This window comes from Sus scrofa, chromosome 2, assembly GCF_000003025.6.
Source record: "Sus scrofa isolate TJ Tabasco breed Duroc chromosome 2, Sscrofa11.1, whole genome shotgun sequence".
NCBI classification, from domain to species: Eukaryota; Metazoa; Chordata; class Mammalia; order Artiodactyla; family Suidae; genus Sus; species Sus scrofa.
In genome coordinates this window covers 59,859,505-59,998,596 of record NC_010444.4, presented here as the reverse complement: position 1 = coordinate 59,998,596, position 139,092 = coordinate 59,859,505, and the positions used below count along the sequence as shown (strand labels likewise).

Genomic DNA, 139,092 nt, shown 5'->3' with positions numbered 1-139,092 from the left:
ATCGAGGCTATAGCCACCAGCCCAGGCCACAGCCACAGCAAGGCAGGATCCAAGCTGCGTCTGCGACCTACACCATAGCTCACAGCAACACTGGATCCTTAACCCACTGAGTGAGGCCACGTATCGAACCTGCGTCCTCGTGGATGCTGGTCAGGTTCGCTAACCGCTGAGCCACGATGGGAACTCCAAAGGGATGGTTTTGACCTGGCAGGAGGTTGACAAGCTTTTGAGTAAAAAGGCAGAAAGTTAACTTCTTTTGTGGCGTCGTGGGCCATATAGTCCATCCAGACCTTGGCTCTGCTGTGGTTGAACAAATGGAAATAAATAGCTACATTCCAATAAAACTTTATTTACAGAAAGAGGCCAGTGGGCTGGATTTGGCTCATGTGCTGTGGTTTGCCAACTCAGGTCTGGGGCATTACTCTGAGTCCCAACTACCTGCTAGAACAATGTGGGGCCTGCAGTTTCCCCCCAACACATACCCCACCCCTTTTCTCTTCTCTCTTTCTCTTTCCTCTGTGCCTCTCTTCTTCCTCTCTCTCCCCCAATCCCTCCTGACAGCTGTCTGGCCCAGCCTCTGCGGAGCTTGAGCATGCACTAAAAATATCCTGGCAGCAGCCAAAAGCACCTGGGAACCCTGGAGCATGAGGCAGGAGCCAGATGTGCGACCTTGGCCCGGGCACCCGCTCTGTGCCTCCTGCTTCACGACAGCCCCTCCCCGATACTCACCCTGAGTTTGATCCGCAGCCGCCCCCGATCTCTCAGTGTTGCTTCAACATCCAGATCAAGCCTCCAGGCCTTTGCACACCCGCAGTGTCCCCTCCCTGGAATGCTACCATCCACCATTCACCCATCAGTCAACAAATACTGGATGCTGCCCTCGAGAGGCAAATGGTGTCAAGCAGGGGAGCCAGACACACAGGAGGGTGTGGCAGGGGTGGCACTGGGCGCCAGAGGGAGCTCCTGTTCCTGGAGGTGGGGCAAAACTTCAGGAGGATTAAGCCCCGTTAGGGGATGACTGGAGAGCATGTCTGGCAGAGGAACCAGAAGAAGCAGAGGCCTGGCCTTTTAGAGGAACCGAGAGGAGACTCCCAGAACACGGGGAGCTGCGGGGGCGGGGCGGCCCTACAGCTGCCTGGACACCTTACTGAGCAGTTGGTACTTCCCTTTCAAAGGGCTGGGGGAGGGGAGAGACAGAGCCAAGCTGGGGAGCTGCCAGCAGGCCAAATTTGGCACATGGAGTTGCTAGAGCTTCTGGAGGGAATTTGGCTGGGGGGACTGGGTCTCTGGTGGGGTGTGGCCAGGGCAGTTATCTTGAGGGGCTGTGAGGGAGGAGGGTGGGGTAGCCTCTTCCAGAAAGAGCAACACAAAACCTCTCATCTTCCAAACCCTCCCTGCTAGGGCCCCTTCTGCAGGAAGCCCTCCCTTCTCTCCCTCTGGTCCCCAACCCCCCGGGCCCTCCTCTGGCTCTTCCTGACCCATTACCTTTATTTTATGTATTTATTTTTAGGGCCACACCCACTGCATATGGAGGTTCCCAGGCTAGGGGTCTACTCCGAGCTACAGCTGCCAGTCTAGGCCACAGCCACAGCAATGCCAGATCCGAGCCACATCTGAGACCTACATGACAGCTACGGCAGCCCCGGATCCTTAACCCACCGAGCAAGGCCAGGGATTGAACCCGCAACCTCGTGGTTCCTAGTCAGATTCTCTCTGTTGTGCCATGATGGGAACTAGCCCCTTTACCTTTAAAATGTCACCCTGGGGAGTTCCCGTCGTGGTGCAGTGGTTAACAATCCGACTAGGAACCAAGAGGTTGCGGGTTCGGTCCCTGCCCTTGCTCAGTGGGTTAACGATCCAGCATTGCCATGAGCTGTGGTGTAGGTTGCAGACGCGGCTCGGATCCCGAGTTGCTGTAGAGCAGGGCAGTGGCTACAGCTCCGATTCAACCCCTAGCCTGGGAACCTCCATATGCCGTGGGAGCAGCCCAAAGAAATAGAAAAAAATAATAATAATAAAATAAATAAATAAATAAAATGTCACCCTGGGAGTTCCCATTGTGGCTCAGGGTAATGATCCGACTAGTATCCATGAGAAGGCAGGTTCTATCCCTGGCTCCGCTCAGTGGGTTAGGGATCCAGCATTGCTGTGAGTTGCCACGTAGTTCAGACATAGTTCGGATCCCGCGTTGCTGTGGCTCTGGTATAGGCCAGCAGCTGCAGCTCCGATCCCACCTCTAGCCTGGAAACTTCCATATGCCATGGGTGGAGCCCTAAAAAAAAAGACAAATAAATAAGATGCCACCCTGTCCACTAGTAATTCACCTCTTGTGCTACCTTCTAGTCTATAACCTGGGCTGCTGCTGGGACAGGACAAGGTAGGTGCCCTTCTGCTTTCTGGCACATAGTATGTAGGCAGGAAATGGTTGTATCCTGGCTTGGCAGTGACCCTGGATGTGACCCTGAGTACATTACTTAACCTCTCTGCTCCTCCCCACACACCCTGTACCTAATCTCAGAAACAAGAAAATCGGCCTAGCGCAGGTATTTCCCCTGTGGTGCAACAGGATTGGCAGCATCTCTAGAGTTCTGAGGATGCAGGTTCCATTCCAGCCTGGACACAGTGGGTTAAGGATTCCTCATTGTGGCAGCTGCAGCTTGGATCTGATCTCTGGCCTGAGAAGTCCATATGCCTCAGAGCAGCCAAAAAAGAAAAAAAGGAAGAAGAAAATTGGCCTGAACCTCCAGTTAGCCTCAGGCTGCATTGGCTGCAACTAGACTCCCAAGTTTCCTTTCCCAACACCAGACAGGCCTGTTCTGCATCCTCTCCTCCCCATATCCTCACAGCAGCTTTTGGGATCCAAGGTCAGGACAAAGGAGAGCTTAGGCATCAGTGCACCTAGGTCAAGCCCCACCCCTGGCATGTCCACCAGCCTCAGTCCCCTTGCCTGTAAAACAAGAAGCAAAGGTCCCTTCCCCACCTTGCCCCTGGCTCAGGCTTGAGGGAGGTGTGTATGGGGGTATGAAGGCAGTTTAAGTCCCACCTCGCTGGTGTGGGTGGTGCCAGGGCCTTCAGAGCCAAACCCAACAATGCCCCAACCCTGGGGGCGAGTTCTGGGCTGGAAGGAAGCCAGATCAGAGCTTCCATGCAGGAACTGAGAGCTAAGTTACCAGTCAGATGGGGAGCTGGGAGGAGAGCATGCCAGACAGAGGGAACAGTAGGTGCAAAGGCCCTGAGGTGAGACCGATTATGTTGGGACTGCCATGAGGGGGCATGGTCTAACTGCACTGGCTTGGAGGACTTGGTGAGGGGGGTGAGGTCTTACTGAGGTTTTGGGGCTAAAGAGGCAGGTGATCAGTTTCTGTTTGAAAACTCTCTGTGGGTATGAATTAACACCCTGAAGCCACTATACTTGTGCTCCTGGATGGAACAAATAAACGATTGAAGAGCAGATGGTAGGAGCCAGGTTTCTCACAGTTGGGGTGGGAGGTTACAGGTAGACAAGGAGAGAGGCCAGGAGGATCCCTTTGGTAATGGATTAGGTGCAGAGACATCTGTATGAACTCATGATTAACTTAAGATACAGTGACATATGGAAATATTTATACATCTGTGTATATACACAGGTTAGTATACACACATATATGCCCTTGCTGTGTCAGCTGAGAGGGCCTAGGAGCAAGACACCCCAGCAACAATGAGCACACCTACTGCCCCGATCTTGGTGTCTAAGTGTACTCTCCAGTGAAAGGCACGAGGGCTGCTCCTTGGAGAAAGGCTGGTTCTAGGACCGGGGCAGGAAATGGACCAGATGAACTTGGAGCATTTCATAGAGACAAAGTAGAGGAACTTCCAAAAAAAAAAAAAAAACAAAAACAAACCCAGGATGTGCTAGATGGGGGCGTGTCAAGGGACATGAGATAGCCTATGACAAACTATAATGGAAAAGAATATTTTTAGTTTTTTATTTTTATTTATTTATTTATATTTCCCCAATACATTATTTTTCTTCTACTGTACAGCATGGTGACCCAGTTACACATACATGTATATATACTTTTTTCTCACATTATCATGCTCCATCATAAGTGACCAGACATAGCTCCCAGTGCTACACAGCTGGATCTCATTGCTAATCCATTCCAAAGGCAATAGTCTGCATCTATGAACCCAAAGCTCCCAATCCATCCCACTCCCTCCCCCTCCCCCTTGGCAACCACAAGTCTATTCTCCAAGTCCATGATTTCTGGGAAAACAATATTTTTTAAAAAGAGTGTATATATATATATTTTTTTTATATATTTATATATATATATATAGAGAGAGAGAGAGACATGAGAGCCAATTGAATGAGCTTCCAGTGATCATGGCTGGAACAAGAAAATCAATAAAGTAGTTATAACCCAAAGTATAAAATAAATATGTATGAGTCCATTACTGATGAATGATTGGATAGGTAAATAAATGGTGAGAAGAGACATATTTTCCATCAGAGGCATTCCAAATAATATTCGTCCTCAAGGAGGGTGAGAAGGATTCCATATCCTTTAGGTGTAGGCTGTAAATAGTAACTTCTTTCAAAGGGTACAGCCCAGAAAGGGGGAAGAGAGTAATTTTACCATGGAGACACCTGACAGACACTACCTCAGCCATGACCTCAACATCAGAGTGAAAAACCACATTGGGAGTTCCTGTCATGGCACAGCAGAAACAAATCCAACTAGAACCCATGAGGTTGCAGGTTTGGCCCCTGGCCTTGCTCAGTGGGTTAAGGATCCAGCGTTGCTGTGAGCTGTGGTATAGGTCACTGACGCAGCTCAGATCTGGCGTTTTTGTGGCTCTGGCGTAGGCTGGCGGCAACAGCTCTGATTAGACCCCTAGACTGGGAACCTCCATATGCCACGGGCATGGCCCTCAAAAGACCAAAAAAAAAAAAAAGAAAAGAAAGAAAGAAAATCCACATTGATGGCATGTGCCCTGGACATGGTGTGATGAGAAGGGGGCTTCACCTTTGTGATCTTCTCCAAACCCATCAGCCCAGTTTAATCCAGAGAAAAACATCAGACAAATTCCAATTGTGGGCAATCATATTACAATACAGAAATGTATCAAATCAGGAATTCCTGCTATGACCCAGTGGGTTAAGAATCTGACTACAGCAGCTCCGGTTGCTGGGGAGGTGCAGGTTCGATCCTGGCCCAGAACAATGGGTTAAAGGATCTGGCGTCACCACAGCTGTGGCTCAGGCCCTGGCCCGGGAACTTCCATATGCTGGGATCTTCCATATGCTGTGGGTGTGGCTTTAAAAGAAAAAGAAAAAGAAAAAAAGTATCAAATCCACATGTTCTACACATTAAATTTACCCAGTTATAGGTCAAATATAGTTCAACTTGAAACAAAATTTTTTAAAAATCCTGATCGAGGGTCATTCTACAAACACCTGACTAGTTCTCAAAACTGTCACAGTCATCAAAGCCAAGAAAGTCTGAGAAACTGTCTTCGCCCAGAGGAGCCTGAGGAGACATGATGACAAGATGATCCTGGATGGGATCTTGGGACAAAAAAAGAACATGAAGAGAAACTGAGAAAAATATGAACAATGTATATATTTTAATTAATGTCTCAGTATTAGTATACTAATTGTGACAAATGGACCATACTAACATAAGATGTTAATAATAAGGGAAATTGAGTGTGGGATACACAGGAACTTGCTGTATTATCTTCTCAATAATTCTGTAAATGGAAAACTATTCTAAAATTAAAAGTTTATTTTTATTGGTACAACCACTGTGGAAAACAGTATGGAGGTTGCTCAGAAAACTAAATATAGAACTATCATATGATCCAGCAATCCTACTCCTGGGCATGTATCCAGGCAAAACTTTTATTCAAAAAGATACATGTGGAGTTCCTGTTGTGGCGCAGTGGAAATGAATCTGACTAGGAACCCTGAGGTTGCGGGTTCAATCCTTGGCCTCGCTCAGTGGTTAAGGATCCAACATTGCCATGAGGGTGGTGTAGGTCGCAAACGAGGCTCAGATCTGGCGTTGCTGTGGTGTAGGCAGGCAGCTACAGCTCCGATTAGACCCTTAGCTGGGAACCTCCAAATGCCACACGTCTGGCCCTAAAAAAAAAAAAAGAAAGGAAAAAAACATGCACCTCTATGTTCTCAGCAGCACTATCCACAACAGCCAAGACATGGAAATAACCTAAAAGTTCATTGGCAGATGAATAAAGATGTGATACACATACACAATGGAGTACTACTCAGCCATAAAAGAATGAAATAATGCCATTTGCAGTAACATAGATGCAACCAGAGATTCTCATATGAAGTGAAGTAAATCAAAAAGAGAAAGACTAATACTGTATGATATCACATACGTGGAATCTTAAATATGGCACAAATGAACCTATCTACAGAACAGAAATAGACTCACAGACATAAGAGAACAGACTTGTGGCGGCCAAAGCGGGGGGGGGGGTAGGAGGGGAGTGGGATCGACTGGGAGTTTGGAGTTAGTAGATGCAAACTATTACCTTTGGAATAGATAGGTAATGAGGTCCTGCTGAACAACACAGGGAACTATCCAATCTCTTGGGATAGAACATATGGAAGATAATATGGGTAAAAGAATATATATGAATATATACATACACTGCGTCACTTTGATGTACAGCAGAAATTGACAGAACACTGTTAATCAACTATACTTTAATAAAAAAACTTTTTAGGATTTTCCGTTGTGGCTCAGTGGGTCAAGAACCTGATGCTACAAGCTGCAGCATAGGTTGCAGATGTGGTTGGGATCTGGCATTGCTGTGGCTGCGGTTTAGGCTGCAGCTCCTATTTGACCCCTAGCCTGGGAACGTCCATGTGCCACAGGTGCAGCCCTAAAAAAAAAAAAAATTTTTAAGTTTACTTTTAAAAAACCCTGTAGTTGCCATGGGGAACATGGATTGTCTGGGGCAGAGGTGGAGGCAACCAGAGGTCCAAGTAGGAAGCCCGGGCAGCGTCAAGACTGGAGATGACTAGGCCTGGGCTCAGGTCACTACAGGTTACAGAAAAATGAGTAAATTTGGGGTGTTTCAGAGTCACAGGGCTAGCAGGACCAACGTGGATGATGAAAGGAAGAGGAGACTCCTCGGGAATTCCAGGCCTCTGGCCAGGTTCCTGAGACGCCTTTCTAAGCTGAGGAAGTTGGTGGAGGACAGGCCTGGAGGCAGTCAGATCAGCTCGGTATCCAAGTGGAGGGTGGATGGAGACAGGCACTGTATAAATCTCATTTTATGAGAACTCAGTTGAAGGCAAGGCACCTGAGCCTTTCAGATTTGTGATGTTAACAACATTGTTAAGGATGGTTCTCCCCGGGAGTTCCCATGGTGGCTCAGTGGTTAACGAATCCGACTAGGAACCATGAGGTTGTGGGTTCGATCCCTGGCCTTGCTCAGTGAGCTGTGGTGTAGGTCACAGACAGGGCTCGGATCTGGAGTTGCTGTGGCTCTGGCGTAGGATGGTGGCTACAGCTCTGATTGGACCCCTAGCCTGGGAACCTCCATATGCTGCGGGTGCGGCCCTAGAAAAGACCAAAAAAAAAAAAAAAAAAAGGATGGTCTCCCCACCCCTGGGGCCAGATCCTGAGCATTCAGCCTCAGAAGGCTGTGTACTTGCTGTGTGGCCTACTGGAGTCTTCTCTGAGCCTCAGTTTCCCCATCTGTAAAATGAAAATCAATAATGTCCTGCTCACAGACTTTTAGGAGGGAGTCAAAGGAGTCCTTCTTAGTGTTTGGCACACTCAATAAACTGTAGTCACCCTTCCCACCCGGTGTCAGGTGGACGGAGCAGGACTTATCGCTTTAAATTATGCAAATAATTGCGGGTGGTTGTGGGGGATAGATTAAAAAAAGAGCCGCTTCTCTGACTCAGCCAATCAGTGCACTGGGCTGAAGGAGCTGGCCGCCTAAATGGCCCAATGGCTGGCCGCGAGCACTCAGAACCCGCCCCTGCCTCCCAGGCCGCCGTGGGGGTGGGGACTCTCTCGACCACGCCCCAGGGGCGGAGCCATCCTGTGGCCGCGCCGCAGCCGCGGAGGGAGGGGCGGGGCAGGCTCGGGTGTCAGCGACCGAGCCGCAGGTGGCCGCGGGCGCGGGGCTCGGCCCGAGTTCGGGAGGTGAGTGCTGCCCGGGAGACACCCCCGAAACCCTCTTGGATGCGCAGTACCCCAGGCGCATCGTGTCTGGCGGCCCTGCGGGTCCCGGAGGTCAAAGGCGCGGCTGGGCGTGAGGGATGGCGAACAGGGGGTGGGGGGCTGCGCTGTGGGCACCCGGTCCTACCCCGGGCCATAATCGGGGGTCCGCGGAGGGAGATAGAGGCCGCTCCCAAACCTTCCATCTCCTGGCCTAGAACTGGAGCGTGCATCCGGGCAGCTATAAAGCAAGACCCCTCCCCAAATCCCTTTATTCTAAGCCTGGATCTAGGTCTAGGTTCCGGGGCTGCAAAATGGGGATGCCTCTCTCTCTCCAGCTTAGGACCAGGACAACCGAAATGGAGACCACCCCCAAATTCCTTCTTCTCAGCACCGGTCTGCAGACCCCTGGGTAAAGAGATGAGGAACCCCTTCCTCCTTTTCTCTGCTATGAACCCCTATCTAGGCCTGGCCAAAAAGCAAGGGGTCCCCTGGCCCCTCCTCTTGAGTGTCCTTTTCCAGCCCCCTACCACAAGGATGGGGCGGGTCGGGGGCGGGGTGGCGTTTCACTAGCATCTTCTGCAGGAACCTCAAGGCTGGAATTTTGGGGAGGGGTCAGTGTGGGGTCCTTTACCTGGTAGCCACAGGCCAGGCCATGCCTGGAAGGTCCTGAAGCGTGGACTTGGGGGTGGTCCCTGCTTCAGTCGGTTTGGGGGGGGGGGTAGGCAGCCAGCATCTGTTCCCAGAGATTAAAATAAATCGAGGTAAATCAGGATCTTGCTGGAGGCTGAATGCAAGTGGGGTGCGGAGGAGGGTTAGGGGGTGGGCAGCCCCTCCATCTGCCTCATATCCCAGAATTCGCCCGCCCCAGCCGCAGTGGGGACCAGGACATGGCTTTGGATGGACTTGCCTCTCTAGTGACCTTGGGCAGGTGACAGACCTTCCTGAGCCTTGGTTTTTTCATTTGAAAATGGGGTTGGAGGCTTGGAGCCTGTATTCTACAGATTCTCAAACCCACCCACCCCATCTTTTGTCAAATTGTGACTCCACTCTTTTGCTTTAGATGTTGGGAGTTGGAGGTGAGAGAGCAATGGCTTGCTGGCCTCTGAGCCTCAGTTTACTGCACTGCAAATGGGTTGATAGTCACACTCTGGCATTGCTGGAGGGGTTGCTCTGCCAGACAATAAAACATCTTACCAAGCTGCCATCATCGGAATAGGGACTCTGCCTCCCTGGTCACACCGGCGGGACTGCCTGGGGCACACCTTGACCCACATACCTTCACCTACACCAGGGGCAAGCCAGTTCCTGGGCGGGATCCAGAGCAGGAAGAGGTGGGAGGCACTGGGACTGGTTCTCCCCAGTGCCTCCCACCTGGAGCTCCATCCCTGTAGTGGAGCTGGGAGCCCACCACTTCTGGGTTCAAATCCATCTCTCCTGCATGTGGCTCTGCCACCTGCAGTTTGGTGTATTCTGCTGTGAAACAGGATGAATCCCCCTTGGAAGGTCAGAGGCGACTCAGAAAGTGGGGGTGCTGTAAATGCAGACATGATCATTATAATACTGTAATCGTTAACATATTGTAATTATAATACTAATTACAATGTCACTGAGCACAAATGGGGTCACAGATGGCACAGGTAGGGGCAGGGGTAGGAGAGGGGAGGTCTGCAAATGTGTCGCCTGCGGTGTCTTCAGAGCTAGGGATTCAGGTACACAGTTGGTGCTCAATAGGTGTTTGCCAAGTAAAGTGATGGAGAGGGAGGGGAGCAGTGGAGAAGACTGAATAATTCCTGAGCGGGAGCTTAGATGCCATTCATGGCCGGTCACTGTGAGACACGGGGCTGTTGCTTCACTTGCCTTCTTGAGGGCGATGGCTGAGTTGAGACATTGCCTCCAAGTGCCACTATGAGAATCAAGACAGATTGTGTAAATGGTCACAGCCCTGGATGGCCAGCACTAGAGGGGAGGAAGTGCATGACAGAGCTGGTCCTGGAAACAGCATAGCCAAGAGGCCGGTCACTGGAAATGAAGAGAAAAACCCCAAACTGGCCCTACTGTGAGCAAACTGGAGTCCCAGGGGAGCAAATGACAGATCCTATGTTGCAGGACCCCAGAGGCCCAGAGAGGTCAGGGGCAACCCTAGGTCACCCAGTGAGAGGTCAGGGGCTCTGGATAACCGGTCAGGAGCGGGAGCCTTGCCTTCTTTGCTGACTTGGTTCCTGTCATGTTTTGTCTGTTCCTGGACCTGGACTGGCATAAAGCCCCAGGGTTTCGGGAATTGGTGCTGGGAGGCTGGATCTCCAGGCAGCACCCCAAGCCTGTATTAGACGCCACTACCGCCCCCCACCCCAGGGAAGGACTCTGTCCCTCATTTCTGGCAGCCAGAGGATGGGGGCATCCGGGTCAGCTGACAAGCTGCTGTGTGACCTTGGGCAAGTCAAGGTCCATCTCTGGGCTTTGCCCTGGTGCTACGGAGGGTGGGAGACCTAGGTTTGAGCAAGGATGACTTCGTCAGACACAGTGACCACTAGACAGGTGATCACCATGTCTCAATACTTTTAAAGGTCCCTGAAGGTGGTTTAATTTCTTTTAAAATCAAAAGAGGAAAACAAAAAAAAAGTAAAGCAAGCTTTGGGGTCAAAGAAAACATTTACTATATGGTATTAATATATTTGTTTCTATGCTAAACACAGTTGTAAAATATAGCTTAAATTTTCTTTTGTTTTTAGTGGAGGAAGGGGCCCATGAAAGCAGAAATGCCTCAGGCCTATAAAAGTCCTAAAGCGGCCCTGTGTTCGAGTCTTAGTCCTTCCATTCACAGGCTGTGCAGCCTTGGGCCTGTGGTGTCCCCTCGCTGAGTCTTGGGTTCCCCCCAGGAAGCAGGCATCACTGGCCCACCTCAGAATGCTGAGATGTGGAATGCTTAGCCCAGGGTTGGTGCTCAGTTTGTGGGTGCTGTTATTTCACAATTGTTGTCAAGATTATTTGCTTGGTAATAATAGCCTGAACCAGGGGGACTCAGCCTCAGTGTACCCACCCAGGGCCTGCAGGGCTCCAGGGAAGTCCCATGGGTGCTGGTCTGGAGAGGGGGAAGGTGAGGTGGCGGTTGGGCGGTGGGCGGGGCAGGGTGAGTTTCCTGTCCCCCAGACACACGGGCCTCTGCCTGGTGCTAACGGAAGTGGCAGGGACCACGTGGCTATCTCCTGGTGCCCGCCCCATCTGGCAGGGGCCCTGGCCCCACTGGCTGTCTGGTAAGTTCGAACCTTGGCCAGGAGGCCCCCACTGCCCCTCCTTGCCCCTGCTCAGGAACCGAAGGAGACCCTTCTACCTGGCAGGGGTTTCCGGAAAAACAGGAGGTGTCACTTCCTGGGCCGGGCGGGGGCCTGCGCAGGGCTACCCTTTGCTCCGTTCCCTGCCCCCCATTATGGCTCTGAGTGGTGGGACGCATTGCAGGGTGGTCGAGGGGACAGGGAGACCCAGATCCTCCCTGTGGTAGTTCTGAACAGGATTCTTTGACAGATGGGTGAGGGACAAAATCATAGTGACCCAGGGACAGTGAGTGACCGCTCTGTGCCTCAGTTTCCTCATCTGTAAAGTAGGGACTGAGCCCCATGGTATGTCTGTGAAGGTTGAATGAACTGGTACCTGTGAAGAGCTGGGCACAGCGCCGCACACTTACTGGTGCTCCGTGTGTTGTGGGGGGTGGGGCAGTCTAGTGGGAGTTGTAAAAACAGTAGCAAGATTGTTGGTTTCTGGGGAACTTGGGCCCACTGGCTCCTAGGATCCTTTAGAGCAGCACTGTCTAGTAGAACTTTTTCTGTGCTGTCCAATACAGTGGTCACCAGCCCCATGTGACTACTGAGCCCTGCTAACAAAGCTGGCACAACTGAGGAGCTGAGGGTTTAATTGTATCTAATTTTATTTAATTTAAAATTAAGTTGCCACATAGGGCTAGTGGTTCCCCTATCAGATAGCATAGCTCTAAGGGATTTGGGGATGCTCAGGGTCTAGGTCATGGCCAGAAGCTAAGAAATGCAATGGGAATTTAGGGTTTTCCCCCTTGGGATATCAGCTTAGCATGGCCCCAGCTGGAATGGGTTTCCTCAGGGGCTACACTGGTGGCTGAAGTTTCTCAGGGGCCCCAGCATTGCCCAGCACAGGGTGGTGGCTGGGAATGAAAATTATTGTTGAATCAAATAATTGTTTGCCTGGTGAACTCCTATTCATGCTTAAAAACCCCAACTCCCGTGTCCCCTCTTTTAGTCCAAGTACCCTAGTCTTTGTTCCTCCATTTGGTTCAGCCTTGACCCTGAAGAACCAGGTATCTGTGGTCTAGGAGAACCATCTCTGTTCTCCTAGACTGGGGGCTCCTCAGGGATCAGGCCCAGAGGTGAATCATCTCATGGACCCTGACGTGACCCTGGCCAGGTGGGCCCATGGTGGGTGCTGGGAGACTTACAGAAAACAAGGGACCAGGGGCTAGATGGTAAAGAGTCAAATTAAACTAATCACTTTCAAGATAAGAAACTGAGGCTTAGTGAGGGACAGCCTTGTCCAGGGTCCTTGTTCGGTCCTTTCCTGGTGAGGCCCAGGGAGCTTTCCCATCCTGCGGTCACCAGCCCTATCTCTGCTACTACTGTGCCTCTTGGGCTCCCAGCTGCTGCTAAGCTGCCCGCGAGATCATGAATTATGGATGAGGCTTTTGGGCTCCAGTGACAAGCCCAACCTTGAGAACGTGCCAAGGACACCAAGTGTCTGTCCCTGCCTCGCCCAGCAGCTTGGCCCAGCCCCCTCTGTCAGGAAGCTGGGGGTCCTCCAGCAAGACCCCTTCAAGGCATTCCCTCTTGTTTTGCAGATGGGGAAACTGAGGCACGGAGCTGGACAGTGACTCAAATACCAGGTGAACACACTGGCTACCAGGGGGCAGGGTTGGGACTCATGGGGACACCAGTGTCAGCTAGGTCACCATGGTGAGGGGTGAGCTTTCAGTCCTGGTGAGGACTGTTATAGAGGGATTCAGGAGACCCTGAAGGACCCTCAAGGACACTTCAGGGACCTCAGCTCCCATGTGGCCGCTCACCAGACCCTTTTCCCACAGAAGCTGCCCATCGCGGAGCTGAGTGCTCAGGTTGGAATTCAGCTGGCCTGAGTGCAAATCCACTGTCAGTTCCTGGCTGTGTGACCTTGGCAAGTGGCTTCCCCTCTGGGGGGCGGGGAAAACTCATTTTTTCCAACTGTGAAATGGCCTAGAGCTTTTCTACCCAGGCTGGGGATCATCCAGTATATGTACCCCCCCATGAACTCCTATTCATGCTTAAAAACCCCAACTCCCATCCCCCTTCCTCCAGTCTAAGCTCCCTCAGCCTCTGTCCCTCCATTTAGTACAGCTCTGACCCCAAAGGACTGGGGGCATCCGTATCCAGCTTTGTTCCTCTGGGCTGGGAGCTACGTGAGGGCCATGCCCAGAGCCAAATCATTTCAGGAGCCCTGGCATACTCCCAGCCTTGGGGCTTTTGGTTCCTCCTCCATGCTCTTTCTCCCTCCTCCACAAGGAGGACAGTTGGAATTTCCCCTCCTCAGGCTACAGCTCAAACTTGCCTCTCTGTTCAGACAGGCACTAGACAGGAGCCTTCAGGGATCACCACAGAAGCCATCAGGATGTCATATTTTGGGGAGCATTTTTGGGTAAGTAAGAACCACTCTTATTTCGCCTTGGTCTCCTGCAAGGGCTAGATGAGCTTTTACGGAGATGGAGGGACCTAGTGGCTTGTGGGTAGAGTCTAGGGCAGATGAGGAGTCTATAGTGGCTAGAAATTAAAGTGGGAAGAATCAGCCTGGGTTTGAATCTATACCCTGAAACCTCCCAGGCCTTGTGACCTTGGGCAAATCAAAGCTTGAATAGGGAGACTGAGACTACAGACTAGGGTCTACCCAGACCTGAACTTGCCCAATGAGAAAGTACAGAGTCAGGGCTCAAACCCAGGGCCAGACTGAACTTCCAGGATCCAGGAGCATTCCAGCCAGGGAATTTCCACTTCTTTGCCATCCTGGAGAATTGGGGGGTTTTCTTGACTTGACGCCTATGATCCCATTCACCTGTCTACCCTCCAGAGTGGGAACTGCATACTCTGACTTAAGGAGCTAAAATGAGACACAGACTTGTTTTCTTTCATTCATCCACTCTCTCCCTCCCAGTCACCACCACCCCATATCCCCAACACCAACTCTGGGAGATGCTAGGGCCTCCAAGAGACTCCATTCTAGCCCTGACTCTGAGAGGTCTCCAGTCTGGGGAAGACAGAGCCAGCAAGACACCCCAGGGCTGAGTCCAGTCTTGGGTGTGCCCAGAGGAGGAGCCAGGATATACAGCTATTTGCCATAGGCTTTGGAGGCTGACTTTCCAGGATGTCATAAAGGCATTCCAGGCAGGAGGAACAACATGGGCAAAAAATCCAGAGTTGTGACACCGGGTGGCCAGTGTAGGGCGCAAGGACTCCTCCTTCAGGGCCAGGCTAATGGGGAACCACAGAGGAAGTATGAACAGGAGAATCAGAGAAGGACCAGGGCAGAAAGCCCCTTCCTCAGAGGCAGGCCTTGAGCCTGTGTGGAAGCCAGTTGCTAGGCAACTGGTTGCCCCTGGCAACAGGCCTTTCTCCCTCCCCAGCTGGGGCTCCTCTTACTAGCACTTGCTTTCTTAAAGGGGCCTGCACCACCTTGCCACCTTGAGGGTGGGGGTAGGGGGGCTGGACCTCCACCTCCTTCCCAAGGGTCAGAGTCCCTGGATTTGCCTCTGAATGACTGTGTGACCCCATCAAGGGGCTGTCCCTCTCTGAGGTCCCGTTGGCCCTTCTGTGTAAGAGAGTTGAGGATCTGGTATTTTGGAACCCTGACAACAGCACCTACATTTATTCAAAATTTCATTTAATGTCATGAAGCACCTAGATTTATTTTTAAATGCTTTTTAATTGTATGAGGCGTGCATGCTCGCTGCAGAAACTTCAGCCCAGCAAAGAGAAAATAGAAGCCACCCCCAGCCACCACCCCCTCCAAAGACAGTTTGGTTTACAGTGGATGAGAGTGCTGGGTTTGGGGTTTGCATTAGGCTCTGCTGGGAGCTCTTGGGCAGCCTCAGTTTCCTTATCTGGGAAAGGGGCATGAAGTTTTTGCTTCCTCAGGACTCAGGGAGTACCCCTGGAATGTCTGTTTCTTTTCATCTATTGTTGGTATTGGTAGCTCTTTTCTGGGTGGTGCTGGGGCCCTGACTGGCATGAAGGAGGCTGTAATCAGGGAAGATAAGCCAGACAAGAATGCCCCAGTCTTGTTGGACCAAGGCAGGACTGGAGGCCAGCAGATTGCCCTTTTTAACTGACAGCTCAGAGGACACTGGGGAGCCATGGGGGAAGTGTGAGTGGGAGAAAGATGTGAGGCTGTATTAGAAAGATTTCTCTGGCGCTGGCATGGGAGCAAGATTGGAATCCAGAGGTTCGGATAGGAGACACAGGCCCAAGACAGCCCCTCCCAGGACCCTCGGCTGCCAGCCCAGCCCGAGAGAGCCAGACACTGCTGGGGGCTTTGCCAGGACTGGGAATCAGGCCAGCAGTTGGCTCTGAGTCAGCTCCAGATGCTGGCCTGGGCGGCAGTGCCTGGTGCAGCCTCACCCCAGGATCCCCTGGGCAGGGTGGATGGGGGCTGCCAGGGCTGTTTGCTGAGCCCTCACCACTGTGAGGAGGCCTTGTGCCCAGCACTGTACCAGCCTCATCTCACTAAGACCTTTGGGAGGCGGTGGGTGCTGTCACTGTTCCCATTGGTCAGATGAGGAAACTGAGGACCAGAGTGGCCCAGTGCTTAAAAGGAGGATTTGATACTTGAGCCTTGAAAGTGCAACTCTAGACTTGAGAAGAGAGAAAATATATTCCTGGGGAGCTAGAGGGATCAACAATGAATGTTTAGGGAAGAAAGGGGTCTGAAAAGTTTCCTGAAGGAGGCAGTCTGGCAGAGACCCTTGAGAGGTGGAAGAATTTGGGTGGGTAGAAAGAGCTTGTAGCCAGGTTATGGCAACAGCTCTGGCAAAGATACAGTGGTGGGAAGGCGCAACGTGTCTTTGCACCATTTACTATTTGCTGGCAAGGCCAAGAAGAAGTTGGAAGATGAAGTTGGAAAGGCAGTTCCAGGCTAAGGACTTTGGACTTCAGTAGCTGGTGGGCAGTAGGGAGCCACTGATGATCCTAGAATGAGGGGTGACTGTTAGATTTGGGCTTGAGGCTGTCCTGGCTCTGCCCTAGTCTTGGCTTCAGATTCTCCATTTGGGCAGCAAGAGGGATTATCTGGCTTTAGCCTTCAAGCTTCCAAGTGACTGGGAGGATGAACCTCAAGGGTTGGAAGAGGATGGAAGAAACCATCATTTCTGGAGGGTCTGCTAAGGGCTCCCAAAGGGATCGCTTCAATGATTTGTCTTGGGAATTAAGTAACATTGGATCCCTCCATGAGTTTCCTCTTTCAGTCCTAATTACAAGACCCTATTTGGTGCTAAAATGCCTCTACTCCCCTTCAACCCCAGCGGATCACCCTTTTTAACTGACAGCTCAGTGTTCAGCCATGTTGCGCTTCACACAGGTTCTGGCTGGCATTGAAACATAGATGTTGCCTTATTTTTTCCTGTCTCCTTCATTATGCCAGGGGGTCTTGGTTTTCCACTTAGAATAGTGGTAAAATTTGCCCTTTTAAATCAATATATTTGGAGAAGAAACATGAGCAACCTGAAAGCAAAGTGTTAATTAAGTAATACCATGAATTAGCAAAGACAAGAATTGTTTGGGGGGCTTTGGGGACCCTGGCATGGATCATCTTAGTATTTACTTCATCCCCATATGAGAAATAGGTGGCTCCCTGCCCCCATCTTAATGAGGAGCCACTACATGTTCGGAGAGCGACAGTGACTGGTCTGGATCACACAGCACAACCCTGGCCTCCCCCAACATTGACCCCAGAACTAGGAGGAAAAAGGTTTTGTGCGAGGCATCAGCAGGCACCAGTGTAGAGGCTCTGTTCCCAACAGCACCAGGTAATAGCAAAATAACTTGTTCATCTACTCAGCAAACTCAAACTCCCTTTCTGGGCCCTACACTGCACTGGATGTTGCTGGCTCCTGAGAGAGGCATCAGACCTGTACCCTATTTTGTGGGGTTCTCAGAGAAGGATTTTTCATGTTGAAGAGAACAGAAAACATAACTCTATGACTTAAGCAACAGGAGCCATATTCGTTCATAAAATTGAAAAGGTAGTGTGGATTTCAGGGTTGGTTTGATCCAGCAATTTTACTCAACACACTTTTTATTCAGACACTCTCAGGTTCAGCTTTTTTCCAAATTCATGGTTTACATTTGATTTCCAGTATTTCCTGTGACAACACAATCTTCATTTATGGAAAGATTCAGAGAAAAACAGAGGGAAAGAGACTGATAAAGGAAGAAATAGAGGCAGAGAGACACACAGAAAGACGCATACCTATACACATGCAAAGACAGAAAGAGGCGGAGAGAGACAACCTGTGAATGAGAATGTTTTTCCCTCAACTATGGGATAAAAATTCTAGGCTTCTTTCTGATTGAGCCAAATTAAGGTCTTTGAATCAATGCTTGTGACCAGGGGGAAATGCAACAGGCTGATTGGTTCAGGCCTGAACCAATCCCTACAGCCAAGAAGATGGACTTCTGCGGCTTAGCGCCTCAGCCCTTAGTCCCTGTTGCTAGGCAACCTTTAAGTCCTCTCCATCCCCTTTCTCAATTTCCACCGCCCCCCCATCCCCTACAGGGAGAGAAAAACCATGGCTTTGAGGTCCTGTACCAAAGCGTGAAGCAGGGGCCCATCTCTACCAAGGAGCTGGCGGACTTCATTCGAGAGAGGTGAGGTCCCCAAACCCCACCCATCCAGTGGCCACGCCCATAGTCCACATAGCCACGCCCACCTGGGGGCCCCACCCTTGCCCGTCCCACCCAACCATCATACCACACCCTGCTAGAAAGGATCCAGATCCGTGGGGTCTCCAGGAACCAAATGGGCTTGAAGACCCTCCAAAACGATGGTTCGCAACACTGTCATGGAGTTCCTGTTGTGGCACAGTGGTTAACGAATCCGACTAGAAACCGTGAGGTTGAGGGTTCGATCCCTGGACTTGCTCAGTGGGAGCAAGTTAAGGATCTGGCGTTGCCGTGAGCTGTGGTGTAGGTCGCAGATGACCCGGCTCGGATCCTGCATTGCTGTGGCTGTAGTGTAGGCCAGTGGCTACAGCTCCGATTCGACCCCTAGCCTGTGAACCTCCATATGCCTCGGGAGCGGCCCTAGAAAAGGCAAAAAGACAGAAAAAAAAAAAAAAAAAACACTGTCAGCTGCATTCCCCATTTTATTTTATTTTATATATTTTATTTTTTTTAGTTCCGCACCCACAGCGTGTGGGGTTCCCAGCCTAGGTGTCTAATCAGAGCTATAGTTGTTGGCCTATGCCACAGCCATAGCAACACCAGATCCTTAACCCGCTGAGTGAGGCCAGGGATCAAACCCACAACCTCATGGTTCCTAGTCGGATTCATTTCCGCTGTGCCACGACGGGAACTCCCCCATGCCCCATTTTAAATGACAACCACCAGGCTTCTAATGCTCCCTCCTGAAAAAAGGATGATATGACCTACTTAACAAGGAAATTTTTGAAAACTCAATCTTGGTCCCTGAGTGTGATAAAAAGAAATACATGTATGATGAAATAATCTACATTTCAGCATGTAAATGCTCCAGTGTCCCAGAAAACACAATAGGCTCAAATCGCAAGGCAGCCTCTGCTTCCCAGCCATTCAGCAGCTGCATCCCTTTTAAATCCTGGCAGAAAGTCCAAAGGAGTATTAACCAGGTTAAAGGTTTTTTCCTTCAAGGACGTCACTCAGCACCTGTCCCAGCCATTACAAGCCAGGGGCTACATTTTTTTGGCCCTGCCTCCCACATGGGAAGTTCCCCAGGCCTGGGATTGAACCCAGGCCACAGCAGTAACAATGCTGGATCTTTAACCTGCTAGGCCATCAGGGAAGTCCCCTACAGGGGCTACTCTTTATTTTATGGGCTTTCAGACCTTGGATCTATCCACTATTCCTGTGGTATCCCATGGGAGCCTCTATCAAAAAGTGCCCCAGTGGGGGAGTTCCTGTTGTGGCTCAGTGGGTTAAGGATCTGGAGTTGCCATGAGCTGTGGTATAGGTCGCAGATGTGGCTTGGATTCTGTGTTGCTGTGGCTGTGGTGTAGGCTGGCAGCTGTAGCTCCTATTTGACCTTTGGCCCGGGAACTTCCATATGCTGTGGGTGTGGGCCTAATATAAAAAAAATGCCTCAGTGGGTGGGTAACCGGTTTTAACTGGGCACACTCCTGCCCCAAACAGAACTGAGCATCTATTAGGATGAAAATGTGAGTGGACCTTAGGTAGGCTTTAGTGATGTCTGTCTAAAGGGGAAAAAGGAAATAAGAGTTTGACTTCTGCAACTAAATGAGATAGAGCATATAAAACATAGTATGTGTTCAGAGTTCCTGTCATGGCACAGCAGAAACAAATCCGGTTGGGAACCATGAGGTTGCAGGTTTGATCCCTGGCCTCCCTCAGTGGTTTAAGGATCCAGTGTTGCCGTGAACTGTGGTGTAGGTCACAGACACAGCTCAGATCTGGCCTTGCTGTGGCTGTGGCGTAGGCTGGTATCAGTAGCTCCGATTAGACCCCTAGCCTGGGAATCTCCATGTGTCGTGGGTATGGCACTAAAAAAAAAAAAGAAAAAATAGTATGTACTCAAAGAAATTTTTTTACCTACTGGTGCTACACCTGCTAGTACTACTACTATTGTGAGTAAAATGTATGACTTAAGGATTAAAAACCTCTCCCATGGATTTCCAAAATACCTCCCCTGCCAGGGGGCTGTATCATTCTCATTCTGCTGGAGAGTCACTGCTCAAATGTTTGAGATGGGGAAACTGAGGCCCAGGGGTTGTGTCACCTTTTCCCCAGGGGACCTGGAACCTTCCCCATCCTCTCCCTGTCTTCCTACCCAGGGCCACCATTGAGGAGACCTACTCGAAGGCGATGGCAAAACTTTCCAAGCTGGCCAGCAATGGGACCCCTATGGGGTGAGTGGGCTGGGCTTGGGTTGGAGTCACCAAGGGTGTGGGGCAGTGGGGGCATCAAGAGCCTGACCTTGGGTGGACATCTCTTCACATTCGTGACACGCTTGTCCCCCTGCTTATGGGGCTAATTGGACAGAGGAATATATATATGTGTGTTTGTGTGTATTTATATATGTGTGTATATATCTGTGTGTATATACACAGATATATATATATATATATATATATATATGATTTATTCATTCACTAGTTCATTCATTCATTCAATGAATGTTTATTGAGCACAGACTGTGCCAGGCACTGTTCTAGGCACCTGGGGTCCCAGGGATAATCAAGACAGATAAATCTGGAGTTCCTGTCCTGGCATGGTGGAAATGAATCCTACTAGGACCCATGAGGTTTCGGGTTCCATCCCTGGCCTCGCTCAGTGGGTTGAGGATCCAGCGTTGCCATGAGCTATGGCGTAGGTCGCAGATGCGGCTCGGATCTGGTGTTGCTGTGGCTGTGGCGTAGGCTGGTGGCTGCACCTCCGATTCAGCCCCCTAGCCTGGGAAGCTCCATATGCTGCGGGTGCAGCCCTAAAAAAAAAAGACAAAAAGACACGACAGATAAATCCCCCAGTCACTTTCATGCCTGGTTCATAGGTGCACATCTGAGGTGTGTGACCAGACAGATGTTAACCACAAACATAAATGAAGTCCTTTCCCAGGGAGGAAAATGCTTGGAAGAGAATGACATGGGAGCCTCAGAGGTTGGGCACTATCTTCAGAGCCATGAACTCAGTAATAAGAAGGAATCAGCTCGGGCGGCGGGGGTTGGGGGGCAGGCAGACGGCTCAGCTAGTGCAAAGGCCCTGAGGCATGCATCTTCGGAGAAGAGCAGAGAGGCTGGCAGGGCTGTGGGGCCTGGGCAAAGTGGAGAGGAGGTGGTAGAGAAATGGTGGGGGACAGGTCCCAGGGCCCCAACACACATGACTTTTCAACAAGGATATGATGTGGTCCCATTGCCATTGCAAAGTTCCCCATGGCTGCTGTGGGGCAAAGGTTCTGTCCAGGGCGTAATGAAGGCAACAGGGAGGGGAGGCAGAAGGAAGGCCGGTGGGGTGGGGGGCTTCTGTTGAAGTGGGAAAGCCCCACAAACTTGGTTTGGTCAGGCTGAGGCTGAGCTGCCTCTTCAGTATCAGACGCAGGCCTGGAGTCCAGAGTGAGGACTGCAGGGCTCTGGCCTGGGCTTAAATTCCAGCTCTGGGAGTTCCCTTGTGGCGCAGTGGGTTGAAGATCTGGCATTGTCACTGCAGTGGCTTGGGTCACTGCTGTGGCTCGGGTCACTGCTGTGGCTCAGGTTCAACCCCTGGCCCAGAAACTTCCCTAGGCCATGGGTACAGACTAAAAAAATAAATGAATAAATAAATTCCAAGAGTGGAGTTCCCGTTGTGGCGCAGTGGTTAACGAATCCAACTAGGAACCATGAGGTTGCGGGTTCGGTCCCTGCCCTTGCTCAGTGGGTTAACGATCCGGCGTTGCCGTGAGCTGTGGTGTAGGTTGCAGACGCGGCTCAGATCCTGCGTTGCTGTGGCTCTGGCGTAGACTGGCGGCTACAGCTCCGATTGGACCCCTAGCCTGTGAACCTCCATATGCCACGGGAGCGGCCCAAAGAAATAGCAAAAAGACAATAAATAAATAAATAAAAATAAATAAATAAATAAATTCCAAGAGTTCCCGATGTGGCTCAGCAGAAATGAATCTGACTTAGCATCCATGAGGATGCAGGTTCAATCCCTGGTCTCACTCAGTGGGTAAGGATCCAGCGTTGCCATAAGCTGAGGTGTAGGTTACAGAAGCAGCTCGGATCCTGCGTTACTTTGGCTGTGGTATAGGCCAGCAGCTACAGCTCGGATTCAGCCCCTAGCCTGGGAACCTCCATATGCCACGGGGGCGGCCTCCCAAAAAAAGCAATAAATAAATAAATTCCAGTTCTGATGTTCATTTGCCGAGGAACAAATAATTATGGAGCCTCCCATGCCTCGGCTTCCCCATCTGCCATAGACCCACCTCATATGACTGCAGTGGGGATTACATGAATGAATGAATATGTGTTAATGCCTGGCGGGGCCCAGGGCACATTAGGTGCCTGAGCCACTGCTGGTCATGCTCTCTGAGGGGACCTCGGGGGTTGGGCATGCCCTGGGTGTGATCCCACCTGTTTCTAGGACCTTCGCCCCACTCTGGGAGGTCTTCCGAGTCTCCTCAGACAAGCTGGCGCTCTGCCACCTGGAGCTGACACGGAAGCTACAGGACCTCATCAAGGACGTGCTTCGCTACAGTGACGAACAGCTCAAGACACACAAGAAGGTGCGTGCTGTGTATGCTGCCCTGCCGGTGGAAGGGGGGTTCCCAGTGGCTTCCAGGATCCCCAGACTTCTGGGACCTAGAACCTCCAGCCCCTCGTGTATGTGCCTCTGAAAATTCTGTTAATTTGGGGACATCAAACCCAGAATCTCAAAGACCTGAGCATTGTTGAATTTCAGACTCTGAAAATTCTAGAGCAGGGGTCTGCAAACTATGGCCCTCGGGCCATATCCCACGCATGGTCTGTTTTTGTATAGCCCTCGCTCAAGCTGGCGGTGATTTTTTACTTTTTTTTCTCTTTTGGCTGCCCCATGGCATATGGAGTTCCCAGGCCAGGGATTGGATCTGAGCTGCAGCTGCAACCTGCATTGGCAGTGCTGGATCCTTTCAACCTACTGTGTCAGGCCAGGAACGGAAACTGGGTCCTGGAGCTGCAGAGACATTGCCGATCAAGTTGTACCACAATGGGAACTCTGGTTTTTACATTTTTAAAAGATTGGTAAGGAGTTCCCGTCATGGCTCAGTGGTTAACGTATCTGACTAACCCATGAGGTTGTGGGTTCGATCCCTGGCCTTGCTCGGTAGGTTAAGGATCCAGCATTGGAGTTCCCGTTGTGGCACAGTGGTTAACGAATCCAACTAGGAACCATGAGGTTGTGGGTTCGGTCCCTGCCCTTGCTCAGTGGGTTAAGGATCCGGCGTTGCCATGAGCTGTGGTGTAGGTTGCAGACGCGGCTCGGATCCCACGTTGCTGTGGCTCTGGCGTAGACTGGTGGCTACAGCTCCGATTCGACCCCTAGCCTGGGAACCTCCATATGCCGAAGGAGCGGCCCAAGAAATAGCAAAAAAAAAAAAGGATCCAGCATTGCCGTGAGCTGTGATGTAGGTCACAGATGTGGCTCAGATCCCGAGTTGCTGTGGCTCTGGCGTAGGCCGGCGCTACAGCTCCAATTAGACCCCTAGCCTGGGAACCTCCATATGCCGTGGGAGCAGCCCTAGAAATGACAAAAAGACAAAAAAAAAAAAAGTTTGGTAAAAAATCAAAATAATATTTTATGACGTGATTATGTGACACTCAGATTTCAGTACCAGTTAGTACAGTTTTGTTGGCCACAGCCACACCTACTCAAGTTCATATTGTCTGTGGCTGTTTTGTTGAGCTGCAATAACTGAGTTGAGTGTTTGTGATAAGCAGAACACATTAACTAGCGGACCCCCCCCCCGTTTTTTTCTTTTTAGGGCCACAGGTGCGGCATATGGAAGTTCCCAGGCTAGGGGTCAAATTGGAGCTACAGCTGCCAGCCTATGCCACAGCCACAGCAATTCAGAATCTGAGCCACATCTGTGACCTACACCACAGCTCATAGCAATGCCAGATCCTTAACCCACTGAGCAAGGCCAGGGATCAAACCCATGTCCTCATGGATACTAGTTGGGTTCGTTTCCACTGAGCCACATCGGACACTCCAACTATCTGACTCCTTAAAAGAAAAGGTTTGCTGACTGCTGATCTAGAGCAGTAGGAGGTACAGATCTTGTTATTTGATATTTCTAGACTCTTAACAAACCTAGAATCCTGGAAGATTCAGACCTTAGATTCTCAGGATCCCCAAATATTCAAAGCTTATAATTCTAGAGTCATAGAAGCTTTGTGTTTACAGAGCCCTAGAATCTGCAGTTTTTAACCCTTGTTTTAAAAAGGGAGTTGGAGGGGGTTCCCTTTGTGGCTTATTGGGTTAAAAATCTGACTAGTATCCATGAGGGCGTGGGTTCAATCTCTAGCTTTGCTCAGTGGGTTAGGGATCCAGCATTGCCACAAGCTGCTGGGTCGAAGATGCAGCTGGGATCTGGCATTGCTGTGGCTGTGGCATAGGCCGGCGGCTATGGCTCTGATTCGACACCTAGCCTGTAAACCTCCATACAGGGTGGGCCCTAAAAAGACAAAAAATAAACAAATAGAAAAGGAGTTGGGAGTTGCTGCTGTGGTGCAATGGGATCGGCATCGTCTCTGGAGTGCTGGGATGCAGGTTCGATCCCTGGGTGGACACAGTGAGTTAAGAATCCAGCATTGCCACAGCTTCAGCTTGGGGAAGCCACAAATAGGGGGGCAGATGGGCAGGGATGTCTCTGGTGGTCCAGTGGTTAGGATTTGATGCTTTCACCACTGTGGCCCAAGTTCAATCCCTGGTCTGGGAGGTGAGATCCCGTATCAAGCCACTGCACACTTGGGGGCTGGGGGGGGAGAAAGAAAGAAAAAAGAAAAGGAGTTGGTAGTACTTAATACCGTACACTTAAAAATGGCTAAGATGGCAAATTTTATGTGTATTTTATCACACTTTTTAAAAAATTAGGGAACAAAGGAGTTCCCCTTATGGCTCATCAGTTAATGAATCTGACCAGCATCCATGAGGACACGTATTTGATCCCTGGCCTTGCTCAGTGGAATTGCCATGAGCTGTGGTGTAGGTCGCAGACATGGCTCAGATCCCGTGTTGCTGTGGCTGTGGTGTAGGCTGGCAGCTATAGCTCTGATTCGATCCCTAGCCTGGGAACCTCTATATGCTGCAGATGTAGCCTGAAAAAACAAAAAAACAAAAACCAAAAATAATAAAATTAGGGAACAAAGAAATTTTTCAATGGGCTGATGTGGAACAATCTTGGGAATGGATTCAGTGGGAAAAACTTGTGAACTAAGCAATATGGACTGTCACCATTTGTCCCAAAAAATGGGCTAGCACAAGCACATTTGCTGGTCTATGAGCCAATTATTTCTGGAGACATATGATGATAATGGGAAACTCCTAGGCAGAGGCCTGGGAGGCTGGGGATCAGGGAGGGTGTGGGAGGTTTTTACCTGAGCTCACCCCTGAAAACTTTCCGAAATGTGAATTATGTGTAAATATTTAAGCTTTTGAAGTTAAAGGCATTCCCATTGTGGCCCAGCGGGTTAAGAATCTCACTAGCGTCTCTGAAGATATGGGTTCGATCCCTGGCCTTGCTCAGTGGGTTAAGGATCCAGTGTTGCTGTGAGCTTCAGCATAAGTCTCATTGCTGTGGCTGTGGTGTAGGCTGCAGCTGCAGCTCCAATTTGACCCCTAGCCCAGGAACTTCCATATGCCACAGGTACAGCCCAAAAAAGGAAAAAAAAATTTTTTTAATTAATAGAATACTCGAAAAAAGTACTCTGTAGGACCTGGAATCCCAGAGTTTTGGAAGCTGGGAAAGTCACAGGTCTGCTCAGGTCCTGCGTCCCAGCAGGGGCTTCAAGTGGACCCCCCCACCACGCTCTTTTTTTCCCCATCTCCCCAGTGCAAAGAGGAAGCGCTGGGTACCCTGGATGCCGTGCAGGTCCTTGCAGGCGTCAGCCAGCTCCTGCCCAAGTCCCGCGAGAACTACCTGAATCGTTGCATGGACCAGGAGCGGCTGCGGAGGGAGAGCACCAGCCAGAAGGAGATGGACAAGGTGGGCACGTGGCTGCAGGTTCCCAGATGCCACTAGCCCACACAGAAATGAGGAATTTGCCCAGGGGTGGTGGGGCTGCCTGTTAAGAAAGTGAAAAACATATTATACAGCAAGGATCACTGAACCTGCATGAACCACACTCCTGGGTAGACCCAAGGAGTCCACCTGCTAGGGGGAGGGGATGGGGGGAGTGTCCTGAATGTCCCTCTCCCAGCCCCTTCCTCCCCCTGGGCCTCCTAGGCAGAGGCCAAGACCAAGAAGGCGGCAGAGAGCCTGCGGCGTTCAGTGGAGAAATACAACTCAGCCCGCGCTGACTTCGAACAGAAGATGCTGGACTCGGCTCTGGTAAGCATCGGGCATTCATAACTTGGAGACCCACACATTTCTGGGCCCAGGATGCTATGGGCCTCAGAAGTCCAGAACCTCCCAAACGTCAACTTCCAGGAGCCTTAGAATCACAGACTTAAAGCCATAGAATTCTAGAGCCAGTTAACTATTGTATTGTTGGTAGCGATATTATTTCAAAAACCAAATCACTTTTGTGCCTTAGTTTCCCCATCTGTAAATGGGGACAATAATAATAGTACCTGCTTCGGAGTTCTCGTCGTGGCGCAGCAGAAACGAATCTGACTAGCATCCATGAGGACTCAGGTTTGATCCCCGGCCTTTCTCAGTGGGTTAAGGATCTGGCTTTGCTGTGGCTGTGATGTAGGCCAGTGGCTACAGCTCCTATTGGACCCCTAGCCTAGGAACCTCCATATGCCTTGGGTGCGGCCCTAAAAAGACAAAAATAATAATAATAATAATAATAGAACCTGCTTCACAGAGTTGTTGTGAAGATTAAATGAGTCACAATATGTGAAGTTTTCAGACTAGTACTGAGTGCATAGAAACCACTCTGTGAAGTATTATTATTACTATTTCTTTCTATTTTTTTTTTCTTTTTGCTTTTTAGGGCCACACTGGCAGCATATGGAAGTTCCCAGGCTGGGGGTTGAATCAGAGCTACAGCTGCTGGCCTATGTGACAGGCATAGAAATGCAGGATCCTTAACTTACTGAGTGAGGCCAGGGATTGAACCTGCATCCTCATGGATATCAGCTAAGTTTGTAACCCGCTGAGAACAACAGGAACTCCTATTTTTATTATTATTAATGAGTTTTTTAATAAGATCAGGCAGAGTTTAGATGCTGAGACATGTCATGGTGGCCTGGTCTAGCCTTCATCTCTCATCAGCTGTGCAACTTTTAACAAGACACCACACCTCTCTGGGTCTCTGTCCACCCAAATGTTTAAAAAGCAGATTGGGATCTCAGGATTAAGAATCAGGTTTTTTTTTTGGGAGTTCCCGTCGTTTGTTTTTTGTTTTTTTTTTATTTTGTGGTGATAGAAAGTTGCAAGTGATACAAATTTTCATTCTAACTGACAAAGAGGAGTTCCCTGGTGGTCTAGTGGGTTGAAGATCCAGCATCATCATTTCTGTGGCTCAGGTTGCTGCTATGGCATGGGTTTGGTCCCTGGCCCAGGAACTTCCACATGCCACAGGTGCGGCCAAAAAAGAACTGGCAAGGAGATTTATAGGCTAAGGGAACTGAACAGTTTGAGGAAGGGCTTCAGGCATGGCTGGGTCCAGGTACTCAAATGGTGTGGCAGTAAGTTGTACCTCTCTGCTTCTTAAGTCTGTTTTTCTCCCTGAGGTCTTCACTCCTAGGCAGACATGCCCTCCTGGATATGTGTGTGTGTGTGTGTGTGTGTGTGTGTAGCAAAGTAGCCACCAGCAAGTTCCCCCCCCCCCACCCCATGCATCCACCAACTCCTTAGCTCAGGGTATGAAAGTGTTTTTCTCTATAGTTCCAGCAAAAGTCTCAGGGCTCTTCCCCAAACCAATCACTGAGGCCAGGGGGTTGGAATGTTCTGGTTGGTCAGGCTGGGTCACACAGCCACTCCTTGTGGTTCCACCTGCCACCTTCCCATTGGTCCCTCCCCTCCTGCCTCAGCGCTTCCAAGCCATGGAGGAGACCCACTTGCGGCAAATGAAGGCACTTCTGGGCTCTTATGCCCACTCAGTGGAGGACACCCATGTGCAGATTGGGCAGGTGAGTGGGGCTGGGTCCGGGGAACAAGGCTGGGGTGCTGGGCAAGAGGGCCCTGGCCCTGCCTGGTTACACACCCCATCCGCCTGGCCCAGGTGCATGAGGAGTTTAAGCAGAACATAGAAAACGTCAGTGTGGAGATGCTGCTGAGAAAGTTTGCAGAAAGCAAGGGCACAGGCCGGGAGAAGCCTGGTGAGTTGGGGCATCTGTGCGGGTTGGGCCATGGAGCCACAGCTATAGGGAAAGAACAGGACTCAAGAAGCGAGAGAATGAGTCTCCTTGGGCCTCATTTTTCCTCATCAGGAAAATGGGCTGATGACAGATCTAAGTCAGCAACCCACAGAGGAAGAGGATTTGATGCCAGATCTTATGTGTAAATCTCTTACAACCAGATATCAGAGGGGCCTTGAATGCCAAGGTCAGCCTCTCAGACTTTACCCTGAAGCCCAAGGGAGCCTTTGAGTGTTGTTGAGCAAAAGACCAATTTGAAAATGTCTAGATACAGGGTCAAGGCAGAATTGAGAGCCAAATTTGGGAGGGTCACGTCTGGGTTTGTGTCTCTGTCACTCATTGTGTGACCTCGGACGTCTGTCTTGCCTTCTCTGGGTCGCTGTTTCCTCATCTCTAAAGTGGGGTGATAATAATCCCCACCTAATGGTGTTGTGAACATTTAGTAATCCGACGCAGATAAAGGGCAAAGTGTGTGCCTGGCATGCAGTGGGCACTCAGTAAATGCTGGAAAACGGTCTACATCCCTAGGTCTGGTCCACCACTAGGGTCTGTCTTTTCTCCTCTCCTATCTCCATAGTTAAGCCTAGGCTCAGGCCACCTTTCCTGGTATGGGGCCCCACTCGTGCCCTTTACTGGCTCCAGATTTGCCATGCCCTGCTCCCACTCACATAACCTAATGTGGCTCCCCATCACCCTTGGGAGAGAGGCCCAGGTCATCATCTTGACACTTGAGACTCAGCCCACCACACAAGTTCCTGACCCACCCAAGTTCCACCCAGAAGTGCTAGCAGGAGAAGCAACTCAGCCAGTGCCTCCTCCAGCCCATTCCAAGGTGACAACCATCCAAAGCAGAACCAGAACCCTTGGCCCATCCGCCTCATTACCCTCTCTGGGGCTGGTTCAGCATCTTGGCTCATGCCCTGGACCCTGACTAGACTTGAGCTCTGATCTAGGTGCCACTGTGCGGCCAAAGGTATACTCATCCCTCTCAGGCCCAGTCTGCCTGCCCGGCTGAGTTTCTCAATCTCTTCTGTCTCAGGGCCTTTGGACTTTGAGGCATACAGTGCAGCTGCCCTGCAGGAAGGCAAGTACGTCTGGGCCTGGATGCCCAGGCTGGACCATGGGGATGAGGGCGGCAGATCTGAATGGGGAGGGGGCTTCTATGGCTGCACCATCCTGAATGCATCCGATCTCATCTGAATGGGAAGGGGGCACCCCCAGGGCTCAGCTATGCCCCCTTTCATCTGTCCTCAGCAATGAAACGTTTGCGGGGAGCCAAGGCCTTTCGCCTCCCAGGACTGAGCCGGCGGGAGCGGGAGCCACCTGCAGCTGTGTGAGGAAGCACCCCCCACCCAGTCCTGGCCCAGGCTGGCCTGGGGATCCCTCCCCCTGCCCAAGCTAGCCCAGAAGGCCCCTGCTTAGAGTAGCCCAGGAGAATTCCTATTCCAAGCTAGCCCAGGAATTCCTCTACCCAGGCTAGACCGAGTCTGTGCGCCAGGCTGGCTCAGTATTACCACTACTGGAGTTCCCGTCGTGGCTAAGTGGTAACAAACCCAACTAGTATCCATGAGGGTACAAGTTTGATCCCTGGCGTCACTCAGTGGGTCACAGGTCTGGCGTTGCCATGATCTGTGATGTAGGTTGCAGATGCACCTCGGATCCTGCATTGCTGTGGCCGTGGCCTAGGCCAGCAGCTGCAGCTCTGATTCGACTCCTAGTCTGGGAACTTTCACATGCCATGGGTGCAGCCCTAAAAAGACAAAAAAAAAAAATTACCACTGCCCATGCTAGTCCAGAATTCTTCCTTTTGCCAAGGCTAGAACCAAGGGCTGCCTGGACCCAGCCAGGGTTACCCTTGTCCTGGCTGGCCCTGGATCTCTCCCTTTGCCCAGGCTCGCCTTACTGTTTCCCCTCCTACTCTAGCCTGGCAATTCTTACTTTGTCAAGCCCAGCCCAGCAGTCTCCCTTGCCCAAACTAGTACCAGATTCTTCCCTGTGCACATTCTCCCTGGCTAGCCCTGGTTACCCTTGCCCAGGCTAGCCCAGGATTCTTCTCTTTGGCAAGGCTGGCCTCGTTAAGTCCCTGCCAAGTTGAGCCCCTACATTCGGATGAATTCCAGGCCTTTTCCCCTTTCAAGCTGTTTGAGAGCACCCCCATGCTGGGTGGACTCTGGATTACCTACTCCCTGCCCCAAGCAAGCCCCAGGGTCCTGCCGCCTGCAGGGCTTGCTCAGGGCAGTATAGCAGCCCAGGGGCTGCCCCCAGATTCCATGTCCAGTGTTGGGGACTGAGGGAAGGGCCAGAGAAGGTGGGGGAGCTCACACTGACATCCCTTTCTCCATCCTCAGAGATTCCCTGGAGCCCGAATCAGGGGTGAGTGTCATGGGAGGGGCCAGGCTGTGTGGGAGGAGTTTCAGCCCCACCTCTCTCTCTCTCTCTCTTTCTCTCTCTCTCTCACACACACACACACACACACACACACACACACACATCCCCATCATCACAAACCTGGAAGCTAAGCATGGAGCTCAAGGGGCTAGAGGTAGCACAGCTTAGGGACCATGTTCAAATCCCACCTTGGACCATGTGGAAGGGACTGATGTCCTCACTCAGCCTCACTTTGCCCCTCTGTCCCACCTCCTCGGGACAGGTAGTGGCGTGTTCTGTCCCTCCAAGAACCTGCCCACACACTGCAGGAAGCTCGTTTATTTCCACGGGGGCATCTGGGTTGTTTTTCAGTCTGAATCAGGGCCCAGAGATGGGAGGGGGGCATGGCAGGATGAGATGGGAGGTTACCTGCATGAGAGCCTAACACCACTTGTCCCTCCCAGACGTGTCCAGAGGTGGATGAAGAAGGTTTCACTGTCCGGCCTGATGTGACCCAGAACAATATCCTCCTGGCGCCCTCTGGAGGGCAGTTGTTGGCACAGCAAGGACAAAGCTCTGTTCACAGTGATGGACCCACCATAGCAATCCTCTCTGTTCATCCAGGGGGGAGCCTCCGCTTGTGAGGCTCAAATTCACATGCAGGCACTGGCCCTGTGGGGTCAGGGCTGAGCAAAGGGGAGAGAGGGGGGCTCTCAGAGGGGGAGTGAAAAGAGGGCTTCCTGGGGGGGCGGTCACCAGTATTGGGGTTTAGCAGCTGAATAGGAGTTAACCAGTTATGGTAGGGCATGCATGTGTGAAGGCTTGTGGGGGGAGGGAAATGGCAAAAACATGGTGTCAAGGCAAGTGGTGAAGATGGAATTGTACAGTGTCTCAAAGGCTTTGAGCAGGAAGGAATGGATTTGAGGGCTGACTAGAGGGAGATTCCGTGTTGGGTTCCGCTTGGCCCCTTGACTTCAGTGAAAGCACCGAGGAGCCCTCCCGCTTCTCATCCAGCGACTCCGATTTCGATGATGAGGAGCCCCGCAAATTCTACGTGCACATCAAGCCTGCCCCAGCCCGGGCCCCAGCCTGCAGTCCGGAGGCAGCTGCAGCACAGCTCAGGGCCACAGCTGGCAGCCTCATCTTGCCTCCTGGCCCAGGGGTGAGGCCTTGGGGATTAGGCTGCTGAGCCCAGGGTGGGTGGGGCATGTTGGATGCCCCCGACCTGATGCCACCCCTTTGTCCACAGGGCACCATGAAACGCCATTCTTCACGTGAGTAGCCTGTTAAGGGGTCATCAGTTTGACGAGAAACACATGGAAGGGATGCTGGGCCTGGAGTGTGGGTGTGGGTTTGAGTCCCAGCTCTGCTGTGCGACTTGGGGCAGGCTGCTTACCCACTCTGATCTTAGCTTCCTTTTATAAAATGGGATCATTATGAGAATTAGATGAGAGCCAAAAGGGATAGCTTGGACTGGGAAAGAAGCCCAAATCTGGAGTTCCCATTGTGGTGCAGAGGAAACGAATCATCTGACTAGGAACCATGAGGTTGCGGGTTCGATCCCTGGCCTTGCTCAGTGGGTTAAGGATCCAGTGTTGCCATGAGCTGTGGTGTAGGTCGCAGATGCGGCTCGGATCTGGCATTGCTGTGGCTGTGGTGTAGGCCAGCAGCTGTAGCTCTGATTAAACCCCTAGCCTGAGAACCTCCGTATGCCGGGGGTGTGGCCTAAAAGGACAAAAGACAAAAAAAAAAAAAGAAAAAAGAAAAAAAAAGCCCAAATCTGCAGACATATTGGCTCAGAATCAAATCCCTCTCTGCTCTGCTGGTCAGCCCCAAGCCTTGGTCTGCTGGTCTGTGGCATGGGGAGCAGTGCAGACAGGGTGACAGGAAGACTGAAGGAGGTACATCTCTTACAGGAGACACTGCTGGGAAACCACAGAGGCCTCGATCTGCTCCAAGGGCTGGCAGGTAGGTTTCCATGGGGATGGGTCATTGGGTCAACATGAATGGACTGGGGAGGTGGGGGGGGAGGCGGGAGGTGGGGGCTGTCCCCACCTTTGTCCTCCTCCCCTACTGCCTCCCCCTGTCTCTGCCTCCCTTCTGTTACTCTGGCAAGGAATTAAGGCCATGCCATTTTTGAGGGACCACTTAGTCATTTGATGAACATTTATTGAGTGCCTGATATATACTTATGCTCTTCTGGGTTCTGGAGATAAATGACCAAGACAGGTCCTTCTTTGCAGAGTCACTTTCTAGTGGCTCAGATGTCACAAATAGTAAATAAGTTAGATCATATTCGATGCTTCCAATTGCTGTGAAGAAAACAAAGCAGGCAATGTGATGGAAAATAGGAGTGGTGGGGAGGGAGCAGGGGAAGTGCCGTGGACTTTGAGCTGAGCCCTGAAGAGGAGCAGGATGTGGCTGTAGGGAGAGCTGGGGGAACAGAGTTCAAGACCAAGAACAGCATGTGCAAAGGCCCTGAAGGGGGAGGAGGCACAGAAACAGTAGAACCCACCTCTCCTGTCGATTCCATCCCCAGCTGTGCCGAGAAACCGCCTTCTGATGAGCAGGTTTCCAAGAACCTCTTTGGGCCGCCGCTAGAGTCTGCCTTTGACCACGAAGATTTTACAGGTGATGAGGGTGGAGCTTCGGGGGCATGGGCGTGGCCAGCAGAAGAATGAGTGGGGCCACTGCACGGGTAGGAAGCTCGGGTAGGCGGGATGGTGAGCCAGGCTGGAGCGAGGACTTGGGTCAAAGTAAGGCTGGGCAGGGCGCAGCATGAATGGGCGGAGCCGGTGAGAAGGTGTGGCCTTTGTGGGAGTGGGGATAATTTGAATGGATGGGCGGGGCATCAGTGGCGACGAAAATAGGAGGGCGAGGGCGTGGCCTTGGGTGGGAAGGTGGGCACCCAATGAGGGCGGATCTTCCCCGACGTGGGCGTGACCTTCTGGAGAACTGACGGTACAAGTTTGAACTGGGTCTGGAGCTGGCTGCCCACTTCCCTCTCCCAGGCTCTAGCAGCCTCGGCTTCACCTCCAGCCCCTCGCCTTTCTCCTCCTCGTCGCCTGAGAATGTGGAGGACTCTGGCCTGGACTCACCGTCCCACGTGGCGCCTGGTCCCTCCCCGGATTCCTGGGTCCCCCGCCCGGGCACCCCACAAAGCCCACGTACCTGTAGGGCGCCGCCCCCGGAGTCGAGGGGGACACAGCCCCTGCCACCATCAGACTCGCCGCAGCCCCTTGCACCATCCCCGGGCCCCTGGGGGCTGGAGGCTATGGCTGGAGGAGGTGAGTGTGTCTGCCCCTAGTGTGAGAGTTCTCTGAGTCCTGATACTGGACTGAGCACCTAATGTGGCCAGGGCCTCAATTGGGGGGCGGGGGAGATGACACAGGGGAAACTCAAGCAGGCAGAAACCCTCACTCTTGCAGGGACAATAATGAGATGGCTATTTAACAAGGCATGAGTTGGCAGGGACCTGGTGAGGGCCTGGAAGGGTAGGGCCTCCCTGAAGAGGGAACATCTGAGCTGAGATTTGATGGAGGTGAGGATGGAGGTGAGGATGCAGCCATATGCACATGGGGGGAAGGGCATTCCCAGCAGAGGGCACAGCCCGTGCCAAGGCCCTGGGGTACAAGCAGGCTCTGCCCTTTGAGGAACAACAAGGAGGCTGGTATGGCTAGAACAGAGTGATGACAGGGAGAAGGAGGAAGAGAAGGGGGATGTGTCGGCAGGGAGATGGGACCAGGCAGAGCCTGGTGATCCCAGGGAGAAATGTGAGTTTTACACCTAGCAAGTTCAGAGCCACAGGGCGGAGGGCCTGAGGGCAGCTGAAAGGAGAGGGAAGGGCAGAAAGAGCAGGAAAGATGGGGCGGAAGAGCTGGGATGGGGGCATCTCCAGCCTGGGCCTTTGGATGTCAGGTGGAGGGTGGAGGCCAGGCTGGTGCACACCCTGGGGGCAGCTGTGGGATGTCATCAAGCTGAAGTGAGAGGGGAGGGTGCCCAGGGAGAGGAGAGGAGGGGAAAGGGCCCAGGAGGGAATGGGGGCAGGGCTAGAGCGAGGAGGAAAGAGGGAAGTGGTTAGGAGTTGGCTCCTGGGAGCCTGAGTCAGAAAGACCATGTGGGGTCTCCAGAAGTGGTGATGAGGTGCTTGGTACCATCCTTAGTTGAAGAAAAGGCCTCCTTGGAGCTGGTCCAAGGGAGGGCCCAGAGGAGTAAGTAAGAGTAGAGTTGTCTGAGCCTTGCTGTTGCACTAAGGTTCTCAACTGGGTCCGTTCTGCTCTCCCAGGTGACACTTGGCAGTATCACCACTGGGGGGCAGGGTGCACCTGACATCTGGGGTTGGGGGTGGAGGCCAGGGATGCTGTTTTATGGCCTAGAGTGTACAGGTGGCTCCACCACAGGAGAAGCATCCAACCCTGCTGAGAACCCTGGGGTAGAGAGCCCAGCCTGGGGTGTAGGTGGGAAGAGAGGCAGGTGAGTAAGCATTTGTAGATGGAGCAAAGCAGGGATGCTAGGGAAGCTGGAGAGCAAGGGGAACTGTGATTAGTTCATTTAGAAGAGTGTGACTCAGAAACAGGCCCAGGTGGGTGACTACCCTCATGTGCTCAGAGAGGATGAAGGTTGTGGAGTTGCTGAATGTTGGCCAAAAGGCCATTGCCAAATCCCCCTGTAGGGTGTCTGTCTCTTGAGCATCCAGCCCTTGCTTGCATACCCCCAGTGATGGGAGCTCACCCCTTATTGAGCCACTGGTTTGATGTCTGGGAGACTCAGGGTTGCAGCTGGTGTCTGCAGTCCTGTCCAGCACCTTCTCTGCAGCCCCAGGACTTCAGATCATCAGTGGGGGGAACGGGGGTGGGGTTCTTCCCCTATAAGCCCAACCCCCGCTTTGGGGCTAAGTTCCTCCCCTGGGGAGGCCCAAGAGGCCCAAGACAGCATCTCAGCCATGTCTGTTCTCATGCTCACTCCCCAGACTTGATGCCTGTACCCGCCGACTTTGCAGCCAGGGAGGGCCTGACAGCCCCACCCCGGAGACCCCGCTCCAGGAAGGTGTCCTGTCCCCTCATGCGCAGCAACGGGGACCTGGTAGGGTTGGGGGGGGTGGCAGGTGTTGGGCGGGGGCGGGGGGCAACATGGTCAGCATCAGGGTACAGCTGCTGGGGTGTTCACAGGCCGGCCTATCTCCTTCTCTTCCAGTCTCGTTCCCTCAGCCCCTCCCCACTGGGCTCTTCGGCCCCCAGCACCATCCCAGAACGGCCCAGCTTCTCATCCCAGACAGGACATGGTACGTGGGTCCTCTCTGGGCCTCAGTTTCACCCTCTCCTATGTGGGTGGGTTGCTAAGTGATACCACGGAGGCTGTGTCGGCAGAGGGAAGGTTCTGGAGTCTTAGACCTGTGCTCACTCTCTCTTGTCTCCCATTTCCTCCCCTCCACCTCCAGGAGTCTCCCGGGGCCCAAGCCCTGTGGTCCTGGGCTCTCAGGATGCCCTGCCTGTGGCCACTGCCTTCACTGAGTATGTCCACGCCTACTTTCGTGGCCACACCCCCAGGTACGCAGTGGGTGGGTGGGGGGGCAGTGCAGTCGCTGACAGGCAAGCAGAGCTCCTTGGGGGATGTGCTTCTGGGTTCCAGCAGAGACAGCTTTAAGGTGGGTTTCATGACCTGCTGTACTGCAGAACAGCATCAAGAACTGAGCTGAATGACCAGGGCTATCCTGAAGGCAGTAGGAATCATAGTGGGCTTTTGAGCAAAGCTAGGCATTGTTGGAGCCACAGTTTAGAGAAACTCCTCTGAGGCTGCTGGTGGGCATCCATCTGAAAGGAGCAAGACCAGAGGCCATGCCCACAGAGGGTATGGGTCAAGAGTGAATTGAGGGGAGTTACCATCGTGGCTCAGCAGAAATGTATCTGACTAGCATCCATGAGGATGCAGGTTTGATCCCTAGCCTCGCTCAGTGATTAAGGATCTGGTGTTGCCGTGAGCTGTGGTGTAGGTTGCAGACGCAACTCGGATCCTGTGTTGCCGTGACTGTGGTGTAGTCCAGAGGCTACAGCTCCAGTCTGATCCCTGGCCTGGGAATTTCCATGTGCCACAGGTGTAGCTCTAAAAATATATAAAAAAAAAAGAGAGAGAGAGTGAATTGAAGGACCAGGGATGTCTTGGGGCAATGCCCAGCAGAAAAGACCTTAAGAGCAAACCAAAGAGGAAGGCATAGACCTGAAACCCAAGCTGAGGACAGTTACAAAGCTAAATGTTTTCCTTTGAGCTTCCTGGTGGCCTAGGGGAAAAGAGACCTGGGGGAGGAGGTGTTCCTACATCCTTCAGCCCAATGTGGATTCTTCCTGGTGCCTGGATTGCTGTCCAGGCAGGGACACAAGGGGAGGAAGTTGGGGCTGGGGATGCTGGGCATGGTCAGGGCCTTGCTGATTCTGGGGAGCCACAGGCTGCAATGGAGCTAGGAGAGGGGAGGATGAGGATGAGCCAATGCCCAAATCCTTCAACCCTCCCCCCGCCCCCAGCTGCCTTGCTCGAGTAACTGGGGAGCTGACCATGACCTTCCCTGCCGGCATCGTGCGTGTGTTCAGTGGAACCCCACCCCCACCAGTCCTCAGCTTCCGCCTTGTGCACACGGCCCCCATTGAGCACTTCCAACCCAATGCCGACCTGCTCTTCAGGTATTTTTGGAGGAAGGGGAACAGGGTTAGGGGGTCCCAGAGGTTGGTGGGGGCCAGGAGCTCTCTGGCTCTGATTTGCTGTGTGGCCCTGGGCAAGTCACTCTCCCTCTCTGAACCTCACTTTCCTTCCCTCCTTTGCTTCTCATCCTCCTCCCCTTCCCTGTGAGTCATGTTTTACTGGTCCCTTAAGTTGGGGAAATCTGCATCTTTAGGAAGCTCTTAGTGTCGGTGGGATGCTGGGCACCTCCTGAGGGTTGGGGTGTCTATCCCCTGTTTCTGCAGTGACCCCTCCCAGAGTGACCCTGAGACCAAAGACTTCTGGCTCAACATGGCAGCTCTGACTGAGGCCCTGCAGCGCCAGGCAGAGCAGAATCCAGCTGCCTCCTACTACAATGTAATGCTGCTGCGATACCAGGTGGGCCAAGTTGATGGGACCGGGTGGAGGGGGGCAGGGAGGGGATGGGAGGGCATGGAGAACAGGCAGCAGAAACAGGCTGGAAGCAATGAGAGCAAGGTGAGCTTGGGACGTAGGCAGGGTGGGCAGTGTAGGGAGTGCCTGGCTGCAGGTAGTGCAGAGGGCCCCATTAGGCAAATTATCAGCACCATGCTCTAACCAACTGAGCTAACCCGCCACTGGGCCACTTATGCCAATTAGAAGAGCTGGAACCCACAAAACCGTGTTAAAATGGGGCACTCTCCTGCCCTCTGCTGGAGACATGGTGTAATACAGCCTGGAGACATGTACAAAGAGTCCTGTGGGGTGTCACTAGAAGTGCAGAGTCAGGTCGTTGAACGGCAGGTGGTGTGGCAGGGGCAGAGTCGCTGAATAGGGCGTGGTGTGGCAGGACAGAACGACCCAAGCTGTGTCCTCTCTCCTATTCTCTCTCGCACCAGTTCTCCCGCCCGGGTCCCCAGTCCGTGCCTCTGCAGCTGAGTGCCCACTGGCAGTGCGGGGCCACCCTCACTCAGGTCTCAGTGGAGTACAGCTACCGGCCCGGTGCCACGGCCGTGCCCACGCCACTCACCAATGTCCAAATCGTGCTGCCCATTGGGGAGCCTGTGACCAATGTCCGTCTGCAGCCGGCTGCCACCTGGTAAGGGCTTGCAGGAGGCCAAGGGAAGCTCAGCAGTGCCTCCCAGAACCTAGGCAACCTCCTTTTGATGCAGCAGCTGAGGGATCCACCCTCGGCCCGACCATTCACTGTGGAACCAGCTGCCCCTTATCCCGACCCATTTCACATATTGGGAAACTGAGGCGAGGGAGGAGACCTGGTTTACTTAGGCCTTGTAGCTGAGGAGTGACAGAATTGTGACCCTGAGCTCTCACTGTCCTTTTGGGGGGAGATCGGACCAAGCTTCTCTTGATGATGACAGGAACCTGGAAGAGAAGAGGCTCCTATGGAAGCTTCCAGATGTGTCCGAGGCAGGGGGTGAGTTATGGATGTGCATGAGGGCTTGGAGGTCTTCAGTGGGAGAGGCGTATTTAAACTAAAGGAGAGGGAGTTCCCATTGTGGTTCAGAAAGTTAAGAACTCTACTAGGATCCATGAGAATGTGGGTTCCATCCCTGGCCATGCTCAGTGGGTTACGTATAGGGTGTTGCTGCAAGCTGCGGTCTGGGTCACAGATGTGGCTCAGATCTAGCGTTGCCATGGTTGTGGTATAGGCCGGCAGCTGCAGCTCCAGTTCAACCCCTAGCCTGGGAACTTCCATGTGCTTCTGGTACAGTCCTAAAAAGACAAACATAAAAATAAAAAATAAATAAATAAGCTAGAGGAGAATTGGGGATGTTCTGGGGGCAGGGAAGTGTAGGCATCATCTAGCAAAGCTTGAAAGGGCTTCAACAAAGCTGGAAGAGAGGGGGTGGGGGGGGATGGGCACAGGAGGTGCAAAGGCCCTGAGGCAGAATTCCTTTGCGAACCTCTTGGAGCCCCATGGGGCCAAAGGAAAAAGGTGCAGGGCGCACGAGGAGGTTAAAGGGAACAGACAGAGCCACTGACCAAAGGGCTTGGGTGTAAGGCCAAGGAAGAGCCCAGGTCACAGCAGGACTAGAGCCAGGGACAGGGCACAGCTGATCTCAGGCCTCCCCAGGTTCTGGCCGCCTATCTGCCAGTTGGGAGCCATGTTCGGGGCCCAGCACGCCCAGCCCTGTAGCCGCTCAGTTCACCAGCGAGGGGGCCACTCTATCTGGTGTGGACCTGGAGCTGGTGGGGAGTGGCTACCGCATGTCCTTGATAAAGAAGAGGTTCGCCACAGGTATGGCCCTGCCCTGCTGCTGTGCACCCGTGGAGCCAGGACCGTGCCAGGTTCCGAGCCCCGTTCCCTGCTTCTGCCGCTGTGTGGGGGTGGGGGTGGCATTTGAGGCCTTTGCAATGAATAGGTGGGTGTTGGGACCTGGAGACCCAAGATGGAGGGTACCGGTAGAGAGGGGTGCTCAGAGCCCCAGTCGGAAGGGTCAAGTGGCCCCAAGAGGGTGTCCCTGCAAGAACCCAAGTTGGAGAGCCAGACTCCCCAATGCTGCACAGACCCACTCCCAACCCATTCTCCTGTCCCCACAATGGGACAGTGGGAACAATGAGTTACAGGGGTGTTTCGAAGAGGATTGGGGGATCCCAGGGTGGGGGAAAGGGGCCCCCTTCCCCCCTCACAGCCCCACCCCCACAGGGATGTACCTAGTGAGCTGCTGATCCTGCAGAGGCCAACCAGCACCGCTGGCCCCAGCTCTGTGCTGCATCCTGGTGCTCGCTGACTGCTCCCTGCCCTCCTGCTGGACCCAGGGGTCCCCCACTCGGCCTCCCCTGAGGCCCCCACTCCATGGAGAAAGTCCCTATGCTCAGTCCTGCTGAGCCTGAGATTCACTTTTGTTCATATCAACTCCCATGAAGGTCCTTGGACTTTTAATGTTCTTTGAATAAACACTCTATTTTCTAATAAATAAAAAATGAGCCTTTTCCTGCTCCAGGAAGTTTCCTTCACATTTGCCAAAAAGGAGAGGAAGAAAAGGCGGATGGGTGGCGGAGATCTAATATCCTTAAGGTTTCTTATCCCTGCCCCACCACCTCCACATGCACCCCCATCTAACCTGTGCAGGGCAAAACTGGGGGAGAAAAAGCCAGACATGGACACCCCCCAGCCACATGGACACCTCCAGTCTTGTAGGCTTGGTGGAAAAGAACAAGGGCTAGAGGAACCCAGAGGGGGGATGCCAGAAAGACTTCCTAAGAAGGAGAGGGCATTAGAAATGGGACTTTGGGAGTTTCTGTCATGGCTCAGCAGAAATGAATCAGACTAGGAACCATGAGGTTGCGGGTTCGATCCCTGGACTCGATCAGTGGGTTAAGGATCTGGTGTTGCCGTGAGCTGTGGTATAGGTCGCAGATGCAGCTCAGATCTGGCGTTGCTGTGGCTGTGGTGTAGACCAGCGGCAACAGCTCCGATTAGACCCCTAGCCTGGGAATTTCCATATGCCGTGGGTGCGGCCCTCAAAAGACAAAAAAAGACAAAGTAAAAAAAGAAATGGGGTTTTGAGGTTTGAGTAGGAGTTTTCAGGCTGGGTAGGGGCATGCCAGGCAGAAGGATGGTGAGCTGTGAGTTCTGTGCAAAAGCAATTAGTCCACATAGCACCTACTGCATGCCAGGCTATAGGGACATAGCTGTGAGCAGGACAAAGCCCTTGGAAGCTGTGAGGCTGTGAAGCCAAAACACCTGGGTTTAGAGCCTGCTTGGCCACCAGTGGCAGGGTGACTTTGAACCACTGACCTGACCTCCTTGGGTCTCATCTGTAACCCACCAGTGGGTGGCTGTGAGGAGGTCACACACTTTGAAGAATAACGGGTACAGAGTAAGCACCCCAGAAGTGTGGATATTCTTTTATTTGTTGGAGGCCTGGGGTAGAAAATGGGCCTCAGTGCAAGTGGGCAACGGGTGACCCGAGGGGAGCCCAGGACAAGTGTGGTAACCAGCACACCGCGGTGGGGAGCAAGTCTGAACCTGGGCAAAGTTCTGGGTCCCCCAGTGGTCATGTGCAAGGTCCTGGGTGCCTGGACCTGAGGCCGTACAGATCCCAGTGACCAAACCAGAGCCAGATGGAGCCCAGGAAGCAGAAAGCGGGATTTGGCACATGTGCCCTGATCCCTCCACCCTGTCCTTCAAAGAGAGGAGGTGGTGGGGTCTGGCTAGACCTCAGTTTTCTCATCTGTAAAATGGGGGAGAAATTCTCTAGTTGGGAGAGGTCTGGGGAGCATCTGAAGTTCAGAGCAAGCACATGAACAACATTGCCTGTATGCACAAATGAACTTATCTGCAGAACAGAAACAGACTCACAGACATAGAGAACAGACTTGTGGTTGCCAAGGGGAGATGGGAGGAGGGAGCGGGATGGACTGGGAGTCTGGGGTTAGTAGATGCAAACTATTACATTTAGAGTGGATAAGCAATGAGACCCTGCTGCACAGCACAGGGAACTATATCCAATCACTTCGGATAGAACATGATGGAAGATAATATGAGAAAAGGAATATATATATGTATGACTGGGTCACTTTGCTGAAATTGACAGAACGTTGTAAATCAACTAAAATAATAAAATTTTTCAAAAATTGCCTGGATGAAGGGTGATTATACTAGTCTCTGCACCAAATGGGGACATTTCAAGCAGTGACAGCATCAGTACTCGGACTTTGCTGCCTCAAACAGCCAGGACTTTGGAGCCAGTGGGGGTGGGTCCTTCCTGGGCAGGCCTTCAGCTCCTCAGCTACAAGTTCACAGCCCACACCTGCCCTGCGGTTCCCTGAGCTCATGGGCCACATAAAGAAGCTGGAATCAAATGTCTGAGACTCAGGAATTCCCATTGTGGCTCAGGGGGTTAACAACCCAACTAGTATCCATGAGGATGCAGGTTCGATCCCAGTCCTCGTTCTTTAGATTAAGCATCTGGTGTTGCCACAGCTGTGGTGTAGGCTGCAGATGTAGCTTGAATCTAGTATATCATGCTGTGGCTGTGGTGTAGGCCCGTGGCTGCGGCTCCAATTTGACCCCTAGCCCAGGAGCTTCTGTATGCTGCGGGTGCAGCCCTAAAAAGACAACAAAAAAAGACTGAGCCTCTGGGATTGTTCCCTCCATCCCAAGTCTTTGTACCTGTGCATGCATGAGTGCAGTGCATGCCTGCTCAGTGGCTTTGATCCCGCCAAGACAGTCCCTTTGCTGGTTCTCTGTGGCTGAGAGGCCCAAGACAGTCCCTTTGCTGGTTCTCTGTGGCTGAGTGGCTAAGGTGCCTCGTCAAGCTGTGGGCCACTGCCTGGGGAGTCAGCATCTGTGTACCCTGGCTCTAAGCATTGTCTTGTTTGGGTTCTGCCCCATCTGATAAGAGACAGGAAACCGGCACCTCCTGCTGAAAGGTTGCGCCACTTTTAAAACACAGAAGGCATTTCTGGGTGTGGTCTCTTAAGTGCCCAGCCATCCAGAGCTGTTGTGACCATCCAGACGCTGAGTCCTGGGAGGGAGGGTGGGATACCTGTTTAACTGGTCAATTTTTTACTTTGAGGTGAAATTCACATAACAGAAAATTAATGATTTAAAGTGAGCAATTCCGGGAGTTTCCGTTGGGGCTCAGTAGTAATGAACCCGACTAGTATCCATGAGGATGGAGGTTGATCTCTGGCCTCGCTCAGTGGGTTAAGGATCCAGCATTGCCACGAGCTCTGGTGTAAGTTGCAGACGTGGCTTGGTTCCCGAGTTGCTGTGGCTGTGGTGTAGGCTGGCAGCTGTAGCTCCAATTGGACCCCTAGCCTGGGAACTTCCATATACCACAGATGTGGCCCTAAAAAGCAAAAAAAAAAAAGAAAGAAAGAAAAAAAAGAATCAACAACTCAGCAGTTCCCTTGTGGCTCAGCAGGTTAGGGATCTGGCATTGTCACTGCTGTTTTTCTTTCTGGTTATAGTTGTGGTACAGGTACAGTCCCTGGCTCAGGAACTTCCATGTGCCGTGAGTGCAGTTAAAGAAATAATAAAGTGGGAGTTCCCGTCATGGCCCAGCAGAAACGAATCCGGCTGGGAACCATGAGGTTGCAGGTTTGATCCCTGACCTCACTCAGTGGATTAAGGATCCAGCGTTTCCATGAGCTGTCATTAAGTCACAGGTGTGGCTTGGATCTGGTGTTGCTGTGGCTGTGGTGTAGGCCGGTGGCTATAGCTCGGATTCGACCCCCAGCCTGGGAACCTCCATATGTGGTGCTAAAAAGCAATGATAATAATAAAGTGAACAATTTGGTGGTATATAGCATATTCACAGTATTGTGCAACCGCACTTCTTACTAGTTCCAGAGCATTCCCATCACACCAAAAGGAAACCAGTCCCCATTAGCTGTCACTCTCCATTCCCCAGATCACTCCAGCCCCTGATAACCACCATTCTGCTGACTCTATGGACTGGCCTGTCCTGGACATTTCATATAAATGGGATCATACACCATATGGCCTTTCTTAGCATAATATTTTTGAGGTTCCTCTGCGTTGTAGTGTGTTGGTGCTTCATTCCTTGTTATGGCTGAGTAATATTCCACTGTAGGGATGGACCACATTTTATTCATCCACCCAGCCATTGATGGACACTTGGGTTGTTTCCACTTTTTTTTTTTTTTTTTTTTTTTGTCTTTTGTTGTTGTTGTTGCTATTTCTTGGGCCGCTCCCGCGGCATATGGAGGTTCCCAGGCTAGGGGTCCAATCGGAGCTGTAACCCCCGGCCTACGCCAGAGCCACAGCAACGCGGGATCCGAGCCGCGTCTGCAACCTACACCACAGCTCATGGCAACGCCGGATCCTTAACCCACTGAGCAAGGCCAGGGACCGAACCCGCAACCTCATGGTTCCTAGTCGGATTTGTTAACCACTGAGCCACGACAGGAACTCCTGTTTCCACTTTTTGATGACTGTGAATGATGCCACTATAAACATAGTGTACAAGGATTTGTTTGAACACCTGTTTGGGGTTCCATTGGTTGGATACTTAGAAGTGGAATTCCTGGGTCATATAATTCTAGTCTGTATTTGAACCCAGGCCTCCCAGCACCAGAATCTGCCTTGAATCTTTTTTTGAAGGAACCCCGGGGGCTAGGTTTGGGGCGGGGGCAGTATATAGGACTCCTATATGGAAGGAGTCAGACCTCAGTTTCCAGTTGCAAGGAGGTCTGGGTATTCCAGCTGCTTCCTCCACTGATGGTCTGCTCCCAGCGGGGCCTCCCCCACTTCCCCCGCACTGGTATTAGGCCTTTCTCTTGTTCCCCTATGGACTGGCCAGAGGACCGAGGTAGGAAGGGGCCCTTCCTGAAATGCAGGAAGAAGGGTAGGGCCACACCCACCAAATCCGGTGTTCGGTACAGGCTCTTACATGGGGCTCCTGAACCCAGGAAACCCGAGGGGCGTCGGGGAGGACCCACAGGATGGGAGGGGAACTTCAGCCCAGCAGGCAACGGGCTCCAAAGTTCAAGCATTTGTCCCCACAAGAAAGTGAGCACGCCAGCGCCTCTGCCCCGATTTGATGCAGACATGTAATGTCGCTGCCTCATGAAAGGCAGTGCAGATTATGCGGTCGCTCTGCACTGCCCTTGCTCCCCAGGTCTGTCCCAGCTAGAGGACCAGGGTCTTAATTCCTTCACTTCACAGACGAGGAAACTGAGGCACAGCCAAGAGCTGCCCCTTTTCCTCCTCCGGACGACGGAGGAGGATACAGGCGACGGTTCAATTCATCTGTGGACCTGGATCTTACCTCACCCCAGAACTCCCAACTCTAACCGTGCCAAGGCTAGAAACTTCTGGAGACAGATGCGGCACCGGCAGAGTTCCATCTTCAGCAACCCCAAACCCAAGAATCTTCCAATCTGACTTGCACCTTTCCGAATGCCAGCCCATGGCACCCCGATATCTGGGGGCTCAGGACAGGTTTTCAGGTTCTGGAATATTCTAACCCACTCAAGAGTCACTGGCTTCAGCCCCCCTTTCAATCATTTCTTCATGGAAGACACACGTTGGACCAACCCTGCGTGGGGCTCTGTGCCAGGGATAGGAAGGCGCTGCTTGCACATCTCCACCCGCGGGGGGCTCACTCCCTAGCTGTGGGCGGGACCCAAGTGGGGTCCTGAACCCGGACAGGAGCCGGGGAGGGTAGAAGCGGCCAGAGTGGCGCGGTTTGGCCGGTAGAGGGGAAGGGGCGGGGTCGGGCAGGGAAGGAGGGAGGGGCCAGAGGGACAACTTCGACTGGTGAAACTCGGCTCAGCGGGGAGTGGGGGGCTCCGCGGGAGGCAGGAAGGAAGGAGCGAAGCCGGGAAGGGCGGGTGCTCGCGCTCAGGTGGAACTTTTCCTCCTGCTTGCAAGCCGAGTGGAGCTGGGATACGGAGTCGGAGGTTGGACGGTTGTCTGGAGGTGAGTATTGGGGGCCCCGGAGGACCTGCGGAACCCTGTTGCCGGGCGGAGTCGGGGCTCTTGGGAAGTCTCGGCCAGTCCCCGGGGTCGGGTATCTGCTGCAACGTGTACCCTGAAGAGGCAGGGAGATTCTGGAGTCCGAGTCTCAGTAACCCCGTTGCCCTCAGCCATGGTAGTAGTCACCAGCGTCCCAAGGTCGACTCAGTTCTGACCGGGAAGGGAAGCCTCTTTCATGCCTGGCGAGTGGGGAGACACCGAGGCCATGTGGGGCTGTGGCATCCCTGATCCCGGGCTCTGTCCCGTCGCAGCTGTGGACACGATGAAGCAAGCCTGGACCCTGGTCTCCCGCCCTCCTCCTGGGATAGGATGGGATCCCAATCGAGGAGTGGAGGGCGCTTTGTACATGCTGCCCTTTATTATTACTGCTGTTGTCGCTATTGTTGAGATTGTTAACCTGCTGATTAGGAGGGTCTGGGCAGGACTGGCACCCAGGTTCCCAGGTTCGGTTTATTTTATTTTATTTTAGGTGTTTTTAGGAATGCACCCACAGCATATGGAGGCTCCCAGGCTAGGGGTCAAATCGGAGCTGTACATCACAGCTCACGGCAACTCGGGATCCTTAACCCATTGAGCAAGACCAGGGATTGAACCTGCATCCTCATGGTTATTAGTCAGATTCGTTTCTGCTGAGCCATGACAGGAACTTCCCCAGGTTGGGTTTATTATTGTTTCTTTTTTCTTTTTTTCTTTTTTTAGGGCCACACCTGAAGCATATGGAGGTTCCTAGACTAGGGGTCAAATCTGAACTACAGCTGACAGCCTGCATCACAGCCACAGCAACGTGGGATCCGAGCCCAGTCTGTGACCTACACCACAGCTCACGGCAACTCGGGATCCTTAACCCATTGAGCAAGGCTAGGGATCAAACCCCCATCCTCATGGGTACTAGTCAGATTCATTTCTGCTGTGCCACAAGGGGAACTCCTATTGTTTCTTGAGGGAACCACCACTGACCCCCCAGCCCTGCCAGGCGCTAGACCAAATTCCAACCTGGGTACCCCAGCTCACCAGTACCTCTGGAATTCAAGTCCTTGTTCAGCCAATGCCTGGCTGTGTGCTTGCTTTTGGTTGCTCCTGGTTTCTGAATGCACCTCTCTTTCTCCTCTGGGAGTTGGCATGACCTTCTGGCTTCCAGGAGGATGTCCGAGGTGTTAGCCAGCAGAAGCTTTTTTGATGGGGGGGCGCTTCTGGCTCATGGAGCAAGTAACTGTAGGTTTCTGAGCCTTGATTTCACAATGTGTCAAGTGGGGCTCATGGTACAGAAATGCAGTGAAAGTGAAAATAGTAAGTGCTATGGCCACTCAGTAGGACCTATGGTACATCAGCCATCACTGTAAATATATTAATAATGATGATAATATTTTATTAATGTTAATTATTATTATTAATAATAATACCTTCTTTCCCTCTGAATCAGATTTTTTTTTTATGGCAACTTTTCAGATGGGGAAACTGAAGACCTGGCTCCCTATCACTGTCCCCCACCTCTCCCCTCCCCACCCCCTGAGACCAGGGCCTCCCTGTTACCCAGATCTGGGATTCAGGGCCAGGGGGTGGGGGTGGGAGGGGCATTCACTGGATTTGAGGCTGCCCCTGGGGCCACCACTTTCTTGCCCTGCCCTGTGCATTCCCAAGGTAGCCACCACACCAGGGCTGGTGAGTCCAGAGGAAGAGGTGTGGTCTCTGTGTCAGGCTACCTCTTAGCTATCTAGGTGAGCCCTTGTGTTTGCCCAGCCCAGCCCAGACCCCTCCCTGTCTCTCTCCCTCACCCCCAGGGTGAAGAGATTGATTCCTGCCACGTACTGTGGGTGTGGGGAAGCCGAGAAGAGGCCTTGGTCAGAGCTTGGGGAATCCAGACAAGCCGGCTTGGCCCAGGGACCCTGGGGCTGGGCTGGTTTAGCCCAAGAGGAGGAGATAAGGCATCACAGGGCATCCTCTCTTCCTGCCCCGGGCCTCTGAGGCCCAGAGTGGGGCAACAAATTGCCCTTCACGCCCCATGAGCCAGGGAGAATGCCCATTGTGGTCTCTCTGTCCTCTGGGAGTCTGGCTCAGCTTCGATTGCTCCCCGCATGATAGGGGAACTCAGGACCAACTAAAGGTGGTCCCACCTGGTGGTGGTTAAAGGCAGGGATTGGGCTCCTACTTGGTCTTCCTTGAATGAGTTCCTTGACCTCTCTGTGTCTTAGTTTCCCTCTCCACAAAAATGAGGCTGACACAACCCTACCTCCCAGTTGCAAGTGTGGCGTGGAGGTGAGCTGATGGTGGAAAGGCTGCATGCACCACATGGAATGTTAGCTCTAATCATGATCAGGTGGCTCATTGGGTTCTCATTTGTGACCTTATCTTTGCATGACAGAAATAATGTCATACAAGGCCTGGAGGAGGGCCATGACCGGGGGAGGGGTCAATCCTGAAGGTTCCCTGCTGTTCCATTTCCCCATCAGTCCTGGATCGTGGGAAGAGTCTGAGGTTGAACTGCCAGGCACGGCCTGCTTCCCCCAGCCTTAGTTTCCACATGTGGGAAATGAGCCCAGAGATGCCATTTGGGGTTCAGCTGGGGGCGGGGCTGGCATACACAAGGCCGGGGCGGGGGCGGGGGGTTATGTCCAGCTTCAGATCCCTCCACGGACCCATCCTAGGTACCCCAGGAAGTTTCTGCAGTGGGGGCAGGCCCACTCATCCAATGAATCCTCCATTAGTGGCCCTGGAACCTGGAAACAGAGGATCTAAAGGGCCTGTGACACCCTGTCCCCACTACCCAACCCTTTCTTCCATGCCCAGGGGTTCACCACAGTGAATGCTGGGCGTATGTTTGCATAAAAACCCTTCGCACACGTGGTTTTACTAAAACGGGGTCAGTGCATAATGAGCCTTTCTTCCGAATTATCTTTACTAGGCTTTTTCTTCTTTTTTCCGTGTTTACAAAAGCAACTCCTGCTCCTTGTAAAAAGGAACCAGCCCTTCGTTACTGAAAGGTCAAACCAGTATGAACCGGGAAGAGATCACCCTTGGGTCCAGTTGGTCAGAGTTCAAATGCCAGCGATGTGACTCCTGGTAGGTGGGTGCCTTTTCTCTGCCACCTTGCCACCCGACCCTGGAACTGGAACCGGGGGCTTCCTTGGGAGGCTCACGGAGAGTTGCTTGGGCGCAGCCACAGACCAGTGGGTCACATCTCTCTTGCAAGCACTCACTGATTCTCAAGTCTTCAAGCCTCAGTATTTGCCTTTTACTGGAAAATTGTCTTGTTCTCTGCCTCTGTCCCCCATTAGCCCATCAGTGACCTGAACATGGGGGTTTCTCTCTGTCAACTTGGCTGGGAGTCAAGAACCTAGACCAGGGTGTGCTACACACCAGGTGTTCAGCTCACAGTGCAGTGATCAGTACACAAATGGCAATGGTGGCTACAGCTGCTACTGCTATTGTCCTTCTTGGCACTTCATGGTTGAGAAAAGACCACCGCTTGGACCTCTAGCCTTTCCCAGGGCTCAAGTAGTTATACCCACAAATGGGGTTGTCCTGGAGTTCCCACTGTGGCTCAGCGAGTTAAGAACCTGACATCATGTCCATGAGGATGCGGGTTCGATCCCTGGCCTATCTCAATAGGTTAAGAATCCACCTCCCCTTGCTGCAAGCTATAGGGTAGCTCACAGATGCGACTCAGATCAGCATTGGTGTGGCTGTGATGTAGGCTGGCAGCGGCAGCTCCGATTCACCCCCTAGCCTGGGAACTTCCATATGCTGCAGGTACAACCATAAAAAGAAAAATACGGGGTTCTCCTGTCACCCTCATCCCTCACCTCGCCTTTTGACAGCCCCAGGATGTTCCCTGCCTCCATCCCCATCTGGATCCCAGCTGAGGATAAGTCAGCTGGGATCTGGATGGGGTGGAGGAGCAATGAAGGCCATAGTGATGCTGATACTTAGCACCTGCCAGAGGTGAACTGTGGGTGGGCAGCTGACGCCAGCCAGCTTTGCAGGTGAGGGGAGCTACTTGCCCCGAGTCTGAAGATGGCCAGTAACTGGGTCAGGCTTTCCTTCCCTGGGGGCCAGCCTGGCTACCTCAGGAGCATCATCTTTCTTGGTCCTCCTGGGTGATGGGGGAATGAGCCCTCATTTTCCTGATTCAAAAACTGAGCCCCGGAGGAGTTTCTGTTGTAGCTCAGTGGGTTAAGGACCTGATGTTTTCTCTGTAAGGATGTGTGTTTGATCCCTGGCCCCTCTCACTGGGTTAAGGATCCAGCATTGCTATAAGCTGCGCCTCGGATCTGGCATTGCTGTGGCTGTGATGTAGGCTGGAAGTTTCAGCTCCAGTTCAACCCCTAGCCCAGGATCTGCCATGTCCACAGGTGTGGCTGTAAAAAGGGAAAACACAAAAAAAGACTGAGCCCCAGAGTTCCCTGGTGGCTCAGGGGGTTAAGGATCTGGCATTGCCACTGCTGTGACTTGGGTCACTATTGTGGCATGGGTTTGATCCCTGGCCTAGGAGCTTCCACATGCTGCAGGCATAGCCAAACAACAACAAGATCAACCCCAACTGAGCCCCAGTGACTGGGATGGTTGAGGGCACCCCTTGGAGCTGGGGTAGGAAGGGGGGCAGGTCGGTGTATGTCCCAGGATTCACCCTCTCCAAGCCTCAGTTTCCTCATCTGGAAATTGGGAGCATCATGTGGGGAATCACCTTGATGTGATGGAGGCTTCCCAGCCAGTGTGAAATAGTGCAGGGCAGGGGTCGAGGGGGCTGGTCCAGGGCCCAAGCATACTAGTGAGTGGGGCCTTGCCACCTGGATTGTGTGACCTTCTCCCTGGCTCATGTATCTCAGCCTCTCCTGGCTTCTCAAGGGCCAGTGACAAGAACAAGTCGAGAGGAGAGAGGCGCCCAGTGCCTGGATCCCGTGGGGGTGTAGGCAGAGGGTAGGGAATCAGAGCACCCACAGGGGTCCCTAATTAATTCTGCTGAGTGGTCAGCCCCTCCTGTACCTCTAAGTGTCTTATTAATATTCAATGAGTCATTAATATTTAGTACTATGTGTATATGCAATGAATCGTGACTATTTAGTGACCATGTCTACTGGTGCTGTTTGGTAGCTTGTTCAAATCATATTCATTGTGATAATACGCATATTCATTCCTGAATCACAAATATGCCTTGCAACTCTTCCATTGTTGCCTTACAACTATTTTGTACGTTCTAAATACTGGGTGCCTCCTGCATATTTAGTGGGTCATTAATGTTCAGCACTTTGCTAACATTCAGTGCTTCTTGCTCATTAAATGCATTGTGAATACTTCAGTGCTGTCAATATTTGGCCCTTTTGGACATTAGGAATATTTGGAGGCAGGACTATTCAGTGTCTCCTGGTCCTGCCCCCTTGGCTCCACGGTTGTGCTTGCTGACTTATCAGGACCAAAACGTCCTTGGAGGCCCTCCAGGCCCCAGGTGGGGGACAGTGGCCACTGTTGCCTATAATGGGGTCAGGCCGAAGTGAGGCACAAGGAAATAGCCAACATGTGAGTCATCATTAGTGGGGTTTGGGGGGTTTTTTTTGGCTGTGCCTGCAGCATAGAGAAATTCCCCGGCCAGGGATCAAACCCAAGTCACAGCAGTGATACCACCAGATCCTTAACCTGCTGAGCAACCAGGGAATTCTCATCATTAGTATTTTTTGAGCGTCACCTGGGACACAGCTGTGGGGGCCAAGACAAGATGCCCCACCTCTGGAGCTCCAGGCTGGTTGGGGAAATGGACAGGAGAGAAGTGAATAGATTTGTCCAGTGGTGATGGAAGCAGAGATGGGGTGGGGTGTTAACTGGGAGATGATATTGGGCGGAAGCCTGAAGGTCAAGGAGAACCAGGGAGAAGAGTAGAAGGGAAGGGGGTCCCAGGTGGAAGGAATGGCATGTGCAAAGGCCCTGTGGCAGGGCTGAGCCTGGGTGTTTAAAGGCACCGTGAAGAAGCTACTGTGGCTGGAATGGAGGAGGGGGGCAGAGGTCATTGGGGCCAGGGTCATAGGGGATTGGGAGCACCCCAGGGGGCGGCTCTTGGGTCTCAGCCAACAAAAACAATGGCTTTGCTCTGTGTGCTGGAGGAAGCAGGCTCTGGGTGATGGTGAAGTTCCGGCAGTGTACAGAGTGCAAACAGGCCTGAGCAGGATGGTGTTGCAGAGGGGGGCTGGGTGACAGGCCCTGAGAGGCAGCCCGGATGTCACTCCTGTAACTGTACACAGTGGCACTAAGGTCCATAGGGAGGAGCATGCAGGAAGTTCTGCCATGTGCAAGCAATATACGGATGTACTCATTCATCACCTACCTGATGAGCTTCCTGGTTTACATGCCATCGTGTCCCAGAGGACACCACACCTGCTGTGGGTTGCCTGCTGCCCCATAACCTCCCCACTGAAGGGCTCAGAGACTTCTCACATTTTATCCTCCCTGGTCCATCCTTCTCCATCCCCCATATCCAGGCTCTAAGCATTGATGACTCTCTTCATCCTTGCTGCTAAACTCACCATGTCCCTGCACCCTGCTAGCCAGCCCCCATCCAGCTTCCCAAACTCCCCTGCCTGGTTGCTGCTCTGACCTCTACTCCTGCCCTATTGTCCTTCTCCTCCTCAGTGGCCACAGGGGTCTTCTTCAAAGCTTAACTCCATCTTGTCCCTCCATCTTGTCACACCCTCCATAGCTCTCCATCGCTCCTCACATGCAACATAAGAACGTCTTCATGGTCTGCCATTTCCCGCTCTTCCCACCCCCACACCTGCCGCACCATTGTCTGGCAACCCCAGCATCCTCTCCCTCCTCTTCCTCTTCTCCAGCCACATCGCCTTCTCTCCCTCCCTCCTCTCTCTCCCTTCAATACCGTAAGTTTAAGACCACCTCAGGGCCTTTGCCCTTGCTAGAATGCCCTTTTCCCAGGATTCTGCAAAGTGATTTCCCTTCATCCTTCAGGATGTCCCCAGGCTGGTCGGGTCCCTCCCCTGCCATCGATCCCTCCTTCTTCAACAGCATTTTTTTTTTTTTTTGCTGTTTTTGCTTTTTAGGGCAACGCCTGCAGCACATGGAGGTTCCCAAGCTAGGGGTCGAATCTGCGGTACAGCTGCCAGCCTACGCCACAGTCACAGCAGCTCCAGATCCTAGCCACATCTGCGACCTACACCACAGCTCACAGCAACGCTGGATCCTTAACCCACAGAGCAAGACGAGGGATCAAACCCTCAACCTCATGTTTCCTAGTCAGATTCGTTTCCACTGAGCCACGACAGGAAGTCCTAATGTAGCTTTACTTGCTTTGGAGCTCTTGTTTGGAACTAACACATTCTCAGCAAACCGATCCTTGGCCATTTAGGTTTGCTTTTTCTATGTAATAACTGTTTCATAAATAGGGAAATAATATAGAAGTAAATAATAATAAATTTCATAAAAACTCCATCTAATGAATTTATCTTAAAATGGATCAAGATTTTTTGTTCAGTCTCTACTTCTCTTCTAATCCTTCTTCTTCTTTTGAGTTCTCTATTCTAGCTTCTGTTTTTAATCTAGGCTTTCTCAACCTTAAAAATGTGTTGACATTTGAGGCTAGATCCTCCTCTGTGGTGGGGCCATCCTGTGCCCTAGATGTTAATTTAAGCAACATCTCTGACCTCCACCCCCTCAATGCCCTTATCTCCACCCACCCAATCATGTCTCCAAACATGGCAGAGTATGTATGCCCTGAGAGCAGAATAAGCCCTGGTTGTAAACTTATTTAGACTCTAAACTGCAGATGGGGAGCTCCCATTGTGGCTCAGTGGTAAGGCTCAGCACAGAGGAACAGAGGATACAGGCCAATCCCTGGCCTCGCTCAGTGGGTCAAGGATCTTGCATTGCCGTGGCTATGCTGTAGGCCGGTACCTGCAGCTCCAATTTGACCTCTAGCCTAGGAACTTCTATGTGCTGCTGGTGCAGCTTTAAAAAGACTCCAAAAAAAGGAGTTCCCATCATGGCACAGAGGTTAATGAATCCGACTAGGAACCATGAGGTTGCAGGTTCAATCCTTGGCCTTGCTCAGTGGGTAAAGGATCCAGCGTTGCCATGAGCTATAGTGTTGGTCACAGACTCGGCTCAGATCTGGCGTTGCTGTGGCTCTGGGGTAGGCCAGTGGCTACAGCTCCAATTAGATCCCTAGCCTGGGAACCTCCATATGCTGTGGGAGTGGCCCAAGAAAAGGCAAAAAGACAAAAAAAAATAAAAAAAAATTTTTTTAATAATTAAAATAAAATAAAATAAACTTCAGATGGGGTAGGGGGTTAATCACCCTCCAAATTTTCATTGGATTTCCTGGTCTCTGGGCCAGCAGCTGGGGTCCCATGCATGCCCTTATCTTCTAGCATCAGTGGGTTTCTGGCCACAGCGTCACCAAAGAGAACGTTGTGATGTCTCTGGTCTGATTTTTGGTGATTTGGCCTTGCTACAGCAGCTCATGAGTTTTTTCCCAAGGGCTCAGGGATCTGCCAGGTTTGCCTAGGAACGCTCCTTTCTTGTGGTCCACCCTGGACTTGGGCCTCTCTTCAACTCAGGAGGATGTCCTTCTAGGATGCTGTTCATTCTTGCATCACATTTGTCAGTTCACAGCCCCCTCTCAAGACTGTGATTTGCCTTTTTGGGTCTTCCAAACCTGCCCTCCAGAAGGTGAATTCCCTCCCTAGCTTGGCAGGCAAACCAGGGATGCCATAGCAATAAGATAGGCTCTGTGCCACCTGCAGGTAGGGTCCCCAGCTGCTCAGACTCCACCAGCTCTTTCCCACCTCAGGGCCTTTGCACCTGCTGTTCCCTCCCTGGGGATCTTCCCTACCTCAACCTCAGCTATGCTGGCTTTTCTCTGCCATTCACATCTCAGTGTAAATGTCATCTAGACCTCAAAATCCACACCCAGTACCAGACCCCATTTCTTCCAGTGGCATTCATCCCCTTGTATCATTTCATTGAGGTTTTTATTTTGTGTCTGTTCCCCTTTGAGAGTGTGGGTCCCTGAATGGCAGAGACATTTAGGTATTCCATGCCTGTTCACCATTGTGTCCCTGGTACACAGAAGAAGCACAATAAGTACACGAATGAATGTATAAATTCATTCTGAGTCAGTATTTCATCAGATGCTGTGGCTTTCCAGAACTCATTCATTCATTCATTCATTCATTTAATCAACACATTTACCAAACACCCTACTATGTACCAAGCACAGTTCTGGGGGCTGGGGATAAAATAGTGAACAAGACTTACCACATGCAGCTCATGTTCTGGTGGGGGCGGGGATCGGGAAATGCTGGATCCTTAACCTACTGTGCCCTAAGGAAACTCCTAAAGTTTTTTTAAATTAGGGCCGCTTTGATGGTATATGGAAGTTCCCAGGCTAGGGGTCGAATCAGAGCTACACCACAGCTATAGCAACGCCAGATCCGAGCCACATCTATGACCTACACCACAGCTCAGCGCAACCCCAGATCCTTAACCCACTAAGCAGGGCCAGAGATCAAACCCCCATCCTCAAGGATACTAGTCGGGTTCATTACTGCTGAGCCACAGTGGAAACTCCTCCTAAAGTCTTATCATGTATTTTAGGAGATGAAAAGTACTATGGAAGAAAGAAAAAGTAGGCTACGGTGGGGGATCAGGAATGCCAGTGGGATTGTTGCCAAAATTCTGTCTGTCTGCCAGTACTGAATTGAAACACAGAGACAGAATTTTGAGTAAAGAAGAAAGATAGCTTTATTGCTTTGTTAGGCAAAGGGGGCCACAGCAGACTAATGCCTTAAAGACTGTGCCCCCATCCCTTGGAAGGGGTTAGGAGGTGGTATTATAGTTTGAGGAGTGGAATAAGAATCAGGGCCCTAAATAAGGATCAGGGTAGAGGCAAGCTTGCAACTTTCTCAAAGCTGTTTAGTGGCCCCAGGACTGGTTCTGGTGGCCCTCCTTCTTCCCAGAATGAAGAATGCGTCATCAAGGACTTCTACTCCTTGGCAGTTTTAGTTCTGCAGAAAGGCTCAAATATATTGTTATGCATATTTGTTGAGGAGGAACCAGAACCCTGCCCCAAGGCTGCACTGCGCCTCCCTGGTCTCTGCATCCCCTCCCTTCCCTGATTAGCAACTGCCCTTTGGAACTCAGGGAAGGTCCTGCAGGCTGAGGTTTATTCCCTAGAAAGGAGCACTGGAGGACACAGAAAGGCTTGTGTGCCTAGGAGCCCCACGGGGCACTAGCTCAGTTACAAGATGACATGTTCTGAGGTCTTTTGAGAAGGGAACATTTGAGCAAAGACAGGAAGGGGGAGAAGGACAAAGTCATGTGGAAATGTGGAGAATCTGGCCAAGGAAACAACCTATGCAAAGGTCCTGAGGCAGGACTATGTTCAGCATGTTGCAGGTTAAAATCCCAACAGCACTCTGACATAGGGTTAATTCTCATTTCACTTTGAAGCTCAGAGAAGTCAAGCTTCTTTCCCAAAGTCACACAGCTCAGATCCCACTCCACACAACCCATTTTGGGGAGCCATCTGGCTGGAGAGGCCTTGGCTAGGCAGTGTGCAGAGACAGTGATGGGCACCTTAGGGAAATAAATGGCCTAACAGATCAGGAAAGGAGGCCCTCCCCCAGTGAAATAGACAGCACAAGGGCCTGAACCCAGCCAAAACCCAGACTGAGACTTGAACCCACATGGTGGGACTCGAACCCATGTGCTGGGACTTGAAGCCACATGCAGGGACTAGAAACCAGCCAAAACCCAGATTGGGACTTGAACCCACAGTTTTATTTTATTTTATTTTATTTTATTTTTTTTTTTAGGGCCGCACCTGCGGTATATGGAAGTTCCCAGGCTAGGGGTCTAATCAGAGCTGCAGCTGCTGGCCTACACCACAGCCGCAGTAACACCGGATCCAAGCCGTATCTGTGACCTACACCACAGCTCACGGCAATGCCGGATCCTTAACCCACCCAGCAATGTCAGGGATGGAACCTGCAACCTCATGATTCCTAGTCAGATTTGTTTCCACTGCGCCACAGTGGGAACTCCCTAAACCCACAGTTTTATTTTAAGTTAGACTCACTCACTCTATCTCTATCTCTGGACTTACTGAGGTTCAGGTTCTTCATGCCTGAATTTAGGGAGACAAAGTGATAGGCAAGAAATAGATTTATTAAGATAAGAGGCTTGTGAGAGATGCAAGCGGGGCAGGCACGGAGGCTCTGCCCCAAGGATCTGGTGGGCTACAATTTTTTTCCACCCAAGGGGAATGGGGGTAGGAAAAGATCACCTCTTCCTCTTTCTTCCAGTAAGTAGCTTCTCCTTGGATCTGGTTATGGTGCTTATTCAAATCAGCAGAAGGGTGGCCCTTAAACTCCTGTCCTTGGTCTGAACCGGAATGCAGGCCTCACCCCATCCCCCACCAGATGAGCTGAGGCCTATTTCCTGCCTCCACTAGTCTGGCAAGCCTTCCTTGTTGTAATGGCCCTCTCCTGAAGTCCCCTGGGTTTCCCTCTTTATCTATGGTCCCTTACTGGGACTTTACAACAGCCTCTGCCTACTCCATCCCTATCATCAGCACCAATGTGTGGCTCTAGATAAAACTATCTTTGCTTGCAGGCGATAGCTGGACAGGCCTATCAGAATCCACTAACTGCCCCACAGTGTTTGTGTCCCAGGAGAGAGCAAGGAGTCTCCAGACCAGCACAGATATCCTGAGGCAACCTGAGGTAAGTGCATATTCATTCAGCAAACACTTGTCAAATACCCACTTGATAGCAGGTGCTGGGAGCTCCCTTCACACCCAAACAACCCAGTGCGGTGGGAGTGGCTCAGATTCCCCCTGTAGAGCTGAGGAAGCCAAGGCCTGGGGTATGGAGGGCACAGCGTCAGGGAGAGATGGAGTTGGGATTTAAACCCAGGAATTGGGCTTCAGAGGGCACCTCTTTGAGGTGAGCCAGTCAGTGTTTTCTGTAAGTGTTTTTGGTAAGTCCTGCCTTGGGTCTAATATGGCACTGTCATGCTGTGCTGGAAAATAGAGCCTCAGATGCAGGGCTGGAACGCTGAATCTTGGTCTGAACCTAAAGGCAGGTCAAACAAAAGGATATTGAGGGAGTCCAAGGAAGTCTGGGAAAGGGATCTGGACAGGAGACCAAGGGCTCTGCCTAAATATGGGAAAGGAAATTGTCTAGGAGTAAGGGTTTTGATGGATGAATAGGAGTTTACCAGAGAGAAACTTAATGAGTTTACTTTCATTTGTGAATTCATTTATTCAGATACTCCCTGATTCTTCCATGTGTCTGCCTCATGCTGGACAATGCTAGGGACCCTCAAGAAGCCCCCAGTTTTGGAAAGAAAAAGTCAGGCACAGATATCCCCATGGGATCCTGGCTGAGCCAGAGAAGAAGACAGGGCTAAAGGTGCCAAATAGGGAACCAGGGCTCTTCCTAAAGGGACAAAGAGGGCTTGCCTGAGAATGGATTGTTTGAGATGGGTTTTAAAGGAGGAGTAGGGGTTTGCCAAGAAAGATAACTTCGTTTGAGACATGCTGGGCCTGAGGGATTCTGTGATGAGTCACAAGACAAGCTGAGGGCCCATGCTTAGCTCACAAGACCAGTAAAAATAGTCAAGAAGTGAGTTCCTGTTGTGGCGCAATTGGATTGGTGACATCTGCAGTGCCAAGACGGCTGGTTCCATCCCCAGCCTGACACAGTGGGTCAAAGGATCTGGCATTGCCACAGCTGTGGTATAAGTTGCATCTGAGGGTTGGGTCTGATTCCTAGCCCAGGAACTCTATTTGCCACAGGGCAGCCAAAACAGAAAAGAGAAGAAGAAAAAAAAAGTCAAGAAGAATGAATGATAGTTATATCGGAATCCCAGAAGCTCCGTGCTTCCTGGTGGGGCAGGTGAAAGGGAAGCAGGAAGGATCCCAACAACTCTCAACTTCTAAAAAGGGAATTCTCTGTCTCCTGGGCTCCTTGGATCATCTTTGAGGCAGGGACACGAAGAGGACAAGGTTGGATGGGGAGAATTCTGGGCACAGTGAATCTGAGGGACTCGCCTTGTTATCTCCATGCCTGTTTTCTCTGAAAACATTGATTCCCAGCAGGGCCCAGGCAACAGTCAGAGCCAACATGGGGTAGAGCAGGAGGTGGGGGTGAATTTCAGTATTTTACCAATCTGAGCAAATGTAGAGATGCACCCAGGCTTGAGGTCCACAGTTAGCTCAGGAAAAGTGCTTGGCCGATCTGGCATCTTCAGGCATCTTCATTGAGTGTTATCATCTGCAGGAGCTGCCCAGAGGTCTCCTCGGACCAATCGCAAACTCTGGGGACCAGGATGAGGTGTCTGCGGCCCCTGCGGACTGAAGTGGGACTGGTCGTGGCTCTGGGCACCTTCACTCTCTTCTTCTTCTTCAATCTGCACATGTCACCACCCACCTGCCCAGGCCTGAAGGAGCCGCCAAGTACCCCCTTGGCTCTGGTCTGGCCCTCTCCACCACCCTCCCGCCCCCTGTCCTCTTCCTGCCAGGCCAATGCCTCAATGGCCTCCCTGCCTGACTTCGCCAAGCAGCCACAGCACATACGCAACTTCCTGCTCTACAAACACTGCCGGGATTTCGTGCTGCTCCAGGATGTGCCGCCGGACAAGTGCGCACAGCCAGTCTTCCTGCTGCTGGTGATCAAGTCCTCGCCCAGCAATTATGAGCGCCGGGAACTGGTGCGGCGCACGTGGGGCCATGAGCGCCAGGTACACGGCTTCCTTGTGCGCCGCCTCTTCCTGGTGGGCACGGACCCCAACCCGTTGGAGGCACTCAAGGTCAACCGGCTGCTGGCCATGGAGGCGCAGATGCATGGTGATATCCTACAGTGGGATTTCTACGACTCATTCTTCAACCTCACGCTCAAGCAGGTGGGCTGGGGGTGGGGGTTGGTCACCTGATGGGGGCTATCCTGCCCAAATCGCTACTACCTCCTATGAAAGGCTTTGGAGACCATAAGCTCCCATCAGCCTCACCCCACCCCCTCTACTATCCTTACGGTGATCCGAAATCTTTGTCCAGGGAGTCAGAGAAAAGGAGAGGGTGGTGTGAGTTTGCCAGCCTAGCTCTGAAAGCCTTGGTGATCTGGGTTCAAATGCAGGCTCAGCTTCTTACTTAGGCTTTGCCCTGGATGATCAGTCACCTCTCTGCGCCTCAGTTTCCTCATCAGGGAAATGGGATATTAATTGGATGCACCACCTCCGAAGGCTGCTTTGTGGATTACATGAGATGATAATTCTTTTTTTTTTTTTTTTGTCTTTTTGCTATTTCTTGGGCCGCTCCCACAGCATATGGAGGTTCCCAGGCTAGGGGTCTAATTGGAGCTGCAGCCACCGGCCTATGCCAGAGCCACAGCAACGCAGGATCCGAGCCGCATCTGCAACCTACAACACAGCTCACGGCAGCGCTGGATCATTAACCCACTGAGCAAGGGCAAGGACCGAACCCGCAACCTCATGGTTCCTAGTCGGATTCATTAACCACTGCGCCACGACGGGAACTCCGAGATGATAATTCTAAGGCACCTAGACCTGTGCCAGGAGATTAAATAACATTGGCAATGAGGGGTGGGGAGCCCTGGACGAAACATCCGTGTTTCGTTGTGCTGGTTCTGTCTTCTCATGAGGCCCAGGTCTATGTGGTAGTTACTTGACAAACACCTTTTTGATGGTCAAGAAACCATGAACAGTAGAGAGAATCCGGAGTTCCTGTCATGGCACAGTGGTTAATGAATCCAACTAGGAACCATGAGGTTGCGGGTTCGATCCCTGGCCTTGCTCAGTGGGTTAAGGATCCGGCATTGCCGTGAGCTGTGGTGTGGGTCACAGATGAGGCTTGGATCCTGTGTTGCTGTGGCTCTGGTGTAGGCCGGCGGCTACAGCTCCAATTCAACCCCTAGCCTGGGAACCTCCATATGCCATGGGAATGGCTCAAGAAAAGGCAAAAAGACAAAACAAAAAACAAAAACAGTAGAGAGAATCCTGCTTATGTGAAGAGGCAGAATTAAAGGCTCCAAGGACCCACCTGGCGCTGGGGCGGGGAGCATCAGTGGTTACATGGAGCAAGCTGAATAGAGACACAAGGTGAAAGAGGCCCAGTGCAGGTTCTTGCTCCTAGTGAGTGCAGATAGGTCTGGGTTCAAGCCCTTGGACCACAAACCCTCTGAGCCTCTATTTTCTCATCCGAAAATGAGGTTGAAGACCCCACTTGCCTCCTAAAATCACATTAGAGATTCAGGGTAGGGCAAGCACTGAGCACAGTGCCTGGTATGCAGGAAAAATTACTATGGAGATAACTGAAGCCGAGGTGGGTAGAGGGCCCAGAACCTCTCAACCTGCCGTGTTCTCAACACAAAACACACAAGCACGTGATGAACATCAACTTGGCAAACATGAATCCAGACCCTATGAAGTGTTGACCCCTGACTGGGTGCTGGGGAGATGGCACATAGGAGAGACCCAGCTCCCACCCAAGGGGGAGGGGCCCAGGGCCTGGTGGGGGAGGTAGATTTTAAATTGCAATCATACAAGCAATTATTTAACAGCAGTGCTTGGCCAGGCAGAGTCAGAAGAAATAGCAATAAATGTAAATGTGACAGTTTCCAAGCACTTCTCTGTGCTTTACAGAGCATTGTCTCTAGCTCCCCAACACTCCTTGAGGCAGGTCCTATGATGAGCCCTGTATGGTAATTTGGAAACTGAGGCACAGAGAAGAGGGATGGGTTACAAGGGTCACCCCACAGAGTGGGTCCTTGAACCCAGGCTAGCCTGACTGGGGGATCTGGGCTTGCTGGGCTGGGAAGGCCAATAGGGACCCACAGCTGATGGCCCCAGGCATTAAGCCCACATGCCCCGTCCACCCCACCTGCAGGTACTCTTCCTCCAGTGGCAGGAGACTCGGTGCACCAATGCCAGCTTCGTGCTCAATGGGGACGATGACGTCTTTGCCCACACAGGCAACATGGTCACCTACCTGCAGGGCCATAACCCTGACCACCACCTCTTCGTGGGGCACCTGATCCACAACGTGGGCCCCATCCGCTTTCCTTGGAGCAAGTACTATGTGCCGAAGGTGGTGATGGAGGACGAACACTACCCGCCCTACTGTGGGGGGGGTGGCTTCCTGCTGTCCCGCTTCACAGCCACCGCCCTGCGTCGTGCCGCCCGCACCCTGGACCTCTTCCCCATTGATGATGTCTTCATGGGCATGTGCCTGAAACGAGAGGGCCTGGAGCCCGCCTCACACAGTGGTGTCCGCACAGCTGGTGTTCAGGTCCCATCCAGCCGCCTGTCCTCCTTCGACCCTTGCTACTACCGAGAGCTGCTGCTGGTGCACCGCTTCTTGCCCTATGAGATGCTGCTCATGTGGGATGCGCTGAGCCAGCCCAACCTCAGCTGTGGCAAGCGAACACAGATCTACTGAGGTGGTGTCTAGGAGCCCAGCCTCAAGGCTCCCATCTCCACCCCTGCAGGAAGGGCAGCAGCTTCCTCCCGGGAAGCGGAGACCTTTGTCCTGCTAAGTGGGCGGGGCCTAGGAGGGTACCCAAGGGAGTTGGATGACTGAATCATCTGGCCAGTGAATTCCTACACAGCCTTCAAAACCTACCTGGTTCTGTTGGATCATCCTCCTGCCCCGGATCTCAGCGAGAGGGACCATCTGTTTCCATAGTAGCTAATAGCAGAAGCACTTCTGCAGGGGTCCCAGCTGTTCCTGCTGCATCCGTCCCCTTTGGTAAATCTCCCATTTTCCCAGCCCTGACCTTGATCATCAGCTGGATCCTAAGCAGTGGCCAGCCTCTCCTTGGTCATGATCCTACCATGGTGGGTGAGTTTTGGCCATGGTTCAAAGCCAAGTGAGAACACCTGGGTCCACAGTCAGCAGAAATGAGTATTTTTCAGTGGGGGAAAGAGGAGTCTCTAGCCCTCCCTGGGTCTTGGACCACTCAGATGCTAGGAGGGGCCAGAAAGCCTGTGAATGGGGAAACCACCTGCCCACTTATGGCATCAAACTCTTTTTTTCTTCTTTGGTCGCCCTGCATCATATGGAGTTCCTGGGCCAGGGAACAGATCTGAGCCGCAGCTGTGACTTAAGTGGCAGCTTTGGCAACGCTGGGCCCTCAACCCACCGTGCCAGGCTCCCAGCCCACCCAAGACACCCGCCTGTTGCACCACAGCGGGAGCTTCAGCATCAAGATTTTTTGTTGGTGGAAGCATCGGGGCAGGGTGGGGGTGGGGGGCACTATCTGTCTCAGGCAATGGGAGTTCAGTTTCTGGAGTTCCTGGCACAATCCAGCCCCTATGCCTGTGCTCCCCAAGAATTCACGGAAGAGTATTGGAGCCAGAGGGGTCTTCTCTGTGCCCAGCCCCCCACACACACCTTGGTGCCCAGAGAAGGGGGATATTCAGGTCCTTGGGGGACCCTAAGCTCTGGGACCCCAGGACTGGCCCCTACCCTAATGTGTCTTTCAAACTGGGGAGATCCAAGCAAACTGGTGATCCCACCCCTGATGGCCTGACAGGTGCTTGAGACAGGCTTCACAAACATTGGTGTAGTGGCAAGGGGGACCTTGCACAACACAGAGAGGATTGCAGGGTAGGTCCTCAGGAATAAAATGTTTTGTGAAGACTTAGAGTGTTTTTTAATTTTTATTTATTTTTTTTAATGATTTACAAGTTTTAACCCAGATCTGTCTACATTCATCTGTAAAATCTCATATCCAGTAAAAACAGAGTATGGATGGAGTTCCCTGGTGGCCTAGTGGCTAAGGATCTGGTATGGTCACTGCCATGGCTCAGGTCACTGCTGTGGCATGAGTTCAGTCCCTAGCCCAGGAGCTTCCACATGCTGCAGGCAAGGCCAAATCCAAAAAACAAAACAAAAAAGGCATGAATGAAGTAGGGGCTATAGACTTTTCTATTAAGCAGATTTCACATCATCCCTCATGCTCACACACCCTCCATGGCTCCCTATTGCCTTCAGCTCATAGCTCCCCAAGACTGATTCTCACTGCCTGGTTGATGGCAGGCTCAGGAGAGAGGCACAATGGGGAGACTGCCCCTCTATGCATGGGACACTGGGCCACCTGCTTCTAATTCTAACCAGGGTCCTTCCAAATCCTGCCTCAGTATCTACTACCAAACCTTCCTCTCTTTGCCAAGCTCACCTCCTCTAGCTGGGACTGCAGCTCCATTGTCTGTCCCCTTTAATTTTTTTTGTTTGTTTGTTTTTTGGGTTTTTGTTTTTTTTTTTTTGTTTTTTGCTTTTTAGGGCCTCACTCATATGGAGGTTCCCAGGCTAGGGGTCCAGTCGGAGCTACAGCTGACCTAGGCCACAGCCACAGCAATGCCAGATCCGAACCATGTCTGTGACCTACACCACAACTCACTGCAACGCCAGATCCCTAACCCACTGAGCGAGGCCAGGGATCATACCAGCAACCTCATGGTTCCTAGTCGGATTTGTTTGTGCTGCGCCACTACGGGAACTCCTCCTAAAAGTTTTTTTTTTTTTTTTTTTAAATTATTTTTTATGGCTGCACCCACGGCATGCAGAAGTTCTCAGGCCAGGGACTGAATCCGAGATGCAGCTGCTGTGGCAATGCTGGAACTCACTGCACACGGCCAGGGATTGAACTGGCACCTCTGCAGCAACCCAAGCATCTGCATTCCAATTCTTAACCTGCTGCGCTACAGCGGGAACTCCTCGTTTGAGTATTTATTGGACATCTACTTTGTGCTACACCTCTTGCCCTGTACTCCTCCTCCCTGCCCCGTGGGAAAGGTCAATAGTCATTGACCTGCCTTCTAGTGAGGAAACAAAGCTGTGAACAGAGAAGTTACCAGGAGTAGAGCTTTGAGGAGAATGAAAACAAGGTGATTGGATACACAGGGATGGGAGGGGGTTTGCTGGGCCTGCAGAGGTAACATTGGAGCAGGGCCCTGAAGGAGGAGGCTCTGGCCTTGGGGAGAATTGGGCAGTGGATGTTCCGGGAAGAGCACAGCATGTGCAAACGCCCTGAAGCGGGATAATCTGGGAGAATCTGAGTTGTGGTGGGGAGGCTGTGGCTGGAGCTGGGTAAGGAGGAGATGGAAGGAGGGGGAACAGGAGATGGCAGGGACTAGCCATGTGGGGCTTTGTGGGCGGGGGTGAGGAGAGAGGGTGCTCTTCTGAGGGCGCTGACACCTTTGGAACAAGGAAATGACATGATTGATGTTTAAGTTTTAAGAGGCCCCCCTCAGCGGCTGTGGGGACTGTGGGAAAGGGAGGTGGAGGCTGGGGCCGCATCCGAGCCAGAGGAGGCAAACCTGGATGAGGGAGAGGCTGCAGGGGTTTCTGCCGAGTAGATCTGACCTCACCCTGCCCCTGGTCAAACACCATCTGTGGCTCCCCATTGCCCTTGGGAAAGACTGCTGCTCCTCTGTTGTACTGGATTTTGTGTCTCACAAAAGCTTCTGTCCACATGGAACCTCAGAATATGGTCTTATTTGGAAACGGGGTCTTTTGCAGGTGTAGTTAAGGTAAGGATCGAGATTAAAACCATTCTGGGGGAGTTCTTGGCGTGGCGAAGCGGAAACGAATGCGACTAGGAACCATGAGGTTGTGGGTTTGATCTCTGGCCTTGCTCAGCTGGTTAAGGATCTGGCATTGCCAGGAGCTGTGGTGGAGGTCACAGATGTGGCTCGGATCCTGAGTTGCTGTGGCTCTGGCACAGGCTGATTCGACCCCTAGCCTGGGAACCTCCATATGCCGCGGGTGCTGCCCTAAAAAAGACAAACAACAACAAACCAACCATTTTGGGCATTCCTATCGTGGCTTGGTGGTAACTAACCTGACTAGTATCCATAACAATTATGGTTTGATCCCTGGTCTCGATCTACAGCTCTGATATGACCCCTAGCCTAGGAACTTCCGTATGCTGAGGGTGCAGCCCTAAATAAAAAGACATAGAAAAAAAAAATCCCATTCTGGAATAGAGTGGGCTCTGAATCCCATGAGAGTGTCCTAATTTATAAGAGACAGAAATGAACCCACTGTGGCTCAGCAGATCAAGAACCCGACTAGCATCTGTGAAGATGTGGGTCTGATCCCTGGCTTCACTCAGTGAGTTAAGGATCCGGCATTGCCACAAGCTGTGATGTAGGATGGCAGCTGCAGCTCCAATTCAGCCCCTAGCCTGGGAACTTCCATATGCTGCAGGTTCGGTTCTGGAAAAAAAAAAAAAAAAGAGGAGTTCCCGTCGTGGCACAGTGGTTAACGAATCCGACTAGGAACCATGAGGTCGCGGGTTCGATCCCTGCCCTTGCTCCATCTGGCGTTGCCGTGAGCTGTGGTGTAGGTCGCAGATGCGGCTCGGATCCCACGTTGCTGTGGCTCTGGTGTAGGCCGGTGGCTACAGCTCCGATTCAACCCCTAGCCTGGGAACCTCCATATGCTGTGAGAGCGGCCCAAGAAATAGCAAAAAGACAAAAAAAAAAAAAAAGAAAGAAAGAAAGAAATGAATGCACAGAGAGACACAGAAAAGAAGATGATGTGAAGATGGAGGCAGAGCTTGGAGTGATGCATCTACCAACCAAGGATTGCCAGGAGCCACCAAAAGTTGAGAAAGCAGGGAACATTCACAAGAGAGGTAAAGTCTAAAAAAAAAAAAAAAAAAAAAAAAGTCAACCCTGGGAGTTCCCTAGTGGGAACTCAGGGATTAGAACTCAGCACTTTCACAGCTGCCGGCCAGGGTTCAATCCCTGGTCTGGGAACTGAGATCCCACATCAAGCCATTAAACACCAAGGCCAAAAACAAACAAACGAACAAAAACCCTGCCCACAAAACAGCTTGATTTCTGATGTCTGGCTTTTGGAACTGTGAGGAAATAAGTGTCTATTTTAAGCCACCCAGTCTGTGGCTCTTAACAGCAGTCTTAGGAAATAATACACATGGGAACAGATCACGTGGTCAAATGCTTGATCCTTTTTTCAAGACAGTCCTATCCTAAAATTCCCATCTCAGGATGAAGGGAGGATGCAAGTGAAAAGAGTTGTGAGAGTTCAATCAATGAATATCCACTGTGATTCATTCCAACATTTGTGTGTTGTGCCTGTTGATAAGTGGACATTAAATGAGGTTGAGCCCCCTGCCATGAGTCATGACAGAGACTTGGATACAAATCCTGCCCTTGGCCATTCCCTACCTGTCTGACCGTGGCCGGAAGCATCCCCCTAGGCCTCAGTTTCCCCACTTTGTATTGTGATAAGCTTCCAATTGACATTAAGTTTCTGGACATGTTGGTGGGTCCATGGCTGTCAGGGGACTAGCTTACCCAGGCTTGTCCCTTTTTCTTGAGAAAATGCAAAAAGCTGCATTATAGTCTGCAGGCATCTTATTTATTTACTATTGAGAAAACAAAAGGGGTGTCATGAAATGCAGGGAGCAGGGCACCTGAACTCCTCTGAGGTGAGGACATTGATCCTTAGTGTCTGGTATTTCTGCAAAGCCAAGGGTCCTCCAAGCAGGGTTTGAGGGGAGTCTGATTTTTTTCCCCAGCTGGCCCCGCCCAGAGGACAGATGGTCTGGGGGAGGTGGTGAGTGCCTTGTCCTAGGAAGTAATCACTATGTTCCCCAGACATGGGGCTTCGTGGTGCTCTGTGGCATCAGGAGGTCACCAGACTGGATCCCCCTCTGGATCTCAGCCTCCCCCATGGCCACTCCCCAGGAGGCTTCAGTGGGGACAGAGGGTCAGCAAGTCTTGCCGGGTGCAGCCACTGAGGCAGCAGTGGCGGGCTGGGTTGGTGGCAGCTGCCCGGCGGTGGTGGTGATGGCCAGAGGCCTGAGGCGGGGGCTGTGGGGCCAATACCAGCATGGGGTCCCCACTGGCCATCAGCCCATGGAAGAGATGTTGTCCTTCCAGCCACTGTAGCAGTTCACCTGGGGACAAGGCAGAATTCAGTACAGAAGGGAAGCCCCCAGAGGACCCATGCACACTTGCATGCTCACATTGTGCCTTGTGACCCACCAAAACCTCATCATACTCACAAATAGAGAATGTGCATGTATTGAGTGCCTGCTGTATACCAGGCACAGATGGAATCCCTGGTTCAGATGTGTGCACTCTCAACCCATACCCACACCCAAGTCCCCAGCCGTGCACACTCCCAAAAACCACCTAAGACACAGACGCTAAGAAGACACAGACACTTAGAGAAGAAAACAGCAAGGGTGACACGTGACACATACATGTCCATCGTGTGCAGGCAGTGTGGACACACAGACACAGCCACACACCCTCATACCTCCTCCCAGTTCCCCCACCCTGCCAAATCTGCCTCTGCAAACCCATCTGTACCGTTGTCACACAGACTCACACACACAGGATACATTCGCATGTCACAGATGTGCACACAAACCTGTTTTATACCCTCTGCACCAGGACCTGGACTAGGATGAGGAGAGCGAGGCACTGATCTCCACCGCATAATTTAAGGGAGCCCCCCCAAAAACAAACAAACCTCAATAAGCAAGATCAATCATGTTTTAAGGCAGTATTTTAAAGTCAAACTTAATGCAAACATTTATGAAGATCAAAATAATGAAATTGTAAATAAAGTCAGGATCTAACCATGTATTTGTAAGACTGCCTCGCTCCCCTCACTCACACTGATTCCCCGCCAGGCAGGTGATGTGAACCTGGGAACAGGCGGGCAAACCCGCCCGCCTGCCCCCGACACCCACCTGCGCCCGCCCGCCTGCACCTGACCCCACCCTGAGAGCCCAGAGCACAGTCCTCATCTGCCCCCACTCACGGTCGCCTCCAGCCACAGCTCGCCCGTCCTCAGGGGACCAGCGCGGGCCTCCGCACAGCCGCACCAGCGCGCGCACAAAGTGGTGGCCGCACAGCTTCTCTGGCGCCTCCTGGGCGGGCGCAGGGGCCCGGGAGAGTGCCAGGGCCGGGCCCAGCAGCACTAGAGCCCAGGTGAGCGGGTGGGGGTCCATGGTGGTGAGAAGTACGGGGCCCCAGCGGGGATCCCCCTTATAGGAGCCCAGCCCTCCCCAGCTGGGGGCCTTGGAGAGGGGACAGAGCATTCCCAAAGGACCGCCCAGGGACAAGGTCAAGAACAGGGTCAGGGTAAGCAGAGAGGAGCCCCTGATTGTTGGGTTTTCACTTTTTTGTGATATGAGTGCTGACAAGCTTTGACTGTGAGGCATTAGCGTCACAGATGGCTCCCCAACACGTGTGGCTAGATAAGGGCCAGGCCATCTCCTCCCACTGAGGCACCTTTTAGACATCTTAGCTGATTCCAATAATTCATCTATACAAGAGTAGACCACTTTTTTTCTCTTCCCTTCCTCCTCCTCTTCCTCTTCTTCTTCTCCTTCTCCTCTTTCTCCTTCTCTTTCTCCTCCTTCTTCTCCTCCTCCTACTTCTTCTTCCTCCTTCTTCCTCCCCCTTCTGCTCCTTCTTCAAATTTTATTTTATTTTTAAAAAATTTTTATTTATTTAGTTTTTGTCATTTTGGCTTTTCTGGGGCTGCACGCATGGCATGTGGAGGTTCCCAAGCTAGGAGTCGAATCAGAGCTGTAGCCGCCGGCCTACACCAGAGCCACAGCAACGCGGGATCTGAGCCATGTCTGCAACCTACACCACAGCTCACGGCAGTGCCGGATCTTTAACCCACTGAGCAAGACCAGGGATTCAACCCGCAACCTCATGGGTCCTAGTAGGATTCGTTAACCACTGAGCCACGACGGGAACTCCAAAATTTTATTTTTTTATTTACTTATTTATTTATTGGCCAGGCACGCATCATTCTGAAGTTCCCAGGCCAGGGATCAAACCTGGGCCACAGCAGTGACCAGAACCACAACAGTGATAATGCCAGGTCCTTAACCCACTGAGACACCAGGGAACTCCTTTTTTCTCTTCTTGCCCTTTAAATCCCCAATAAGAGTGAGCCTGGGAAACCCGAGACCCCCACCCTTGACCCAAGAAAAGCAGGACCCCAGGTCTACATTTCTTTCTCTCTACCCATGATCTCACTCTGTGGCCCCAGGTGTGCTGTGTAATTTCCAGGTCCTATAAGCAATCCCCCTTTATTTTCTCAAAGTTTCCTGGTGGTTATTGACGAAGGGCATCTTGTAATCATAATAAGAACTCCCAGGGCCAGTCCAATCACAACATTGGCTATGGATGGGCTGAGACTGACACAAACCATCCCTGCTCTCTGTCCCTGGGCCAGGGCCTTGGGTATATCTCTCCCTGGGGGACCACCAGCTGAGGAGTCTTTATTTACTGTTTTTTTTTCTTTGACTTTTTCAGGCTGCGCCCTGGCCTATGGAAGTTCCCAGGCTAGGGGTCAAATCTGAATTGTACCTGCCAGTCTACGCCACAGCCACGGCAATGCAGGATCCAAGCTGCATTTGTGATCTACACTGAAGCTCACGGCAATGCCGGATCCTTAACCCAATGAGCGAGGCCAGGGATCGAACACGTGTCCTCAAAGATACTAATCGGTTTTGTTACCTCTGTGCCATGATGGGAACTCCCTTCTTTACTCCTTTAACCATTTTAAAAAGGAGAAATAGTGTGGTTAAGGGGGAGAGGGAGAGAGTGGGAAGGAGTGGGAGTTTGGGGTTAATTGATGCAAACTATTACATTTGGAGTGGATAAGGTCCTGCTGTACAGTACAGGGAACTATATCCAATCACTTGGGATAAAACCTGATGGAGAATAACATGAGAAAAAGAGTGTGTGTATATGTATGACTGGGTCATTTTGCTGTACAGCTGAAATTGACAGAATATTGTAAATCAACTATAATAAATAAATTTTTTTTTAAAAAAAGGAGAAATAGATAAACTGAGAAATAATCACTCCATAGGATGGTGGTGATGGGCATCTAGCCAACTGAGACCGGAGGCATTCAGAATCTTGTCCTTATTATTGGAGGAGTTCCCGTCATGTCGCAGTAGAAATGAATCTGACTAGGAACAATGAGGTTGAGGGTTCGATCACTGGCCTCGCTCAGTGGGTTAAGCAACTGGTGTTGCTGTGAGCTGTGGTGTAGGTTGCAGATGCAGCTTGGATCCTTTGTTGCTGTGGCTGTGGTATAGGCTGGCGGCTACAGCTCTGATTGGATCCCTAGCCTGGGAACCTCCATATGCCACGGGTGTGACCCAAATGAGACAAAAGACAAAAAAAAAAAAAAAAAAACCTCCCCCCCCTCAAAAAGAATCTTGTCCTTATTACTATACTAATAAGGAAACGGAGGCTCAGAGAGGGGACTCCACACTTGCCCAAGGTCACAAGAGGCTGGACCCTGGGGCTGGAAGTGTTGATTGGCTCTGCTTCCATCAGGATCTCCTTGGGTTGGGCAGGGGCTAGAGGGCCCAGAATGAAGCCTGCTGTGTTTGCTCGACATCTCCTGGGTACCAGTCTGATGCCCAGAAGGCCTTATGGACCTGTTTTAACAAAGAGCGAAACTAAGGCAGAGAGGGAAGTTACTCAACCCAAGGCAGGGAAGACCTGGAGCTGAAAACCCTGTCTTGTGGCCTCCTCCCCCCTCTCACTAAAGCAGGCAGCTTTTCCTAGGCTGGAGAGTAGGCACAGGGATCTCTGTCTGTGGTTCTCCCTTGCTTGTGTCTCCCTCTGAATCTCTCTTGGCTCTTCTCTGTTTCTCTCCCTCTCTATATCTCTGTCTCTGTCACTTTCCAAATCTTTCTAGCAGTCTTGAGGAGCAATTGAGGGACTAGCTTGTCTGCTGTGAATGTTGGACCCCTCCCAACTCGGCCTTGCCCTCTGATCACCCCCCACACACATTCCCCCCAGAGCAGCCTGTTCCCTCCACCCATCAAGAGCCTGTAATCAGCTCCCCAGGGACAGAGCCAAGGCCAGCAGCTGGGGCGGGGAAGGGGAGGGCTTCTGTCCTTGAGGGTCCCAACCTCCTGTCCCTCCTCCTCCAACCTGCCCTGAGGTTCCCACTGTGGCCTCCAGGGGTCTCTTTTTTCTATTCCCCAGCCCTAAGCACATTCCTCCCCAGCTCACACATCCCCAAGGATCCCATTGCCCAAGTCCAACAACAAACCATCCTTTCCACTAAACTTCTTTATTCATTCAGCAATTGCTCCCAGAGTCCTCTCTGTGCCCACCCCAGCCCAGCCCCCAAGGAGCCTCCAGGTCAGTGGAGACAGAACCAGACACAGACACCACCCCTGCCCTAGGGTCGGAAGTACAGGACTGGCTGAGAGTAGTGGGAGAACCCTAGGTAAAGCTGCAAGGAGGTAATAGCTGGGGTTTTGAGAGATGAATAAGAGTTTTCCAGAGAGGCAAAATTGGCAGAAAAGCCTTGTAGGCAGGTGTGAAGTTGTGGTGGGAGGCCTAACCTGCACAAGATGCCTTTTCACAAGCCCCCAGAAGTTGACTCTGTACAGCCAAAGGGCCAACACTATTGCCCGTTACACAGAGGATGAAACTAAGGCCCAAAGAGAGGAAGCAACTCACTCATCATCACACAGCAAATAAGTGACAACACCATGAGCTCCAGTAACCTGCGCTCTTAACCTCTGTACTCAGGGAGCCTCCTCCCTCTTGCCATGCTCTTCCCTCTGCCAAGAATGCCTTTCCTTCCTTCAACAGCTGACAAGCTCCTGTTGGGCTCGATTGTTAACTGCATAATCCTCTGGTCTGTATAGAAAGGGCTGCAGTGTGCAGGCAGGAAAACTGAAGCCCTGGGATACTCGGGGTCAGTTAGGGTGGACTGGAACCTCAGCCTGTCCTGGGCTCTTACACGATCCCACACAGTCACAGGGCTCCCCCTAAAAGTGAATTTTCAGCCAGAGCAGGTGTTCTTGTCCTTGGCTTCCTCCAGCTAACGAGTGAGGGGAAGAGAGAAGCCTGATCATACATTTAAAGTTATGCAATGTCTGCTCAGGAAATGAGACAGGAAGCTCAGGGCCAAACACCTAAGAGAATGAGAAGAGGGGCGTGGCTTAAGTTTGGTCCCTAGAATCTGGGGCGCGAGGCTCAGTAGACCCTAGTATTGTATCTGTCTTGAATCTTTATGGGTTCCAAAGGCCACGCCGCTGTTGCTCTACAAGCAAGGGTTGCCCTCCAAGTGCAATGTCACTTGCCCCATGAGGGGATCTCTGTGAAGCAGAAAGCCCAGAGAAGGTGGCTCCCTGCTCAAGGGCACATAGCCAGTCCATGGAGACCAGAACCCAGAGGTGTGTGTGTGTAGGAGATATAAAAATGACAGTGAATAGGACAAGCAGGGAAGCTGAGAGTTCCATGCTCTGGACACTATCCCCGGCCTCCACTCCACAGTGCATCCAGCTGAGGGCCCAGGGTGCTGAATGATGGCCGATCTTGAGGGCTAGGGGCCCAGCACAGCTTCATGAGCTCATGAACCTGAGGGGAAGAGACGACACGGTCACATGTGAGTGGTAGGAAGGATGTGACTCCTGTTCACAGATTTTTGTTTTGGGTGGGGGGGTTGGCCACACTCATGGCATGCAGAAGTTCCTGGGCCAGAGATCAAATCCAAGCCATGGCAGTGACAACCCCAGATCCTTAACCACCAGGCCACCAGGGAACTCCTTACGGTTTTTAAATATAAATTAGATTCCACCCCTCCCTTGCTCTAAAGCCTCCCATGGCTCCCAGTGGAACTTAGAACAAAATCGCATCCCCTTCGGTTTCCCTCCCTCCACTGTCTTCCTCCATCACCTCCTCTCTCATTCCATATAGCCACATCTGCCCTCATCTTATATTTCTTAAGTACAGGAAGCTCATTCCCACCTCAGGGGCTTTGCACCTGCTGTGTCTTTCACTGAGAATGCCCTCCCCAGCTTTCTCCATGGGCGGGATGCTTTTTTCCCTTCAGGCATCACCCCTTCTAGGAGGCCCTCTCTGACCACACTCCCCCATCTCTTTCCAGACATTGATCACCACCAGAATGTTCTTGTTAGCCTCTGCTGGTTGCAGGGAGGAAAGATCGTATTTGTTCTGTCCTCTGTTGGGTCCCCAGCATCCAGCCCAGAGCCCAGCACACAGTCAGCACTGAATAAATGTTTGCGGCCTGAGCGAATTAATTTATGAATGACCAACCACCTGTCAGACGTTTCCACAAAAGCTGTGATGATACATTGTAAGAGTTCATCATTTATTGAGTGCCAACTCTATGCCAACTTCTGAGCACTGGCTAGATGAGAATTCATTTGATCTTTCCCCACCCTCTAAAACACTGTTATTCCCATTTTGGAGATGGGAAAACTGAGGCTCTGAAAGTGTTTGTGACTTGCCAAACAATGAGAGAGCAACATAGTAGAGGCCAGAATCTCCTTTAGCCTCATGCCCTGGCCCCTGCTCTCAATCAAGAGACATCAGAGATGGAGAGACCCAGAGGGGCCAGCAGGCTTGCCCAAGACCCTCAGTGAATCTACAGATCCGAAACTGAGGCAGGCTCCCCAGCGCTCACCTCACTAGGACAGGCAGGAGGTGCGGGCAGCCTCTGGCCTTCGGCCAGCAGCTCCAGGAGACGACAGAGGGCTGGGACATCTCGCTCACATCCCATCATCCGCAGGAACTCCTGGAGCCAAGGGGGAGGGCCCGAGGTGGGGGAGGAGCCATCCGTGACGGAGCGGGGAGGGGCGCCCATGATCGAGAGGGTCAGCAGTAGTGATAGGAGGAAGGGAATCACCCACCCGCGGGTCGGGGAAGGAGCACTCCTTAGTGGAGGAGGAGGAGTCTGTAATGGGTGAGGGTGGGGGCTGCCTGTGGCGGTGGCGCCGGCGTGATGGGGGGGGGGAGGTCAGCCTTAATGAAAAGAGGTCCTATCCCGGACTCTAAGGCTGGGCCCCTCTGACCCGGGGCAAAAACAGGATGGGGATTGGTGATGAAGGAGTTGAGAAGAGAAGGTATCGGGGATCCAGGGGTGCCGACTCACGGCTGAGGGGCTACAGCTCTTGTCGCTGTAGGTGAAGAGCTCATACAGCACGACCCCGAAGCTCCAGACATCCGACTGGCGCGAGAAGATATTGTCTGAGAGGGACTCCGGGGCATACCTGGAGGCGGACAGGGAGGTCTTGGAATGCGACAGTAGGGCAGAGGACGGGAAAGGGGGCAGCTTTGGACTGGGGTGGCTGGTCACCATAGGTGATAAGGTCAGTCCCTGTTCTAAGGTCTGTTTCCCTGACTACGGGATAGGATTCTCCAACCCAGTGGCACGCCAGGGCGGGGCCTGGGCGGGGATAAGGGCGGAGCCGCGGCGTTGTGAGGAGGGGTGGGGCCAGTACCAAGGGGCGGGGCCAGTACTAAAGGGCGGGGCCATGACAGGAAAACGAGCGTGTTTGGGCGGGGCCAGAGCCTTGGGGCGGAGCCAGGGCTGGCACAGGACTCAAGGGAAGAGGGGCGGGGCCAAGGAAATCACAGCTGGGGAGAGCCAGGGGTAGTGGGGAGGAATGGTGGAGCCGGGGCGTGGTGTCCCACCAGAAGATGGGGCTCTGGCCGGGCTCGCGGACCACATAGTAGTCTTTGTCTAGCGGCAGCAGCTTCGCGAGGCCGAAGTCGGCGATCTTGACGTGCGTTTCGCTCTCCACCAGGATGTTACGGGCTGCCAGGTCGCGGTGCACGCAGCGGCGGGAGCCCAGGTACTCCATGCCCTGCGGGCGGGCATGGGGTATGGACCCCAAGATGACTCAGCAGGTGGCCCAAGCCTGACCTCAAATCCAACACAGACCCCAACCCAGACCGCAAGCCTAATCCCACCTGACCCATCCTGCACCCCAGTCCTGACCTTTGCCCTAACACAACCCCACTTCCAACCTAACCTGGAGCCCAGACTTCAACCCTCAGCCCTCCCGGCGAATCCACGCAGATCCCGCAGGTCCCCGCCGGTCCCCAAGCGTCCCGCCCTCTCATGCCTTCCCCCGCACCTTGCAGATTTGCGAGGCGTAGAGGAGCAGGCGGCCAGCATCTAGGCGCGCGCGGTGCCTCTGCAGGAAGTCCCGCAGGCAGCCGCTTGGCAGATATTCCATGACCAGCCGCAGACTCTGGCGGCCTTGGGGGGGGGCGGGGGGAGGCAAAGATGAGTTACCACTCTGTCTACTTCTCCCCATTCTTCTTTCCCGTTCAGAGTGAATCTCGAGTCCCTTCTGGCCTCAATATCGCTTTCTACGGGAGTTCCTGTCGTGGCGTGCAGAAATGAATCCGACTAGGAACCATGAGGTTGCAGTTTTGATCCCTGGCCCCTGCTCAGCGGGTTAAGGATCCGGCGTTGCCCTGAGCTGTGGTGTAGGTCACTGACACGGCTCGGTTCCAGCTTTGCTGTGGTGTAGACCAGCAGCTGTGGCTCCTATTAGACCCCTAGCCTGGGAACCTCCACGTGCCTCTGGTGAGGCCCTAAAGAGACTATATATATATATATATATATATATATATATATATATATATATATAGTCTCAATAAATATATATATATATTTCTATAAAATGGGAATGGTGGCAATGACACATCACTGTTTTGAGTACTTTCTACAATATACATTGACTTTTTCGTTTGCTTGCTTGTTTTTTGTTGTTATTGTTGTTTGTTTGCTTTTTAGGGCTGCACCCACAGCATATGGAAGTTGCCAGACTAAGGGAGGAATCCCAGTTGCAGCTGCCTACCACAGCCACAGCAACAGCAGATCCAAGCCGAGTCTGTGGCCCACACCACAGCTCATGGCGATGCTGGATCCTTAACCCACTGATTGAGGCCAGGGATCAAACCCACATCCTCAAGGATACTCATCGGGTTCTTAACCCACTGGGCTACAATGGGAACACCCAGCAGTCTGATTCTGGATAAACAAGAGCAGTCACTAGCATCCCTGCTGGGGTTCTCGGACCACCCTAAAATGGTGCTGTGGGAGCATGAAGATATGTGATATGAAGAGCATCAACTGGTAGGAGGCTCACCTGGGCCATAGCTGACACCCCGGTACTTGACAATGAAGTCGCTGTGGAGGGCTTTAAGGATCTGGATCTCCCGCTGGAAGTCCCTCTGCTGTTCTGGGCCACTGTGCTGCAGCTGCTTCACGGCCACCAGAGCACCTGTGTTGTCGCCCAGTGGGTCGTAGCGGCAGAGTTCCACGCTGCCAAAGTTGCCCTGGAGGACAGTAGGGCTGGTGCCCATGTGCCTGGGTGCTATCCCATCCACTTCAGCCCAGCCCACCTCACCTTGCCCAGCTGTGAGATGTACTTGAGGTGTCTCTCCTCAAAGATGGTAGGGTCCTGGCAGGCATAGAGCTGGGCGCCATTCCAAAGCCCGTCACGGGGTGCTAGGGCACCAGGCGTGGGGTCTGAGAGGAGTTCATAATCTGGGGGGCGCAAACAGTGAGTGAGCAGCACACTGGGTCCTTGGCCCCTCTCTTAAGCTGACTTGCTGTGTGAACTTGAGCTGCATGCTCACCCTCTCTGTGCTTTATGGCAGGGTCACTGCAAGCCAAGGAGTATTTTATGGGGCTGGAAAAAGACAGCCCCTATGTAGTGCACATGCTGTATATAGACAGAAAGGCATTTCTCAGCCTCCACTGCCATGGGGTATGTTCCCACGACTAAACTCAGGCTGATGGGTGAGAGAGATGCACACCAGGTGTCCCTTCAGGCCTGACCCATTGAAATCTAAAATGGGACTCTCTACATCTCTTGTCTGCAGAGGCTCCAACAGGGGCCTGAGGCCATGGGATGGGTGGGGTCAGAAAGGGAGAGGTTTGCCCTCACTGAAGGAGAACTAACATCCATCATGTTCAACATCTAGCTGAGGGGTCTGTTTGTTACAGCAGCTGGTGAAACTTGTACTGACTGTTACAGTTCACTGACCATTCTAACCTTGCCAGGCACACGAGGCAGGCTCTGCATGCAAACCTCCCTCTTTTCCTACTGGACCCAACATGACATGCCAGCCCTGCCCACCCTGCCTGCCCAGTGGGCACCTGAAGTGATGAGGCTGTTCAGGTCACGGATGACAGCACGGAAGGAAGGCCTCTGGCCTGGCTCGTAGGCCATGCACTGCTGGATCAGCAGGGCCAGCTCCATCCACTTGGGGGCAGGGAGCTGTTGCCGTTCCTGGTAAAACTGTAGCTTCTGAGGGCAGGAGGAGTGGCTGGTCACTCCCAGGGCACCCTCATAAGATACCCTCAGACCCACCCATCCACCCCAAAGTGGACTTTGTGTACCCTTATGTCAAATGAGGGTTCTAGAGGCTAATGCCTGTGCTCTGACCTTGGCAGGATCCAGAGTGCTGATGGGCATCATGACACCGCTGAACACCTCCCAGACTGTGGCACCAAAGCCCCACTTGTCAGCTTCCAAGCCAAGTGTTCGGGCCTCCTGGAGACACTCAGGGGCCACCCAGGGGATCCTGTCGGTAAGCACTGGGAGCGGTGGGCACATAGATGGGGTCATGGATCCACTTCCTTGCCCCTCTAGGCCCCTCCCTCCTCCACCCCTCAGCACTTACTCTCCAGGCTTAGTACAGTGGGGCTGACACCAGGATCACTCAGCTTGATAAAAGGCGGGTTCCCATCGGCCCCCTCTCGAGCCAGGAGCACCTTCCGGGCTGAGACGTTGCCATGGGGGAGACCTTTGTCTTCCTAAGAGGGCCAAACATTGGGAAATACTAAGGGGGGCTTGATGAATGAATATTCTGGCTGGTGGACTCCTACACATCCTTCAAAGCCCACCTGGTACTGCTCAAATCATACTCCAGCATCTTCCCTAGACTATTGGCCGTCTACCCCCTGTGTCCCTCCCCTTTTCAAACACTCCTCTCTCATTCCATTGTTCCCCAGTCCCTTCGGGATAAAGTCCAAGGTCTTCAGCCTGGCATTCAGGGCCCTCGAGATCTAATCCCATGAGCTGGATCACTCTTCCCATGAACTTCTCTCACCCATTTTTCCACCCTGGTCTCCTGCCAAGTGAACTGCCTGAAGCACCCCCAGGGCAGGCAACATGCCTTCTAAGCTGCAGCCTTTGCCAGGGCTGTTCCCTCAGCCTGACATGCCCCCCTTCCTTTCTCCTCTTGCTGAACTCCTACTCAGTCTTCAAGATCCCAGTTCCAATGTTCCCTCTTCTAGGAAGCCTTCCCCCACTGCCCAGTCTCATTGCTCACTACTCCCCTCAATATCCACAGAGGACCAGTTGTTCCCTTCTGCTCTTACACTTCTAAGCCTGGACATACACTCTTCCCTTAGTCTACAATGCCCTCCTCTTTCACCCTTGCCAAACTCCAATCCACACTACTGAGCCCTCTCTCAATTCCCCCTCCACTCTGTGAATGGAGGGTAAAGCAAGCAGAGGAGCACTCACCAGATAGTTGAGGGCATAGGCCAGCTGTTTGATCACCTGTAGCTTCCAGCTTGCTGGCACCAGGTGGCCACACTTGCGCAGATACGTGTCCAATGCTCCCAGGTGTACGAATTCCTGCACCATGATGCCTGGTGGCAGTAAGGAGGGACAGTATGGGGAGGCAGGACTGCGCTTGTGTTCAACAGGCTCTCCCCCAACTCTACCCTCAAGGGACCTTTGAACTTTCAGCTCTGACTTTTCCCTCCCCTGCTCCTCCATCCTTACTCTACTCACCTCTCTTCCTCTCCACGTCCCATCTCAGAACTATTTGCCTGAAATGCTGGAAGGTGCCAAGCTCTCTCCATGACTCATGTCCAGCCCTTTGCATGTTCTGTTTCTGGTCTAGAGCATCCCTCTTCCTTCTCCTCCCTAATGCCTGCTTATTCTTGCCTTCCCAGCTTGGAAGTTTTCCTTGCCTACCCAGAATCATTGCTTGACACTCAAGCTGGATTAACAGCCTCTGATCGCCCACAGTGCCCTGTGTTGCCCCCATAACACACGATTATTTATCATCCTGCCCAGCTTGTCATGTTCTACACTATACACCCAGCTCCTGGCACCTACTGGGCTCATACAAATAGCTGCTGAGCTGAACTGATGGAACCGAGACTTGGAGAGGGAGCATGGACCTTGCAAAGCTGCAGAGGAGGTACACAGCAGAGTGAGATTGGATCCCAGGTCTGTCTGACTTGAGATAATTCTGAGGGACTGGTGGAAGCCTGGAGCTGCTTGTCCAAAGGACCAAGGGACATGAGTACAGGGACCCTGCTGAAACAGAGCCCCAGCCCCAGGGCAGGCTCTGGATGTGTACTGCTATTGCTATTGTAGATATAGGCTCAAAGAGGCAGGCAGGGATGGGCGGTGGGGGGACGTCTCTCACTGTCTCCAGCCATGCATACGCCATGGAGCAACACGAGATGCTGGTATGATACTTGGCTCATCAAGCTCGCTGCTTCCAGGAATGACTGGGGAGGAAAGAAAAGAGAGAAGATGCATGGATGTCTTCCACTCCCCAAACTTGCTGCTCATACGCCTGCCTTAGGAGACCTGGCTGCAAGCCTCCTTTGTTCCTGGAGGCCACCATTAGTGCACACAGCACTCTGTAGCATTATTTATTTCCTTCCTTCCTCCCTTTCTTTCCAACTTTCTTTCTTTTTTTCTTTCTTTTTCTTCCTTCCTTCTTTCCTTTCAGGCCACACCTGTGGCATATGGAAGTTCCCAGGATAGGGGTCAAATTGGAGCTGCAGCTGCCAACCTAAGCCACAGCCACAGCAATGCCAGATCCGAGCTGCATCAGTGACCTACACCACAGCCTGTGGCAATGCTGGATGCTTAACCCACTGAGCAAGGCCAGAGATCTAACCCACATCCTCATGGATACTACTTAGGTTCTTAACTCACTGAGCCACAGTGAGAACTCCTATAGCATGATTTTCTGATGGGGTCTGGAAGTCCCCACTGTAGTCTACTTTGAGTTTCTCACACAAGTGGGAGATTTGGGGTTTGAGAAGGGCTCACACCTTCCCCTTGTGTTGCCTGGCCCCTGCTGATTCCACTATCTGCATCATCCTCCCTTCTCCTTTGCTCGCTCCTCTCTGACCAATTGGCCTCCTCACTGCTTCTTGAACACGGCTCGGATCCTGCGCTGCTGTGGCTCTGGCATAGGCTGGCAGCTACAGCTCCGATTAGACCCCTAGCCTGGGAACCTCCATATGCCGTGGGAGCGGCCCAAGAAATGGCAAAAAGACAAAAAAAAAAAAAAAAAAAAAAAAAAACTCCAACCCTTCTAGGAATTCCTTCTGTGGATTGGTGGTAAAGAACCCAACTAATATCTATGAGGTCGTGAGTTCAATCCCAGGCCCTGCTCAGTGGGTTAAGGATCCACCGTTGCCATGAGCTGTGGTGAAGGTCTCAGAGGCAGCTGGGATCTGGCGTTGCTGTGGCTGTGGTGCAGGCCAGCAGCTGCGGCTCTGATTCAGCCTCTAGCCTGGGAACTTCCATATGCTGCAGCCTGGGAACTTCCATATGCCCAATAAATAAATAAATTCTCTGACCTTCTATATTTCATGGTTTGGAGACACTGTGGCTACATTTCTGTGGAGGTTTTTTTGTTTCTTTGATTTGCTTTTTAGAGCTGCCCTCAGGCATATGGAAGTTCTCAAGCTAGGGGTCATATCGGAGCTACAGCTGCTGGCCAACGCCACAGCCACAGCAACACAGGATCTGAGGTTTGTCTGAGACCTACACCACAGCTCATGGCAATGCTGGATCCTTAACTCACTGAGCAAGGCCAGGGATCAAACCTGAATCCTCAGGTTGGCAGCTACAGCTCCGATTAGACCCCTAGCCTGGGAAACTCCATATGCCGCGGGAGCGGACCAAGAAATGGCAAAAAGACATTTGTCTTTTTTTTGTCTTTTGTGCTTTTAGGGCCGCACCCACGGCATATGGAGGGTCCCAGGCTACGGGTCAAATCAGAGCTGTAGCCGATAACCACAGCCACAGCAATGCCAGATCTGAGCCTTAACCAGGACCTACACCACAGCTCATAGCAACGCCGGATCCTTAACCCACTGAGCGAGGCCAGGGATTGAACCCACAACCTCATGATTCTTACATTCATTTCCACTGCGCCAAGATGGGAACTCCAACCCTGTGTGCTTTTAAATTTCTCTGAATCCATGACCCTCTCTCCAGCTAGCCCTGACCCAGAAGGCCTAGTCCTACTCCGCTCACCTCCATGCAGTTCTTGTGCTTGGCATCCATCACTTTGAGCAGGACTTCTGTCTCCCGGGCCTCCCCATCCACAGCCTCGTGGCGACAGCCCCGGTAAATCTTGGTGAAGGATCCATGACCCAAGTTCTCATGCTGGAGAGTGAGGGAGCAACAGGAGAGGCCTGGAAGGGGGTTCCCATGGGATCCAGTTCCCTAGCTCTGGCCCAAGCAAGGCACAGGCAATGGCCCCGTTTTATCGATGATGAAACAGAGGCACAGGGAGGTTACATACCGTGCCTGAGGCCACACAGCAGAGATGGATGTGGACCTGGTCTCTGGATCCCACTTGAGGCAGTTCCCCCTCGCCCATTTCCTGGGGCCCCTTACCCACTCTAGGCTGTCGGCAGGGATCTTGTGAAATGTCATCTGGCTCAGCTGGCATTGGGACTGGGGCTGAACAGGGGATGAGGTGGGCAGACTGCAACCCCTCCGGATCACTATCAGATTGGACTTTTCTATAGGGAGTAGGTGGAGGAGAAAAAATCAGAGGTCAGGAGGGAAAAGTCCTCTAAGGTTTTGCTCACTCCCTGTCTCACTGGCAGGTGTGTGTGTGTGTGTGTGCGTGTGTGTGTGTGTGTGTGTGTGTGCGTGTGTGTGTGTGTGTGTGTGTTTCCTGCAGAAGGGAGGGGACAGGGAGGTGAGGACTCCAGGGTGCATGGTTTATTTGAAAGGAGACTCCAGGAAGTCCCAGAGGGGGGAATGGGTGGGGACTGGGTGAGGGAGTGAGACAGAGAGAAGAAACCCTGAAGGGAGTGCAAATGAGCAGGTGGATGCTGTAGGCAGCTTGATCTCAGTCCTGCTAGGGAGTCTGGGAGACTCTGGAGAACTCACACCTCAAAGCTGTCCCATCTGAGGAGTTTGAGAGCAAAATTCACCCAGAGGAAGAGGCAAGAGATTGAGGGTAAGTGCTAGTGACATCACTCAGATGCAGCTGTGCCTGGATCTAACCATGCCTGAAAGCAGATTCTATCCCTATGAGCCCCAAATCATCTTTCCCCCCGCTCCTAAATAACCCTGACTGCAGTCTCTGCCGCTTGCCACACAAGACCTGGGCCAGACACAGAAAGGCAAGGTCCTATATCAATCATTCGGTTCAGGGAAGAAGGCAGGCTCACCTTTGGGTCTGGGGGTGCAGCAGAAAGTGAGATTCAGCTCAACCCCATCCACGTGCAACCCACCATCCCAACAGGCTGCCAGGAGCGCTCGAAGACTGTTGTGGGGACGGCTAAGGCCAACCAGGGAGAAGGTTCCCGTAGGGTCACACCGGATGAGGCAGCCCTTGTAATCAGGGCCCAGAGGGGTCTGCAAAGAGGAGTAGTCCCTGAGTGGGGGTGGGCAGCACCCTTCCCCTCAAATCTCCAAGTGTTTACATATTCTCTTTCCTCCACTGGGGATGCCTTTTCCCTCCCCCTCTTCACCAAGCAATACTGACTCATCTTTCAGTTCTTAGCTCAAATGCCACCTCCTCCAGGAAGCCCTCGTTGCCCTCCTGGCCCCTAGTAGTAGACTGACCTGGACACAGACAGTTAGGAGGTAACTGTCGAAATCCTGAGGGCTGCGACGGAGAACGTAGGAGCCAGGAAGTGAGCCCCCAGTCTTGAGTTTGTTGATGGCAAAATCCAGGCTGTGGGGTAAGGTGGGAGTGAACTGAGAGTCAAAGATGAAGAGAGACAAAGAGATGGAGGCCACGAAACCAAACTAGACCTGGGTTCTAAACCTTGTCTTTCTGAAACCTCGGGACTCTCACCAGGTAACATTTCCTTCCTCCCTCTCTCATTTATAAAATGAGCCAAAAGTTGAGGCTTCTGATGAGGGCATTAAAGAGGAGGCTGCAGGTGAAGCCAGGTGCATCCCCAAGAAATGGAAGAGTCAAAGGGAGGGAGGCAGCTGTCCCTGGCAGCAGGCGACCCCAGCCACATTGAGCGCTTTGCACCTGGCGCTGTTCAAGCACTTGACCCCTTGTCCAGGGCCTCCTGGGAGGCGAGGACACATAGGCGTCGAGAACGGAGTGAGTCTGGCCACATGGGGGGCGGGTCCTTACGTGATGGGGCCATGGCACTGCTCAGCCACCTCTTCCAGAAGCCGCGGCGGCGCCACCTCCTTGCAGAAGAAGTGCTGCGAGTCGGTGGTCAGCCGGAAGTAGCCATCCACCAGCGCCACGAAGGACAGCGCGGCAGGCAGCCCGGGGAACTCAGCCTCCTGTGAGGATCCACATCAGTGCACTGTGGCCCGAGGGTGATAGTTCCGCGTCCCCGTCCTCCGGTAAAGCAGGAGGGGAGGGAGTCCACCACCCACCAGGATCTGGTTGTCTGTCCTGGTGACTGTGACCAGGCGATGCTCCCCGGCGGGGCCAACGCGCGGGGCCTGCTTGATGCTGATATCCACGATTTCTGGAAAGTCGCAGAAGGGCTGAAGAACCTGGAAAGGAGAGGGAGGGCTGGGGCTGGGGGTCCTGGCCCCTCCTACTTGAAGCCTGGATCCCACCAACCCACACTCCTGAGAGATTCCTGTCTCCGCCTCACCCAGCCACATACCTCTCCCACCTTGCCTCCTCCAAGCCCCGCCCCTTCTGTCAATCTCACCCCGTCAACCCCTCTTCTGCTCATCCCCAAATATCTGCACACGGTCCGTACCAAATCCTGCCTCCTCTCGGCCAGTCCCCTGCACAACCCAAGCCCCTCCCTCATCTAGCTCTGCTTTATCTCTCGGGGTCTCTTAGCCCACGCGGGAGCGGCCCCCTCCCTCAGTCCTGCCTCTCTCCTTGTCCACAGTTGGCCCCGCCCTGAGCTCCACCACCCAACCAGTTTCCTCCCCTTCTGCCCCGCCCATTTAGTCCCACCCCCTCGCTCAGCCCCACCCCTAAACTAGCCGCCCCCAACCCTCTCAGTCTCGCCTCTAGGCCACGCCCCCTAAAGCCCCGCCCCTTCCCCCTGCTTCGTACCTCTTCTCCTGGGCTCCAGGAGATGCCGCTGCCACCAGCCACACGGAGCAGCCCTGGCGCATCCTGACCACCAGCAGCCGCGGGAAGGCCCACGCGGAAGGTCTCGGCTGCCCTGGCTGGGTCCAGACGCTCGAGGTCCATAATGTACTTGGCCATGAGCGAGTGTCGGTCAGCCTGGCAGGCGGCCACGCGACGCAGGGCCCGACGCACTGTCCTTCGAATACGCCTCCGCGTCACGAAACTCAGGCCTTGGATCAGGTCACGTAGAGCAGGGGGCAGGCAGACCTTGTAGCTGCGAGTGGGGGGAGCGGGCCCTCAGTGTGGGGTCTCCGCAGGGATAACAGGGACGCACACCAACCCAAGCTTCAGTGAAGGGGCTGGAGGGGTGGCCTCAGTAGTGGGGCAAAAGACATACACAGAGACACACTCAGGGACAGGCACCGGTAGGGTCTCTGTGAGAAGGGCCTTTGGAGTCGGTAAGACAGACAGGGACACACATAGTCCTTTCAGCTGCCAGAGGTCCTGCAATGGAGTTTCAGTAGGGCTGGGTTGAAGGTGGGAGTGAGCTGGGTCACATGACCACACTGCAGGCTTGTAGGTCAGCTGCCCAGAGGGGGTCCTGGACTCTAGCCAGATCCTGGTAGAGCCGCCTTTGCTCATTCCCAGGTGGGCACCACAGCCTGGCAGCCCTCACCTGACAATCTTCAGCAGCTCTTCAGGCCGCTGAGCCTTCTCGAGGGCCATCCGGGCCAGGTCCAGGACGGCCAAGCTGAGACACTCACCCTGCTCCTTGAGGCCGAGGCCCACTGGGAGGCGGCCACTCACCAAGTCGTTGCGATGCTGGAAACCAGTCACAGCCCAACCTTGAGCCCTGATGTTGCTCAGTGGACCCCCACCCCTGGGCTGACCTCCACCCCTGGGCTGCCACAGGGAGGGTCAGCCAAGGCTGCCCAACCATGAGCCCATTATTGTCCAGTGGACCCCCACCCCCCGGAATGAGCCCTACAGAAATCACTACCTGAGCAAAGAGATGCTCCAGGACTGGCAGGTCAAGAATGGCACTGGTTAAGTCCTTTCGTAGCCCAAAGCGGTGGCATTTCTCTAGCCCAAACCAGTTGGGGAAGTAAAAGCTGTGGGGGTGGGAGAGGGGAGAACGTGGAATGGGGATAACAGTGGAGGCGACTGTGCCAAGACCTTACAGAGCCCAGGTTACGCCACTGACTTGCTTGTGACCTTAGACCAGTGGCCCACCCTCTCTGGCTAAAGTTTTCTCATCTGCTAAATGAGCAGTGATCACACCCTCCCTGGGACACCCACCAGGAGGTGCGGAGAAATGATGTTGTAGGATCACTGTTGTTTTAACTCCCATTCCTAAGCCCTCAGCAAAAGACATTCCCTCCTTGTATCATTTAACCCACACCTGCAGTGCGGGTGGGGGTGGGAGTTGGGGGGACACTTCCTACCGGAGCCTGTAGACGAGGACTTGGGTGCCTGCATCCTCCACGGAGAAGATGTGGCTTGGGGGGAACCAACAGGACAGGTCCTCCGTGGCCAGAGCAAAGAGGGAGTGGTACACAGGCAGGATACCTGAGGGACACCTCCATCAGCTCCCACCAGTCTCTCTCTCTCTCTCTCTCTCTGTCCCCTTCAGGGCTGCCATGCTATCACCAGGCAGCCCCGCAGACTCTTTCTCACCTTCAGTTCTGACACTGTGTCCCACCCCTATTCTCACCCATTCCAGGGTTCCCATTGCCCTTAGGAGAGAAGCCATGTATTCAGTCTGCTTCTCAGGGCTCCCTGCCCCTCTTTCGAGAGCATCCCTTTCCACTGTAGTTTACCTCAAGGGATATCAGCTGTTTCCCCTAATGTGCCATCACACCTCTGAATTTGTGTACCCTCTTCCCTTACCAAACTCCTACTCATCCCTCAAAGCCTCAGCTCCAATGCTGACTCCACTTGGCAGCTCTCAATCTGGGTTCCACATAGCCCCAACCCTCCCTCTGGCCAATCCTTCTAGAGACCCACTCACCACTGGCCTTAGCAGCCCAAACACACAGCTCTTCAGCGGAGTGGTCCCCAAAGGAGAAGGATAGGCGCTGTGGGGGTCCAGGGCCCCGAGGGGGCAGCAGAACATGCAGGGCACCAGCCTCTGAAGAGGAGAGGCTGCAGGAGCGCTGAGGGATCAAGGGTGTCTCTTCACTTGGAGGTGCCATGAGTGCAGCCTGGCTGGACACAGAAAGAGACAGCACCTCAGTTGCAGTCAGGGGACAAGGCTAGAAAGCCTCTGGGGGTAGGGAGCAGCGATACTGCAGGCTGAGGTAGGGATGAAGCTGGAGAAAGAGGGAGGAAAAAGGGACCAGAGATACACAGAAAGACAGAGAGGTAGAGAAGGGAGCTGAGTGTGCAAGGTGGATGAGAAGCCATTACCCACCAGCTGAAGGCTGTGCTGGGGGACTGGAAGATAGACACACAACTTTTTGTGAACTCAGAGTTCCTGCTTTGGTGCAAGGGGATCAGTGGTATCTCTGGAGCACTGGGATGCAGGTTCCATCCCTGGCCTGGCACAGTTGGTTAAGGATCCTGCAGTCGCCACAGCTGCAGCATAGGTTGTAACTGTGGCTTGGATCCAATCCCTGGCCCAGAAACCCCATATGCTACAGGGTGGCCAAAAAAGAAAAAGAGAAAAACAATTTTTGTGTGTGAACTCATATGCCACACTCTTGTTGATGCCCAGGGCAGACATCTCTGGTCAGCCTCCACACACACACACCCTCTCCAACTCCTTCTCCAGACAGGCATGAAGAATCAATCACAGATACAGGGATTTACTTTCTAGCAGATGGGCACTGGCTTGTACACATGGGTGTTTAAAGGGACAGAAGTGGCCATCCCTCTCTGTGGGTCTGAGGTATTCCAGCAGAGGCTGGAAGCTTTTTGTTTTCTTTTTGCCATTTTCTTGGGCCGCTCCTGCAGCATATGGAAGTTCCCAGGCTAGGGGTCTAATCGGAGCTGTAGCTGCCAGCCTATGCCAGAGCCACAGCAACACGGGACCCAAGCCGCGTCTGCAACCTACACCACAGCTCATGGCAATGCTGGATCCTTAACCCACTGAGCAAAGCCAGGGATCGAACCCGCAACCTCCTGGTTCCTAGTCGGATTCGTTAACCACTGAGCCACAACGGGAACTCCAAGGGGGCTGGAAGCTTTTGCACCTGGTGTGATGCATGCCTTAGGGGCAGATCCAGACTGATGACTCAGTTAACAGAGTCTGCCTGTGTCTGTCTCTCCTGCTGCCTACATCTCCATCCTCTTCATCACTCCTGCCATTAGGCCCCGATAGTAGGAGGCCCTCCCTAGATAGACCCAGGAGGAAACCACCCACCTTATTCCCAGGCGTTCTTCACCAACTAACTTCCAGATCTCTGACACCCTGGGGGACCCCTGAGCTCAAGACCCTTGGCTGGATAGAGGAAGGGTTTGGGTTTCAGCCCCAATGAGGAAAAGGAAGGGAAGTGGAGAAGCTCCACTTCAGTTGACCCAAGTGAAGAAGATACAAAGAGAATGTTGGGAGTTCCCATTGTGGCCCAGTAGATTAAGAATCTGACTGCAGCAGCTCAGGTAGCTGTGGAGGCATGGGTTCCACCCCTGGGGAAAAGGGGTTAAGGATCCAGCATTGCTGCAGCTGTGGCATAGGCTGAAACTGTGGCTTGGATTCAGCTGCTGACTTGCGAACTTCATTCACCATGGGTGCACCCATTAAAAAAAAAATTTTTTTTTAAAGGAGACATTGTAATACACAGAAATCGACTGCATTTCTATATACTAACAATGAAAGCTCAGAAAGAGAAATTAGGGAAGCAATCCCCTTTACCATTGCATCAAAAAGAATAAAATACTTAGGAATAAACCTACCTAAAGAGACAAAAACCTGTACTCTGAAAACTACAAGACGCTGATGAAAGAAATCAAAGATGACACAAATAGATGGAAAGATACACCATGCTCTTGGACTGAAAGAGTCAATAGTATCAAAATGACTATACTACCCAAGGCAATCTACAGATTCAACGCAATCCCTATCAAATTACCAAGGACAGGAGTTCCTGTCATGGCTCAGTGGAAACGAATCCAACTAGGAACCATGAGGTTGAGGGTTCGATCCCTGGCCTCACTCAGTGGGTTAAGGATTTGGCATTGTTGTGGCTGTGGCATAGGCAGGCAGCTGTAGCTCTAATTAGACCCCTAGCCTCGGAAGCTCCATATGCCCTGGGTGTGACCCTAAAAAGCAAAAAAATAAAAATAAAATAAAAACAAACAAAACAAATTACCAATGACATTTTTCACAGAACTAGAACAAAATATTTTAAAGTTTTTTTGGAAGCACAAAATACCCAGAATAGCCAAAGATGTCCTGAAAAAGAAAAATGGAGCTGGAGGAATCAAGGCTCCTGGACTTCAGACTATACCATGAAGGTACAGTCATCAAAACTGTATGGTCCTGGCACAAAGACAGAAATATAGATCAGTGGAACAGGATAGAGAGCCCAGAATTAAACCCACGCACCTACAGCCAACTCATCTATAACAAAGGAAGCAAGAATATGCAATGGAGAAAGGACAGCTTGTTCAGTAAGTGGTGCTGGGAAAACTGGACAGTCACACATAAAAGAATGAAATTAGAACACTTCCTAACACCATACACAAAAATAAACTCAAAATGGATGAAAGACCCAGATATAAGACCAGATGCTATAAAACCCTTAGAGGAAAACATAGGCCAAACACTCTCTGACATAAATGACAGCAACATCTTCTCAGATCCACCTTTTAGAGTAATGACAGTAAAAACAAAAATAAACAATTGGACTTAATTAAACTTAAAAGTTTCTGCGCAGCCAAGGAAACCTTAAACAAAATGAAAATACAACCCACAGAATGGGACAGAATCTTTGCAAATGAATCGACTGACAAGGGATTAATCTCCAAAATTTATAAATACCTCCTACAGCTCCATACCAAAAAAACAAACAGCCCCATCAAAAAATGGGCAGAAGATCTAAACAGACAGTTCTCCAAAGAAGACATACAGATCACCAAAAAACACATGAAAAGATGTTCAACATCACTCATTATTAGAGAAATGCAAATCAAAACCACCACCATGAGGTACCACCTTACACCAGCCAGAATGGCCATCATCAAAAAGTCTATAAACAATAAGGGCTGGAGAGGGTGTGGAGAAAAGGGAACACTCATACGCTGTTGGTGAGATTGTAAATTGGTGCAACCACTGTGGAAAACAGTATGGAGATTCCTCAGAAAACTAAACATAGAATTACCATGTGATCCAGCAATCCCACTTCTGAGCATCTATCCAAAGAAAACCATGACTCGAAAAGACACATGTACTCCAGTGTTAACTGCAGCACTGCATACAATAGCCAAGACATGGAAACCACCTAAATGTCCATCGACATCAACAGAGGAGTGGATCAAGAAGATGTGGTACATATACACAATGGAATATTACTCAGCCATTAAAAGGAAAGAAATAACGGCATTTGCAGCAACATGGATGGAACTAGAAGTTATGCTAAGAGAAGTCAGTCAGACAATGAGACACCAACATCAAATGCTATCACTTACATGTGGAATCTAAAAAAAGTTCACAATGAACTTCTTTGCAGAACAGACACTGACTCACAGACTTTGAAAACTTATGGTTTCCAAATGAGACAGGTTGGGGGGTGGGGGGATGCACTGAGGGTTTGGGATGGAAATGCTATAAAATTTGGTTGTGATGATGTTGTACAACTATAAATGTAATAAATTCATTGAGTGATTTAAAAAAAAAAAAAAGGAACTCTTTGCAAACAACAAGTTTTAAAAAAAAGGAGACATCATGGATCAGTGGAAACAAATCTGACTAGCATCCATGAGGACGCTGGTTTGTTCCCTGGCCTCGAGCATGGGTTAAGGATTCAGCATTGCCATGAGCAGTGGTATAAGTCACAGACACAGCTCTGATCTGACATTGCTGTGGCTGTGGTGTAGGCCAGCAGCTACAGCTCCGATTGGACCCCTAGCCTGGGAATCTCCATATGCTACAGGTGTGGCTCTAAAAAAAAAAGAAGAAGAAGAAGAAGAAGAGAATGTTGGGTAAAAACTATGTTCCAGGTGTTCCCATAGTGGCGCAGTGGAAACAAATCTGACTAGGAACCATGAAGTTGTGGGTTTGATCCCTGGCGTTGCTCAGTGGGGTAAGGATCCGGTATTGCCGTGAGCTGTGGTGTAGGTCACAGATGTGGCTCAGATCTGGCATTGCTGTGGCTGTAGCTCCAATGAGACCCCTAGCCTGGGAACCTCCATATGCTGGGAGTGTGGCCCTTTTAAAAAGACCAAAAAACCAACAACAACTATGTTCCAAATTAATGGCGGGAGGATAGATAGTATGAATGAGATTTTAACACACCCAGATTATAAACCGGAGACAGGGGATAGATGAAAACCCCAGACTCTGGGTTCAAATTCCAGCCCCACCGTATCCCAGCTTTGTGACCCCAGCAATGCTCCCACTTTCTCAGCTGTGGAATGTGCTGGCTCCCAGCTGATTGGGTGAGGGGGTTTGCAGAGCCCAGCCAAGGCTGTCAACACATTTAATCCACACTAAGTGGCACAAATCCTTGGTAACATGTCCTGCAAGCACTTGACAAATGCCAGCTCAACCAGATAGGAGGGTCCCTTAGCACAGTGATTTGGCGCTCATCGTCAGGGAAGGAGGGCATGGCGAAGAGAGAACTTTCCACCAGCGACACTCCAGTGTCACCAGCTCCCAGACCAGCAATTGGAACACGCCCAGGCCCAGGAGCTCTGGGGCCCCTGTCACTCCCCACAGAAGTAACCACAGTCTTATTTCTAACAGTCGCCCTGCTCTTGCCTGACTTTGCAACCTTATCTAAATGGAATTACACACCACATATTTTGTTTAAAACAAATCTTAAAGAAACAAGATTGCTTAAATAGCGAAAGTTAAAAAAAAAAAGAGGAAGAAAGTCAGAGGTGGTGTTTGGGGCCCAGAAAAATGCCCCTGTTTTAACACCAAAAGTCCCACATGCTGGGACATCTGGTTAGTCACCCAGTGCTCCGGCTTGGGGCCTGGCAACTTGGGGGCTGGGAACAGCTTCCCCAGTACTGAGCGCATGCGCAAAGATTCTTTCAGGTCTGGGGAGCTGGGACTTCACTGAGGACAAATTAAGGCACAGAGAGGGGAGCACTTTGCCGGAGCCAGCAGTCCCAGCGCACATCTGGCAGCTTTCCTCAGAGGCCTGGAAGGCAAACTTGGCATTGTCTGTAGCCACCACACGGATTCCCTGGACCCCCACCCGCCACCCCCAGCCAGAGCCCTGTGGCGGCACCGTTTCTAACCTGTCTTACCTGGAGGTGGGTGACCCTGGGGCAGCCACAGGCGGGCAGAGCCGCCACCGTGGGGCAGCAACAAGAGGAGGAAAGTCCCACTCGCTCCTTCCTGTGTGGGCCCCTCGGCTTCCTGAGCCGCTGTCACTTACCGAAAGTCATGGCCATGTGGGGGACGGTGGCAGGGAGGGGCAGAAAGTTCCGGAAGCCTCTGTAGACGCAGTCCTGCTCAGACAGGCTGCTGGAGCCCCCAGACCTAAGGGAAAGGGTGATGGCACAGAGAAGAGCCCAGGTCTTACCAGGGGTGGGGGCACATCCTGACTTCTAGGGCCTCAGTTTACCCATCTGTGGCATATGTGGGTTGGTCACCCAGAGGAACTAATTTTGCACCCAGGGAAAGGAATGAAGCTGGATCTGCGCAGGACCTACACCACAGCTGTGCCAACACCAGATCCTTTTAACCCACTGCTCCAGGCTGGGGATTGAACCCTTGCGGCCACAAAGGCAACACTGGCTCCTTAACCTGCTGCACCACAGTGAGAATTCCTGATGGATGCTTTTTTACACCCCTTAGGCTCTCATGAGTGGAAGAGGCAGGGGACTGGGACAGTGTCCAGGTCAGACCCAGGCCAGTATTCTTTGCAGGATACACACCCCAGAAAGTAGAGCTTTGGAGATAGATTTTAGAGAACACTTTCCTCTGTATAATCCTGTCACAAGCCCTGGCACGAAAATAGCTTTGGTACAGATTTCATTGATTTCAGTTGCTCACAGACACTTATTAGCCATTTCCTGTGTGCAGGGCATTGGGGACACAGCAGGGGACAGAGTAGATCTGGTCTCTTCCTGGTGGAGCCAACAGTCTAGTAGGGGAGATGACAAGCGATTATCCAATAAGTGTTTCAGTGGCCCTCGGTGCCAGGCTGCTAGGAGAGATTTGGTCTGGGAGGGCTTCCCGGAGAAAGTGACTTTGATACTGAAATCCAAAGACAAGTAGGATTAGCCAGAGAGTGAGCTGGATGTGTGGAGAGTTCTGGCAGAGCAACAGCCCAGGCAAAGCTGGACAAGATCACAGTGTTCCTGAGAAGGGGAGGGTGGCAGGGACACGCTGTGCTGAGACTTGTTTGGAGGCATCAGTGGGGCCTTGAGGGTAGAGGGAAGGGATATGGGTTGTGTCCTCAGCAGAGTGGGAGCCACAGCAAGCTTGCGGCAGGAAGTGCAGCATGGGGGCTTAGCCATAGCATTTTTGTTTCACTTCCTGGATGGCTTCAGCAGAGAGGAATGCAAACACGCACACCCACCCTGGCCCTGAAAGGGAGGCTCCTGCCCTCCAGGAAAAACAGTGAGTTTCTGGGGCCCCGAAACTCCAGTGGGATGGTCACTGTGGAATGTAGGGAATGAGCAGAAGGCAAACAGGGTCAGGACAAAGGTGGCACCGTCAGCCACAGAGAGGGACATGTGATGGCTCCATTAGGAGATTCCAGGAGGTGGAGCCCAGAATGTGCCTCCCAAAAAATCAAAAACTTGAGTGGTGCAAACCTCTCAAAGTTTGTACTAGCAAAAAGCCCACAAACCCTGTCAAAGAATACACAAGAGAAACTGGAAACAATGGTAAACTCATGTCGTGGATCAAATATCTTCATTGTAGAAGCAATTCCTAGAATACAATAAGAAAATGCCAATGAGGAGTTCCCGTCATGGCTCAGTGGTTAACAAATCCGACCAGGAACCATGAGGTTGCAGGTTCGATGCCTGGCCTCGCTCAATGGCCTCACTGTTGCTGTAAGCTGTGGTGTAGGTCGCAGACATGGCTTGGATCCCGAGTTGCTGTGGCTCTGGCATAGGCCGGTGGCTACAGCTCCGATTCAACCCCTAGCCTGGGAACCTCCATATGCCGCGGGAACGGCCCTAGAAATGGCAAAAAAGACAAAAAAAAAAAAAAAGAAAAAGAAAAAAAAGAAAAGAGAAAATGCCAATGACTTAACAGGATGTGAACCCCAGAAACCATAGACGATGAAGGACAAATGGCTCTTAAACTCAGAAAAAGATACTCGGCCTCACTCATAATAGGAGAAATTCCAGTTAAACGTAAGGTTGACCCTTGAGTAACATGAGTTTGAACTGCAAGGATCCACTTATACACAGATTTTTTTCAATAAATATATCCTACAGTACTACAATATCTGCAGTTGGTTAACTCAATGGAACCTCTGATAGGGAGGACCAACTGTAAAGTTATCTGTGGATTTTTTTTTTTTTCTTTTTAAGGTCACACCTGCAGCCTGTGGAGGTTCCCAGGCTAGGGGTCGATTCAGAGCTACAGCTGCCAGCCTATACCACGGCCACTGCAATATGGGATCTGAACCGCATCTGTGACCTATACCACAGCTCATGGCAATGACAGATCCTTAACCCCCGAGCAAGGCCAAGGATCAAACCCACATTTCATGGATATTAGTTGGGTTTATTACCACTGAGCCACCACAGGAACTCCCCAAAATGATTTAAAAAAAAACATTTTCTAGACTCAATGATTTTAATTTAACTTTATTTTTATTTTCTTGTCTTTTTAGGATTGCACCTGTGGCATATGGAAGTTCTCAGGCTAGGGGTGATTTGGAGCTGCAATCACCAGCCACAACCACAGCAATACCAGATCTGAGCCTTGTCTATGACTTATACCACAACTCATGGCAATGCTGGATCCTTAACCCACTGAATGAGGCAAGGAATCAAACCCACATCCTCATGGATGCTAGTCAGATTTGTTTCCACTGAGCCATGATGGGAACTCCAAATGTGCATTTTAAATGAGTGTAATTCTGGAGTTCCCGTCGTGGCGCAGTGGTTAACGAATCCAACTAGGAACCATGAGATTGTGGGTTTGGTCCCTGCCCTCGCTCAGTGGGTTGACGATCCGGCGTTGCCGTGAGCTGTGGTGCAGGTTGCAGATGCAGCTCGGATCCCCCGTTGCTGTGGCTCTGGTGTAGGCTGGTGGCTACGGCTCCGATTAGACCCCTAGCCTGTGAATCTCCATATGCCTCAGGAGCGGCCCAAGAAATAGTAAAAAGACAAAAAAATAAAAATAAAAAAAATAAATGAGTGTAATTCTGTGGACTCCAATTATACTTCAATAAAGCCAAAAAGATGGGGAATGGGTGGAAGAAATAACAAAGGGCAATTTCCCATGGGTCAGACCATCACAGATGAAATGCGTGAGAACTTATTGCATTCTTGAGGTTCTGCAGGAACAAATTCTCATCTGCTGCTGTCAAGAGTGGAAATGAGGGAGTTCCCACTGTCACTTAGTGGGGTAAGGACCTGGGGTTATCACAGCTGTGCTATAGGTCATAGGTGTAACTCGGATTTGATCTCTGGCCCAGGAATTTCATGAGTGTGGCCATGGGTGTGGCCAAAAAAAAAAGGGTGGGAATAACCCAGTCCAATGGAGGGGATCAGACAAAGCTGAAGAAATTGCCCTGAAACCCAAGGCTCCTTCTAGGGAAAGAGCTTTCCAGAAATGATACTTATAGGGTTATTTATTCATCAAAGCACTGATTACTAGTAATCAGTGGGAAACAACCTAGATGTCCAGCCACAGGGGATTCACTGAATAAACTATGGCCATTCTTAGCATGGAATATTATGCAGCTATACAAAGGAACAAGGCAGCCCAATGCTGACAGTGAGGAAAGACCACACAGATGCTTTGTGAAGGAAAAAGCAAGGTGCAAACCTGTCTGGGCAGGAAGCTTCTTCAATTTGTATAGAAAGAGAGGAGACCATAAGGATTTCCTCAGTGAGGATTCTTTGCAGAGAAACAGATGTTTATGTTTATGACAACTTGTTCCCCTGGTGGCTGCTGCTGGGGAAGGGTACTGGGGAGCCCTGATGGGCCAAAGAGAGAGAATTCGTTTACATATTTTACCTTTTTCTTTTTCTTTTTAGGCACGAACCTGCAGCATATGGAAGTTCCCAGGCTAGGGGTTGAATTGGAGCTGCAGCTGCCTCACAGCCACAGACACACAGGATCCCAGCCACATCTGTGACCTAGACCAGAGCTCATGGCAACACTGGATCCTTAACCCACTGAGTAAGGCTGCATCCTCATGGATACTAGTAAGGTTCTTAACCTGCTGAGCTACAACGGGAGCTCCCTATTTTTCTTATTTATCGTTTTTATCCATTTCCCCCCATGAGTTTGTCAGCTTCCCTAGGAGTTTGGGTTGTCATCATGGCTGTGCCCCTAGTACCTGGTACACAGTAGGTACCAGAAGGAATGAATTAATGAATGAATGAGGGTTGGGAGCAGGGACAATTGGGGACAGACAGCAGGGCCTGGATAGGGTAGCTCTTGGGGTATGGGGGAGTGGGTGGCTTGGGGACATTTGGTGGACAGAAGGACAGGAACAGAACTCCGGCCAGCCATGCCCTATGGAGCTGTCACTAGCAGAGATGGAGAAGGGGGTGGGCAGGATGGGGAAGTACCAAAGGTGACAGCCCAGGAGGGGAAGATTTGTGTTCATGTGGTGATCCAAGCTGAGGTGCAGCCAAGAAGCCTGGATTAACAAAGCCTGGGGTGCTCAGGCACAGTTACCCTGTACCAGGAACTTGGCTGCACCTGGTCGAATGATGATGACAGAAACGGAAGATCACATAGCTTGAGATCCAAGGTCCAGGACCAGCTTATCCAGCTTGGACTTCAGCAAGACCTGAGGCGGGGGCAGTGGGGAGGGATGCACAGAAGCAAGAAGTGGGTCAGGGGTGCAGCAGGGACCATGGCAGCACTTGCCAGGCAGCACCAAAATGTTCAACAAAAAGAGCTTTTTTAAAAAAATATTAGGTATGGTGTTCCTGTCAGCGGCTCAGTGGTTAATAAATCCGACTGGAAACCAAGAGGTTGTGGGTTTGATCCATGGCCTCATTCAGTGGGTTGAGGATCTGGCGTTGCCATGAGCTGTGGTGTAGGTCTAAGACTTGGCTCGGAACCCATGATGCTGTGGCTGTGGTGTAGGTCAGCAGCTGCAGCTACAATTAGATCCCTAGTCTGGGAACCTCCATATGCTGTGGGTGCAGCCCTAAAAAGACAAAAGACAAAAAAAAAAAAAAATTAGGTAGAACACACACACATATACACACGAGGCATGCACGTGTTCGACCCTGCTCTCTAGCTGCAAGGGTCACCTTGACCCAGGCTTTGGAGATAGAAGTGCCAGGTCCCAAGGCCAGGGCTCTGCTTGTGACCCTCCATCTCCACTTTGTCCTTCTCCCCTTTTTCTTTTTCTCCCCTGTCCTTCCTACTTTCCCTACTCTGGAAAATCTCCTGCCCTCCCAGGACTCAATTTGTGGCCTGGGCTCCAGGACCTCTTTCCACTGCTTTTCCCCTCCTGGCAGCCTGGGTGAAACCAAAGTTCAAAGCTTTGCCATCACATCGGGAAGGGAAAGGCACAGCCAGTAAAGGTAGAGCCCTTGCCACCCTAGTCCAAACAGTTACTTGCCATTTAAACTTCTCTACCAGCCTACAAGCTGGGGACTATGATTAGCCTTACCATAGGGAGGATAGAGAGGTGGAGGCTCAGAGCAGAGATGCATCAGGAAACTTTCTGTGGCATTTGAACCTGTGCCAACTCCACACCAAAGTCCCAGGCTATTGGCCCAGCAACGATCTGCAGGAGCTCTGCTGCCATCTAGTGGATACTCGTGGCAGAGTCGTTCAGATGGAGTCTCGCCCACTGGTTCCCCCAGAAAAATGGGCAGAGCCAGGAGGGTGCAGCCAGATGCTGACTGCCCTTCCTCCGTCTTGCATTTTCCCGCCAAGTTTTTGAGTTTTTCACAACCTCAGTGTCCACTAGGAAGGCACTGACTAACTTAATCTGCTCCTGCCCATGTTGGTCTCACAACTTCTTCAGCACATAAAGACATCAAAACATCCAAAAAAAAAAAAGCATTACACTTCCTATCGTGGCTCAGTGGAAAAGGATCTGACTAGCACCCCATGAAGATGCAGGTTTGATCCCTGGCCTCGCTCAGTGGGTTAAGGATCCAGCATTGCCATGAGCTGCGGTGTAGGCTGCAGATGCAGATCAGATCCTGCATTGCTGTTGCTGTGGCATAGGCTGGCAGCTGCAGCTCTGATTCAAGCCCAGCCTGGGAACTTCCATATGTCATGGATGCAGCCCTATAAAGACTATATATATACACATGTACATATATATATATAATTAAAGGTGGTATCATTACAGGAGATATAATGTTACATTAGAAGCTAGTCACTTAAAGAGTTCCCACCATGGACCGGCAGAAATGAATCCGAGTAGGAACCATGAGGTTGCAAGTTCAATTCCTGGCCTCACTCAGTGCGTTGAGGAGCTGGTGTTGCTGTGAGCTGTGGTGTAGGTCGCAGATGCAGCTTGGATCCTGCATTGCTGTGGCTGTGGTGAAGGCTGGCAGCTGTAGCTCTGGTGCAACCCCTAGCCTGGAAACCTCCATATTTTAGGGTGTGGCCCTAAAAGCAAAAAAAGAAAAAGAAGAAGCTAGTCACTTCAGAGTTCCCGGTTAACTTAGCAGGTTGAGGATCCAGCATTGCCATTGCTGTGGCTCGGGTTGAGTTTCTGGCCCTGACACCTACACATGCTGCAGACACAGCCAAAAAAGAAAACAGTCACTTCATGCAACAAAAAGCAGTAAAGAAATAAATGAGTGGACATCAAATTAAAAATCTTCTGCACAGCAAAGGAAGCCTTCAACAAAATGAAAAGGCAAACTACAGAATGGGAGAAACTATTTGCAAACCATTTAGCTGATAAGGCATTAAAATCTCAAATATATAAAGAACTCATAAAACTCAGTAGCAAAAAACAGTCTGATTTTTTAACTGGACAGAGGAATCAAACTTTTTTTTGAAGAAGAAGACATTCAAATGGCCAACAGGTACATGAAGAGAGGTTCAACATCACCAACCATCAGAGAAATGCAAATCAAAACCACAATGAGAAGTTCCTGTCGTGGCTCAGCAGAAATGAATACGACTAGGAACCATGGGGTTTCACGTTCGATCCCTAGCCTAGCTCAGTGGGTTGGGGATCCAGTGTTGCCACAGGCTGTGGTGTAGGTCACAAACACGGCTCAGATCTGGCATTGCTGTGGCTGTGGTGTAGGCTGGCAGCTGTAGCTCCAATTGTATCCCTAGCAGGGGAACCTCCATATGCCATGGATGCGGCCCTGAAAAGCAAAAACAAAAAACAAAAAACGAACAAACAAAAAAAGAAAACAAAACAGTGAGATATCCCATCACACCTGTTAAAATGGCTAGCATCGAAAAAACAGGAGCTCCTGTTGTGGCTCAATGGTAACATCCCAGCTAGTATCCATAAGGAAATGGGTTCAATCCCTGGCCTTTCTCAGTGGGTTAAGGATCCAGTGTTGCTGTGAGCTGTGATTATAGGTCGCAGAAGTGGCTCAGATCTGGTGGCAGTAGCTGTGGCAGTGGCCAGTGACTACAGCTCTGATTTAACTCCTAGCCTGGGATTTCCTTATGCCATGGGTTCAGCCCTAAAAAAGGAGAGAGAGAGAGATAAGGATTGGTGGGAGAATGTAGAGAAAAAGGAACCCTACTGCACTGTTGGTGGGGACATAAACCGACGCAGGCACAATGGAAAACAGTATGAGGGTTTCTCAAAAAAGTAAAAATAGAATACCATACAGATGCGGCTTGGATCCCAAGTTGCTGTGGCTCTGGCGTAGACCGGTGGCTACAGCTCCGATTGGACCCCTAGCCTGGGAACCTCCATGTGCCATGGAAGCAGCCCTAGAAAAGGCAAAAAGACAAAAAAAAAAAAAAAAAAAAAACAAAAAAAAACCTACCATATGATCCAGCAATTCCTCTTCTGTGTGTTTATCCAAAGGAAACAAAACACTCACTCAAGAAGATATTTGCAGGAGTTCCCCTTATGGCTCAGTGGGTTATGAACTTGAAATAGTGTCCGTGAAGATGAAAGTTCAATCCCTGACTTGAACTTTGGGGTTAAGGATCTGGCATTGCTGAAAGCTGCAGGGTAGGTCCCATATGCGGCTCGGATCTGCTGTGGCTGTGGCATAAGCTGAAGAGCTGCAGCTCTAATTCAGTCCCTAGCCTGCAACTTCCATATGCCTTAGGAGTGGTCCTTAAAAAAAAAAAAAAAAAGGCAGAAAAAAAGGAAGGAAAGAAAGAGAGGAAGGAAGGAAGAAAGAAAAAATGCGGTGGGTACCTATATATATAAAGGAAAATTACTCAGGCATTAAAAAGGAGATCTGCCATCTGCAACAACATGGATGGATCTTGAGGGTACTGTGCTTAGTGAAATAAGTCAGACACAGAAAGACAGATACTGTATGATCCCTACTCATGTGTAAATACCACATGTAGATTCCATTTATATATTGAATCTTTAAAAAGTGAACTCAAAGAGACAGAGACTAGATTGGTGGCTGCCAGAGGTGGGGGTGGGGGGAGATGGGTGAAGGTAGCCAAAAAGTACAAACTTCCAGTTACAAGATAAGTGAGTACTAGGGATGTAATATGTAGCATGATGACTATAATTAACAATACTGTATTGTAAATTTGAAATTTGCTAAGAGGAGAGCTTAAAAGCTCTCAACACAAGGAAAAACATTGTAACTGTGAGGTAACAGATGTGTTAACTATACTTATAGTGATGTTTCACATATACATGTATCAAATCCTCAGTTGTACACCTGAAACTAATACAATGTTATGTATCAATTATATCTCAGTAGGAATTCCCTTGTGGCTCAGCCGGGTTAAGAATCCAACTAGTATCCATGAGGATGCAGGTTCCATCCCTCCCTTCCCTCCGTGATAGTTAAGATCCGGATTGCCACAGCAGATGGGGTTAGAATCTGGCATTGCTGTGGCTGTGGTGTAGGCTGGACCCCAGGTGCGGCCCTAAAAAGAAAAACAAAATTCTAATTGGGTTCAGTTGTCACACCCTCCAAGAGCCCTCCTAAAATAAACTTTTCAACTTATTCTCTTTCCTCTTTGTTTTCCTTCACAGCCTGACGTTATGAGCTCTTTCCTTTTCCGAGCTCGGTCTCACTTCCAGGAGAGCCTCTTTCTGTACTCCAAGTAATTAGATGGCGTTTGAATCTGCTACTATGAAACACAAGTCAGACAAGAAAAAGAAGAGGAAGGCGAAGGAGAAGAGAAAGAAGAAAATGAAGAAAAGAAGAAAAGCAGCATTCCATCGAAATGGAAAAACAGTTGTTTTTCGTTTTCTTTAGGTTTTGTTTTTTGGCCGCGACCCTGGCATGTGGAAGTTCTCGGGCTGAGATGGAACCTGCGCCACAGCAGTGATCTGAGCCACAGCAATGACAACACGTCCTTAACCCACCGCGCCACCAGGTAATTCCAGTGCTTGTTAACTGTTGATTGCTCTGTGCTTGGCGTTTTACACGGCTTACTCTAATTATAGTAACATTTCTAGGAGAAAAACACCAGTATTATTCCCATTCTGCGGATGAGAACTCTCAGGTCTGGGCTCGAAAGCTCCGGGGTGAGGCGGGGGGTGCGGGAAGAGTGGGAAGAAGCGCTACGACCTCATCATAAGTACCGCGACTACCCGAGGCCTGGTTTTATGCTTCTAAGCACCCGGTGCAAGAGAAAGCGGAAACCAGCCACTGAGACACACCGAATTATCTACAGTTCCCGGCAGGCTCCGCGCAACAACGCTCCCTTACGACGCTCTTGAACAGGAGGGCAAGCCGCTCTGCCTCTTGGGAGTTGTAGTCTTGCCGCGAAGGGAGGCCATGCTGTGAAAGGGTGGTGGATCCGGAGCCAATGAAAAAGCAGATATGGGGTCGAGGAACCAATGGGCTGCCGGCCTCGAAAGGGAGGGACTTCCGGCAGCGAAATCAAGGTGAGCGGCTGCGCGAGAGCGGCTACTTCCTTTCCGGAGGTGGCGGCGAACGCGGAGAGAGCGCCATGAAGGCCTCGGGCACGGTAAGGCGAGCGCGGTACGGCACAGAGTCTGGGAACGCGACGCGACCCGAATTGGGGGCCGCGGTAGGACGCATGGGACATGCTGAGAGTGCGCATCCTGGTTAAGCCGCGCGCCGCCGCTCCTGGGTGCAGCCAACATGGCGGCCACTGCGGGAGCCGCGTGGGAAGGCTGGTGCGTGGTCCCGTCCAGCTCCGGGATCGCGGGGGCCAGGGACGCCGAGTCTGCTTTCCAGGGGAAGGGACGTTGCGCGGTGTGGGAGTACGCGCCAAGGGACCTTATCCGTTTCTCGAGTCTTCGTTTCCCCATTAGCGAAGTGGATATAGTGGCGGGAGGGTGAGGGTGGTAGGAGGCAAGCAGTATTCTGTTTCTTTCCGTATGGCTGTGAGAGAAGTAGAAGGAAATCGTAAGTTCGAGCTGACATGGATAGTGGGGGCCTTATCGCTGTGGCAAGTGCTGGGCAAAATCAGAAGGCGCTATGGCTCCGAGATGAAAGTGCAGGCCCTCAGAAGAAACTGAACGGGTGGGTCATTTCTAGCTTTCCAGTCCCATTTTCCACACTGGAGAAGAAACTGACCGTATCGATTTTTTTTTTCCTGAATGAGTGGTGGTCCGTAAGGCCGATGAGTCAGACTGGGAGGTAGAAGGTGGTACCAGGTTTGAAGTTTGGGGCTATTTCCTATTGATGTTAGTGCAATGATGATATTTGTGGAGATGGATCTTTTTTCCTGCTGTATCACAGGTTTTGGACCTGGCAGACATCTTCACCTTTGCATCTGTGTAAACAGGGAGCTTCCACTTGGGAGTGCATGCCTTGGTAGCCAGTGCAGGGAGCCCATGGTTGGGGAGGGAACTTGATCCTGGTTCTGCCTGGCGTTGGCAATGAGATCCTAGGCTGGTCACTGTCACTGGGATCTAGAATAAAAGAGGATTTTTGGTAAGATGTGAGCTGCAGAGATGCTGTGGAGGAAAGAGGCAGCCTGGCTCTTCTGTGTTAACAGCCCCACCCCACCAACTTTACTGAGCCTGGGCAAAGGGCATACAGGCATCTTGGTTAAACCTCCCTGCTCTCACTGCCTTTGTGAATGGCTCGGCCAGTGGTTTGACCCACAGGCACCCAGATTTCACGTGGGACTTGCTCTTCTCTATCACCTGGTCCTGTTGTCAACAGGCTTGGGAAAGGGAGTAGGGTGAGTCTCCACAGTTGCCTCTGGGCCTTGGGTGCTGGCCCCACCTCACCTCTGTTTCTCTTTCAGCTGCGAGAGTACAAGGTGGTGGGGCGCTGCCTGCCCACCCCGAAATGCCGCACACCACCCCTCTATCGCATGCGAATCTTTGCTCCTAATCATGTTGTCGCCAAGTCCCGCTTCTGGTACTTTGTGTCTCAGCTGAAGAAGATGAAGAAGTCTTCAGGGGAAATAGTCTACTGTGGCCAGGTATGGGGTGTCTGAGACTGAGTGGGATCCAGAGTGGGTTTATACCTTTTCCTGGGGCATCTGTCACTCCACAGGGTTAGCTGACTTTACAACCCCTGGTCCTGTTCTCACATGCTGTTCAGGCCATAAGTTGGGATGACTTGGGTGCCTCCGTGCCCTTTTCCTAATGAGAAAGCCCAAGGCCTAGGGAGGGTGTGCTGGGACCCTTTGGCTGAGGCTGGACCTTCTCTGTCTATAAAGCAGGGAGAGGTGCTGTCGCCTGGGGCACATTTGCTGCGATGGGTGCTGGACTCTGTACCATGGGACTATGCTGTGGAGCGCCTGGCCCAGATGGTCCCAGGAGAGTTGTGTTGGGGAGGAGTCTGGAGCTGTGTTTGCCCCAGTGGAGGAAGCATCCAGGCCTGGCCTACTCTGCACTCCTGTTGCCATGGGGATATCTTGTGGACACTAGATTCCCCTCAGAGCCTGAAGGTGTAGGAATTGGAATACAGGCCAGAGAGGCCTGGGGCTGGACTGTCCTTTGGAGCAGCAGGGGCAGAGGTCAGGGACAGTAGGGGCCTGATTGAGGCCCAATTGCTGCTCTTGTCTCAGCTGGTCTTCTCTCCTTGGCAGGTGTTTGAGAAGTCTCCCCTGCGGGTGAAGAACTTTGGCATCTGGTTGCGCTACGACTCCCGCAGTGGCACCCACAACATGTATCGGGAGTACCGGGACCTGACCACAGCCGGCGCTGTCACCCAGTGCTGTAAGCCATCGTTTCCCCGCAACAGGCTCCTTCTAGATGCCCATGGCAGGCATCCGTGGCTCAGTCTGATATCTCCCCAATTAGACAGAGGCAGGGCAAATGCTAGAGGCTTCTGGAGCAGGGAGTCCCAGGGATGGTGTCAAGGTGCGGGCCGGGGAGGTGTTTACTTAGCAGGAGGAGTGGAGAGGATGCCCAAGCATGCTTTTTTCTAGAAACTGCAGCAGGTGGATATTAGTCCTATGGTATGGGGAGGCAGGGCACCTCCAGTCATCACCAAGCTGGTTCAGTCACCCACCATAAACTGCATCTGGAATCTCCCTCTTGAGGTCAACCTCTTGTATAGATGCAGCTTCCACCCAGATCCTAGTCCAGCCCCAGTCCAGTGTTGAGACCTGGCGTTAGCAATCCCAGTTTCTCCAGACCTGCCAGGACCGGAACCCAAGCACCTAAACCCAAGAACTGCTGTTTCTTGTAGCAGCGGTTTAAACAAAGGTGCTAACAATAAGTGGACCTCGTCGCCTTTGGGGGGCTGCATCCGTGTCCTTCAAAGTGAATCTGGAGATCCTACACTCCTGGTAACCAGTGCCCTCTGGGACTAGAACCTGGAGTGGACACTCACCCGGCCCGCCTCTGCTCCCTGCAGACCGAGACATGGGTGCCCGGCACCGGGCCCGGGCCCACTCCATCCAGATCATGAAGGTGGAGGAGATTGCAGCCAGCAAGTGCCGCCGACCAGCAGTCAAGCAGTTCCACGTGAGTGCTCTGGGACCCCGGGTGGGCTGAGGGGGCTCCCCCAGAACGCTAGGTGGGCCTGGCAGGTCCCCCAGCCTTGAGAGATGCAGAAAGGCACTGGGTTTGACGCAGGATCCCAGCAGGGGGTGGCCACACCTCAGTGGTCCCTGAAAGGCAAGGTTAAGAGCCTTCAACCTCCCTCACTCACCAGCCTCTTCTTTTCACAGGACTCCAAGATCAAGTTCCCGCTACCCCACCGGGTCCTCCGTCGCCAGCACAAGCCACGCTTCACCACCAAGAGGCCCAACACCTTCTTCTAGATGCAGGCCCTCCCTGTCCCCAGGTCTGCCCAAATAAAACTTTTTGGGAAAACCAGGGTGCTCAAGATAAACTTGTTTTCTTTGCACACCCTGCAGAACTCAAAAGGGCATAGACAAGTTATAAATTCTCTGCTCTTTGAGGGCCCTCCTTTCTTCAGATGTGACACTGGGTTCTCCAGAAGGGGAATCCTAGGAATGGTAAGGGTCTCCCCCAACCCCTGCAGCTCCTGCTTATTCAGTGCCATCAGGCAGCCTGCTTCTGTGAGCTTTGGGATGCACTGTATGCCACACATTTTGCCCCCCAAATATGTCTCCTGCCTTTTTCCCACCCATCCCCCCATTTTTCCCAGCACACCTGTTACTTAAGGGAGTTCCCAGGCCAGGGATCAAACTGGGACCACCAGAGAACTCCATGCTTGCTTTCTTAGACACAGGCCTCAGCTCCTCCTGTTTCTGTGATGAGCTGTCAGCTGGGGCCTTCCCCACCCAGGCTCCAACCTGGTTTTTTTGTTTGTTTTGTTTTTTGTCTTTTTGCCTTTTCTAGGGCTGCTCCCCTGGCATATGGAGGTTTAATTGGAGCTACAGCTGCCAGCCTACACCATAGCTAATGGTAACGCTGAATCATCAGCCCACTGAGCAAGGCCAGGGATTGAACCACAACCTCATGATTCCTAGTCAGATAAGTTAACCACTGAGCCACCACGGGAACTTCTCCAACCTGGTTCAGATCCTCAGAGCAGACGTGGGGTGCCCAAGAGAGTCATGAACCTGCTGTGCTTGTTCCCCCTTCGCCAGCTGGGGGCCCCTTGAGCCACACCGTCCTAATCCTGCCCAAGGAGGTCAGGTCTTTGTCTCCTGGGAAAGAACTTGAAGCCTAGGGAATTCCAGGCATGAAGCTAATCCCACCCTGGGGGTAATAACCACCCTGGCCTGAGCTCAACCAGGAGGCTGAGGCACTGCCAGGAGCTCAGACATTGGGGACATCTGTCCTTGGTGTGTCACCTTGGGCAACCCTGGCCCTTTGAACTTCTGGTCTTAACTTCAGAAGGTTAGAGCACTGGCTGAGTTCACTCAGTTGACAACCGGGGGCGGGGGTGGGGGGGTGTCACCACTCTACAGGCCATGGGTACACACAAGTCTGTAAGGACCTGCCTTGGGGAGTTCCTGTCATGGCTCAGTGGTTAATGAATCTGACTACGAACCATGAGGTTGCAGGTTCGATCCCTGGCCTTGCTCAGTGGATTAAGGATCCATCATTGCCATGAGGTATGGTGTAAGTCACAGATGTGGCTCGGATCCCACCCTGCTGTGGCTCTGCTCTGATTAGACCCCTAGCCTGGGAACCTCCATGTGCTGCGGGAGCAGCCCAAGAAATGGCAAAAAGACCAAAAAAAAGGACCTGCCTTGGGTTTTCCAGGGAGCCATGGCTTGCAAAGAAGCTGAAGAGCAGGAAGGTAGTTGGGGTGGGGGTTGGGAGAACAGCTAGGCCTGGAGGGTGGTCATGGACAGGGCACAGCCTCCCCTCCCCCATTGGTGGAAGGGGGGCTGGTTGGCATGGTGACCTGGGTAGTTTCCAGAAAACCAGCTCACTTCAAACCCCACCCCCTGTTCTTGGAGAGGTGCCCAGCACAGGGCTCAGGTAGCCATTCATACAGGAAAGTCCTGGGTCCTTGCTGCCTCCTTTACCAATCCCAACACGGGAGGATCTTCACTACCTCCGGGTCTTTGCACTTGCCGAGCATTTTGCCTACACTGCTCTCCACAGTTCACTGTTTCTGGGCCTCACTCAAGGTTGTAAAGCCCTCATCTATTCATATGACTTGATGGGCCAGACTGAGGGCAGGAACCACATGGGTCACTGTGTCCCAGAAGTTCAGTAAGTCTTTGTGGGACCCAGGAAAGGGTAGTAATGGCCAGTGACTACTCTCTAACCTGTATCTGTACCATGCAGAGTAATGACAAAAGTCCTGGATCTAACATTGCTGGATTTTGATATTAACTGCCGGAATGCCTTTCTGTGCATGTACAATTCACAGCATTTAATAAAGAGGGGCATGTTGGAGGAGTTCCGGTTGCGGCTCAGCAGAAACGAATCTCACTAGGAATCATGAGGATGTGGGTTCGATCCCTGTCCTCTTTCAGTGGGTTAAGGATCTGGAGTTGCCCTGAGCTTTGGTATAGGTCGCAGTTTCGGCTTGGATCCCAGGTTGCTGTGGCTGTGGCGTAGGCCAGCAGCTGTAGCTCTGATTCGACCCCTAGTTTGGAAACCTCCACATGCTATGGGTGCAGCCCTAAAAAGCCCAAAAAAGGGTGCATGTTTTCCTCTAGCTGTTCCAACACCATGAGTTAGCAAGCTGGTGGCTGGGGGAAAAAAATCACATCTTAGGATTTGGATTTGCTTTTCCTATGAAGGAGGGATTTTGCCCTGAAGTAAAATCATTTACATGGAAGAAAAAGTCAAGAACTTGAATCATTTCTCTACAGGATTGCTGGCGGGTTTTATTTAAAGCTCATGTATGTTGGGCAAAAGCCTGGAAAAAAATTTTCCCTATATATGTTGCAAGTACCTCCTCAGGACATCTTTCTTTTTTTTTTATTTTATTTTTTTTATATATTGATATCTTTTTTTTTTTTGTCTTTTTTTTTTGTTGTTGTTGTTGTTGTTGTTATTGTTGTTGTTGTTGCTATTTCTTGGGCCGCTCCCACGGCATATGGAGGTTCCCAGGCTAGGGGTTGAATCGGAGCTGTAGCCACTGGCCTACGCCAGAGCCACAGCAACGCAGGATCCGAGCCGCGTCTGCAACCTACACCACAGCTCACGGCAACGCCAGATCGTTAACCCACTGAGCAAGGGCAGGGACTGTACCCGCAACCTCATGGTTCCTAGTCGGATTCGTTAACCACTGCGCCACGACGGGAACTCCAGGACATCTTTCAATGTTTGAGGTATTTGGGGATGGGAGGGGTGGCTAAATTTTTTTTGTGATGTTTGCCTTGTCAGTTTCCTTAACTTTGTGGCTTCTAGCAGAAACTCCTACTTGCCCCAAATATTCCTTCTCTCCTTCCTCAGTAATAGGAATCTCCATATCTAGATTCCACTGAGAAGGAAGTTTCCCAGCCTCCCTTTCAGTTAGAGGTGGCCACATGATATTAGCAGTACTGATGTGTGTCATTTCCAGGAAATTCCATCTGGTTAGAATATAGGCATGATGGCCAGTGCTCCAGCAGCCACGTGTGACTATGAGGAAGCTACATACACGAGCAAAAGGTAGAAAGAGCTTGGGTATCTGACCCTGTGTCTGCATGATTAGAACATGAGAAATGAACTTTTTTTTTTTTGGTAATTTTTAAATTTTTGGCCATGCCCGTGGTAGTGGAAGTTCCTGGGGTGGGATCAAACACGTGCCATAGCAGTGACTGGAGCCACTGCAGTGAGTGTGCCAGATCCTTGACCCACTGTGCAAGAGAACTCCCACCAGTTCTTTTTAGGCTATGATCCGAAACTGCTGTCACTCCTGATGGCTTGGAGGTAGATCCTGATACCTGTGTCTGGGGCAATTCACTGCCCACTCAAGGCCTCAGTTTCTTCCTGTGTAAAATAGGAGTCCCCTGGATCTTGGGGTGGGGGGGCTTCAGATGAGCTAGAGGTCGGGAGGCCAGAAGTATCAGGTGGGAGAAGGCACCACCAGGAGAGTGGAAGACCAAGGCTCCCCCATGCACCCCCATCCCCACCTTGAAGCTCCACTGAGGCTTCACCCAAGTTACACCCTGGGAACCAGTTGGGAGGGCTCTGCCCCAACCAGTTGAGGGATGTGTTCAATCTCATTGGGGAGGCCTTGAACCAAGCAATGAGTGAGCAAGCCTCTGCTAACATACACCTATTCGTCCCACTGCCCATCTACTCACCTTCTCATAACTTTGTCCATAGACAGCCGCCTACCATGTAACTATCCACCGGGCAATTCCCCACAAACCCCACTTAGAGTAGCCATCGGGACGCTGGCTAGAGGCAAGGACCTGAGCCCTCAGTCTCCAAGGGGGAATTCAGATGGGTGCCTGGAGGACCAACTAGCGCAAAGGCTCAGAACTGGGGAGAAATGGGCCCTTCCATATGGAGCCTGTGTGGCGGGACTGGCTGTGCTGACCTGGGGCCCATAGGGACAGATGCTACTGGGCTCATTTAGCCAACCCAAGGACAATGAGGACAGGAATCTGGAACCCGCATGGCCCAGCAGACCCCTCCCACCTCCTCAGGAGCTGAGGCACTCCCAGGTCCCACCCCTGGGATTGTTCAGGTGCCAAGTGTCACAGCCTGGGCAGGGCTGGGAACCCCAGGGAAGAGCCGCCCCACTGTGACCCACCCTGCACCTCACTCCTGAGTTAGGACCAAGGGAGCAAGGACAGGTGCCTAGGCAAGGTAAGATGAGTGGGAGCCCAGGAGACCCTTACCAGAACCTGAAACCCAGAGAGACTCTGAGAATCATGGGATCAGAATCCTCAGGATTGGAATCATGGACAATGACAGCGACCCATAGTAATAAGGGTTCCTATTGTGGTTCAGTAGGTTAAGAACCTGACTAGAATCCATGAGGATGCAGGTTCAATCCCTGGCCTCGCTCAGTGGGTTAAGGATCCAGCGTTGCCATGACCTATGGTATAGGTCACAGATGCGGCTCAGATCTGGTGTTGCTGTGGTTCTGGCGTAGGCTGGCGGCTACAGCTCAGATTCGACCCCTAGCCTGGGAACCTCCATATGCAGCAGGAGCAGCCCTAGAAAAGGCAAAAAGACAAAGAAAAAAAAAAAAAAGGAAAAAGTAACAATGGTTTGCTTTTAAACAGTACAGGTTAGATGTTCAAGGACAAATGCCCTGCGGGTCCTGCTGGAGCTAGAGCAAGATCACAACATCCAGCCTCTGACCTGCTGTGTCTCCAAGGTGATGTGGGAACGATGGGGTGGCCCAGGCAGCAGGCAGCAGGAGGGCAGCAGACGCCCACCCAGCTCCCAGACATGGCTGCTCCTTCGGCTTAGACTGCAGCTGCTGGGCCTTCAGGGATTGCTCTGTTCCTCTCCCTCCATCGATAGAAGGTCCTGGATCCTGCCTACTCTCCTCCCCATCCCATGATCTGAGTCATACAGTCCGGGAAGCCATGATTGCCTCCCCTCCCCACCTCTCCTCTCCTCCATGCTTCTTCCTCCTCCACCCACCCTGCAGGGCTCCCAGCTCTGGGCCTCCACTCCCTTCCAGGAATTCCAGAACATGTTCTGAATTCACCTGTTTCTCCCCACCCGACAACCCCTGCCTTGGACATAGTGGGCTTTTCAGAACCTTAAGTCCTTCATTTGCTCCACACTATCCAATTGCCATCCCCCACCCCTGGGGCAACTTCAGAATAAAATCCAGACCCCTTGTCAAGGCTTAAGGTCCACTGTGGTCCTCCCTGCCCTGCTCCTTCCCACCTGAGGGCCCTCGCTTCTCCACAACTACCACCCTGGCCACACACACCCGCTCCCCCATGCTTCCAAGCCTGGCTGGCTCATTCTCTACTGGCAGGGCCCACATAAAGTCTGCTCCCCCAGCATCTGCATCGCTGACCTTGCTTCTCTCTTATCATCCCATCAGTTCCTTTGTGTGTGTGTGTGTGTGTGTGTGTGTGTGTGTGTGTGTGTGTGTTGAGGGCCACACCCACGGCATATGGAGGTTCCCAGGCTAGGGGTCCAATCAGAGCTGTAGCTGTTGGCCTACACCACAGCCACAGCCACACCAGATCTGAGTGGTATCTGTGACCTACACCACAGCCCACAGTAACACCGGATCCTTAACCCACTGAGCGAGGCCAGGGATCAAACCCGCATTCTCATGGATGCTAGTTGGGTTTGTTAACTGCTGAGCCACAATGGGAACTCCTGCATCAGTTTCTGAAATGGGTATTCATCTGCAGGTTTGGTCAGAGCCATGAGCCTGTGGGCAGGGTGGGTTCACCTGGATCCTGCTGTGTCCTCGGCACCTGGAGTGGGGCCCTGCACATACTAGGTGCTTAATGCATGAGATTCAGCCCAGGTGTCATTCTGCAGCCTGGACCCTTCTTCTACCACTGCAGGAGAAGCAGGGAGCTGGCAGGGGACAATCACCCCTCTGAGCACCCCTCTGGGGAGACAAGGCCAGTTTTACCTGGCTTACATCAGTTTGCATATATTTGCATTGATTGGCGCAGCTTTGAGGGAATCCACCCGGATTTCCCCTTTCTCATCACGTTTTCCTGGAGGATGCAGCAGGGAACTAGAAGGAGGAAAAACTCCCAAGTTCTCCCCACCCTCCTGGCAGGAGATGCATGCCAGTGAGCAGCAGATTCTCATGTGGAGGCGTGCTATCGCAGCTCCAGGAAGGATCTGGCTGGCCCTGCACTGTGCCACGAGTTGGAGAGAGGAGACAGTCCCCGGTGACTCCTGAGGATGCCTGGGGGGGAGGATGCACCCAGCTTGGGAGGTGCGTGTCTGCCAGAGGGGGCCACCAGGGGGCGTCAGAGGCTGGGGACGGTTAGGGAGCCCTAACTTCAACCCAAGGAATTCTTAGATCCCTCCCGGCTCATAGAGGAGAGAACCCAGCATTCACAGGGCGAGATAGGATTCGAACTCAGAGCTCAGAGCCTCTGGAGGCCCAAGTCCCTCAGGGTCCAGTAGCGAAGGGTCCCAAGATGACAGTGTTGCATTTCTTGATGGCATGACCCCACACAAAGGACTTTCCCTTCCCCTGTACCTCAGATCTCTTCATTTGTAACATTAGGGGCCGACCAGACACTACTTCCCCAGGTTTTCATGTCTCTCCATATATTCAAGTTCATGGCCAGTGACAGCCCCTCCATGACCTCCATCATACACTTAATGCCTGGCACAGCGTAGGTTCTCAATGCATATTTGGTGAAGGAACCAACAAATGAGGGAAGAAATGAATGAATGAGGTACTTACTCTGTGCCAGGCTGTGTTATGCGGGTTGAATTTATTCCTCCGAGGCAAGGGCTATATGTTAGCCCCACTTACAGATGGGGAATTGAGGCCCAGAAAGAAGCAAAGACTACTTCAGATATATATGTGCTCAGAACCCCACTACCTCCCACTAAGCTTAACCTAAGGACAGCGTTTGGTGATGTTCTCCTGCTAGAAAGGGAGTGGGTCAAGGTGCCAGTCGGGGGAGGGGTTGAAGCAGTGCAGGTTTCCTTTTGGGGACGCTGCAACCTTGAAAGTAAACCCCAGTCCCGTGGGTGAGCGAGCTCCCCTGTAGGTCAAGATACAAAAGCACAGTGGGGATTTGAATGCTGTGTAGTGCTGGGTAAGTGACATGCCAACTCTGAGTCTCAGTTTCCCCACTTGTCACAGGGAGACTTTAAAAGCTTATGGCCAGGGGAAAGGGCCACGCGAAGCAAGGGGGGCATCCATCACCCCCACCCCCAGCAGCCACCCAAGTGTCCTGTCCCAGCCTCTCTGGCCCAGTCCAGAAGGGAAAGGGTGCGGGTCCTTCCCGCCCCCACACGCGGGGGCGGAGTTTCGTCGACCCGGAGCCCAATAAATCCGCAGCCCTGCAGCCAGCTGCGCGTTTAAGCCCCGCCAAGACCTCCAGCAGTCAGAGCTGAGCGCGGCTCCCAGGGAGAGGACAGACAGAGGGCTGGGAAGTGGACACGCAGCTGCACGGGGCAGCCGGACCAAGTGGAGGCCAGGTGGACGGACAGACAGACGGCAGAGACAGACGCCAAAGACCGAGAGGAAAGTCAGGGAGGCAGTCGAGGATCCACAGATTCCTTGCCCGGGGAACCTCGGCCCGCAGGGGACGAAGGGGAACCGGCGCGCAGTGTCGCATCGGAGGCCGAGCATCCTCCCACCTCCTCGCAGTCCTGCCTTCTGGGCCGCTGCCAACTTCCCTCAGCCCGGGAGCTCGAGGTGGCTGGAAAGGCTCAGGACGCGCCTTGTCCCCGCACCCGGCCCTCATGGCGACCGTCGAGGGAGGCGCGCGGGCCACGTTCGGAGCCTGGGACTACGGAGTCTTCGCCCTCATGCTGCTGGTGTCCACTGGCATCGGGCTGTGGGTTGGGCTGGCGCGGGGTGGGCAGCGCAGCGCCGAGGACTTCTTCACCGGGGGCCGGCGCCTGACGGCCGTGCCCGTCGGCCTCTCGCTGTCCGCCAGCTTCATGTCGGCGGTACAGGTGCTAGGCGTGCCAGCGGAGGCCTACCGCTATGGCCTCAAGTTCCTCTGGATGTGCCTGGGACAGCTGCTCAACTCGCTGCTCACTGCCCTACTCTTCCTCCCAGTTTTCTACCGCCTGGGCCTCACCAGCACTTACCAGGTACGGGGCAGAGACCCTGAGGCAGGACCTGCCTGGTGGGGAATAAAGGGATGCGGAGGGGGAGGCCCTGAGCTTTGAATTGCTGTGCAGGGAGCCGCAGGCGGGCTCCTCGGCGTCTTCATAGGGTAGCCACCAGGCGGACCAGTAGGGAGGGTTCTGGGAAGAAGCCTGAGGCAGTGGGGCCAGGGGCCGGAAGGAGGAAGAGGAGCTGGTGGCGTCCTGGTTTTCTTTGGTGAAAACCCGCTCAGGGAGGGGCCAGCCCGGCCAGGGGCGCGCTCACGTGTGGACAGGAGCACCCCTGCTCTCCACATGCGTGGGCTTGCGTACACCCGACTGCTCGCCCGGCGGCCCGCTCCGGGTTCCAACCCCAACTTCCCCGCTTCCTCCTACCTCCCGCAAGACTTTGCCTCCCAGCTCGGGTTCCCTAAAAGTCTAAGTGGCCTGATTTCAGGACTTCCCTCCAGGGCAGTGGGCAAAGTGATTACAATACTGACCAGTATACGGTAGGCCACCCATCACAGTTGGCCGCAGGCACTGACTGTTATCTTGCCAAAGTTGACTCCGAGCCGCAGCAGCCGGTGGCGGGGGCCGACCAGACTTGAGTGGGGGTGGGCGGGGCCGATGTGTGCACTTTTGATGGCTCAGTCCTCCTGGGCACAGGCGCGGGGATGGCGCTTGTGTACAAGTGTGTGCAGATAGGTCGGAGTGTGTGCACTTGGCTGGAAACCCTGCGGGTTAGAGGGTGGACAGCGCAGAAACCAAGGGGGCGGGTGAAGGACCCCAGAGGCCTCCGGCTCCTCTTGGGTAGGACCTGTCCGCGTGACCACAAGCCCTCGGTTCCCTCTTGCAGTACCTGGAGCTGCGCTTCAGCCGCGCTGTGCGGCTCTGCGGGACCCTGCAGTACCTGGTGGCTACAGTGAGTGGCCTCGGTCCCGCCCTCTCCCCCGCCAGGGTCCAACTTTGTGCAGTCTGGGTCGGGTCCGCCCACAGCCCTTACAACCTCGCCTGGTGGGGCCCGCCCCTATCCTGCAAGGCCCAGCCCAGTCCCCGCCCCCGGTCCTCTGGCCCCGCCCCTGGAAGACCCATCTACCCGTTTGGCCCGCCGGCTTCTCTCACACGCCCCACCTGACCCTGCCCCGACCCTACGCGGTCGCGCCCATCGGTTCCCAGTCACACACCCCAACTACCCTCCACCCGTATCTCCTAAAGCCCTTTTTACCCAGGCGCCCCCACACCCAACCCCTCACTCCCCGCCTGGCTCACAGGCCCCTGCCCTCCACGTGCAGATGCTGTACACTGGCGTCGTAATCTACGCCCCCGCGCTCATCCTGAACCAAGGTTTGACTGGGGGGAGGGGGGTGAGAGGGAGGAGGCAACGACTTAGAGGCTGAACCAGGGAAGGAGAGAGGGGAGGCCCTAGGAGAGACTTCGGAGGGAAGAATCCTCCTGGAGAGAGGAGGGCCCAGGACAGTGGAGGCCAGGTGTACACCCTGCACAGAGGCCTTATGGGACTCTCCTTGCAGTGACGGGGCTGGATATCTGGGCTTCACTCCTATCCACTGGAATCATCTGCACCTTCTACACTACTGTGGTGAGTGTCCCCTACCACTACCCCACCTGGGTGGAGCCCTGGTGGGGGTGGGGGTGCAGGGGCTGTCCATGCCCACTGAGTGGGGAAGACCCTGTGCAGGCCCATCACTCCTTCCCTTCCCTTCCTCCAGAGGAAGCTTGTGTCCCGGCGGAGGCTGTTTCCTCATCTTTATTATGAGAAATGATTTGAAGGGCTTATTGCTGAGAGTCCAGGCATAAGCAAGCTTCAGACATGGCTGGATCCAGGAACTACAACAGCATCTTCTGGGTCCCTCTCCCATCTCTAGGAGCCTCGTTATCTCCAGGCTTCTACCCCTTTGGGCTTCTTTCCAGCAGAAAGAGAGTTGCTGTTTCAGGATGATCTGGCTAAAGTCCCAGGAGGACTCTCTTTGGCTGGTTCTGGTATTCTGTGAAGGATGAGCCATTCAAAGAAGTTTGGGGAGCTGGGATGGTCTCATTGGCTGTTCTTGGAGCTGGAAGCAGGGTTAGCCTCACCTGCGTGTCTTGGGAGGGGGGAAGGGGCTCCTCCAAAGGAAAATCTAGGAGCTGCCAAGGGAAGGCAAAGACAGGGGACTGGATGGGTAAAAACAACAGCCAATAATAGGTGAGTCAGCCATCACTCCCTGAACACTTGTATGTGCCAGATGCTGTTCCAATTTTTTTTTTTTTTAGGGCTGCACCTGCAGCATATGGAGATTCCCAGGCTAGGGGTCGAATCAGAGCTGTAGCTGCCAGCCTACACCACAGCCACAGCAATGCCATGTCCAAGCCTCTCCACAGCTCATGGTGACCTACACCACAGCTCATGGCAACGCTGGATCCTTAACCCACTGAGCGAGGCCAGGGATCGAACCTTTGTCCTTATGGATACTAGTTGGATTCATTAACTGCTGAGCCACGACGGGAACTCCCCAAATAATCTTCTTGTATTAACTAATTTAGTCCTTGCAATGATACCCTGAGGAAGGTACTATTATTAACCCCATTTCACAGATGAGGAAACTGAGTCAGAGAGGTCCCAGCCACTGATGGAGGCCAGGCCAGGTTGGCCCCAGCCAGGCCCCCCATCTGACCTCTTCTCCCTCCTACATCTGCCCTGTCCTGTAGGCCCTAGGCAAATCCCCCTCTGAGACCCTCTCTCTCTTACACACACATTCTGTTTGCAGGGTGGCATGAAGGCTGTGATCTGGACTGACGTGTTTCAGGTCTTAGTGATGCTGACTGGTTTCTGGGTTGTCCTGGCTCGCGGAACTGTGCTCGTGGGTGGGCCTGGACGTGTGCTTGAGCTTGCCAAGAACCACTCCCGGATCAACCTGATGGAGTGAGTGACAATGTCAAGGGGGATACTGCAAAATGACGGAGTTGTATCTCTCGGCCCTGGGAGAAGCCAGCCAATGCCTCCTGCTCCAAGAAGCCCTCCCTGCTTCCCTCCTCAGACTCCCCACAGACAGAACCCTGGCTTCCCCTCTCTGTACTCCCATAGCCCCCATTCTTCCATCTGGCCCAGACTTCTGCACCACACCACCCCCTAGCCCAGACTGGGGACTGAAGGTTCTCTGAGTTACCAGCTGGGCACAGAAAAAATGTTTTTTGACTGCATACACAGATGACTCAATACACAAAGAAACATTTTTTTTTTTTTTTTTTTTGGCTGGGCTCCGGGCATGTGAAAGTTCCTGGGCTAGTTCCTGGGTTCCAGCAGTGACAACACTGGATCTTTAACCCCTTGAACCACCAGGGAACTCCCAACAAATGAATTTTTAACTTGGCAGACTCCTAGTCACACTTCAAAACCTATTCTAAATATCCCTTTAAGGCTCATAAGCTCCAGAAAGGCCATCTAGGGTACTGTGGGAGGGTGAAGTCAGGGTGGCATCCCCACATGGCTGATTTGCCCCGTCCTCATCCAGCTTTGATCTGGACCCGAGGCGCCGCTACACCTTCTGGACTTTTGTCGTGGGTGGCACCTTGGTATGGCTCTCAATGTATGGAGTGAACCAAGCACAGGTGCAGCGCTACGTGGCCTGTCGCACAGAGAAGCAAGCTAAGTTGTGAGTATTTAAGAGGAGCAGCGTGGGTGCCTCTGAGGTGTGCTCTGAGGTGTGCTCCGTGCCCTGAGGCCACCTCTTCCCTCTTCCACCTCAGGGCCCTGCTCATCAACCAGGTGGGCCTGTTCCTAATCGTGTCCAGCGCTGCTGCCTGTGGTATTGTCATGTTCGCGCTCTACGTTGACTGTGACCCTCTCCTGGCAGGGCATATCTCTGCCCCAGACCAGGTGAGTCTATCTACCCACCCCTACTCTCAACCTCTGTGTGGAGTCTCTGGGAGCAAGGGTGGAAGGGCATTCCTAGCAGAGAGACAGCATGTGCAAAGGTCCGGAGGCAGGAAGGAGCTCAGCTCAGAGGAGGATCTGGGAGAGGTGAGGAAGATGAGCCTGGGAGGTGATGGTGGGAAGCCATGGGGGTGTGGAGAAAGGGAAAGGCATTTTAGATTTTGAGTCGCAGACTCCCTGAGGGATGCCAAGGAGGATGTGGGACCATGGTCTGGCATGACATTAACACGATGACATTAACGATAGTGACCAGCTCTCATGTCTCAAGCGCCTACTCTGTGCCTTACGCTGTTCCCCTCACAAGCAGTTAGTTTCCCATTGAATCCTTCAAGGAGTGATGAGGCCAAGGCTGACATGGCCCTCAATTTACAGATAAGGAAACTGAGGCAGGAGGTTGGGGATAAAGCATTTGCCTGAGTTCTGCAGGCAATTCAGGAGCAGCACCAGGGCCAGGACCCAGACCTGGGTCACACCCTGCCTGGAGTTCTAACCATGGCGTTCAGAGTTGGCAGAGGCTACAAGACCATCTCATTGGATCTTCTCCTGTGGTCAGATCCTGGGCTGCCTCTGTAACCTCAAGCAAGGACTGCACCTCCTTGGCCTCACTGGCTTCATCAGGAAAATGGGGATGACACAAGACCCTGCCTCATGCAGGTCCCTGGGCTCTTTGCCTGGGATCACAAAGTCAATCAACAAACACACACTAAGTGCCCACTGTGAGCCTGGTCTGTACCGGGTGCTGGGGACATGCAATATGAGGACAGACAGAAGCCCCTGTCCTTGGAGTGCTGCTATCCTAGAGATTGATCCCTCCACTCCCCCCAGTACATGCCCCTGCTGGTGCTGGACATCTTTGAAGACCTGCCTGGAGTCCCTGGGCTCTTTCTGGCCTGTGCCTACAGCGGCACCCTCAGGTGAGTGGCCCTGCTTGCTCACCTGGCCACATCTGAGCCCCTGGGGCCACCTTGTCCCTACCAGCCATCCCCCTGTGGGATGGAATGTCTCGGGCACATCTATCACTATGGCTCAGTCCCCAGTGGGTGGGCCCCAGCAGAGGGCACACCAGGGGCAAAAAGACTCCAGCTCCAGGGTCTTTACCTTCTTATCACCTGATAAGACCACACCTGACTCCTCTCCCTTCCTTCTCTCTGTCCTTTCTCCCCCACACAAATGTTTATTGAGCAATTATGTGGCAGATACTGCCATTCTAAATCCTGGGGCACCGCTATCATCGAGTGGTCCCCCATTCCTGCCCTCAAGGGCTTCATAGTCTGGTGGTTTCAAATCCACGACTTCTGGCCACGTCCCTGCTCCAGCTGTGACCAGAGTCCTATGTGGATGCTCTCTGGACCCCATCATTGCTCTGTACTGAGAACGTGTGTCATTTGTGTCCTTGGTCACGGGTGTCCTTGATCCCTTGAGGGTACCTCAGGTCTGTGGGGGAGTGGGCAGGTGGACACACCCTCCACTCTTTTTTTTTTTTTTTTTGTCTTTTGTCTTTGTTGTTGTTGTCGTTGTTGTTGTTGTTGTTGCTATTTCTTGGGCCGCTCCCAAGGCATATGGAGGTTCCCAGGCTAGGGGTTGAATCGGAGCTGTAGCCAACGGCCTACGCCAGAGCCACAGCAACGCGGGATCCGAGCCGCGTCTGCAACCTACACCACAGCTCACGGCAACGCCGGATCATTAACCCACTGAGCAAGGGCAGGGACCAAACCCGCAACCTCATGGTTCCTAGTCGGATTCGTTAACCACTGCGCCACGACGGGAACTCCACACCCTCCACTCTTAAGGGATTCTGTCACCCACACCTCTGCCCTTGGGCTGGGTGGGATCCTAGCAGGCCAGATGGTGTGGGTGGCTGCGGGCCTCCCTCAGCATGGATGTGGCCAGTGCCTTGCTGTGGCCTGAGGACACTCCCTGCTTTGTGCCCTCCTGCCCAGCACTGCATCCACCAGCATCAATGCCATGGCTGCTGTCACTGTGGAGGACCTCATCAAACCTCGGCTGCCAAACCTGGCTCCACGGAGACTCGTAATCATCTCCAAGGGGCTCTGTGAGTTGGGGGAACCTTGGTGGGGGGCGGGTGAGGCAGCCTCTCCCTGCTGACAGGACCATCCTCATCCACTACAGCACTCATCTACGGCTCAGCCTGTCTCACGGTGGCGGCTCTGTCTTCCCTGCTGGGGGGCGGCGTCCTCCAGGTGAGCCCCGCCTCTCCATCCCACCCCAGTCTCCCCAAGATGTGGGACATCATCCAAGCTGAACCGAGGCTCAGAGAAGGTTATACATGTCAGTAGCAGAACTGAGTTCTGACTGATGCCACCAGCAGGATACTTCCTGCTGTCACCTGGCTGGATGCAGGGGAGCTGGGAGGTGGAGGTGGTGGCCTGGGGGCAAGAAGGGCCTCCTCCCTGCCTGGAGGTGGAACCAAATTTGTCAAGAGAGAGAACCAGGGAGTTTCTGCGCTGTGACTCAGTGAGTTAAGAACCTGACATAGTGTCCATGAGGATGCGGGTTCGATCCCTGGCCTCGTTCAGTGGGTTAAGGATCCAGTGTTGCTGCAAGCGGTGGCATAAGTCGAGGTTGAAGATGCGGCTTGGATCCAGTGTTGCTGTGGCTGTGGCGTAGGCCAGCAGCTGTGGCTTCAATTTGACTCCTAGCCTGGGGATTTCCATATGCTGCAAGAGTGGCCCTAAAAGAAGAAAAAGAGGAGTTCGAGTTGTGGCTCAGCAGTTAGTGAACCCGACTAGCACCCATGAGGACGTGGGTAGGATCCCTGGCCTCGCTCAGTGGGTTAAGGATCCGGCGTTGCTGTGAGCTGTGGTGTAGGTTGCAGATGTGACTTGGATTCCATGTTGCTGTGGCTCTGGCGTAGGCTGGTGGCTACAGCTCTGATTCGACCCCTAGTCTGGGACCCTCCATATTCGGGTGCAAAGACTGAAGGAAAAAAAGAAAAAAAGAGAGAGAGGGAGAGAGATTCAGGGAGTTCCCATTGTGGCTTAGCACATTAAGAACCCGATATTGTGTCTGCAAGGATGAAGGTTCAACCCAAGACCCTGCTCAGTGGGTTAAGGATCTGGTGGGCAGAGTAGGTCGCAGATGTGGCTCAGTCCAAAAGCTGTAGCTCCTAGCCCGGACACTTCCATATACTGTGGGTGCTGTGGTAAAAAGAAAACGAGAGAGAGAGAGAATCAGCATCTTTGGGAGAGAGATAAGAGCAGGCAGTCTCGGAGTTCCCGTCGTGGCTCAGTGGTTACCTAATCCGACTAGGAACCATGAAGCTGCCGGTTTGATCCCTGCCCTTGCTCAGTGGGTTAAGGATGCGGCGTTGCCGTGAGCTATGGTGTAGGTCTCAGACGCAGCTGGGATCCCTCCTTGCTGTGGCTCTGGTGTAGGCCGGTGGCTACAGCTCCGATTCGAACCTCCATATGCCGAGGGAGCGGCCCTAGAAATGGCAAAAAGACAACAAAACAAAACGAAACAAAACAGGGAGTCTCCTCCCCTTTAGGGAAACTGGGGCACAGAGGAGTGTCAAGGCCCACACTGGAACTTCCCACGTCTCGCTTTCTCAGCGGGCAAACTGAGGCCAGGAAAGGTGGGAAGGCTCTGCCCTCAGTCCCACCCCCACCCACTCTCTCAGGGCTCATTCACCGTCATGGGAGTCATCAGCGGCCCCCTCCTCGGAGCCTTTGTTCTGGGAATGTTCCTCCCCTCCTGCAATACGTCGGTGAGTGCCCGGGGGGTGGGGTGGGGGGTGGGGAAGGGGGGGCGGGGAGGGCGAGGCGAGGGGCTGAGAGTGCACATGGTTCAACAGCGCCCTCTGCTGACCCTAGCTGACATTGGGTCTGCCCCCAGGGCGTCCTGTCCGGGCTGGCGGCGGGCTTGGCGCTGTCGCTGTGGGTGGCCGTGGGCGCCTCTTTGTACCCGCCTAGTGCGCAGTCCATGGGGGTCCTGCCGTCGTCGGCCGCCGGCTGCGCTCTGCCTACAGCCAACGCCTCTGGCCTCCAGGACCCGGTCCTTGCCGTCAACGCCTCCAGCACGGCCTCCAGGTGAGCCAGCGGGTCTGAGAGGGAAGCTCAGCCAGAGAGAGTGTGCACGGGAGGGACCCATTAAACTTTTTTTTTTTTTTTGCTTTACTTTAGGGCTGCGCGGCATACGGAGGTTCCCAGGCTGGGCGTCAAATCAGAGCCACAACTGCTGGCCTATGCCGCAGCCACAGTCACAGCCACAGCCACAGCCACAGCCACAGCCACATCAACTCGGGATTCGAGCTGCATCTGTGACCTACACCACAGCTCAGGGCAACGCTGGATCCTTAACCCACTGAGCGAGGTCAGGGATGGAACCCGCAACCTCTTGGTTCCTAGTCGGATTCGTTTCCTCCATGCCATGACAGGAACTCCCAGGACCCCTTAAACTTTTCTCTTTTTTTTTTTTTTTTCCCCTCTTAAACTTTTGAGTCCCTATTGAGAAGGAGGAGTGGCACTTGGGAAGAGGTGGGAAGAGGTGAGGGAAGGACATTCCCAGATGATGGAAGAGAAAGTGCAAAGGTTCTGAGGCCAGTGTTCTGTTCAGTGCGCTCCAACTATGGTGAGCTTGGGGTGGATTTAATGGGAGAAAGGATAGGACATGAGGTCCAACAAGAAGAATCTGATTCTTTTTCAACAGAGGTGTCATTTACAGATGATAAAGTTAGCCATTTAAAAGGGTCCTTTAGGAGTTCCCGTTGTGGCTCAGTGGTTAACGAATCCGACTAGGAACCAGGAGGTTTCGGGTTCGATCCCTGGCCTTGCTCAGTGGGGTTAAGGATCCGGCATTGCTGTGGCTCTGGTGTGGGCCGGTGGCTACAGCTCCAATTCGACCCCTAGCCTGGGAACCTCCATATGCCGCGGGAGCGGCCCAAGAAATGGCAAAAATAAATAAATAAATAAATAAAAGGGTCCTTTAGGGGGTTTCCACTGTGGCATGGTGGTTTAATGATCCGTGGCATTTCCAGTTTGATCCCCGGCCCCAGGCATAGTGGGTTAAGGATCCACATTGCCAAAACTGTGGCATAGGTCACAGATGCGACTTGGAGTCAATCCCTGGCAGTGTGGCTAAAAACAGAATATAAATAAATAAATAAGGGGGCTTTTAGGGAACCCTCCTACACTGTGGGTAGGAATGTCAATTGGTGCAGCCCCTATGGACAACAGTATGAAGGTTCCTTTAAAAACTAAAAGTAGGAGTTCCTGTTGTGGCACAGCAGAAACGAATCTGATTAGGAACCATGAGGTTGCAGGTTCGATCCCTGTAGTTCAGTGGGTTAAGGATCCAGCATTCCCGTAAGCTGTGGCGTAGGTCTCAGAAGCAGCTCGGATCTGGTACTGCTGTGGCTGTGGCTGTGGCCGGCAGCTGTAGCTCTGATTGGACCCCTAGCATGGGGACCTCCCTATGCCGCAGCTGTGGCCCTAAAAAGAAAGGGGAAGAAAAGCACCAAAAACTAAAAAGAGAGTCGCTGTATGATCCGGCAATCCCACTCCTGAGCGTATATTCAGGGAAAACTCTTATTTGAAAAGATACGTGTACCCCAGTGTTCATGGCAGCACTATTTACAATAACCAAGATGTGTGGAAGCAACCTAAATGGCCATCGACAGATGAATGGATAAAGAAGATATGGTATATATATTTATATATGAATATTACTCATCTATAAAAAAGAATGTGTATTGCCATTTGCAGCAATATGGATGGACCTAGAGATTATCATACTAAGTGAAGTGAAATCAGACAGAGAAAGAAAAATATCATATGATGCCACTTATATGTGAAATCTTAAAGTATTTTATAAATGAACTTCTTTACAAAATAGAAACAGACTCACAGACATAGAAAACAAACTTATAGTTACCAAAGGGGAATAAATTAGGAGTTTGGGATTAAAAGATTCACATAACTGTATATAAAATAGATAACGAGGTCCTTACATATAGCTCAGGGAACTATATTCAATATCTTATTATAACCTATAATGGAAAAGAACCTTAAAAATAATATATGTATGTATATACATACACATACACATACATACACATGTATATCTCTGTGCTGTAAACCAAAAACTAACAATTAACAATACTTCACTTTTTTTTTTTTTCTTTTTTGGCTGCACCTACAGCATATGGAAGTTCCTCGGCCAGGGACTGAACCCCAGCCAGAGCTGAGACCCACACCATAGATGCAGCAATGCTGCATCCTTAACCCATTGTGCCACAACAGGAACTCCAACTATCCTTCAATTTTTTAAAAAATTGTGCTTCAGGTGTCATATCTAAGAAACCATTGCCAAATCCAAGGTTATAAAGATTCATACTTAGGTTATCTTCATAGAGTTTAATTTGGTTTAATTCTGAGGGCAATGGGGATCCATGGAGGGTGATGAGCTATAGTGGTCTGAGTTACATTTTATTTATTTTATTTTGTTTTATTTTACTTTATTGGCCTCCCTAAAGCATATGGAGTTCCCAGGCCAGGGATCAGATCTGAGGTGCCGTTGCAACCTAAGCCACTGCTGCGGCAGCACCAGATCCTCAACCCACTGTGCTGGGCCGGGGATCGAACCCGCATCCCAGTGCTCCCGAGATGCCATCAATCCCTTTGTGCCACAGTGGGAACTCCTGAGTTACATTTTAGTAATGTTCCCTCTGCTTGTGTGTGGGAATGCCTGAGGGTGTGGGTGGGAGAGCAGACAGGAAGGAGCATTGGCTACTACATACTGTGTGGGTGAGCAATCATGAAGGACTGAGCTGGGCCATGGGAGTGGCAGGAGGAAGCGAATGGATGAGGAGTGGATATTTTTTTTTTTTTTTTTGTCTTTTTGCCTTTTCTAGGGCCGCTCCTGTGGCATGTGGAGGTTCCCAGGCTAGGGGTCAAATCGGAGCTGTAGCGCCAGCCTACGCCAGAGCCACAGCAACTCGGGATCTGAGCCACATCTGCAACCTACACCACAGCTCACGGCAACACCGGATCCTTAACCCACTGAGCAAGGCCAGGGATCGAACCCGCAACCTCCTGGTTCCTAGTCGGATTTGTTAACCACTGCGCCACCACGGGAACTTCAGAGGGGTGGATTTTGAACTCGTGATCATCTCTCCCACCCCTAGCCTTGAAACGGACCCTGAACAACCCATCTTAGCTGCAAGCTTCTACGCCATTTCCTATCTCTATTATGGTGCCCTGGGCACCCTGAGCACCATACTATGTGGAGCCCTCATCAGCTGCCTGACTGGTAAGGAGGGCGTGTAGCCTTCTTGGAGGTCACTTTGTCCATCCCTCTGGCTTTAGGACCCACCAGGCAGGGTGGGGAGGAAGGACACTTTTGTCAGCCGAGTGGCCACTGTGGGCTGGACACATCAGCACTCTATAATGCTCCACCACCTTCAGGACCACCCTGCGCCTCGTGGGACTTGTTTCCTATTTTGCAGAGGCAGAAACTGAGGCATCCCTTACCCACCTGTCTAGTTCCTCTCTGGCTCCCAGCAGATAAACTCCTTGCCAGAGGATGTGGGGATGAGGCCCTGAGACGCTGTCCTTGGTGCTGAAATACCGTCTCAAAGCCTTGGTGACTCGGCGCCCCTCTGGGAATTCTAAATCCCATGGAGAAGTGGAAAGAGCTCAGGAGACATTGACCGTGATAGCAGTTCCTGGTCTCACTTCCTGAGTCTCAGACTTGACATTCTGTCCTTTTCTGTCGGGCAGTATTTCTAGATGTGGGGACATAGCAGCAGATGGAACCATGTGGTGGACCCTCCTGGCCATCCACTATCGTTCTGTTGCAACCCCTCACTGTTGCACAGATGAGAAAACTGATGCCCAGAGAGGGGCAGAGACTTGCTAGTGTTCCCAGTAGGTCACTATCAGATCTAGGACTGGAAACCATCATAGCTCTCCCTTCCCCTCCCAGGTCCTGGTCTTCAGTTCCCACCACCCCTCACTCAATGACCTCATTTTCTCTCTGCCCCCTCAGGCCCCACCAAGCGCAGTGCCCTGGGTCCCGGTCTGCTGTGGTGGGACCTCACACGGCAGACGGCATCGGTGGCCCCCAAGGAAGAAGTGGCTGCCCTGGATGACAGCCTGATGAAGGTCAGTCTAGGGCTAGGCTCCCAGAGGAGGGGGAGGGGCAGTGAAGAAGTAGCTTCAGGTGCTCTTCAGTGTGGCCCCCACTCAGGGAAGTGACAGGATGGGTCACTGTCTTTGTCTTTCTCAACTTCTCCTTACTTCCAGTGGAAAGGCTTAGTTAGCTGACACATCTTCAGCACTTTCTATACCCCCTTTAACAAAGACTGAGCAAACTTTCATACTATCCGTTTTCATTGTATCTGGTGTTTTTGTTGTTGTTTTGTTTTGTTTTGCTTTTTAGGGCTGCACCAGCGGCATATGGACGTTCCCAGGCTAGGGGTCCAATCAGAGTTACAGCTGCCAGCCTACACCACAGCCACAGCAGCTCGAGGTCAGAACCATATCTGTGAGCTATTCCACAGCTCTCGGCAATGCTGGATCCTTAACCCACTGAGCGAGGCCAGGGATCGAACCCGCAGCCTCATGGTTCCCAGTCAGATTCATTTCTGCTGCACCACAACGGGAACTCCTCACTGTATCTGTTTTTACAATGATTTCCAACCTGTGGCAAGTGAAACTGGTTGGCCTTTTGTTATTGATATAAAATCTCTCCCCAAAGTAAAATTACTTAATTCAAAAGTGAGTCACCTTAGACAAAATCTTACATAAGAAACACGACAGAAGGTAGACCAACCTTGGCCACAGTCTTATGGTTTCTATGTGAATGCTCTGAGTTTAGGAAACAACTCTCCCTGGAGGGGTCTGATCCAGGCCTGCTCCTGCTTCGGATGCCCTGTTTCATTCCTTTATTTATTAAGCACTGGCTGTGTACCCAGCCCTGCTCTGGGCTGGTGTCTGAGTCCACTGTCTAGAAGAAAGCTAAACTGAGACAGGAATAGGATCTTAGGAGGTGCCGAATAGTAGGAACAAAATAAAACAGCATGCTGCAATGCGGGTGGCCTCTTGGGAGAATGACATTAGTCGAGTCCAAGTTGAGGAGCCAGCCACAGGGAAATCTGAAGGAAGGGCGTTCTTGGTGGAGGGACCAGCAGGTGCAAATGCCCTGAGGCCAAAACAGGCTTGACAGCAGGTGGGCTAGTGGAGAAGGAATTTGACTGAAGTGTTTATTTTATTTTATTTATTTTACTTGGCTGTGCCCACAGCATGCAGAAGTTCCTGGCCAGGGGTCAAACCTGTGCCACAGCAGTGACCCAAGCCACAGCAGTGACATTGCCAGATCCTTAACCCACTGTGCCACCAGGGAACTCCAACTGACCAAATTTTTGTAAAGCTCCCTCCAGCTGCTGAAGGGAAATATGTATTTTTTTATTTATTTAGTTAATTTTTTTTTTAACAGCCACAACTGAAGCATATGGAAGTACCTGGACTAGGGGTCCAATTGGAGCTGCAGCTGCTGGCCTACACCACAGTCATGGCAACACTGGATCTGAGCTGCATCTGTGGCCTATAGCTTGTGGCAACACTGGATCCTTAACCCACTGAGCAGGGCCAGGAATCGAACCCACATCCTCACGGAAACAAGAGCAGGTCCTTAACTTGCTGAGCCACACACAACAGGAACTTCTAAATATTTATTTGCGCTCTCTCTCTCTCTCTCTCTCTTTTTTTTTTTTTTAAGGGCCTTACCCATGGCATATGGAGGTTCCCAGGCTAGGGGTCGAATCAGAGCTACAGCTGCTGGCCTACACCACAGCCACAGCAACGCCAAATCCAAGCCGTGTCTGCAACTTAGAGCACAGCTCACGGCAACGCTGGATCCTTAGCCCAATGAGAAAGTCCAGGGATCAAACCTGCATCCTCACAAATACTAGTTTGATTTGTTTCCACTGCACCACAACGGGAACTCCCAAAATATTTATTTTCTTGAAGGAGGGTAGGCAGAGTCAGAGAGAGGAGGGGGCAGGCATCCATGGAAGCAGATGGCCTGGACCGTAGGTGACATGGACGTGGGGGAGAGAAGTGGGTGGGGGTTGTGGAGGCAGAAGGGACAGGACTGGCCTATGCACTGGACAAGGGGATATTGTGCAACTCTGCTCAGTTTCTGTCCTTCCAGACCCTCCATCCCCAACTGGAAGCCATCTGAGCTGACACAGCCGAAGTGAGATCTCTGACAAGATCTTTCTTCTCTTCTCCCCTAGCAGGGTGCTGAGGAATTGCCTTTGGCAATCAAGAAGCCTCCTGACTTCCTGTCCACTAATGAGGACCATCTGCTCTTTCTGGGGCAGAAGGAGGTGAATGGAGCCAGCTCCAAGACCCCAGGCAGTGAACATGACAAAGGTCATGACCTGCGTGAGACGGACCTCTAAGCGGGGATGGACCACCTGGGATGGAACCTCAGGGGGGGCCAATCCCAGGCCCCAGGCCACAGGGTTAGGGGTTAGGGTTAGGGTTAGGGTTAGGGCCCTCAGAGGGGCCAATCCCAGGCCCCTGGCTGGACCACATCATATGCAAATGGGTTTGAGACTGTGTGTCCCCACCTTACCGGAAGAGGTGAAGCCCCACCTCCAGAAGGTCATATAATGCAGCCTCCTGCTTCTAGCCCCTAATCTTAGATGCTGCACCCTGCCCCCTCTCCTAAAACAAGGCCAGACTTTTCTCTAACTACAGTATGAAGTTGTTAGATCCTCTCTGGACAACATGGGGAAACCCCAGGCTCCACCTTGGGGTCTGAGAAATATCCCAGCTCTTCCCTGGGCGGGGGGGCGGGGGGGGGATCTGAATCTTAGCAATGATTTTGGAGGTCCTGAGGCCCAACCCCTATACCCACTTTACAGGTGGATGCTGAGGCCTGGAAAGGGGCATTGACTTGGCCAAGGTCACAAAGCCAACCAGAGACTCATGGAGAGCAGCTCTCCTTCCTTCATCCCCTCCCTGTTTTCCTCCCTGTGGAGGGACAGACATCACACATGCTCTGATCTTGGGGACAGGAGGGGAGGAAGAAGGAGAAATAACATCTTCAGCGTCTAGACACTTTATGCATCTCATTTATTAAGGACCATGAACCCACTTCACAGAGGAAGAAACTGAGGCTCAGCGAGGTTGCCTGAGGTCACACAGGGAGTTGGGTCGGGGTAGGGATAGGCCTGGTGCTGCATGATGCTGAGGCTCCATTGACAACATGTCACTGGTGTTCAGGGTCAGATGGGCCCGGCTAGCTCATGTGCCAGGGGCTTCGTCCACATCGAATAAAGGGACTCTCGATGTTCTGGTCTCTCTGGAAAAGCATTCTGGTCATTGCCTCAGATCTCCTCAGTCTGAGTGTGGGTCTCTGTATCCCTTGCCTCAAGCCTGCAAAGAATAAACTTGCGTATTTAAAGCATCAGAGCATGGTGGTTAATCCCAGCCTAGGGTGCGTTATACTGCCCTCCTGGACACACAGCTCTTCTCCCCTCCTGACTCTCTCCTGAAGCATCCCCTCCTCACTGCCCTTTGTACCTGGGCCTTGCCTGGATCTACACTGTCCCTGCGCCAGCCCCTGCGGTTTCTGTGACTCTGAGAGCTGACCGTACCCATCTCTACCCAGACAATTGCCATGGCTCCCATGGCTTCCAGGGAAGCATCCCCTGCTCACCTGGCCATTAGAGCACTGTGCTAAGTATGACAGGGTCCCACCAAAACTCATTGCTCCCCAGAAACTCAAAATGTGAAGTTTTTTGGAGTTCCCATTGTGGTGCAGTGGGAACGAATCCGACTAGTATCCATGAAGACACAGGTTCGATCCCTGGAGTGGTTCAGTGGGTTGAGGATCTGGCATTGCCATGAGCTGTGGTGTAGTAGTAGATACGGCTCAGATCTGGCGTTGCTGTGGCTGTGGCGCAGGCCGGTGGCTACAGCTCCAATTTGACCCCTAGCCTGGGAACTTCCATATGCCTCTGGTGCACCTGAAAAGCAAAAGAAAAAAAGATTGTGATAGAGTCTTGGGGAGTTGCTGTTGTGGCTCAGCAGGTTAAGATCCTGACTAATATTCTTAAGGATGCAGTTTTTGTTTTTTCGGTTTTTTGTTTTGTCTTTTGTCTTTTTTGGGGGACTGCATCTCTGGCATATGGAGGTTCCCAGGCTAGGGGTGGAATAGGTGCTGTAGCTTCCGGCCTACACCACAGCCACAGCAATGCAGGATCATTAACCCACTGAACAAGGCCAGGGATGAAACCCGCAACCTCATGGTTCCTAGTTGGATTCGTTAACCACTGAGCCACGACGGCAATTCTAACCCTGGATCCTTAACCCACTGAGCAAGGTGAGAGATCGGACCCACATCCTCATGGATTCTAGTCGGGTTCTTAACATGCTGAGCCACAATGGGAACTCCGGCCCTGCCACCCTCTTGATTTTGAACTGTGGGCCTCCAGAACTGTGAGAAAATTACTTTCTATTGTTTGAAGCTATGGCGGCCTCAGGAAACTAATACACCCCTCCCAATCTGACTCAGACATGGCCTCTGCACAGGCTGTTTTGGGGAGACCTTTAGAGTTGGACTTAAAAGTGATGATCACAGGGTTGCTTTTTTTTTTTTCCTTTTTATGGCCACATCTGTGACCTATGGAAGTTCCTGAGTGGGGACTGCAAGTTCCAAGTTGGAGCTGCAGCTGCTGTCCTATGCCACCTGCCACAGCCATAGCAACACTGGATCCGAGCTGCATCTTCAACCTACTGCTACAGCTTGTGGCACACTGCATCCTTAATCCATTGAGAGAAGCCAGGGATGATCAAACCTGCATCCTCATGGATACTAGTTGGGTTCCTTTTTTTTTTTTTTTTTTTTTTTTTGCTTTTTAGGGCCACACTTGCGGCGTATGGAGGTTCCCAGGCTAGGGGTCTAATCGGAGCTGTAGCTACCAAACTACACCACAGCCACAGCAATGCAGGATCCGAGCCGCATCTGTGACCTACACCACAGCTCGCGGCAATGCTGCATCCTTAACCCACTGAGAGAGGCCAGGGATTGAACCTGCATCCTCACGGATGCTAGTCAGATTCATTAGCCTCTGTGCCACGATGGGAACTCCACTAGTTGGGTTCTTAACATGCTGAGTCACTATGGAAATTGTAAATCAAAGTGAAGTGGGAAACAGACTCTCCAGGGGTCAATGGTCCTTCCTCCGAGCAGAGCCCAAGCTGGAAGTGGGAAGGGGCATGAGGGGCATAGGGTGGGGCTAAAGCTACCTAGTGTGGACATTGCAGGCTGGTCTGGCTGCTGTTTTATTAGAGATTCAGCCACGTGGTCATGTGTATCATAGTTCATCACTTACTACTGCTGAGTAGTAATCCATTGTATGAATGCACCACAGTTTGTTCATTTACTCAACATTCATGTTATTTCCAGCTTTTGGCTATTACAAATAAAGCTGCCATGTACATTAGTATACAATTTTTGTGTAAATGTGCATACACTTGAATTTCTCTTGGGTAAGTTTCTAGGCGTGAAATGGCTGGATCCAACAGTAGGTGTATGTTTTTGTTGTTGTTGTTGCTTTTAATTACTATTTTTATTTTTATTTATTTGTATTTTTTAACACTTTTTTTTTTGTCTTTTGTCTTTTTTGTTGTTGTTGTTGTTGTTGCTATTTCTTGGGCCGCTCCCTCGGCATATGGAGGTTCCCAGGCTAGGGGTTGAATCGGAGCTGTAGCCACCAGCCTACGCCAGAGCCACAGCAACTCGGGATCCGAGCCGCGTCTGCAACCTACGCCACAGCTCGCGGCAACGCTGGATCGTTAACCCACTGAGCAAGGGCAGGGACCGAACCCGCAACCTCATGGTTCCTAGTCGGATTCGTTAACCACTGCGCCACGACGGGAACTCCTTTTAACACATTTTTTATTTGTTTTCCTTCATGAATTTTTTATCACATCTGTAGTTGTATAATGATCGTAACAATCTGATTTCACAGGATTTCCATCCCACAACCCAAGCACATCCCCCCAACCCCCAAACTGTCTCCTCCAGAGACCATAAGTTTTTCAAAGTCCGTGAGTCAGCATCTGTTCTGCAAAGAAGTTCAGTCTGTCCCTTTTTCAGATTCCACATGTCAGTGAAAGCATTTGATGTTGGTATCTCATTGTATGGCTGACTTCACTCAGCATGATAGTTTCTAGGTCCATCCATGTTGCTAAAAATGCTGGTATTTTGTTCCTTTTAACGTCCGAGTAACATTCCACTGTGTATATGTACCACCTCTTCTTGATCCACGCCTCTGTTGATGGACATTTAGGTTGTTTCCATGTCTTGGCTATCGAAAAGAGTGCTGCAATGAACATTGGAGTACACGTGTCTTTGCGAGACATGGTTTTCTCTGGATAGATGCCCAGGAGTGGGATTGCTGGATCACATGGTAATTCTATGTTTAGTTTTCTGAGGAATCTCCATACTGCTTCCCACAGTGGTTGCACCAATTTACAATCCCACAGAGAGTGTATGTGGGTTCCTTTGTCTCCGCACCCTCTCCAGCACTTATTGTTTGTGGACTTTTTGATGATGGCCATCCTGGCTGGTGTAAGGTGGTACCTCATGGTGGTGGTTTTGATTTGCATTTCTCTAATAATGAGTGATGTTGAACATCTTTTCATGTGTTTTTGGTCATCTGTATGTCGTCTTTGGAGAACTGACTGTTTAGATCTTCTGCCCATTTTCTGATGGGGCTGTTTGTTTTTTTGGTATGGAGCTGTAGGAGGTGTTTATAAGTTTTGGAGATTAATCCCTTGTCGGGTGATTCATTTGCAAAGATTCTGTCCCAGTCTGTGGGCTGTCTTTTCATTTTGTTTAGGGTTTCCTTTGCTGTGCAGAAATTTTTAAGTTTGATTAGGTCCCATTTGTTTATTTTTGCTTTTACTGTCATTACTCTAGGAGGTGGATCTGAGAAGATGTTGCTGTCGTTTATGTCAGAGAGTGTTTGGCTTATGTTTTCCTCTAAGAGTTTGATATTGTCTGGTCTTATACCTAGGTCTTTCATCTATTTTGAGTTTATTTTTGTGTATGGTGTTAGGAAGTGTTCTAATTTCATTCTTTTATGTGTGACTGTCCAGTTTTCCCAGTACCACTTATTGAACAGGCTGTCCTTTCTTCATTGCATATTCTTGCCTCCTTTGTTATAGATGAGTTGGTTGTAGGTGCGTGGGTTTAATTCTGGGCTCTCTATCCTGTTCCACTGATCTATATTTCTGTCTTTGTGCCAGTACCATACAGTTTTGATGATTGTTGCTTTGTAGTATAGTCTGATGTCTGGGAGCCTGGATTCCTCCAGCTCCATTTTTCTTTTTCAGGATAGGTGTATGTTTATTTAAGAAGTTGTCGGTGTTCCCGTTGTGGCGCAGTGGTTAACGAATCCGACTAGGAACCATGAGGTTGCTGGTTCGATCCCTGCCCTTGCTCAGTGGGTTAACGACCCGGCGTTGCCGTGAGCTGTGGCGTAGGTTGCAGACGTGGCTTGGATCCCGCGTTGCTGTGGCTCTGGCGTAGGCCGGTGGCTACAGCTCCGATTCGACCCCTAGCCTGGGAACCTCCATATGCCGCGGGAGCGGCCCAAAGAAATAGCAAAAAGACAAAAAAAAAAAAAAAGAAGAAGAAGAAGTTGTCAAACTATTTCCCAAGGTGCTTGATTTATTTTACATGGTCATGAACAATGTATGAGTTCCAATTGCTCCATACCCTTGCTAGCACTTAGTGTGGTTCATTCTTTCAATTTTGGCCATTCTAGTGGGTATGTGGTGATATCTCACAGTGGTATTGAATTATGTTTCACTGAGGACTAATGATGTAGAATGTCTTTCCATGTGCTTGTTGTCCATCCATATATTTTTGGTCAAGTGTCTGTTCAAACCTTTTGCCCAATTTTATTTATGTTTTTCCTTTTGGCCACACTTGTGGCATATGGAAGTTCCTGGGCTAGGGATCAAACCTGAGCCACAGCTGCAGCCTACTCAGAGCAGTGGCAACACCAGGTCCTTAACCCACTTCACCAGACCAGGGATTGAGTCCTTCCTGCTGCAGAGACAAAGTCAGATCCTTAACCTACAGTGCCACGGCAGGAGTTCCCTTTCTGCCCCCATTTTTTTTTTTTTTGTCTTTTTTTTTTGCTATTTCTTTGGGCCGCTCCCGCAGCATATGGAGGTTCCCAGGCTAGGGGTCAAATCGGAGCTGCAGCCCCCGGCCTACGCCAGAGCCACAGCAACACAGGATCCAAGCCGCATCTGCGACCTACACCACAGCTCGCGGCAACGCCAGATTGTTAACCCACTGAGCAAGGGCAGGGATCGAACCCGTGACCTCATGGTTCCTAGTCGGATTCGTTAACTGCTGCGCCACGACGGGAACTCCTGCCAAATTTTAAATTGGATTCTTTCTTTACCGTTTCAAGTGTTATTTTTGTATTCTGGATACAATTTCTTCATTGCCAGTATTTCTCACAAATGTGTCTTGCCTCTTCAGTTGATTAAGACTGTCTTTAACTTTTTTTTTTCTTTTTGGCTACTCCCATAGCATACGGAATTCCTGAGTCAGGGATCAAAACCGCCCCACAGCAGTGACCTGAGCAGCTTCAGTGACAACACTGGGTCTTTGACCAGCTGAGCCACAGAGAAAGTCCAAGACTGCCTTTGAGAGAGCAGAATTAAAGTTTTGATTTATCAACAATGATCATTTTTTCCTATTCTCTTTGTGGCAAAATTCACATAACATAAAAGTCATGATTTTAATTCTTTTCTTCTTTTTAGGGCCTCAACCATGGCATATGGAAGTTCCCAGGCTAGGGGTTGAATCCAAGCTGCAGCTGCCAGCCTATGCCACAGCAACATGGGATCCGAGCCACGTCTGTGACCTATGCCACACCTCATGGTAATGCCAGATTCCTGACCCACTGAGTGAGGCCAGGGATCGAACCCGCATCCTTATGGCTACTAGCTGGATTCGTTTCCACAGTGCCACAATGAGAACTCCATGATTTTCATCATTTCACAGTGTATAGTTCAGTGGCATGAAGTATATTCACATTGTTGTAAATCACTACCATCCTCTCCTGGACTTTTTACTCATCTGAAATTGAAACTCTATACCCATAAACACTAATTCCCCATTCTCCTGGTAGCTGCTAGTTTATTTTCTTTGACAGTTCTGGGGAGTTCATATAAGTGGAGTCATACATATTTGTCCTTTTGTGTCTGGCTTATTTCATAATGTCTTCAAGGTTCATTCATGCTGCAACAGGTGTCAGAATTTCCTTCCATTTAAAGGCTGACAAATATTCTATTGTATGTATATAACACATTTTATTTGTCCATTCATCCATCAGTAGGCATCTGGATTGTTTCCACCTTTTGACTATAATACTGCTGTGACTGTAATACTGCTGTGACTATTGATGTCAAAATATCTGTTCAATATTTGTTTTCAGGAGTTTCCGTTGTGGCGCAGTGGAAACAAATCTGACTAGAACCATGAGGTTGTGGGTTCGATCCCTAGCCTTGCTCAGTGGGTTAAAGATCCGATGTTGCTGTGAGCTGAGGTGCATGTCGCAGATGAGACTTGAATCTGGCATTGCCATGGCTGTGGTGTAGGCCGGCAACTGTAGCTCCAATTTGACCCCTAGCCTGGGAACCTCCACATGCCGCGGGTGCGGCCCTAAAAAGAATAAAAAATTGTTTTCAGTTCTTTTGGGGCTTATATGGAGAAGTGCAAAATTGGACCATATAGTAGTTCTGTTTAATTTTTTTTTTTTTTGTCTTTTTGTCTTTGTTGTTGTTGTTGCTATTTCTTGGGCCGCTCCCTCGGCATATGGAGGTTCCCAGGCTAGGGGTTGAATCGGAGCTGTAGCCACCGGCCTACGCCAGAGCCACAGCAACTCAGGATCCGAGCCGCGTCTGCAACCTACACCACAGCTCGCGGCAACGCTGGATCGTTAACCCACTGAGCAAGGGCAGGGACCAAACCTGCAACCTCATGGTTCCTAGTCGGATTCGTTAACCACTGCGCCACGACGGGAACTCCAGTTCTGTTTAATTTTTTAAATACTGTTTTACGTTCCCACCAATTTTTTTTTCTTTTTTATGGAGGTTCCCAGGCTAGGTGTCGAATCAGAGCTGTAGCCACTGGCCTACACCACAGCCACAGCAACTCAGGATCTGAGCCTCATCCACAGCTCATGGCAACGCTGGATCCTTAACCCACTGAGCGAGGCCAGGGATCAAACCTGCATCCTCATGAGTACTAGTCGGATTCGTTTCCACTGCACCAACACAGGAACTTCCTCCCACCAAATGTTAACAGACATAAAGGGAGAAATTGGCAGTAACACAATAGCAGTAGGGGATTTTAACACCCTACTGACATCACTGGACAGGTTATCCAGAGAGAAGATTAATAAGGACACGCTTAAATGAAACAGTAGATCAAATGGACTTAATTGATATATGTAAAACATTATATCCAAAAGCAGCAAAATACATATTCTTTCCAAGTGCACATGGGACATTCTCCAGGATAGATTACATGTGAGGCCGCAAAACAAGTCCCAGTAAATTTAAGAAAATGGAAATCATGTCAGGCATCTTTTCTGACTAAAATACTATGAGAGTAGTAAGCAACTCAAGAAAAAAATTGCAAAAAATCCACAAACACATGGAAGCTAAACAATATGCTACTAAACAACCAATGGCTCACCAGAAAAATTAAAGATGAAATTTGAAAATAACTGACAAATGAAAATGAAAACACAATGATCCAAAATCTATGAGATGCAGGAAAAAGGGTTCAAGTTCTAAGAGAGAAGATACAAGCCTATCTCAAGAAACAAGAAAAATCTGGAGTTCCTGCTATGGCGCAGTGGTTAACAAATCCGACCAGGAATCACGAGGTTGCAGGTTCAATCCCTGACCTTGCTCAGTGGGTTAAGGATCCAGCATTGCCGTGAGCTGTGGTGTAGGTCGCAGATGCGGCTCAGATCCCAGTTGCTGTGACTGTGGTGTAGGCCAGTGGCTACAACTCCGATTAAACCCCTACTCTGGGAACTTCCATATGCCGCAGGTGCCGCACTAGAAAAGAAAAAAGAAAAAGAAAAAGAAACAAGAAAAATCTCAAATAACTTAACTTTACATGTAAAGGAACTAGAAAAAGAACTGAGTCTTCATGTGACTCAGTAGGTTAAGGGTCTGGTGTTTTCACTGCTGTGGCTTGGGTTGCTGTTGTGGCATGGGCTAGATCCCTGACCCAGGAACTTCTGCATGCCACGGGCATGGCTAAAAACAAAAATTAAGAAGAAGATCAAAGGAAACCCATAGGTAGTAGAAGGAGAGAAATTGTAACAATTAGAGCAGAAGTAAATGAAATAGGGACCAAAAAAATAGATCAATGAAATCAAGAGGTGGTTCCTTGAAAAGATAAGCAAAATCAATAAAAATTTGACCAGACTCATGAAGAAAAGAAGAGGAAGGGCCCAAATCAATAAAATCAGAAACGAAGAGTTCCCTGGTGGCTCAATGGATTAAGGATCTGGCGTTGTCACTGCTGCAGCAAGAGGCTGTCCCTGCTTGGGAACTTCTGCAGCCTGCTGGCACAGCAAAAAAAAAAAAAGAAAGAAAGAAATGAAAAAAGTTACACCACAGAAATACAAAGGATTATACAAATAACTATACATCAATAAAATGAATAACCTAGAAGAAATGGACAAATTCCTAGAAATGTGCAATCTCCTAAGATTGAACCAGGTAGAAAACATCAACAGATATTTCAACAGTAAAGAAATTGAATCAGTAATAAAAATAATAAACTCCAACAAACAAAAGTACAGAACCAGATGGTCTTCACAGGATAATTCTTTTTTTCTCTTTTTTGTTCTTTCTTTTTTTTTTTTAGGGCCGCACCCTTAGCATATGGAGTTTCTCAGGATAGGGGACAAATCAGAGACACAGCTGCCAGCCTATACCACAGCCACAGCAAAGCAGGATCTGAGCTCTGTCTGCGACCTACAACACAGCTCAGGGCAACGCTGGATCCTTAACCCATTGAGTGAAGCCAAAGATGGAACCTGCAACCTCATAGTTCCTAGTTCCATTCGTTTCCGCTGCGCCACAACAGGAATTCCCACAGGTGAAATCTACCAAACATTTAGAGAAGATTTAACACCTATCTTTCTCAAAGTAGTCAAAAAAATTACAGAGGAAGGAATGCTTCTGAACTCATTCTACAAGACCAGCACCATCCTAATACCAAAACCAGATGAAGGTATCACACACAGAAAGAAAATTATAGGCAGAAGTTCCTGTTGTGGCTCAGTGGTAATGAACCTGACTAGTATCCATGAGGATGCAGGTTTGATCCCTGGCCTTGCTCAGTGGGTTAAGGATCCTGCATTGCCATGAGCTGTGGTGTAGGTCACAGATGGGGCTCAGATCTGGTGTTGCTGTGGCTGTGGTGGAGGCCGGCAGCTACAGCTCTGACTTGACCCCTAGCCTGGGAACTTCCATATACTGTGGGTGCAGCACTAAAAAGACAAAAAAAAAAAAGAAAAGAAAGAGAGAGAGATGAAGAGAGAGAGGAAGGAAAAGGAAGGAAGGAAGGAAGAAAAAGAAAGAAAGAAAGAAAGGAAATTATACGCCAATATTACAGATAAATACAAGTGCAAAAATTCTTAAGAAAATAATGGTAAATTCGACGACACATTTAAAGGATCAAACACCATGATCAAGTGGGACTTATCCCAGGTGTGCAAAGATTGTTTAATATCCGCAAATCAATCAATATGATACACCATATTATCAAACTGAAGAATACAAATCATACGATCACTTCAACAGATGAGAAAAAACTTTTGGCAAAATTCAACATCCATTTATAATAAAAATTTTCTATAAAGTGAGTATAGAGGGAACATAACGTAATAAAAGTCATATATGATAAGCCCATAGCTAGGAACATACTTAAAAAAAAAAAAAGGGAGTTCCCGTCGTGGCGCAGTGGTTAACAAATCCGACTAGGAACCATGAGG

General features: G+C 51.7%; 6 protein-coding genes across 34 annotated transcripts; 4 read left to right on the top strand and 2 right to left on the bottom strand.

Moving 5' to 3' along the window:
* On the top strand, positions 8,086 to 40,475 carry FCHO1 (FCH domain only 1). 17 transcript variants are annotated; one of them, XM_021083541.1, is made up of 29 exons: positions 8,120 to 8,174; positions 8,528 to 8,601; positions 13,048 to 13,092; positions 13,291 to 13,379; positions 13,803 to 13,877; positions 18,003 to 18,094; positions 20,272 to 20,346; positions 22,553 to 22,694; positions 26,001 to 26,153; positions 26,394 to 26,498; positions 28,151 to 28,249; positions 28,342 to 28,438; positions 29,517 to 29,561; positions 29,732 to 29,810; positions 30,826 to 30,850; positions 31,309 to 31,366; positions 31,828 to 32,006; positions 32,094 to 32,118; positions 32,761 to 32,812; positions 33,384 to 33,475; positions 33,856 to 34,131; positions 35,814 to 35,926; positions 36,038 to 36,125; positions 36,282 to 36,390; positions 37,360 to 37,515; positions 37,798 to 37,930; positions 38,410 to 38,609; positions 38,890 to 38,945; positions 39,606 to 40,475. In XM_021083541.1, exons 5-29 carry the CDS (start codon positions 13,851 to 13,853, stop codon positions 40,199 to 40,201), a joined length of 3,072 nt encoding a protein of 1,023 aa, XP_020939200.1. In that variant the 5' UTR covers positions 8,120 to 8,174; positions 8,528 to 8,601; positions 13,048 to 13,092; positions 13,291 to 13,379; positions 13,803 to 13,850; the 3' UTR covers positions 40,202 to 40,475. The 17 variants fall into 17 exon arrangements, 16 of the variants coding, with proteins under 16 accessions (XP_013842941.1, XP_013842942.1, XP_005654965.1 ...); XM_021083539.1 differs by lacking the exons at positions 8,120 to 8,174; positions 8,528 to 8,601 and adding an exon at positions 11,337 to 11,443 and having other exon boundaries at positions 39,606 to 39,770; positions 40,179 to 40,475; XM_013987487.2 differs by lacking the exon at positions 8,528 to 8,601 and having other exon boundaries at positions 8,086 to 8,174.
* B3GNT3 (UDP-GlcNAc:betaGal beta-1,3-N-acetylglucosaminyltransferase 3) lies at positions 45,736 to 63,649 on the top strand. 6 transcript variants are annotated; one of them, XM_013987485.2, is made up of 5 exons: positions 45,736 to 45,929; positions 48,918 to 49,043; positions 57,645 to 57,709; positions 59,270 to 59,891; positions 61,891 to 63,649. In XM_013987485.2, the coding sequence occupies exons 4-5, from the start codon at positions 59,319 to 59,321 to the stop codon at positions 62,440 to 62,442; spliced, it is 1,125 nt and encodes a 374-aa protein (XP_013842939.1). In that variant the 5' UTR covers positions 45,736 to 45,929; positions 48,918 to 49,043; positions 57,645 to 57,709; positions 59,270 to 59,318; the 3' UTR covers positions 62,443 to 63,649. The 6 variants fall into 6 exon arrangements, with proteins under 6 accessions (XP_013842939.1, XP_013842938.1, XP_013842937.1 ...); XM_013987484.2 differs by having other exon boundaries at positions 48,918 to 49,047; positions 57,600 to 57,709; XM_013987483.2 differs by having other exon boundaries at positions 48,886 to 49,043; positions 57,600 to 57,709.
* INSL3 (insulin like 3) lies at positions 67,377 to 69,006 on the bottom strand. Its single transcript, NM_213970.1, has 2 exons — positions 68,812 to 69,006; positions 67,377 to 67,936 (listed from the first exon to the last, which is right to left on the bottom strand). The coding sequence occupies exons 1-2, from the start codon at positions 68,999 to 69,001 to the stop codon at positions 67,731 to 67,733; spliced, it is 396 nt and encodes a 131-aa protein (NP_999135.1). The 5' UTR covers positions 69,002 to 69,006; the 3' UTR covers positions 67,377 to 67,730.
* Positions 72,093 to 92,696, bottom strand: JAK3 (Janus kinase 3). 5 transcript variants are annotated; one of them, XM_005654907.3, is made up of 24 exons: positions 92,541 to 92,696; positions 87,136 to 87,332; positions 86,570 to 86,693; positions 86,125 to 86,236; positions 85,801 to 85,946; positions 85,107 to 85,398; positions 84,461 to 84,583; positions 84,207 to 84,364; positions 83,678 to 83,789; positions 83,281 to 83,467; positions 82,493 to 82,620; positions 82,127 to 82,258; positions 80,271 to 80,355; positions 79,352 to 79,479; positions 78,504 to 78,636; positions 78,266 to 78,417; positions 77,977 to 78,127; positions 77,222 to 77,361; positions 76,961 to 77,150; positions 75,938 to 76,062; positions 75,492 to 75,664; positions 74,950 to 75,067; positions 74,482 to 74,592; positions 72,093 to 73,412 (listed from the first exon to the last, which is right to left on the bottom strand). In XM_005654907.3, the coding sequence occupies exons 2-24, from the start codon at positions 87,317 to 87,319 to the stop codon at positions 73,305 to 73,307; spliced, it is 3,312 nt and encodes a 1,103-aa protein (XP_005654964.1). In that variant the 5' UTR covers positions 87,320 to 87,332; positions 92,541 to 92,696; the 3' UTR covers positions 72,093 to 73,304. The 5 variants fall into 5 exon arrangements, with proteins under 5 accessions (XP_005654964.1, XP_003123548.1, XP_013842933.1 ...); XM_003123500.4 differs by having other exon boundaries at positions 87,136 to 87,328; positions 92,541 to 92,684; XM_013987479.2 differs by lacking the exon at positions 92,541 to 92,696 and adding an exon at positions 87,538 to 87,686.
* Positions 92,355 to 105,809, top strand: RPL18A (ribosomal protein L18a). 4 transcript variants are annotated; one of them, XM_021083534.1, is made up of 5 exons: positions 92,355 to 92,546; positions 101,573 to 103,950; positions 104,563 to 104,692; positions 105,336 to 105,445; positions 105,652 to 105,800. In XM_021083534.1, exons 2-5 carry the CDS (start codon positions 103,840 to 103,842, stop codon positions 105,742 to 105,744), a joined length of 444 nt encoding a protein of 147 aa, XP_020939193.1. In that variant the 5' UTR covers positions 92,355 to 92,546; positions 101,573 to 103,839; the 3' UTR covers positions 105,745 to 105,800. The 4 variants fall into 4 exon arrangements, 3 of the variants coding, with proteins under 3 accessions (XP_020939193.1, XP_020939192.1, XP_003123559.4); XM_021083533.1 differs by lacking the exon at positions 92,355 to 92,546 and adding an exon at positions 93,705 to 93,861; XM_003123511.5 differs by lacking the exon at positions 92,355 to 92,546 and having other exon boundaries at positions 102,394 to 102,516; positions 103,771 to 103,950.
* Positions 113,511 to 129,440, top strand: SLC5A5 (solute carrier family 5 member 5; the record flags this gene model as incomplete). The annotated part of the gene is given in 15 exon segments (NM_214410.1): positions 113,511 to 114,079; positions 114,930 to 114,995; positions 115,366 to 115,417; positions 115,603 to 115,670; positions 116,836 to 116,990; positions 117,580 to 117,720; positions 117,815 to 117,944; positions 118,827 to 118,915; positions 119,942 to 120,054; positions 120,132 to 120,202; positions 121,642 to 121,728; positions 121,857 to 122,050; positions 125,146 to 125,270; positions 126,009 to 126,124; positions 128,260 to 129,440. Coding segments are annotated over 15 exon segments (1,932 nt in total). The 3' UTR covers positions 128,428 to 129,440.

Coding starts and splice junctions, on each gene's coding strand:
- FCHO1 (XM_021083536.1), top strand. CDS start 17,844: ATGCAACAGGCTGATTGGTTCAGGCCTGAACCAATCCCTACAGCCAAG. Junction 18,095..20,271: donor GCGGACTTCATTCGAGAGAG/GTGAGGTCCCCA, acceptor CTTCCTACCCAG/GGCCACCATTGAGGAGACCT. Junction 35,927..36,037: donor TGCGCAGCAACGGGGACCTG/GTAGGGTTGGGG, acceptor CTTCTCTTCCAG/TCTCGTTCCCTCAGCCCCTC.
- B3GNT3 (XM_003123499.4), top strand. CDS start 59,319: ATGAGGTGTCTGCGGCCCCTGCGGACTGAAGTGGGACTGGTCGTGGCT. Junction 59,892..61,890: donor TCAACCTCACGCTCAAGCAG/GTGGGCTGGGGG, acceptor CCCCACCTGCAG/GTACTCTTCCTCCAGTGGCA.
- INSL3 (NM_213970.1), bottom strand. CDS start 69,001: ATGGACCCCCACCCGCTCACCTGGGCTCTAGTGCTGCTGGGCCCGGCC. Junction 67,937..68,811: donor AGCTGTGGCTGGAGGCGACC/GTGAGTGGGGGC, acceptor CCTTGTCCCCAG/GTGAACTGCTACAGTGGCTG.
- JAK3 (XM_005654907.3), bottom strand. CDS start 87,319: ATGGCACCTCCAAGTGAAGAGACACCCTTGATCCCTCAGCGCTCCTGC. Junction 85,399..85,800: donor GAGCTGCTGAAGATTGTCAG/GTGAGGGCTGCC, acceptor CCCCACTCGCAG/CTACAAGGTCTGCCTGCCCC. Junction 82,621..83,280: donor CTGCACCCCCAGACCCAAAG/GTGAGCCTGCCT, acceptor TACTCCCTATAG/AAAAGTCCAATCTGATAGTG.
- RPL18A (XM_003123511.5), top strand. Junction 103,951..104,562: donor AAATAGTCTACTGTGGCCAG/GTATGGGGTGTC, acceptor TCTCCTTGGCAG/GTGTTTGAGAAGTCTCCCCT. Junction 105,446..105,651: donor CAGCAGTCAAGCAGTTCCAC/GTGAGTGCTCTG, acceptor TTCTTTTCACAG/GACTCCAAGATCAAGTTCCC.